The sequence below is a fragment of the Capra hircus genome, chromosome 25 (genome assembly GCF_001704415.2).
Source record: "Capra hircus breed San Clemente chromosome 25, ASM170441v1, whole genome shotgun sequence".
NCBI classification, from domain to species: domain Eukaryota; kingdom Metazoa; phylum Chordata; class Mammalia; order Artiodactyla; family Bovidae; genus Capra; species Capra hircus.
In genome coordinates, this window is record NC_030832.1 from 3,156,205 (window position 1) to 3,300,383 (window position 144,179).

Here is a 144,179-nt window from a genome sequence, read left to right on the forward strand (position 1 = left end):
ATAGATTACAAGGTCTGTCGTGACGAATTAAAGATAATGTGCTTTTTAATCTGTTTACAGATACAGCTTTATAGTTCACAGATACAATTCTTCCTGTTTTTTGGTTGTTGACAGAACATTAGCAGTTTCTTACATTATTTTTAAAATTTACAATTAGGCTCCTTCCCTTTATCTGGAAGGAAATGGAGTTCCCCTCTCAGCAGTGCTATCATCTTGTGGAAAAGAGACGACGGGAAAGTGCAGATGAGAAGAAGGTTGGAGGGGAAGAGAGGAAGAACCACGAGCAGGTTCAATACAACGTGACGACTGAAAAAGTAAACTATCCATGCTCTGGAATGGAAGGACGATTTACTGCCTTCCATGAGTGCTGTTCTCCACAAACACATGCCGTGTGCAAGAACGCCCATTCTAGGATGGAGTGTGCAACCACCCAAGGCCAAAACGCTGCTGGAACAAAACCGCTGTTGCCCCTTCATGGTGATACAACGATGTAAACAAGGAAAACACGCCCCAGCGACCCGTCAGGACAAAGCTGTCAGGATGGGGTGACACTGCCCTGTCGCGCTGCAGAACTGGTTTTGGTAGGAGGATGAGTGCATGGATCGGGATGGTGGATGTTGATTTAGTAACTGGATCACCCTGGGTACAAGCTCCATGCTAAAACAATGTCTGTTACGAATCATGAAATCGACACAGGGTTTCCTAGAGGATGTTAAGGCTTTGGGTTTTTCTCTGGTGCTTGTTTGTGTGTTATTGGTGCTTCGGTTGGATGCAGTGGCATGAAGCAGGTGTGCCCAGAGGCCTCTCCTGGCACAACCCGCCCGATGGCTTATGATGTGGGGCAGTGGTGGCACCCGAGGGGCTGGGCCCCTGCTGTGTTAGGTCACAGAACGCTGGAGTCCCCACTTCGCCGACATACACTTCCCAGCTGGTCCTCTTCTCTGTCCCTGACCACCCCCAGGTCCAAGGACAGCTTTGGGGACTCCAGGACTGTGTGTGGCATTGGTGGGAGTCTATTTGGCTTCCACAGGGGCCTGAGAGTCTGGCTTGCTGCTGCCTGGGCCAGCCCAGGACTGGAGGGATGAAGAATTTCTTTGTGAGCCTGGATCAGGCCCCAAGCCCCAGCTTGCTGCTCGGGCAGCTTCTTGAGGCTAAAACTGGAAGGGACTGGCAGATGGTCTTCTGAAGGGTGCTGGGTGCCACAGGCCTGCCCCAGACCTGGCAGCAGCTTGTGCTGAGGGGTTTGCAGCATCTCAAGCTGGGCCAGATCATGGGGCTTCCTTCCTGTACTGCAGAGGGATGAGAGAGGAAAGCCAGTCTCCTCCTGGTGGCCAGACTGTCTCAGGCACGCGAAATGGTCACGCTGGCGCTACAGAGCTCCTGCCAGAGGTCACCGATGAGGCTGTTGCTATGGGAACAGATGCAGGAGGTCTTATGTTTGCGATGGTGACAGAAACCACCGGTCAGAAGGAACACAGACGAACTTTTTCAGAGTCTCGGTAACTACTGAATGGCGAGTTCACAAGAACACAGCAGGTTTTCTCTCAAAGCACGCGGGTCTGAGTCTATTGTAATTCTGCCAACATAACGGACAGTGGCAGGAGATGAGGAAATTTGGAAATGAGCTGCTGAAGGGACTGAAGCGGCACACTGTATTGGCTATGTAAGAAAAGTCACTTGAAGAATGTAGATCACTGTCCACGTGATTCATGCAATAAATTCATTTTGTCTCATTTGAAATATTTTTTTTTGCAAAAGGATGCTTTTATCCTATCTGGATAAGTGCTTCAAATCTCTTTTCTCTTCCAAGTAATTTTACCTTATCTTCTTAGATTTAGGTTTTAGTTGAATCAATTTCCGAAAGCTCGTGTAAGTCACATTCTTCAATATTAAAAAATAAACAACCAACTGAATCCAAAAGCTCTCTAGGTATTATGGTAGATTAGGGTCTTTAGGAGTCTCTGGAAGTCCTTGACTGAAATTTTGGGAAAGCGCAACTCACATGCAATTAATAATAGAAACAGGAGACCAACAACAACATTCAACCATGCTTTTCTGCACTAAGTGAACACTCGAAGTGTATCTGCGATGCCACCAGAAGTCTTTACTCTTGAGGAAAAAGAGGTATCATTCCGGCAAATCAAACTTACCAAAGACAAGTTCCACCAACTCATCATTTTGCCGAGATTTACTTCCAAAAGGCAACCATGTTTCCTCTGTCCTTTGTAAAGAGTCAACAAAGTTGGTTTTGGCATGGAAATTGTGAATTATTTTATAATATTTCAAGTTAAATGGCTAAATAATGTTTTTTCTTTTCCCTCTAATATTTCCCTGAAATACTGCTGGAGATGTACATACAGATATATAAAGGCATTTCAAAAACAACATACCATCACATATAATAATAAATTTACTGTGTAATCAACAGTTTTGGGGGAAAAAAAAACCCAGATCTTGTGTTAAAGGGACGTGATCTAGTTCTGTTACATTAGCAGGACACACATGACACCAATATAATCTGTGTTTCACACGGACCTTTCGGAAGGCACCCACGTGTTGCAAACTTTGCCTCCATTCCCTGATGGTTTTGGTTAGCAGATGGACACAAGCCCATACAGACACTTGAGGAAGTTGAAAACTTCTCCATTCTAAGCAGACACTAGACAATAATGCCTTAAACATTCTACACATAATTCAAGTAGCCAGTCTTACAAAAAGAAGGGGAGAGGGAGAGAAGGGGAAACGGATTTACCTTGCTAGTCACTTGCTGACCTACTTCCTCATCTCACTATTTAAATGCACAGTGTTTCACCCCACCACCTGGATTCTTTGTTCTTTTCTTGCAAAGAAAGGGGCTGTTAAGCCATGAGATGTCTGTGTTGACAGGGTGATCTGTCTCTGGCTGTGAAGCTGGGAGTCACTGGCAAGGACTGGCTGAGGATGGCCATCCGCTCAGAGACTGTGGTCCTGAGCTTTCAAACTTGTTGGACAGAAGAAAACTCCTCCACCTTCAGTGAGGTATGGTGAGGACAGAAGGGGTTCCAAGTGCTTTGAGTTCCTTGGCAGAAAACTGTCATAGAATGAGAGGCTGCCTTATGTGTAGAGGCACATTTACATATGTGAGAACTTAATTTTGTGGCTGAAGAGTTACTTTCTTTAAATCAATAAACATCTGCTCGAAGTGTTGCCGTCGGTTTGTCTGTACTCCTGAGGTTTGGGAGTGAGGTGACATAGCAGTGAAACCTACTTGGGAGGTCAAAGGTGATGGTGGGCAGGGGGTGGGGGCCGGGGGTAGAGGGGAGGGAGGCACAAGTGTCCCTGGAGAGGAGTGGCCTCCATGAGACTGAGACCGGAGCTGGGGACTGGAGGCTGTGAAGCAGGGAGGGTTGGAGATGGAAGCCTTGGGCGCCAGGGTGTCTGTGCCCAGGGGACTCCCAGCGGAGCGTGCTCAGCCACGTCACTCCCCTTAGGCTTCCTTCCCGGAATCACATGGACAAGTCCAAACGGTTCCTGCTTTCTGCGATCACTCCTCTTGCCCTATCAATCTACAGGGCAAGAATTTTGCTTGCTGAGAAGATGGAGGAGGTCAGAGGAAGACGGAGGAGGAGCAGCTCTGAGAATGCTGCAGCCTGCTGGAGGCCCCTCGGAAGGAGGTGTGATGGGCAGAGGCTGTGGTCCTCTGACCCCCAGCAATTCCCCGGGAGGCGGCGGGGGCATGCTTCACTGAGGGTGTGGCTCCTAAAAGGCTGCCCCCACCCTGGTCCATCCAGGCCAGTGCCTCACCCTGCCCAGCTCTGAGATCCCAGGCGCCTTCTGGAAAGGCCTGTTTTAAAAATAAAATATACGACCAATGTGGAGCGCCCCCTCCCTCATGGAGGGGCTGACCCAGTACTGGGGCAGCTGTTTTCTCTGAGTGGTACCTCATCTGTTGCCCTTTCTTCAGAGAGAGACTGAATACTCCGTGAGACTGTGAACACGAAAATCATCAGTAACAGACAACACTAAAGAGCCACCATTTAAAAATGTCAACAAGGACAGGGGTGTCTCAGAATTCTTTTCCATTTCCTTGTGGGGAGCCATCAGGAAAAGCAGTGACTAATCCCAGGGGCTCCTCAAACAGCCTCAAGTGGCATGGTGCAACCACCACGTGAGTGAGGTTTGTCACGTCGTAGGTACTCAGTGCATACTGTCTGAATGTTACTTATCTGCTGGAAAGACTCTGACAAGCTTCGTCTTTATACTGAAAAGTTCTTTGAGTGGCTCTTCAGAGGTACTCAGGTAATTCAGACATTAAAGTCTAAAATATAATTAGACTGGAAATGCGTCTATCAACAAGCAGCATTCACCTGTTTATTCACATTTCCAATGGAGAGTCCAGAAATGCGTGGAAACTTCACCCACAGGTGCTTGTAATTAAAAATCACCATCCATCCTGTTGTAGATCACGGGTATTTTGGTTTGGATCGAGGAACATGAAGTGAGTTTATTTTTATGTGCATTTTTTTTTTCTGGAGAAAGGAGTCACAGCTTTCATCAAATTATCAAAGCCTCTGTAAGCCCCCCCCAAAAAAAAGGTTAGGAATTGCTGCTATGATGACTGAGATTTCGGGAAGCGCTCAGATTGCTCAACATCTGACTGCATAATTCCTTCCTCCTTCCGACTTTCAGGCCCAGCAAGGATGTGAGAATTCCCCATGCTTGGGTTACGCTGATGTAAAGTTAACAACTCTTTGAAGTCATGTTATTTAAAAAATAATTTTTACAAAGGAAGAGTATAAAAGAAAGACACTTGGGGAGATTTGGAGTCTACGCCTATGTGGTGTGCAAGTGTGTACTTTTCCTTAATCACTTCCTCTCACTATCTGCTGCCCCAGTCTGCTTCCTCTCCCTGGCACTCGGGATCCAACCCAGGTGGTCACCATGACAGAACTCCACCAGAGAAAAGCGGCCATGTGGAGAGATTTCAGCTGAGAGAGAGAACTTGTCTCCAGTCCCAGCATAAGGTGCACATGACAACCACAGTAAACCACACCACCAGACAAGCTGGTGTGACCCAAAGCCCCCAGTTACCCAGAGACACGTATCAGGCAGGACATTTCAAGAGCTCAGAGATCACTTCCCAAGAGACCAGAGAAAAGGCCAGCCCTCAACTTAGGCAAGGTCAGTTCTTCACACTTATTTCAGAACTGTCTCTAAAATGCAAGCTAAAGTATTTTTTTTTAAAAAGGGATAGAATAGATGAAAAGGAAAGTGAAAGCGAAACCACAAATGGTAAGACCTGGGGCTTGCTGTGAGAATTGGAGGTTGCCTTTCAAGACTGTTAGAGAAACCTTGGAAAGTCCCTGGGATGTCCTTTCTAAGAGAGAAACGCAACAAAGACTGCTGTTCCCTCACCTCCTGGAAAGTTCCTGAAGATGCCTGCACTACAGACTCAGAGGAAAGAGCACCCTCATCAATGAGCACTGTCCTCACGGGTTCCATCCAGGATGACCTAGACTCTGGGTTCCTCCAAACTGATGAGTAAGGCCAGGGCCACGTCTGCAGCCCCCTTCCCTGAGTTGATAAGAGGGTCCCTGCTTTGCAGTTGCACCTAAATACCGCCAGGAAAAACCACGGGGAAGCTAACCCCTAGCAGAGCCAGCATTTGGCTCCAGGTATGGAGGTGCTGTGAGCCCCTGTGACGTGTGAAATGGCATGTGTATTTTCCAGCAAAGACACTCTGAATTTAAACAGATTCTGAACTGGGTTTGTGACCTTCCCCATGACACGGGCCTTCCAGAACTCTGCAAGGGAGAGGCTATGTGGGCACGTCCTTTTAAAAAACTGACTTTATTTTCTCAGTCAATTGCTTGAGATATTGTGGGAGAAACTCTTTAGGAGGCCGAATAAAATCAGGATATGGTCGCAAGCAGAATTTGTGCTGTAACCTGCTTGTTAAAAGTCCCATATAGAAATAAATACTTCTCAAAAAAAGTTTACTATAGCAAATACAGTCATTTAAAACACACACACACACAATAGGGTTTTTAGTTGCCTTGTTTTCAAAGTCACAATGTAAAAGACCCACAAACCCTACTTCAGCCACAGATGGCTGGCAAGGAGGACTGCTTTAATCTCGGAAGTGGTACCAGTCTTGTCAGTGAGGAAATACCAGGCAGCAAATGTTGAGATTTTAGAATATTTTAATGTTCATTTCTTTGGGGCGGTGGGGGGTGGGGTGCATTTTGAAATTATCAGGGTTAACAATTTAAAAAGGGTAGAGCAAAGGAAAGATGGAGAACTCAAACAGTTGGTTCTCAAGAATTTGATTTCAGATTCTAGGCATGACGTGATTTTCCGAAACGACCACCAAAAAGTGCTTACCTCGAAAACCTAGAAATGCAAACGTGGACAGACCTTTGGAAACTACAAATCACGACAGCCCGTGTAACGGGAAGCACGCGGCCCTTTGGCTCTCAGTGTCAAGTGCAAGTGTGCAGGGGTCTCCACAGCACGGTCAGGGTCACGGAGCCGTGGGGAGCCTCCAGGCTCTGTGAGGGTTTCATAACTGATGCTCTACGTTTGTCTGCATTGGATACAATTCTGTGTGCTTGTTTATATGGATTTGTACATGGAGAATTTGATCAGACCTGAGGCCAAGAAGAAAACAGCAACTGCAACTCAAAGCAACTATATTTACACACATTCAATTCTGAAGTATTGCTTCCTGCCCTAAGTTCACAGGCGGTATGCCGCTCTGAAGGACACCTCCACCAAATCGAATCGGGAGTGCCTGAGCCTGCTGCTCAGCAACCGGCTGTGTCAGAGGCCCAGTGCGGCCCCTGCGGACACTCCGTGGTTCTGCGCTGAGGTACGCTTCTGAGCAGTGGCTGGGAGGGACCCGAGTCACGAGTGGAACACCCAGAGGGAACACCTGCACTGGTTGCTTAGGAAGGCTGGGGTGTTTTTTAAAGACAATTTAAACCGTTCTTTGAAGGATCCCATTTGCACAATGCTGAACCGGACCAGCGGGGGTCACCAAGCTATTCCTGTATCTGCAGCCCCTTGGCTTCCTAGGAATCACAAACAACCTTTGCAGGAGGGGAAGGAAAAAAAAGTTTGCAAGGGAGGAAGTGTGTGCAGAGATGAGCTTTGTGGAGCAGAACAGCAGAAAATTCAGCAATGGCCCAGCAGCTCCTGGCCAATGCGGTTGCTGCAGAGCCTGGAGCCCAGGGGTTGGGGGGCAGAGGGTGAGGGCCATACATGACACACAACTTAATACTGATGGAAGGAACCCCTGATGTGCCCACAACCCCGACGGACAGGCAGAGCATCAGGTAGTGTTTTTAAGAAAAAATAAAAATTCTGCAATATTTTATAAGAATACATTCTTTAGAAGCAAGAGGTATTGTCACAGTCATCCTTTCTCTGGCATTGGAAGACCAACAGTCTGACAGTAAAACCTGAAGGCAAATCCCCCTGGACGTGGAGATCCTGGCTTATGACTACGCTGCTGGGGGCCATCCCAGGCACGTCACTGGGGAGCTGGCTGATCCAAGTCAATACTTGATGGGGCCAGGGAGGGCAGATTCTGTGTGAGTTTGGCAAAGAGGAGTGATACAGGGACTTGGTGTAGATGCAAAAGCTACACAGAGATTTGCTGGGGACGAGAAAATGCACAGGGCACGTCAGTGAAGGCCTCACACAGACAAGGACCTAGCCCTCCCCTACTGCACAGGCTGCAGCCACCTTAAGAGGGAGGCGTCATGTGACTGTGACAGGACAGCTCTGGCCTGAGCTCAAGTCCACATAAACTGCAGACTCAGTGTGGCAAAACAATTACAAGGGGGATTACGGGATTAGTAACAAAGGGCACAGAAGCGAGTCCCTTGGGTTTTCTGTACTCCCCTGGGTTCCGACGCCTCATTTACATCCAGACGATTCTGCCCCTACTGACAGTGTAAGAGCTCCACCTAAAGAGGACTGGGGTCCACTCACCAGGCCTGATCCCGCCACAGACAAGCGCTGCGCAGGCTGAGAACAGAAAGGATGGAGAAACTTCCCGAAAGTGGAGGCCAAGCATTGCCTGCCAGCCCTGGTGCTCGGCCCAGACCTGCTTCACACCGAGTCGTTCTGACCCAGTTCCTGCCATGGGCAGACCCCATGGGCGAGGGGTAGGAGCAGAGGTTTTGTGTTCGAAGTGGTGGCCGAGGGTGCCCCGACCCAGAGCACGGGCCATGCCCACTGGGGTCCTCCTCCTCAGGGGAGATGGCCCAGGGTGGCTGGGGCTCTAATGGCCCCATCTTCATCCTTCCGCTGTGACCTACCCCCCACTCCAAGCCTAGTTCCCTTCGCTAGAGAGAACAGCCCAGCAACCCTCCCCGAGACACACACGGTTCCTGATAAATAAATAAATAAATAAATGCAACCCTCGGATGTTTATTTTCTGTTTCCCTCTGGGACGAGTCACCTTCAAAGACGAGCCACTCCACTCCAGCTGGAAGACCCCTCAGGGTGAGGGCAGAATGGAAAAGGGCTTTTAGATACCTGAGGCCGGGGTTCACAAGCTGTGAGACCGGTTGGCGTTTGGAATCTTGGCCTGCATGAGGAGGAAGCCCTAAAGCCGCTGGGTGTGGGGGGCCAGTGGGTGCAGCCACAGCCCCCAAGGGCCCGATCACCCTGGAAGGTGTGGGTAGGGGGTTGCCGGCTCCTTGTGGTCCTCAGCCTGCACCCCCAGCACCCAGCCCAGTGAGTTACTGGCACTTGATCTCATATTCATGAATACAAGTGTGTGTGCGTGTATGTGTTTACATAGAAAGGTCAGGTCACTGGAAAAAAACACTAGTATGTATACAGGGAAAAAAAAACCCTCAAAAACATTATATTAGCAAAAAAAAAAAAAAGTGTCTCGTGAGAAAAAGCAATAAAAATCTGATTTTAACCACAGCTTCTGCTTTAACGTCCGCCACCATCCAGCGCCACGCCCTGGCTGTGCCTCCCTGGACTCCAGGTCGCACCGGCCCCTGAAGGCACTTGCTCTCCACGCTTCTGACGGTCACACCGAGTGGGGGAAGGGGAAGGAGGCGGATGAAAGTGAACCCTGAGTGACTGTGATCCACACAGGGGTTAGGGCTGCAGTGACCACACGACACGCCGTCCGGGGACGGGGACGGTGGCGCCTGGACGGACAGAGCACCGCGGGTGGGCTGGGCCGCGTCACGCCCTCTCTGAGACGTTGAGCTTTGTGAGTTCGTTGGCTTCCTCCATCCCCGCTTCTTCACAGTCGCTTTTCTCTATGGCTTTGCCGAACCGACACCTTTCTTCGGCTCTGACGGGCTCCTTCCAGGGTCTCTTAGCAGACGAGTGAGCGTCCCTGGTCTGGGCGTTGTTCTCGGAACCCAGGGACACCTGGTCTGGGTTCTGAACGGAAGGCACCAGGCTGGCTATCTCATCTGTGGGGGAGCGTCCGATGCTGCCATCCACCTGGACCCGGATGTCGGGTGAGATGGACAGCTGGTGCTGCGGCACCAACCCACTGTCTGTGCACTTGGGGTACAGGTAGGTCTTCATCTGGCCTTTGCCCTTGACGTTCACCGTCCCTCGGTAGTCGAACTCGTAGCCCATCTTGCTCAGGACGCGGTAGCTCTCCTCGCTGACCTGGATGCGGCACTCCACCCCCGTGGTGTCCATCCTGCTGGCGATGTTGACCGTGTCTCCCCAGATGTCGTACAGCAGCTTGGTGGTGCCGATGACGCCCGCTGTCAGGGGCCCATGGTTGAAGCCCACCCTGAGCTTGAAGTTGAACCACAGCATGTTGTTGTTGAAGTCATCCACCACACGCATCATCTCCTTGGCGAACTCGAAGAGGATCTGCAGGTGCTCCTGCGGGTGGCTGCCGTCGCGGCACTGCGTGGTGTTCAGCCCAGACGCGGCCATGTATGTCGCCCCGATGGTCTTGATCTTCTCGATGCTGCTGTAGTCCGGCTTGCTCAGGAGCTCGTCGAAGTCCCCGATCAGCTCGTTGAGGACCCTGTAGCACTCCTTGCCGCCCTCGTAGTTCTCCTCGTAGAACTCACTGAAGTTGACAATGCTGGCGAAGATGACGCCGCCGCTGTCGTGGTTCTTGGAGTAGGTCTGGGACACCTTCAGCTGCTCGGCCACGTGGTAGGGGATGATGTTCCTCAGCAGCCAGTCGGCCTGGTCCCTCATGCTCTGGATCTTGGTGCGGTGCAGGTCCGCTTCCACGTCCCCGTGGTAGTGCAGGCGGTAGCTGACTTCGAACTCCCGGTTCAGGAACCAGACCAACAGGAGCAGGAGGAAGAAGACGAGAATCACCTCCTGGCCGATCAGGGTGGCTGGGCTCCTGTTGTCGTGAGGCAGCGAGGCGTTGCACAGCTTCCTCGTGGAGCTGGAGGGGAAAGAGAGGAGAAAGGGCGTGCCTCCTGAAGTGTATCTTTAAGTAAAGTTTACTGCCCAGCACTTCCAGGTCCAAGTCAGCCCTGCCTAACCAGCATCCTGCACAGAGCTCTGTGCAGCTCGAACCTTCCATCACCTGCAGCTGCCGAGTGACCTGTTTCTGTTTAGAAAGATGTGGCAAGGTAGAGTCACTCTTGTAAGATTTCTATATTAAGTGCTCTGTTTTTCAGAAGTCTTTAGCTCCTTGATTTTTAAAATCTTGTCTGTTTTCCCAACTTTCTATTTTGAAAAGTCTCCACCTTATAAAAAAGGTTTAGGAGACTAGCAACACACACATTTGTATACCCTTCTCCTGCATGAAACTGTTGTCAACATCATGCTACTTTGCTTTCTCCCCCTTTGTCAATACACACTCCACACGCGTGCACAGTGGTACACACGTGCATGCACACTCACACAGGCACACTTTGCTGAACATTCTGAAAGTAAGCTGCAGACACCAGGCCACTTCAGTCCTGAACAGCTCAGGACCTGTCTCCTAAGAGCAAGGCTATCTCCCTGGGAACCACACCACACTGCCATACCCAAGATATTTCCTATCCTCTGATACTTTGATACAACCTGCCTGCCCCCTCCTTCCCACCCCCCCTGAGTTAGTTCTGTTTTGCCAAAGTCATTTAAGACAATTTTAACATTTTTTTAAAAAATATATAAAATGTATACTTTTAAGAGTAACATACTGTAAGAAACTCAAACAAATTATAAGCAATGGAAAATAAGTGTCTTTCCTATGTAGTGCCCTTTTGCACTATTCTAACCCTTGGCTGTGCTGTCACAACCAGACGCTGGCTGAGGTGCTTGACTTCGCCCATCTTTGGGCTTTTAGGAACAAGGCTGCAGCCGGCATTCCCAAGTGCATCTTTGTGCATACGAAGGAGCCTGTCTGTGGGATATACTCCTGAGCATGAACCTGCTGAGTCATGTAAAATACCACACACTTAGAATTGCAGTAGAAATGTCCAAACGGCCCTTCTAAGGATGGAACCCGTTTCTCTTCCTTCTGACGACCGAGTCTGCTCAGTCTGTTCTGTGGCTCCACGCGGTGTCGTGGAAGTGCGGTAGGGACACAGCTGGCACCCGAGGACTGAAGATGAGCATGGGCTACTGCCTCTTCTACAGTTTATTCTCTAAATAGATGTTTTTTCTCACTTAAAAATGCTACATACTCAGCATAGAAAGGTTAGGGTAAAAGTAGAAAGAAAGAAAAGATTCACCGTCATTGCACTATCCAGAGGCGATCACTGTTAACGCTTGTTGAATTTCCTTCTCATCCTTCTTCTATCAGCTTACATGGCTGTGATTGCTCTGCTCATGTAAACTGTTCCCTGCTGTACTCTAAAATGCACAGAGCAGGCTGCTGGGTCACTTATAGGAATATAATTATGTACAAAACAGATGGATTCTGAGTGTAGACAGAGCTGTGGCACAGAAAGCTCAATTCTGTAATCAGAGTCCTTTAAATGAGTTTTACTGTTAGCAGTAACTTAAGGATATTAAAAATAATGAAATTGACCAATCTGGCCATAACGCCTTCCATGAAACATAGTCCCAAAAGCCCCAGCCTTGGTGTAATGGCCAGGTTGGCTCCCCCTGAAGAGCTCTGGGACCCTTGGGCAGGTCACACCACCTTTCAGGTCTGTTTCCTCATGTGTAAACGGAAGATGGGCTGGAGTATGGCCAAGTCTCTACCGGCCCAAGGGCCTGTGCAGAAAGGGCCTGAGGCTGTGCCGTAGAGAGGCCCACGGGCAGGGTGCCCTAGGTTGGCATCGGGAGCTTGGCTTTGGGGCATTCCCACCAATCCCTGAGGAGAGGGGCTCACTGTGCCCCTCTTTGTTTGTACAAACAAGAATGTTTGTACAAACAAGAGTGTATGCAGAGCACTTGCCCTTTTTCCAGAAATCTGGGATTTTGGAACATGCCAGGCAGAGGGTGGCCATGTGATGTGCTTCTCTGTCACAGCTCATTGCTGGGGGATTCAGCGCATCCTGCACGACCCCACTGGGAGCAGACTCTTGAACACAGGCATCTGGTTTCCTCTGGCCTTTGTCTATGCACCCTTACCCCCTGATGATTATGCTTTCTGTCATTTTTGCTGTAATAAACCATGGTCATGGGTACAACCATATGAGTTCTGAGTCCCCCAAGAGAATGATCGCTGGGGGTGCATGGTCTTGGGGACCCTTACTTCATGCCTAAGAACCAGGAAACAAAAAAGACCTCTGATTCACCACACTTAACTCATTAATTTTGCCAATTGTCACTTAAATGAATGGCAAAACATACTATGAATCACAAGCACTAAACATAACTATTTTAGGTACTGAAACAGATCCATGTGCAGCCCCTTAAGCCCTCTGGCTGGCCCAGAGGAGGGGAGAGTCTGCAGGGAAGAGTCTTCCCTGCGTGAGCTCCTTCCCTTGGCTGAGGAGTTGGCCTTTCCTTCATTTCTTGGAAGAGGTAACACTGAGGAACAGCATCTTTATGAGGAGATGTCACCAAGGCTTCAGGTCACCTTGGAACCAGGCATCGTAGAATCCAGAGGGAGAAGTGGGCAGGGTGTAGACATTGACTGCGCTGCGGCCAAAGCCAGCAGTGTGGCCTGAGCCTGGGACGGGCACGAGCCAGTCTGCTCTGGATGGAGCAGGGGAATGTGAGATGTGGGCGCTGGGAGAGGGAGAAGGAACCACGGCACTGCCGGCTCTGGCCTTTGCTTAAAAAGGAAGGAAGTTCAAAAGGGAGGGGATATGTGTATACCTATGGCAGATTCTTGCTGAGGTGTGACAGAAAACAACAAAATTCTGTAAAGCAATTATCCTTCAATTAAAAAGAGAGAGAGAGAGAGAAAAGGAAGGGTCCTAGTGCACAGACCGTCATGTCGTGCCCTGGGCTGCCCTGCAGCCACAGAGATCTGCCACCAGTGGGTGAGAGAATTACCTCCACTCTACCCCTGTGTTTCTTCTACTGTAGAGGGATAATGAAGGCAATAGCTCTACTCCTAAATTCAAATAGTGAAGGGCAGTCCCTAAAGAAGGGATTTGATATGAATAAATGCAAGAGACAACTCAACAGGTGGACAAATGGAAGTTACAGTAAGGGTAGAGTTCATTACCATGGAAGAGAGGGATTACAAAATAGAGAGAAACAGAAAACAAAGACCACTGGTCGTCCTAGCCAGCTCAACATGGGATGTGTCAACATTCTGGTGTATTTCAATGCCATTTAAAATCTACGCCTAGGACGGGTGCAGGGACCCAGGAGGAGACGTGATGGGGAGCTTCCGGGCTGCGGTACTGTTCCACTTCTTGGTCTGGGTGTCAGTTAAACAGGTGTGCTCGCTTGTGAAAATTCACTGAGCTGTTCTCGTCGTCTAGGGACTTTTCTGTGCGTATGTATTCTACTTGTATTGTCACTTTAATTCTTCTTCCCAATATCTAAACGTACACAGATATTTAATTTTTTAATTATAGAAATAGAAAAAAATTACCACTTACCATTAGATCATAAGGATTACATATCTTACTTTTTAAAATATATAATGAAATACCTACCTGTAGCTATAAGACATATGCAATTTTACATAATAAATGAAAGATGAAAAAATCATGAATGCTTTCCATAACTTCCATATTTTAATGGCTGCAATATTTGGGTACATGTTTCATAACTAATTCTCTTTTACTGACAACTTAACTTGCTGATGAACTTTCAATATTATAAAACACTATGATCAATATCTGGGGGGATGTGGCCTTTACCAAATGCTGAATTATTTCCTCAGCAGATAAGCTTAAAAATAGAATTATTAGGCTAAAGGTGACGAACATTTTTAGGACTATTTTTCACAGACTGTCAAGTTACTTTTCAAAACTATGGTATCACTCTGAAAAGTGTTGAAGCATGGCAGAAAAAGCATGGCCTGGCAGTGAGGGAGGCAAGGGTTTAAATACTGCCAGTTACTAGCTGTGTGTCCACAAGCAGGTTCCTTAACTTCTCTGAGCTTCAGCTTCCTTATCTGGAAAATAGGGACAAAGTCTCCTGATGTATCAGGTTATTGTGCAGATTCAACAAACCTGTATTAAACACCACCATCAATTCATAAATGTGCCATACCCTGGTCTACACTGGGTATCCACCTAGTAACATTTTGAAGGAAAAATTTAGATCAGGTCTTAATTAGTTCTTTACGTAACAGTCCCACAAATACTTTCCTCAGTTTGCTGGTACCATCCACTCAGTCAGTCTTATTTTTTTGTGAATGTGGTTTTATTATTTATAAGACTGGAAAGTTGTCTCTGTCTTAGAGACTTAAGAACTGATTAATTTTATTTTTTTCTTGATATTGACATACTTTTAGATAATTTTTAAAAATTTTGAGTTCAATTTATTTAGAATTAAATTTGACATTTATAGTAAGGAAAGGACCCAACATATTTTTTTTCAAATTTCTAGTCAGTTAATTTAAAATATTTTAGTGAATAAAATACTTTGATTTGTGAGATTTCCTTTGTAACAGTCATATAAAAAAGGTCGTATATAAAATTAAACCAAATCTAATACCAGAATCCTTTGCTTTTTGAAAGTTTGCTTTTTGCTGCTTTGCTTGGATGAAAGATCTATATTAGTACCTGTTTTTGCTAATCAAAGAAATCTGAAGGGGATTTTGGCCTTTAGGGAAAAAGGCAAAAAGTAAAAATAGTGTTCTGCGTCTGTTCTGCAGTGAATGTTAGACAGCCAGCGCCACCCTGAACGGCGGGAGTTCCTCCCCAGGTACGACTCAGCATCGCAGCATCGGCCACCACAGCTCTGAGCTGTGAGCATCAGTGCTTTACCTCGACTCATTTTGTGCCTCCGATAGCAAGCTGTGTCATAAGGTAGCTGCTTCTTCACAGTTAGGGTTAGGAAAGTTTTCACAGGAATGCTCCACTGTCAAGAGAGCAGGAGAAATCTGCCTACATCTTAGCAATCATTTATTTTCCCAATAAGGTATTCTAAATATGATCTGTTATTTTAATAAACTGATATTTTCCGCTTACTCTTTTAAGAGTGAGTATGTTGTTCTTTTTGTTCAAGACACAACTGTTTTCAGGAAGCTTAGAAATAACCAGCAATAATATAGTTACTCCCATTTATTCAGATATAGGCACAATGTTAAAAGCTTACCTGAAATTCTGCACTGCATCAAGGTGTGAAATTACAGTGGAACTGAAATTAAAATGCAGAAAACTATGATTATAAAAAGCTAGGAAGGCACTATACAAAACAATCTGAGAACAGTTTAAATAAAAACAACTTTCCTATTTTCAAGATGGAGTTCAAGGTAGACAGTTAAGGATAGTAAATTTTAATTATAATTTGATGCTGTGCGCTAATGAAGAAAAACAAAATGGTAAAGACAATGATGTAAAAGCCTTTATCAGGACTTCCCTGGTGGTCCAGTGGTTAAGACTCCTCACTCCCAGTGCAGGGGGCTTGGGTGCAATCCCTGGTCAGGGAACTAGATCCTGCATGCCACAACTAAAGATCCCACGTGCTGCAACAAATATTAAAGAGCCCACATGCTGCACTAAGACCCAGCACAGTTAAATAAATAAATGAATATTAACAACAACAACAACAACTTTTATACTAGCCATGGAAGGTATGCACAGCCAACAAAGAGCAAAATCAGGAAAGGTCTCTAAAGCCTTCATTTTGTTGCTAAGAACACATCCACAGTATCTACAGGCTGGAAACATTGGTCATTTTCAGACATCGAAGTCTACTGACAGAGGATCAATTTCAAAAGGCCCTGCTAGAGGTGCTGCTGAATCATTTACTCTGGAAGCTGAACTTTGCTATTGGTGGTGCCCAAAGCAATCAAATCCCAATTTTAGGGCATTGAACCGCACGTACCTAACAACCTCTCTCTTGGTGCTGCTGGGGAAGGTGTGTCTTACACAGCCCATCCTCTCCACAGCTTCCTTTGGGGTCACCTTACACCCAGCATCCAGTCAGGCCCACAGATCACCTGAACCTCGCCTCTCCCCGCGGCAAGGGCCCTGACACTTTGCCCTCCAGGGCCCCAGCCTTGCTTCCTGCAAAAGGGACCTCTTGGAGCACCTGGGAGCAGCTCTCCTGGGCAGCACAGGCCAGGGAGGGCTCAGAGTGGCTTACGTGATTATAGAAGCTGCCTTCACAGAGAAGGAAAGTGAGAGCTACACACGAAATGCAAATTCTAAGACTTTATGTCCCCTTCTCATCCAGTCCAGACAAGACTGTGACACTGCTATAACCCACTTGTGTGTCCCCCGCCCCAAGAGCTGGAAGAGCCTCCCATCTCCTCAAAGCTAGACGAGTCGTCCCTGCTTCATAGGAATTGAGTTTGTGTTTTGTTCCCTCTATGAACAAAGCTAGTGGAGGTGATGGAATTCCAGTTGAGCTATTTCAAATCCTAAAAGATGATGTTGTGAAAGTGCTGCACTCAGTATGCCAGCAAATTTGGAAAACTCTGCAGTGACTACAGGACTGGAAAGGGTGAGTTTTCATTCCAATCCCAAAGAAAGGCAATGCCAAAGAATGCGCGAACTACCACACAATTGCACGCATCTCACACGCTAGTAAAGTAATGCTCAAAATTCTCCAAGCCAGGCTTCAGCAATACGTGAACTGTGAACTTCCAGATGTTCAAGCTGGTTTTAGAAAAGGCAGAGGAACCAGAGATCAAACTGCCAATATCCGCTGGATCATCAAAAAAGCAAGAGAGTTCCAGAAAAACATCTATTTCTGCTTTATTGACTATGCCAAAGCCTTTGACTGTGTGGATCACAATAAACTGTGGAAAATTCTGAAAGAGATGGGAATACCAGACCACCTGACCTGCCTCTTGAGAAACCTGTATGCAGGTCAGGAAGCAACAGTTAGAACTGCACATGGAACAATAGACTGGTTCCAAATAGGAAAAGGAGTATATCAAAGCTGTATATTGCCTGCTTATTTAACTCATATGCAGAGTACATCATGAGAAACGCTGGGCTGGATGAAGCACAAGCTGGAATCAAGATTGCCAGGAGAAATATCAATAATCTCAGATATGCAAATGACACCACCCTTATGGCAGAAAGTGAAGAGAAACTAAAAAGCCTCTTGATGAAAGTGAAAGAGGAGAGTGAAAAAGTTGGCTTAAAGCTCAACATTCAGAAAACAAAAATCATGGCATCTAGTCCCATCACTTCATGGCATCTAGTCCCATCACTTCATGGCAAATAGATGGAGAAACAGTGGAAACAGTAGCAGACTTAATTTTGGGGGGCTCCAAAATCACTGCAGATGGTGATTGCAGCCATGAAATTAAAAGACACTTACTCCTTGGAAGGAAAGTTATGACCAACCTAGACAGCATATTCAAAAGCAGAGACATTACTTTGTCAACAAAGGTCCATCTAGTCAAGGCTATGGTTTTTCCAGTATTCATGTATGGATGTAAGAGTTGGCCTATAAAGAAAGCTGAGTGCAGAAGAATTGATGCTTTTGAACTGTGGTGTTGGAGAAGACTCTTGAGAGTCCCTTGGACTGCAAGGAGATCCAACCAGTCCATCCTAAAGGAGATCAGTTCTGAGTGTTCATTGGAAGGACTGATGTTGAAGCTGAAACTCCAATATTTTGGCCACCTGATGTGAAGAGCTGACTCATTTGAAAAGACCCTGATGCTGGGAAAGATTGAAGGCAGGAGGAGAAGAGGATGACAGAGGATGAGATGGTTGGATGGCATCACCGACTCAATGGACATGAGTTTGGGTAAACTCCAGGAGTTGGTGATGGACAGCGAGGCCGGGTGTGCTGCAGTCCAAGGGGTCGCAAAGAGTCGGACACGACAGAGTGACTGAACTGAACTGAATATGCCCCCTATCCTAGTTGGGCTCAGTAGTGACAGGGCCGATGGGCTGAGAGGATCCTGCGAGTATGAGGGTGGACTGGATCAAGCAGAGATTCAACCACCAGCCCCACTTCAAGATCTCCTGCTTGATTTCTGGGTTCCCCATAGCTAATGCCCTCCAGATCCAAGTGGAAAAGGTCCATTCCTGTGACTGAATGGCTGATGGGGTAATTGTGATGGACTTAAATAGGAAAAGGGGTACTCAGGGCTGTATATTGTCACCCCGCTTATTTAACTTATATGCAGAGTACATCATGAGAAATGCTGGGCTGGAAGAAGCACAAGCTGGAATCAAGATTTCCAGGAGAAATATCAATAACCTCAGATATGCAGATGATACCAACCTTATGGCAGAAAGTGAAGAGGAACTAAAAAGCCTCTTGATGAAAGTGAAAGAGGAGAGTGAAAAAGTTGGCTTAAAGCTCAACATTCAGAAAACTAAGATCATGGCATCTGGCCCCATCACTTCATGGGAAATAGATGGGGAAACAGTGGAACCAGTGTCAGACTTTATTTTGGGGGGCTCCAAAATCACTGCAGATGGTGAATGCAGCCATGAAATTAAAAGACACTTACTCCTTGGAAGGAAAGTTACGACCAACTGAGACAGCATACTCAAAAGCAGAGACATTACTTTGCCAACAAAGGTCTGTCTAGTCAAGGCTATGGTTTTTCCAGTGGTCATATGTGGATGTGAGAGTTGGACTGTGAAGAAGGCTGAGCACCGAAGAATTGATGCTTTTGAACTGTGGTGTTGGAGAAGACTCTTGAGAGTCCTGTGGACTGCAAGGAGATCCAACCAGTCCATTCTAAAGGAGATCAGTCCTGGGTGTTCTTTGGAAGGAATGATGCTAAAGCTGAAACTCCAGTAGTTTGGCCACCTCATGTGAAGAGTTGACTTATTGGAAAAGACTCTGATGCTGGGAGGGATTAGGGGCAGGAGGAGAAGGGGACGACAGAGGATGAGATGGCTGGATGGCATCACTGACTCGATGGACGTGAGTCTTGAGTGAACTCCGGGAGTTGGTGATGGACAGGGAGTCCTGGCATGCTGCAATTCATGGGATTGCAAAGAGTCGGACACAACTGAGGGACTGAACTGAACTGAACTAAAAGGTTAAAAAGTGTATTACTGAATTTCATACTGTTGGGAAAGAGCTTTATAAAGACCACAATTCCAGAAGGCTGAACACACCTTCAGAAGGAAAAAGGACACTTTGTTTTGCTTAAAGTAACTTAACTGTTCAGTAAAGTTTCCTTTCACATGCTGAATAGCAGTAAATTCCCTGAATAAAGTGAATGCTGAATACTTTGAATTCTCTTTTTGATCTTAATTTGCAGAGAACTTGAACATCTTTCATGTCGCTATTATTTTATTAAGTAAATTGAGGAAGGATACTCATTCTGTCCATTACTGACCACTGCTTTGGTAATATCCCAAACGCACTATGGCGATTTTATCTGGATATTGAAACAAATCAGACCATTTTCTACTTTTGAATTTACGAAAGCAGTGATTCTCAGTGGTAACACCACTCCTAGGGGAGCATTTCGGAGAAGGGAAAGGCTACCCACCCCAGTATTCTTGCCTGGAGAATCCCCATGGACAGAGGAGCCTGGTGGACTTCAGTCCACGTGGTCACAAAGAGTCAGACATGACTGAGCGACTGTGCACAGCACAGCACGGGGGAGCATTCTGGGAATACTCGAGTCCCTTCTGGTCACCATAATAACCTGGGGGGCCAGGAATGTTAGATGTCCTGCAGAGCACAATGGAGAAATGTCCCATGTAACTTTGAAATATTCTGCTAATCTAAACCCACTGTAAATATAAATAAATGGTTATTTAACGAGTGCTAACATAAAACATTTCCATAAGCAGTTACACAAGAAGTCCAACGTTTAGAAACAGAAGCTTAATGATTTGAGACATTCCCTCCAAATTTCTGAATAAATTACTTACTATGCGCACTTCGCTGTCCAAGGTAGCATCATATTTCCAACTATATATTTAGTTGAAAAGGTTAAAAGCCACAAAGCCAGTTGCAAATGTGCAACTGGTAATTTAGGAGAACCAAAACACAACTTAATCAGTAGGACACATGGAAAGCAGGAGCCTTGATGGGTTCATTAACAGAGGCTGTTTTAAACATAGCACCTATCAGCGCCATCCTATATATTTTAATGTTTACATTTTTCATAGCACAGAACAGATTCTGTCCCCAGGGGTCTTCACAAAGCTCCTGTTTCTTTTCCGCACATCACCAGTGAGAGAGCTTTGAAGGCCGTTTGAGTAAAATGTATGCTTCACTATGTGGAAGGATTCAAGATAAGAGATGCATTTCTCGTGATTTCTCGCCGCCCTAACGTTTCATGTCACAAGCTGGAGAACTGCTCCGACACAGGGTTTATGAATAGGGCCAGGTCCCTCACGGGGCCATCGTTCTTCAGCTCCTCCGCCTCGACAGTCTGTGGCCTGTCTCAGCACACCAGCCCTACCGCAGGAGGTCAGAACCAGCCACTTCTCATCTGTGTGTCACGTCCACCTCCAACATTTTGTCTTCTTGATAGCCTTGTATGCAGTGGCTTCTGGTTCTACTTTCTTAAATTCAAACTTCCTCATTGTAAATACAAACGACCTTCTACATCCACAGGTTCTGCATCTCTGGATTCAACCAACCTCAGATCAAAAATCCCTTCTCCAGTGGATCTTCCAGACCCAGGAATTGAACTGGAGTCTCCTTCATTGCAGGCAGATTCTTGACCAACTGAGCTATCAGGGAAGCCTGGTAGCCACTCCAGTATTCTTGGGCTTCCCTTGTGGTTCAGCGGAAGAGACCTGGGTTGGATCCCTGGGTTGGGAAGATCCCCTGGAGAAGGAAGGAGCTACCCACGCCAGTATTCTGGCCTGGAGAATTCCATGGACTGTATAGTCCATGGGGCTGCAAAGAGTTGGACACAACTGAGCAACTTTCACTTTCAGATCGAAAATATTATGAAGAAAATTTCCAGAAAGTTTCAAAAAAGCAAAATTTAAATTTGCTGCATGATTACAACTTACAACATAGCACTTGTACTGTATTAGGTATCGTAAGTAGTCTAAACAGCTTTGTAGGTTATATGCAAATGTGGTGCCATTTATAGGAGGAACTTGAACATCCTTGAATTTTGGTATTAGGGGGAAGGGGTCTGAGAACCAATCCCCTGAGGACATCGTGGGACAACTGTGACTTCTAGCATGCGACTACTGCATGACGTTAGCTGGGGGTGGTCACCCCAAGAAGTCTACAGGTAAATACATATTTTGCTATTAAAAATTATTTCCTTTTTCTTTCCTTTGCATATTACTCTTTGGGCATTTCATCAAGTTGTTGACTTGATGAGGCTGAAAGCTATTTCCTTTTAAGACACTAAATGTCTGTTGGGGTGGAGGGCATTAGTACTGATGAGAAAGAACAAGTGACAGACACAATTCAATAGCAAAACCCAGAAATTTAATTGAAAAACAGGCAGAGGATCTAAATAGACACTTTTCTAAAGCAGACATAGAGATGGCTCATAAGCACATGAAAAGCTGTTCAATACCCCCCTAATTATCAGGGAAATGCACATCAAGCAAAACATCACCTCACACCCATTAGCACAGGTGTAAACAAAAAAACGTAAGAAGTGACAAGTGATGTTGACACACGGAGACAAGAGAACTCTTGTGCACTGCTGTGCTGGGCTTAGTCGCTCAGTTGTGTCCGACCCTTTGGGGCCATAAGCTCCTCTGTCCGTGGGATTCTCCAGGCACGAATACTAGAGTGGTTTGCCATGTCCTCCTCCAAGGGATCTTCCCAACCCAGGGATCGAACCCAGGTCTCCTGCATTGCAGGAAGATTCTTTACCAGCTGAGCCACCAGGGAAGCCTAAGAATCCTAGATCAAGTAGCCTATCCCTTCTCCAGGGGATCTTCCTGATCCAGGAATCAAACTGGGGTCACCTGCACTGCAGGCGAATTCTCTACCAGCTAAGCTACCAGGGAATCCCCTGTGCCCTGCTAGTGAGAAGTAAACTGGTGCAGCCACTATGGAAAACATTATGAAGGGTCTCCCCAAAATTAAAAACAGAAGTTAGCAGTTCTTCAGAAACATCTGAAGGGAACACAAACAGCAACTCGAAAAGACGTCTGTATCCGCATGTCCATTATAACACTATTTACAATAGCCAAGATGAGAAGGAACCTAAGTATCTGTCAAAGAATGAATGGATAAAGAAGACATGGTATATATGCAAGAGAGTATGATTCAGCCACAAAAAAGAAAGAAATCCTGCCATTTGTGACAACATGGACAGACCTTGGAGGCATTAAGAGAAATAAGTCAGACAGAGAAAGACAAATACCGTATGATCTCATTTACATATAGACTCTAAAAACAAGCCAAAAAAACCACCATGAACAGATTGGGTTGCTAGAGGCAGGGGTGGAAGGTGGATAAAATGAGTGAAGGTTCTCAAAATGTACAAAGTTCCGGTCATAAAGTAGGTAAGTCCTGGGGAAATAATATACACCGAGGTCAGTCAGTTCAGTTGCTCAATCGTGTCCGACTCTTTGCGACCCCATGGACTGCAGCATGCCAGGCCTCCCTGTCCATCACCAACTCCCAGAGTTTACTCAAACTCATACACCGTGGTAACTATAGTTAATAATACTGTACTATATATTTGAAAGTTGCTGAGAAGGTAACATTTTTTCTTTTTTTGGCTTCACATCACGGCTTGTGGGATCTTAGTTGCCCCACCAGGGATTGAGCCTGGGCCCCAGGAGTGAGAGTACCGAATCCTAACCACTGAACTGCCAGGAAATTCCCAAGAGTAACTTAACTAGACTTACAGTGGTCATCATTTCACACAGTACAGAAATACTAAGTCATTACATAGTGCACCTGGAAACTAATACTTCTGTGTCAATGATATATCTCAATTAAGAGGAAAGGTGTGAGGGGGACAAAAGCAGTGTCAGGGCGGGTGACCCCCTGCGTGGCGAGCAGGGCTCACGTACCTGTCTGGGCACAGGGAGACGTAGAGCAGCAGCAGCAGGGGCCCGGCCCCGACGACAGTGGCCAGGGAGGACCGCATCCAGGAGCTGAGCTGGCAGAAGTTGCAGTATTGCACCACGGCGGTCAGCACGGCCGAGCCCGTGAACACGGTGGACTGAAACGAGGGGAGGGCTCGTGAGGACCCCAATGCGCCCACCAGCCTCCCCTCCACGTGGGAACCCCGAGAGCAGATGACACACTCGCTTACCTGTCCTTCTGTGAAACAGAACACCCTCAGTTCAGGGACAGATCATAAACCATGGGATTAATTAAGTTCCCACAGTTTTCTCGCTTACAGGTGTGTGGGAACCACACACATCACCTTGGCGGGGAGGAAAGGTAGGCTGCCCCCGTGAAGCCACCCTGTCATCAGTTCCCGCCCCAAAACCCATCCTCCAGGCACCCTGCTGCATGTCAGCGGAAAGGAAACTGGAGTGTGTAACTATCGAATGCAGCCAGCCCGCCAGCACTTTGTGCTACACTTGCCGGCACCAGAAATACAATCTTGCTACAGCAGCGTGAATTCACTCTTTATGGGTGTAACTTGGAAGCGGCTTCCATGATCAGCAGCAGCCAGCTGAGGTGCCAGTGGAAGGCTGGTGCCAGTTCTACAGACTAAGGTTATTATTTTTACTTTTCTTTTAAAATAAAGTACAGTTGACAGACAACAGCGTATTACCCTATATCATTTGGATATGTGGGGCAGATGCTTCCTCATAAAACATGTAAGGAAATAACTGACTTGGGATTTAGCGACACTCAGCCAGTGGGAGAGGACCCAGCTCCACAGGGGACTCTCCCCAGGCAGGCTGCGGTCTGACCACCCAGCCTGCTCCTCTGTCCTAGGCAAGTCTTTTAAAAAGACAAGTTCAAAGGACTGATAGGGTATGGCCCTCTGTGTTTAAATTCTTGTCCCAAGCCAGGAGACTTATTAAAAAAAAAAAAAAGTGATCCGTAAGCCCAGAGGAACCTGGACACAAAATCACTGCGACTCTACTTACGTGTATGTTTGTCTCAAATTCAGAGGTGACGTGTGAATACACCGACAGGGCAGGGAGGGACACCAGGATGGCCCCGATGAAATGGCGTGGGAGCCAGCCGGCTATCCACTCCAGCAGGCGTTTGGTGCACGTCATCACATCCTCCAGGAAGAACACCATCCTGGGGAGCAGGGAGAAAAGAAAATCAGCATTTGGGTTTTTTTGGTGCCCCCCAGCTGAGAGCAGGCCCGCACAGGGCACAGCTAGTTTGGGAGTGGGTCCCCAGCAGTTTGGCGAGGAGCTTGGAGCCAAGACATGGAAGGAGGCAGGCCCCAGAGCAGGGCTTGCTGTGGGCAAGGCAGCGAAACCCTTTGGCAAAGAGCTGAAGGGGCCTCAGGGGAGGCTGGAGGTGACCGTGGAGAGGAGGGATCATGCACTGGAAGCTTCAGGGCCAGACCTGAAGCTATAGTTTCCTGTCCTGGGATGCTGGGGAGGTGCAGGGGGGACAGACAGGTGGGAAACAATGCCCCTAGGAGGCTCACAGCCTAATGGTGGGCAGACGAGGGTCTGAGATGGTGTGGTCAGTGTGACAAAGCGACACACACGGGGTACTAGGGAATCACAGCAAAAGGGAAAAATGATGACAAAGCCGGAGTCCGAGAGAGAGGCCAGCTCCAAGCATCAGGTGGACCCTCGTGGGGACCGGCCTCACTCCACGCTCACACAGTTCTTGAGGAGGAAATGCTCCTTGTCTCGGGGCACAGGTCAGGGCCAGTCTCCCTGTTTCTCTCTGACCCCCAGTGTGGGGCCGTCCTGCTGAGAGCAGCAGGGCTGGAGGAAGGGGTGGGTCTGGGGCATCGATGGCATGGATAGAATCCCTGTGAGCTCCTGGGGCTGGGGCTGCCCTGAAGGCAGGTTGGGCGGGTCCTGAGGGCCCTGCCTCCTAGAGGGGCCCTGATGTCTCTCAGACACTCTGTCCATTTTTAAACAGAGTGTCTTTTTATTATTGAGCTAACATTCTAGACCCTTGTTGTGGACACAATTACAAATACTCTTCTGTTCTGTATGTCCTCTTTCACTTGGGGGTGAAAAGTGATGATGGTGTTCTTTGAAACATGAAAGTTTTAGATTCTAATGAAGTCCAGCTTAGCTACATTTTCTTTGGCTGCTTGTGTTTCCGTGTCACCTTGAAGAAACCGCTGCCTGACCCGAGCCCATGGACGTGGGCCTGCGCTTCCTCTGGGGGTTTAGGGCTTCACTCTTGCATTCAGGAGACGCCCCTCCCAGGGGCACCCTGCACACCTCCTCTTCTCTCTCTCTCTGCCTTGCTTTCTTGCCCCTTATCTTCCCACTTTCTAAGTGTCTGGTTTGGGAGCTCAAGGGACTTAACTGGTGGCGTCGAGGCTGCAGAGGACACTGACCTGCAGGTAAGGAGGGAGACCCCCTGTGCTGAGGGGTTCGCGAGCAAGGAGTCTATGAAGCAGGGCTGGGCCAGGGAAGAGAAGAGGACCGTCCAGAAATGCACTCACGGAGCCGGCTGGCAGCTACGCCAGCAGAGGGAGCTGAAGGCTAACAGCTGTGGAGCCGCCCGCAGGTGGGCCTTTACCTGACAGAGACCACGAGGGACAGGATCTCCAGCAGCAGGGCCGCTCCGAAGACTGCCACAGCGGCCGGCGGGGGCGGCGTGGAGGCGGCCCCGTACTTCAGGAAGCAGGTGATGGAGAGAATCAGAAACACTGTTGCCGACAGAAGCACATCCAGGAGGGAGCTGAAGGTGGCACTGGCAAAAGTCTTCACGGGAGAATTCTTTATAACCTGTTTGGGAGGTGGCGGTGGGGGAACGTTAACAGACACTGCTGGACGTACCTACCTGGAGGAAGGCGATCCAGGCGGAAAACGGTGGATGTCTGCTGAGCACTTGCCTCCTACGGACCAGGTGCAGGGTGAGAAATGCTTCACACAGCCATCTCCCTACTACTACCCCCTGCCCAACAGTGAGGAAACTGAGGCACAGAGAAGTGCAGAAATTTGTCCAAGGTCACAGAGCAGCTGAGTACAAACCAGTAAGTTCTCACAGGAGTGTGACACACTGAGCTCGAAGTATGCTGCTGACAGGAAAGTCACGTGCTAGAAGCCAGGTCCCAGATTCGGGGCTTCCTGACAGAAGCAGAAGGCGGGGCTAGAGCAGCAGCAGGTCAGCAGTAACAGTGATGGCAAGAGTCTGCTCTGGGCCTGGGTCTGCACAGGGTGCAGGGGGGATGGACAGGCGGGAAACAATGCCCCTGGGGGGCTCACAGCCCCATGGTGGGCAGACGAGGGTCTGAGATGGTGGTGTGGTCAGTGTGACAAAGCGAAATGCACGGGGTACTAGGGAATCACAGCAAAGGGGAGAAATGATAACAAAGCCGGAGTCCGAGAGAGAGGCCAGCTCCAAGCATCAGGTGGACCCTTGCAGGGACCGGCCTCACTCCATGCTCACACAGTTGTTGAGGAGGAAATGCTCCTCATCTCAGGGCACAGGTCAGAGGCCAAGGTGAGGGGTTACCCGAGGTCACACAGGCGAGGAGGAGCCCAGCCAGGGCTGTGGTGCCTTGACCACATCACCCATTGTCCCTGGGCCTCGTTTCTTTATCTGGGATCAAGGATGAACTCTGGACCAACACCTTATAGGCGATGGTGAAGCTTCACTGGGAAAACACTGAGTGCAGTGGGGGCCTAAGCAGGGACAGACCAGAACCTTCCACTGCTCCTGCAACCCTCCCCTCCTTGCCACCCTGCCCCAAGTTCCGGGGGCAGCACCCCACCTGCACCCTAGACTACAGGCTCATCCACTCTCATCACCTTCTATGGCTCGGCCACGTGACCTTTACACAGCACAGTCTGATGGTGCCACCCCCTGTTCTGGATTCTTCCCAGCTCCCCCTGGCCTTTGGCATAACGTCCACCGTGCAGGAAGCTGCCCACCTGCCACCTCCACCCCATCTACCAGATGGAGGCGCCCCCAGATCCCTGGAGGTACCCAGGCTCCATCTCATCTCCAAGGTTTGCAGCTGCTGGCCCCTCTCTGCAACGTTTCTTCATTGGGTTAGTTGCCAGCCCTCCCAGTAACATGGGCTCCCTCTAGGCCCTCAACCTGGGGTCAGTGTGCTCTGAGGGCTTTTTAGGACCCAGGGGTCTGGGTTCTGACTTCTGCCAGGCTACTGCTTCCCTGAGAGCATCTGTCATCTCTCTGCCTCAGCCCCAGGAGCAGGATGCTCAGGGAGCAGGGCTGGGTAGCCCGTGCCTGCTGCTAAGGAGGCTCTACACTCAGTACTGCGGTTGGGGGGTATTCCACTCTAGCGGAGGGGTCTCAGCCTCTCAACCTTCCCTGGCCTTGGCTTTCTTTTGGCAAAACGGGGATCATCATAAACCTGCTTGAAAGGCTGCTGTGTGGACTAAATGAGATGATGTTCTGCTCTCCAGGCATCAATCAACTGACTCGAAAGTCCGCACGAGGAGCCCTGCCTGGGGTGTTCACAGGTATTCAGGTCCCAAGAGGCTCATGAAACCCAACCCCACAGGCATGGCCCACCCTGTCTGGTTCACCAGGACTTTTGAGCCTGGTTGGGCCCTGGATGCAGCAGACACTAAGGGGTGATCCTCTGGATGAACAAATCGAAGTCGAAGGAGAAATCCTTTTGGCTCTGGGCTGGGAGGGTATGGGTTTTTGACCTTGTAACACTAAGCCAGGTTAGGTCTGGGAAGACTGCAGGGGGCTGGCTGCTTGTAACTCAAACCAGGCTCTAGGCTACTGCTTCTGTCCACTGCTCCCATCAAGCCCGACCAAGCGCTTGCAGGTTTGAGGACTGGACACCATATAGAATAGAGAATAAGAGATGGGCTTCTGCCTCCCCAAGCTGAGAGTCCAGGGAGGGAGGCATATGATTCAACAGTCCCACAAGAAGAGGTTTCAAAATGGGATTCCAGCTGTGAAGACATGGTGTAACGGAGGGGAAATCCAGTCTGCAGTCAGGGACTGTTTCTTGGAGGAAGTGAGGTTTGGGCTCAGAGTTATAGGACAGCAGGAATTAAGGCAGGGGAGGGCAATGGAGGGGAGCTCAGCCCTGAAGCATCTGGGAAAGCCCAGCGAGGTGGCAGGCCTCTGACTTGTGTCCCACCTCAGTGGGAAGAAAGCCAACAGGGAACAGGGAGAGAAGTCCTGCTGGAGAACAGAACAGGTGGGGCTGGAGCCCCCTCGCCATACTAGGCCTCCAGGGGCTGGAACACAGCCGGGGAGCCTGGGCACGCACCAGCTGAAGGGAAAGGAGACCAAGAGGTGACAAGCTGAGCTGCTGCAGACAGATTTAGGGTTTTCTCCCTTGTGGTGACATTCACATACAGATGAAATTCAGGGCTTACATACATTTCAGGGCTTACGTACAGACTGTGGGAGATCAAAATGAGCCTTCAATTTCCCGTTGCTCAGGAAAACGAAACAAAGGCTGCCCAAGCACAAGGCTAAGAACTACTGAGTAAAACTGGCATGTCTTCAGTAAAACTATGAGGAAACACACACCTCTTCTTGATAGCTGGTCCTGTAGGCCCGCTCGAGCTCCGGATCCAGGAAGTTCAAGCTGAACTGGTTAATGGGCGGCTTAAAAAAGTAGTCTTTCATCAGGCTAGAAGAGATGATAAACGCAGTCAATCAGCCTGCAGCACAGCTGCCACATTCATTCTCTCAGAGGATCACCGTTAGCTACGGAGATGCCGTTTGTGGAGCGAGCCACAAAGGCTGCACCTGAAAGTCACTGCACAATAGACACTGCTCGACCACCCCTTTAGAACTCTCTGGAAAGTCCTGCATGCTTCTATACAGAATCCCATTTCAGGCTGCACCTCCATGAAAGAATGCCCATTCACCACAAATATAACACACAGCAGTAGAACTGTGCTTTTGAAAACATCTTCTGGCATGCAGAATTAGAAGGAGGTGGCAGCTTTTTTTGTTCCATGAAACGCTCCCCTCTGAAGGACCAGCAGGTCCCTGCATGGATCGTGCTTATGTGGATTCGGAGGCTTCCTTGCACACATAATTCAGAACCGGCTGTCCTGTCACTCAGAGCACTGACAGTAATTACCACCGTCACCGCTAACAGGTTGTTATCACAAAATTGTGTTTACAGTCAGTGTAATTTTGGAGCTGTTGTCACATATGCAGATTGCGTGTGAAACCTGAAAAATGATAATGCTCGATGATTTTAATAGCAGAGAAATCAAGCCTGCTTTACATGGCTCTCTCATTCTTTTACGGATGGCTAGCAAATAGTCATATCCTTTTTATCCTGCAGAAAATTACTATAAATCTAAGGGGATGTTAATATAATTTTAAAATGAAAATATAGCCGTGGGCTGTCTCCCTGCTTCACACAGTAACTACCAGAATGCTTAAAGCAGATAAAATCCATGAAGTGCCTATCAGGCGCCCAACACACAGCAAGGGCCACTGCACTTCCTCCTTTCCATGCTCAGACGACTCTGGTGGTAAGTGTAAGATTCCTTACTGGCTCTCAGGTTCAGAAGAGAAAAAAATGCCACCCCCAAGCATTGACCGCCACCCCATCTTCCCTTTCACTTGGTGAGTGTAGACAGAGGGAAAAGCAACAAAGCAGCTACAAGGAGGAAACATAATGGTTTTATTTCTGCAGTCAAGAGGCAAAGTGAAAGTGGCTCAGTCGTGTCTGACTCTTTGCAACCCCATGGACTATACAGTCCATGAAATTTTCTAGGCCAGAATACTGGAGTAGGTAGCCTTTCCCTTCTCCAGGGGATCTTCCCAACCCAGGAACCAGACCCCAGTCTCCTGCCCCTGGTGGCTCAGCTGGTAAAGAATCTGCCTGCATTGCGAGAGACCTGGGTTCAATCCCTGGGTTGGGAAGATCCCCTGGAGAAGGGAATGGCTACACTCCAGTATTCTGGCCTGGAGAATTCCATGGACTGTACAGTCCATGGGGTTGCAAAGAGTCAAGAGGCAGGATCCACACTGTAAGCTGTGCTGCTCATTTGAAATGAATACTGGGCCGTCCCACTTCTGGGAACAGGGATGAGCTCGTGTTGGATCAATCCTTTCTCAGATAACGACCACACATCCTGAAGTGTTAGTCACCCAGTCGTGTCCAACTCTTGACAACCCTATGGACGCTAGCCCACCAGGCTCCTCTGTCTAAGGGATTTCCCAGGCAAGAATTCGGGAGTGGGTTGCCATTTCCTTCTCCAGGGGATCTTCCTGACCCAGGAACTGAACCTGAGTCTCCTGCATTAGAGGCAGATTCTTAACCATCTGAGTCACAAGGTGAACCCTGAACAAAACGTAAAAACAACTTAGAGCACTGGCGATCGGCCAGAGGCAGTGGGAAAATGGAGCTACACCTGGAAGAAGTTGAATTTGTGGGGTTTTTTTCATCTGCAGAGAGCCATTAGTCAGCACCATGTGTAGGACGGCTACAACTCAGATAGGAAAGTTCCCATCTCACTGACTTGGAAAACCAGGAGAGAGTTCAGCATGCCCACAGATGGAAAACGAGGTTGGACATCCCAGAGGGGGAGGACCAGAGAAGGGAGAGCCCTACATTCTGCACACAGGCTCTGCTCCCATCCCTGGGAGACCCTTGAAATGCACATGTGCAGCCAACTCCAAGCAGCCTAATAAAGGCAAAAAGAACAGCTGCTGCCCACCTCAGGGGAGACAGAGTTTAGCATTTGAGTTCAGATCACTTATCTGGCTGCTGAAACAAACAAAAAGTTGATACTCTTCAAAGGAAAGTAACAGAATGGAGAGTTTTGTATACAATGTGCACAATATAATCCAAAATTACTAGACAAGCAAGGAATCAGGAAAACATGGTCCCTCCTCAACAAAAAGCAATCAAGAGAGACCAACCTGAGGTTACCAAGAGGTTGGAATTGGAGGCTGTTGTTTATAATGTATATATATATGTAACATGTGAAAACCATAACATAAGGGATGAGAGGAGAGGTAATGTACCTACACTGATATAAGAGTTCTACATTTAAAGTGAAATGATATAATATTAACGATAGGAAGACTACAAAAATATAAGACTGCCTAGAGCAACCACTAAAAGAAACATAATGCAAAGATGTATGGCTAAAAACAAAATATATTAAAATATAATAAAAAGGCAGATATTGTCAGAGTGATTTAAAACACAAGACCCACAGGAGATGTATTTCAAATATAAAGACGCAGGTTTTAATTTTTTTTAATGGAAAATGATATAGCATGCAAACAGTAGCTAGAGTGACTGTTAATATCAGATAAAGCAGTCTTCAAGACAGAGTATTACTAGGCACAAAGATGGACACTTCAAAATGATAAAAGGATTAATTACCAGGAATATATAACACTCACAAGTGTGTATGTACCTAAAAAAGAGCTTCAAAATACTTGAAACAAAGAGACAGAGACACAGACAATTCTGTGAGATAGATACAGACAATTCCATAACCATAGCTGGAGATTATTTATATCTCAATAATTGATAGAAATAATCTTAACAGTTATCTCCATAATGGGTAGAAAAACAGCCCAAATTTTCAGTAGAGAGACACATGATCTGATCACTGCTGCCAATCACCTGAATCTAATTGAGGTTTATGGATTGCAACATCCTGAGAACGCAGAGTTTTCATTCTTTTTAAGTGTGTATCATACGTTGACCAAAACAGACCACATGCAGAAATCACAGAACAAGTTCTAATGAATGTAAAAGGAATGAAGTCACATAGTGAGTGTATGCCTTTGATTACAAAGACAATCAATCGAACATTAATAACTAACGTATCTAAGTGCCATTTTTCACTAAAAGGAGCCAAGGCTCTTTGGAGAAATAGCTGATGCTTGTGCTGGGGCAGGGAAAATATAAAATGAGTTGTTGTGCTGGAAAGTAAGAAATGGCTCAAAACAAATGAAAGAGCTATGTCAAAAGGATGCAAGAGCCAGCCTGAACAGGGGCTTCCTATGGTCAGATTCAGGACGACTAGGGCATCACACTCATTAGGACAGTGATCAATGATGCCCTGTTAAGTAAACCAGGACTCCATGCGGGTTTACATGGATTTCTATGTCCATACATGGAGAGATTACGTGGTAAGTGGGGAGAGGCTGCTCACTGCAGAATGCCAGGCGTTACGTGGTGAATGCGCCGTCAGTGCTGCAGCAGGACAGTCGCCACGCTGCCCAGCACAGTAAGGACTATTACAGGCAAGAGTCATCAGTGGAGATGAGTCAAGTGAAGTGCGATGAGGAATGGGATCTCTACATGATCCCATGGGTAGCTGACTAGTCACAGGGAGAAAACAAGCACAGACTGTAGAAGCTGGCAACACTTGCCCAGATGATCAATTTCACTGCCCAACAAAGGTCATCACAAGGGCGCCTTGGGCCTCTGGGGCTGGAGAAGGCAAGTCTCCTCCATTGGGTGCAGACACACTCACAGCCCAGACAGAATCCTGAGGGATTCAACACAAATCCAACTTCAGGAAGATTGTATATAACAGCCTGGCCTGCATGCTTCAAAAACGTCAATGTCTTGGAAGATGAAGGATGGCTGAGGAACTGCCTCCAGATTTGAAGATGGAAGAGGCCTGACAACCACGTAACACAGCATGTGACCCTGGACCAGGTCCCGGACCAGAGGAGAGGACATGCTGTCAGGGACACAGGGGGCCACCTGACAAAACCGGAACAGGAACTGCAGCCTGTAACTATGATCATATACAAGAACGCCCCTGTTCTCAGGAAATACAGTTTTAAGGGGTAGAGAGCACAATGTGTCCAATGCACTGCAAATGGTTTAGAAAAAAAAAAAACACCACACATCACTTTCACAGGGAGAGAAAAGAGGATGAAGCAAGCACAGTAAAATGTTAAACGTTGGTAAACTGAGTACAAAGGGAGTAAAGGGAATCCTCCGTATTATTCACTGTGTTAGTTTCAAATTATTGACACACTGACACTGGAGGGCAAACACATTAGGGGGCAAGGGGACTCAGAAAAGCAGCAGCGGGAGCGGGGGTGGGGGTGGGGGGTGGGGTGGCGCGGTGCATCTACCTATAAATCTTGGCTCCCTCTTACCTGTCTTCCTTGATAACATCGACAAAGTGGGCGTCTGTTTTCTCCCGGATGTTCTTGAACCTCAGCGGAAGGAGAGCCGACTGATCCAGGCTCACGCCTGCCCACCTGCCCTTCTCCTGTAAGATCTCGCACAGAGAGGTCTGACTGTTGGTGAGCTTCTCCTCTGGGGGAGGGCTCAGAAGTCCATTTTGCGTTTTGGAGCTGGGTCCTCCGGAGGCCTACATCAGGACAAGTGGGGTGAATGCAGAGGCTGGCGCGTGGGCCGCAGAAGCGCCGTCCCCCGGACGCAGCCACACCAGAGGCCCCTGGACTGTGCCCCACACGCCACAACCCGCACCTCTGGGTCTCTGCTCTAACTTGACCAACCGTCTGCTTCTCCCCACTCCCCCTGCTCCTCCAGGCAACCAGGATGGTGGTGGGGACAGACTCCTCTCTCACCCTGAGTAGGCCCCTCTTCTCTTCCACATCCACCTTCCACCAGCTGCTGAGTCCAGCTTCCAGCCCCACAGAGCCTCCCAAACTCCCCTCAGCCACACATCCTCAGGCCTCACTGCCATCAGGGAGTCCCATCAGGTCAGCATCCATCCTGCTCTTTATCCGTCTGGCCAAAACCCAGAGGACTAGATGGTGTGCAGTGACGTCACCCAGGAGGAGTTACCCTCAGAACTGAGAAGCTGACCCGACAGGACATCCCCTCTGGTGGGCACACTGAAAGAGGCGCTGGCAGGGACCAGGGTTGAGAGCCGGTACCTTGGCGCTGTTCTTGGGCTCCTCCTGACAGCCGTTCTGGACCGTCCCGCCTTCTGCACCAGCTTCTGGCTTGGGAGTGAACGTGATTCCACATGACGGGCAGGTCTACAAGAAGAGCACAGAGCGTAGAGCTCACTCGGGCAATACAGCTCACTACATGACTCAGATGAGTCGGCTGCTGTTGCAATCTGTCACACAAGAAGGGCACAACCCAGTGGAAAGTTTACCAAACGTCTTAGGCAGCGTGAAAATGGAAACACATCCGCACAGAGGCCTGTACGTGAATGCACCCTAACAGCGGCTACTCTTTAGCAGAAACAACTCAAATGTCCATCAGTGGATGAGTGATCAATGAAACGGGGGATGTCCATAGAACGAAACATTATTCAGCTCTCCAAAGGGATAAAGCCCTGATATACACGTCAAAATGCATGAACCTTGAAAACTTGCTCAGTGAAAGCAGCCAGACACAAGAGGCTACGTATCGTAAGACTCCATCCGTATAAAATGTCCAGAAAAGGTGACTCCACAGAGACAGAAAGGAGACTAGTGGTTCACAAGAATGAGAGGCATAAGGGGATGATGCAGAGTGACTGGAATGGGTGTGGGGTTTCTTTTCAGGGAAATGAAAATGTTCCAAAATTGACCATGGCAATGGCTGTACAACTTTATGAACATACTAAAAACCACTGAATTAGATGCTCTACAAGGGTGAATTTTATTGTATGTGAGTTATATCTCAATACAGCTCTTGTTAAACTAGCGGCTAACCCACACTCGAACCCTGAGTGAAGGTTCTCAAGCTCCCTGGGAAGGTGGGCTGTCCTTGTAAAGCAGAGGGACGAGCTTACAGACCCAGCCCTTCTCACACGTTTGCAGGAAATTAGCTGACCTTGAAAAGACCCAACACTGCCAGGTATAGTATCGATACCACACAGGGAATATAGCCTGTAGTTTACAATAACTACAAAGAGAACATATGTCAACCGCTATACTGTATACCTATAATTCTTGCCTGAGGAATCCCAGGGACAGAGGAGACTGACTCGCTGCAATCCATAGGGTCACAGAGCCAGACCCGGCTGGAGAGACTTAGCATCACAACTTGTATCATATCATACAACAACCATACTTCAATTTGTAAACAAGTACCGACCAGGACAGTATTGCATTGGGCAAAAAGCTTGTTTGGATTTTCATACCATCGTGCAGAAAAACCCAAACGAACCTTTTGGCCAACCAAATAGAAAGGGTAGGGATTTCGTTTCTCACAAACCAGAGTTCAAATCCCTTTTCTTTTCTGGGAGAAACTGTATTGATTCTAAGTTTAAAACAAATGAAACAGAAACCTTAGAGAAATATGTCTGCCCTGATGGAGATGTTCTCATATCTCGACATTCTCTTGATCTCTGGGGGGAGCCCCTTGTGCTCCATGAGGGTCTCACTAGGTAACAGTGGGTGGGTTTGATCCCCTGCCCCCTAGACACACAGCAACTTGAACTATTTGCCTGCTTTGCTTTAATTGGATTAAAACACCTTACATACTGGGTTTTGTCAGGCACACAAATACCCTCTGTGAAACGTTTGCTAGATCATTAAAGGTCTGTCTCTCCCCTTGAGCAGCTGTCGGCATCTCTGACCCCAAGAAGCCCTTGCTGGGGGCTCTGGGGGCACGCCTGAATTGAGCAGCTGACATGCAGGGCAGCCTCTCTGCAGGCGCAGTAGGTCAAAGCCACTGTTCTAATGACAGCAGCTGCCAAGACATGGAAACACCTCAGTGCCTAGCATGTGCCAATGCACCCTGTCAGGTGCTTATCCATGCGACACCCATGATCTCGTGTGCCTGATCTCTGTTAATCCTCCTGTCACTGCTGCGAGGCAGAAGTGACTGGCCACAGTGGGGGGTCAGACCATAGGGCTCCTGACCCCTGACCACCAAGCAACAGCCTCTCTCTGCCTCTTTTCTTGGCACAAAGGGGACCCAAGAATAATCCTGGCACTTTGATCTCCTCTGCCTTGTTCTCCTGAAGTGACCCAGGCAGTTATAGCCACCTCCTGGCTCTTTTAAGTGGCACCAAGCTTCACCAAGCCCAGCTAAGGTCCCCGGGACAAGGGACTGTTCGCACCAAGCAGCGTGCTGGCTGTTGCCCAGGAAACCCAAGCTCCCGTGGAGACGGCCAGGAGCAAGCTCTGCATCTTCCCAGGTTACTCCTCGGCCACCCCCATCAGGACGAGAGCTCTGGAGGGAGGTTGGAACTATTTCTCTAACACACTTGGGTGCCTCTGTATTTGTTTTTAACACATTTCACATTTCAACACACACACCTTATATTCTCTTTAGAATGTATGGCACGGAGCTATAAGATAGCTTTTTCTTCAAGACTGCTTCTCTTCACAAGATAAAACCAGCTCTAAGCCAATAGCTGTCAGGGAAGAGGAGGGGGACAGGGAGACCTCTCTTCTGAGAATTAAGGAGGAAACATGAGGAAAGTCCTGCTTTGCCTGCTCAGTCTCAGCAAGCCTTCTAGGACCAGGAGAAGTGTCCCTTGCCTCCTAAACTCGAGACGCAGGTAGAACACGGCAGACAGGAGCACGCCTGCAGCAAGAGCATGCATGACCCACAGGGGCCTGTGCTGAGTCCTCACGAGCACCTGGATAACACTGCGATCAGCCCATTTCCCACCCGAGGGCACCGAGGCACAGAGAGAAGGGACCGGCCCAGAGTCGCAGGTGTGGACCCCAACCACACATGTGACACCTCTGGGTGAACAGGGGCCACCTGCCACGTGGGGCAGAGGCTGCCCAGGCTGCAGCCTGTCACGGGAGGGCCAGGCACTCTCCCCAAGCCAGTGGGTCGACACAGGCATGCACACTCCCAAATGGAAGACTGCCGTCAGCAAAATCCTAGAGAAAAGTAGGAGCCAGATATTAGAGGGAGGCAGAAGCAGTAGTTATTACAGGAAATGAGAGGCATCCAGAAGCGGTAAGAACAGCAAGCGGACGGCCTGCAAATACTGGAGGCAAAGTAACAGACAGACGAAACACACAGCTGTAGGAACCAGGCGCGAAGCCTCCAAGTCAGGGAGTGCAGAACCCTGGAAACCTCCTCAGCTTTCTGAGCCCTGAACGACCACTGAGTTTAATGACCAAGGCTGACAAGACAAGAAGAGTGTCATTGTGCTATGATAAAGTTCCATCAGAAAGTCAAAGTAAGAAAATATTTGGTATTTGCGGAAATTCCCTACGTGTGCAATACTCTATTACCTGATGATGGCAACTGAATGAACTGGACTAACCTTCCCATTTCAATTCACGTGTAGCGTAGTGCATAACAGTAATACCTATATTTGTAACAAAACAATACAAACATAATATTTTGTATGTGTATACTTAATGTTTTACTTTGAAACACTTTTAGACTTAAACAGAGTGGGAAAGACAATTCAGAGAGTCCCATATGAAAACCCAAGCTTCACCGAAAGTTAGTATCGTACATGAACCGTGGTCCAGTTATCAAAACTAAGACCTTAACACTGGCACCATATTATTAACCACACTGCAGATTAAAAAAAAATAAAATACTGATTTGTCAAAATTCATTCCACTATTTGCAACAGATTTGCTTTCACTGTATATATTTTACTTTATTTATTTATTTTGGCCATGGCACATGGCATGTGGGATCTTTGTTCCCCGACCAGGGATCGAACCTGTGGCTCCAGCCGTGGAGTCCTAACCACTGGGCCACCAGGGAAGTCCCTGATGCAGTTTTCATTCAGATGTTCTTTCCCTGTTCCAGGATCCCACGCACATTTAGTCTCCTCCAGTCTGATGCTTTTGATGAGTCCTGGCCCTTGAACTTGGATTTAGCTAATGTTTTCTCAGAAGTTGATGGAGGTTTGGGGTTTGAGGGAAGAATCCCATAGAGGGGATGCACTCTTCTCTGCACATAACATGCGGTGGTGGGGGTTGGTTTCATTCATCGTGATGCTAACCATCATTGAAGGTGGGCTCTGCTAGGTTTTCCACTGCCAAGTTACTCTTCTTCCCTTTATTTGTTCATTTATTGGCTGGGCTGCACAGCTTGGGCGATCTCAGTTCCCTGACCAGGAACTAAACCTGGGCCAGGGCAGTGAAAGTGCAGAGCCATAACCACTGGGTCACCAGGGAACTCCCTCAATATCTTTCCCTTTAAAATGAATAACTACCTGAAGGGAGATGCTTGGAGGCTATGCAAATGTCCTGTTTGTCCCTAAACTTTTATCCACTTCAGTTAGAACTCACCAATGGATCTTGCCTGAAGCAATTATTACTGTGATGCTCTAAAGCTGATTTTCTTTCTCTCATTCTTTTTATAATCTATTAGCTGGAGTTGTTCTACAAGGAAGAGCTATCGATTTATACGTGATGTGCTTCCTCCTAATTGAAGAAAACATGCACATGACTAAAAACATAGACGCAAATTGAAAAGTTCTTTAAAAAAAAAAAACAAAAAAACTGGCTTTGCATCCACATTTCAGAGCCAGCATTCAGATTACTATGTACTTATTTGTACAGCAGCTTCATGGAGGTACAATTCACATTGTATCTATCCAACTCACCATCTAAGGTATATAATTCATAGTCTTTAGTATAGTCACAGAATTGTGCAACCATCACCACCAGTTAACTCAGACAACTATGGGTTGCCATTTCCTTCTCCAGGGGATCTTCCCAATTCAGGGATTGAACCCAGGTCTCCCGCATTCCAGGCAGACGCTTTAACCTCTGAGCCACCAGGGAAGCCCTTTTACAATAAATATTTAATGTCTAAACTGACGTGAGTTCAATCCCTGGGTCAGGAAGATCCCTGGAGGAGGAAGATCCCTGGAGGAGGAAATGGCACCCACTCCAGCATTCTCAGCTGGAAAATCCCATAGACAGAGGAGCCTGGCGGGCTACAGCCCATGGGGTTGCGGAGAGTCAGACAGAACTGAGCACTCATGCCCAAACCACACACACAGACAGAGAAAGAGAAAAGTCTGTTACTTTTTCCATCTACTGATACAATGAAATAAAAGGCCCTCATGTCCTCAAACTGGATTGAGCCTATTCATAATGACTTCACATATAAATAACAAGGAGATCAAAGAGGTGATCATTTTCTTAGAGTCATTTAAAAAGCCACAGCAACTGAAACAGCAGGGTGGTCCCAGGTGTATGTGTGCATGCTAAGTCGCTTCAGTCATGTCCGACTGTGCGACCCTATGGACTATAGCCCGCCAGGCTCCTCTGTCCATGGGATTCCCCAGGCCAGTATACTGGATTGGGTTGCCATGGTCTCCTCCAGGGATCTTCCTGACCCAGGGATCGAACCCACATCTCTTGCCTCTCCTGCAAAAGCAGACAGATTCTTTACCACGAGAGCCATATAAGTATAATATAACCCTTATGAGCTGGAACAGGCCCTGTCTGAATCGCCCCTACGTGGCCAAATCGATACCACTAGCCTCATTACCCACTGCAAACAGGGAAAAAGGCCCTGTGAGCACATGCCCTGTGTTCTGAATAAGGGACTGAGGCAAATGCACGAGGATCAGCCAAGCAGATACCTCCTGGGGAGGCCTTTCAGAGGCGACGTAAGATGCTCTCACAGCTCACGGGGCTCAGTGGGTGAGCGCCAGCGCTCTAGGGGACCCCCTTCCCCACAATATGGGATGCCAGGACCTTCCTGAGCAGCATCACTCACAGCCAGTCACTCAAGAAGCCAAGGCCTGGGTGTGAAGGGTTCCCTCTGACCTAAAACCTCAGGACCAAAGCCCTTGACCTCTGACACCACTACTGTTTCTTAGCAGGTCATCACCGTACTCAGACTATTTGATGAAATGTCAGGGGGCAATTCTCCAGCTGTGAACAGGCTGATAACTTACAGACACATGGGGTGCAAGTGACAGGAGCAGAAAACAAGACCTCTGCAGGCACTCGCCTTGGCTTGCTCAGTTCTGCCCAGGCTTCCAGTGCAGCCCTCAGTCTAGCTCTGCAGAGTTACAGAGCTAGTGCATCATGAAAAAGCTAAAAAAGCCAAGAGGAAGCTATGCTTATCTACTTCATGCCAGGCACCATGCTAGGCACTCAGGAGAAACTGAAGTTATGTAACACATGGGCCCTGCGTGCAAAGAGCTCACAGGAAGGTGCACAAGAGAGAAAGCACATATTTCAGGTTGTGTGTGTTATAACCAAGTGGCACAGACTAACTGAGCTAGACTTCAAAGACAGGGAGGTGGCGTTACTGGCTGGAGGAATCACAGAAAACTAAGGGGGCTGTAGGGCAACAGCAAGAGGGGAGTCTGTGGGGACAGGAAGCAAGCGCATCACAGGAGAGAGGCGTGACAGGACCAGAAGCATGGATTCACTCCCCGAGAGTTTATGCAACCCCTTTCCTCTAAATCCTTGGTTCTTTCTTAAACTGCAGCTGAGTCACTCCAACACCGAGTTCCCCTGCTGAGTTTATGATCAATCTCTCTACCCAAAACCTTATTCCCTTTCCTGTGCCCTCTGACCTCGACGCTGGGCTAACTGAACACACCACAGCCACTGTCAGGAGACTAAGATGGTGTTGCCGACAGCATCATCAACGCGTTGAATCGCTGCTGTTGGCGTCACCGTCAGGTTGCTTTTTCCAGGGCAAGATGAGCCACAGACCCCAGCCACAGGCCACCAGGGACCCCAGGCCAGAGAATCACGAGCCAGAGCCATCCTGACTCCTGAAACCACAATTAAGAAATACCACAACACGATGACTAACTCCAGCTTCACTAGTCTTCCCTCTTTAACTCAGAGACCAAGCAGGAGTGGGTCTGAGGCTCATCTCCCACCATATTGCTTGGCAACTGCAGATAAACCCTGACTCTGTTGCAGACACAGGAATCCTTGGGCTTGGTTATAGAACTCCTTCCACTAGACAAGCAGGCCCCCAAAAGGTACAGCTTGAAAGAAGAAATCTGTGGTGAAGAGGCCAGAGAACTCTGCACACCACTTCACTCTCTCGAGACCTATCCGTGCACGTTACTGTGCTAAGCTCTGAGCAGGCCTAGAGCAAAGAGACACTTCCAGTGTCACTTAACCCACACTGACTTGACTGCAGAACACTTTTCCCATACTTGACACCTATGCCATCCTGAGAAACTACTGCTCAAGGGACCCTACCTGGGGAAACCCTCTCTCTGACAGGCCCCTTCAGCTGGGCAGGGTTTCCCGTGCTGGGCAGGGGTCGGGGGATATAGGGAGATAGAAATGCCCACGGGAGCCAACTCTTGATGGCCAGGGTGGCAGCAGCAACCAAGGGAAAGAAGCCTGTTGACAGAGAGAGTCTGTAGATCCTGGGAAAGGACAGGGAGGAACTTGTCTGTGACCCAGCAAATTAGAAAAGCTCACGGTAGTGTGGATGACACTGGCGACAGGCCAGGGACCCACGTGAGGCACTGCCTGCTCACAGGAGGAATCTTCCCAGAGGCGTGGGCCCAGTGAGTGCTCGTGCACTTGTGCCTCGTTCACAGACCCCTACCGGAGGGGAGACCTTGCCTGCCAGATCATAATCAACGTATTCTTTACAGCAAACCTCAGTTTTCTGCCTTTCAAGTCTAGGATGACAGTTCACAGGGACTCACTCAGGTCTCCGGAGCGAATGACTCTCAGTCGCATGCCCTGGCCCAGCTGACGCCCAGGAACCAGGGCCCAGAGCAGGGCTGTGAGGAGGCACCCTGAGTGGCAAATCCTGGCATGGAGACCAGGCCTCCTGTCTCCTCCCGCTCCTTCCACTCCGTGAATCTAGGAACATTACCTTCAGGGTGTCCTCGTCTCAAGATGGGGATATCCTGTTCTCCTCCCAAAACTAATTTGAGAGGACACTTCATATGCTCTCATCGCCCCCTCCGGGAAGGGGCACAGAAATCCTTCAGGGATCACAAGATTATCTGGAAAACTTACACATGGCAACAGAGTATGCTAAATTGCTTTTGCCTAACCAGACCCAAAATACCTAAGTATATAAGTAGATTTATAACTAGAATAAGAAATGTTGTCGGGAAGACAAAACACCTTCGTAAGGCAACTGAGTGCAGAACCGCTGTCACTAATGCTGCAGGCATGTGGCGCACTAAGGTCCACGAGGGCCCCGCCTCACAGACACACGCGCACATCATCTTAAGTGGCACACAAATGCAGCGAAGCGTCTACTTCTGGCTTGAGCTGTTTCTCTACTTGGCTATAGCCCAGTTGGAAGCCTGAGGAAACACTTTCTCCTCCAGTAAGAAGGCTGGGCTTGGAAGCCACGTTTTTGTCCCCTGCCTTCTCTTCCCGGCCTCGCCTTGCTCAGTGCTGGCCTCTGAGATGTGGGGTGGTGTGGGAAGGGGGTTCCTCTCTCTGATTCCTGGAAGACAGCCACCCAGGCAAAGGAGTTGGCTCCAAAGTGTGCAGGCATTGTGGAAATCTCTGCCACACCCACTGCGACACACCCGCCAGAGAGCGTGGGGGAGAAGCAGGGCTAACACCCTCTCCTCAGCAGGGGTGACTGCACCTTTCCCCTCCTGCTAGGGGCCATGGGGCTAGGCCTAGAGACCGGGGCTGACACCCTGGGAGGAGGGGGTGCTCCTGGCATTCAGCAGGGGGAGGCCAGGGAGGCTGCTTAGCATCACACAGTGCATAGGGCGCCCCCGTCCAAAGAGTTCTCCACCTAGAGTGTCGATGGAGTCGAGGCTGAAGCTGACACCAGCAGTATCGAGACTGAGAAACCCTGCACCAAGGAAACAAGTGATGCGTGTGCAGTCCACAAACCTGAACACGGGACCCACACGTGGTACCTGGAGGAGAGGCACCACGGAGTCCAACACAGTGAAATAAGCTGGAGACTGCAGCCAAATGCCACACCATGAAACACCAAGGCCGCTAGCTTTCAACTGTGTTAATGGATGAGGACACGCGGGAACGTGCTGCTCACAGCCACACCGGCAGGCCATTGTCCTGACCACACATCACAGTGTTATTTGAGAGCACAAAACAGTGAAGTGAAAAGGTGTTAACTGTCTCTTAAAAAAAAAAAAAAGAAAAAGAAACAGCAAATATGTAAACTAAAGATAAACAAAAGGTATTGGTGCAGTACTGGAACTACATCAACTGAGGAGCGACTCGCATATTAGAGTGATTTTGCAGGCTCAGGGTCCACTGCGTTAATTCCTCGGTGGTCTGTTAGGACAGGAATGGGTGCAGCGATGCAACCACCAGGTCATCTCTGTCCCACTGATGAACTACTAGAATGTTCTTGGCAAGCCTGCACTCTTCCAGGGAGCTATACAGCACAGGCTTTACCCACACCACCAAACCTAATTATATAAAACATTGGATTTCAGGAGACGTATGAGTAACTTGAGAAAGTGGTCTCTGAAATAAGATACGAACTAGGCCTCAAGGCAAGACGCTGAGAGAATCACCTTGACTATCATCACGTTTCGTGATCTTTCAGAAATCCCCCCCAAGACATCGTAGCTCATAGAGAAAGGAAATAGTAACTCAAGTTAGAAGCAAGTCTATGTGTAAAAAGAAAATGGTGGTGCATAAAATATCATAAAAGCAAAGATATTAAAAATGCAAAACGCTGCTAACCTTATACTAAATTTTAAAATGTTAAAAAAAAAAAGAAATGAAAGGGCATTCCAAGTCTCTGCCACAGACCTGAAGGCTGCTTATTACTTCACATGTTCTACTGCAGAATTAATATCATGTTTTAGAAGTAGGAAAAAAAAAAAAAACTAACCTTAAGGTTATCAAAGGTTTTGACAGTCTGCGCCAAGTCACTGACACTCCCTGGCGACGCTGTCCCCTGTCCCCTAGGGCCTGAGGACACCCGTGAGCCGTCAAGGACCTCAAAGCCAGAAAGTAAGGCCTCTGAACAGCTGCAGTGAGACTCCTTCGCTCTCTGACCCGCTATCAGGTATGTCTTCAAACCTATGGATAAAAATTACAGTCAGCACAGGTGACACCAGCGGTGGTCGAAACGCAGCTCCGTCTTGCTCTCTACGCGGGACACTCTCCTGGAAAGTTGAGAGTAAAGTGAAAATGAGAAAAGGTCATATTTTCACTACTGCACCCGTGAGCTTCCCAGAGACGCACAGCCTCACGGAGAACACCCGCCTCCAGGACACACCGTGTCTTCCAGCTGTGTTTCCTCTGAGTGGTGGCAGCTCGTGTCACGTTCTGGGGCTGAAATGGGGGTTAAAAGTCCCTCCTTGGAAGGGTCTCGTGGCCTCTTTCTGCCAGCGGCAGAGCCCACTGATGGTGGACCCTCTACAATTCTGTGGTTTGTTTCTATCTGTATTGTTGCTCTTCACATTGGCCACTCTAGACGTGAGGGTCATTACAGACCGTGTTACCTACATCAGGGACTGCCAAACACTCTGAAGGGGAAGACCAGGATGTGTGCCATCGGGGAACTCAGCGCCCCCTCGATTCACGTTCATCGAGTTTCTATGGGATCCAGACATTCATGGCAGGAACGTCAGCATATGTCAAGGTGCCGTCTATGGGAATTTTATTCTCTCACCAAATCCTCGTTTAAAACAAACAATAAAAGCTGGTTAAGTGGACACCTAGCCTACAACTTTACAATGCCCACTAAAGGCTGTGGTAGCAGTATACACTCCCCTGGGAAGCCGCTGTGACGAGTGGTGGGCCCTGCTCTGGGTGTGCAGGACTATCTGATGGGAAGGTAACAAGGAACAGCTTTTCCAGATGGAACCCAAGGGCTTTCTGCAAAAGAAGCAAGCCTGACTGAAAGAAATCCATTGTTAGTCCTTACTGGAATTTGACCCAGACTGTGAATTTATGAAAGGGAGTGACAATATGATTTATTCAATAAATATTTATTTTAGGCCTGGTGTATGCTGTACACAGAGAATAAAATAAGAACAAAGCAGGGTTTCCATCTTGAAGAGTTTAAGCTGCAGCAGAAGGTGGTAAAGAAAAGTCATCATCGAGAGACTCAATCAAGAGGTGGCCAGTGTCTACACTTCTGAATCCATAGTTTCTCACAATCAATTCATATTTAATAAATACTCTAAAATTAATCAAATGACCCTGGACTACTTCCTCAATAATCCTTAACCATTTTATAGCTAAACCATCTTGCCACTTCACCTTTCTTTCTCTCTCTCCCTCCTTGTAAAGTACTGTATGGTGTACTTTTTTTTTCATGTATGTTTTTAAGTCAACTATTCTGAGAATCTGTCGACGACACCTAAAGACACCCAGAAGTGCAGCCAACTCAGAGGTGGGAATCCAAAGACTGAGATGAATAATTTTAGATACTGACTGACTCCAAGGAGAGTATTAAATGCTCACTCTTAACCTGAGGTCCTGAACGTCCATGTATTTTTTCCAAAACAAATATACATCCCAAATATGTATAGGATTAGTCACAGTCCTGACTGACTGCGCATAAACTAGAGAGGGAACGTTAACTAGAATACCTCTGCCCGGGGATGCAGGGCATGGTGCCAGCTCCACAGCGTAAGCTCCGACGCCTGCCTTGGGGGGGGACACCCCTGAGGCTTGTTGCTGTTCTCGCTCTGAATTGTAGCTACCGAGCTGCCACTTCAGGAGCCTCTGTTTACGATGCACTGTGATCGTGCTGGAGGGGACAAGTGTGAACACAGTGGCCATGGCCCTCCCCACACAGGGCGGCTCCGCAGGGGGACCTCAGCAGCGGGTCCAGGCCCAGGAGGCATGGGACAGGGTGCACCTTGCAAAGACTCAGCGGCTCAGGGAGCCTCCTGGGTGACGTCTCCTCCACGCTGAGGAAGACATGATAAAGAGAGGCCTGCCCCGTGAGAGCCGCCAGGACCAGGGGCTGGGGCAGCCACGGTCAGGCCATGGGTGTCGACAGAATAACTGGGGAAGTGGCCTCCAGAAAGGGAGTATTTGGTGGGTAGAGTTGGGGGTGGAGGTTGAGTGTTGCGTGGCTGGAACAGAGGACATGTGGGGGAGAGGGGTGGTCACAGAGGTGCTGGAGTCCATGCCCTGTGCAGGGCAGGCCCACTCCAGGAACCTTCACGCTGGGGCCATGGGGAGAAGGTGGAAGAAGCGGGCAGGAGGCTGAGGAAAAACTGGGGAGCCCTGGGAACATTGGCCACAAGTGGGTGCGGAGGGACTCGGGACAAAGGAGGTGGGAGACAACGGCAGGGGCAGAAACCTGCCCCCCAAAGTGTGGGGCAGCAGGCAAGGCTTCACGGCCAGTAGGTGGGACGGGTGAGGGCACGTAGCTTCCAAGGGCAGGGGAGCCCCGGGCTTCAGGCTCCGTCCCTTCGACATGTGTGACAGAGTGAGACTCTTCATGGCTCTGCGTCCCGCTGAGAACAGGACTCACCCCACAGGGCTGACTGGAGGATTAAATGATTAGCACACGTGTGGCCTTCACAGCAGCGCCTGGCACATGGCAAAAAGTCAGTAACATTAGCTACTACTATCAACCAGTGTGTTTGGCCTGCTTATCGCTGGGAGTCTTTTTTTACGCTCCTTCTGTGTACAAAAGCATTTGGAGGACTGTTAAATCAATAATTGCTCCGAATTTGCTCCTAACTAGAATTTTCCTCTGGTGAGCCCCTAGGGAACCTGTATTAGTAAGACAGCAGTGCTAGTATGCCAAAGGTCAGACACACGGATGTGTGAGCAAATCGGTAACCAAGTTAAGCAACTTTCAATTTATGCTTCAATATGAAAAGTTTAAGTGTAAAGTGTAACCTTCTGCTGAAACTGGAGTGGCCAGGCCAGATGTGACCTATCCCAGGGAAGGTACTTGGGCCAGGTGACTGGGCTGCAGCCCCTTTAAACTCTTCAGTCAGGAGAGGTCATAAGACATAAGGATTTAATGAGTAACCACACAGAGAGAACCAGGGGTCCAAGTTCGTTAGGACGGCTCTCTTTGAGTGGAAGGTCAAAATAAGGCAGCTGAATTATTTATTTTCTTACGTACAGTGTAAACAGGAGAACAATTAATAAGATTTCTTATATTCTTTCCTGGTAATTGACTTTGAACCTCACCAGTGTGGATGCCTTCCATTGGCTTAATTTCACAGCAGCTAGAGAAGGTACCCAGAGCTTCCAACAGGCAGAAGTGCCCTCTGTGGCTGCATGTGCTCAAGAGGCTGACGTGGTCAACAGCCTTAACTATAGCATCAGTTCTTTGAGGAGAAAACCTAAGCCTTGCACACAACTCATGTCTAGTTTTCGTGAGCTGAGTGTAATTTGAGTGAGTGCCAAAGTTCATTTTGGAAAAGAAAGACGATTCTGGCCTCTTTATTTCTGTCTTTTTCTGCAGGACTTTTGCTCTGGAGGGCGATATCCCAACCCAAGAACCAAGGACAGGAGTGTCAACCCGAAAGAAAAGAGGAGACTAATCAGGAAGGAAAGAATGCCTGGAGGCATGACCTTGGGAGTTAGAGGCGTGACACAGCAGACCGCTGGGAGCTTAAAACAATAAATATAAGGGGAGGCCATCGGCTTGGGCTAATTCACAACCAGTCTAAAAACTCACTTCACTTTGTAACAAATTCTTCCTGCTAACTAGGTCTGTGAGGACCAAGTAGCATGAGCATTATTTAAACTAAAATGCAGTCAGTCAACACAGAAAATAAAGACTAAAACTGTTCAACCTTAATCTACCAAATAACCAGGGCCTACAAAATTATAGATATTTCATAACTATCTATTGCTTCTGCTTAAGAAGACCAAAAGTTTTGGTGGGGAAAAAATTTTTTTTTCCATCTTGTTAACATCAAAACATTGTGGATGGGCCTAAGCCCTCTCTACTCCTACGTGAAACAATTAATTAATTGCAAGGAGGTGATTTATCTTGATTGTCGCAACACCTGACAATAAATCACAAGTTCTCAAGATAGCAAATGGCTGTGGGTGAGACTTACCCTCTTCTTAAAAATTGAAGTGATGGGCACTGTGCCTACGTGGCTTGATCCTGACTACACATTTAGCCCAACCCGCAAACTCTTACAAGAACACACACGTGCACACACTTGCCCCATACCTGCTCCCGTGGCTGGCACCCCCTGTGCCAGCCTTCATTGTTTTCGCAGGAATGGGTACATGTAACGGCCAAAGGTGAGTGACCGGGCAATCACCTGGTGACCACGCTCCCATGAGCTGTCTTCTGAACTTTCCTACTTGTCAAGAGGAAGTGCTACCCTGCTCAGTGTTGGAAACCAGCGCAGGGAGAGGCCAGTGTAACCACCTTCAAAGACCCACTCCCTGCACCTCTAAGAAGCTCCCGAATTAGGGTTTAATACTACAGGTCTTCAAAAGCTACAAAATGACTTCTTTGAAAGACAGCATTTGGCTCTTTATGGAAACAGTCTGCTGGGTACTAACCATCTCTTTCATTCATTGGCTCATTCTCACATTCACTTACCCAGCAAACAAAATATTTATTGAGTAACCTACTGAGGGCAGGGACCTGGGCTGAGTGTTGAAAGGAATGGATAAGAAAAAGGACTGCTCCAGTGTTCACAACAGTGCAGATGAAAACCGTGACCTAAAATGGAAATACAAGTCACCTAATGATGACCCACTTCACAGGGCTGATGTGAGGATTAAAGGAGTCAGTGCTTCCCCTCGGGGCAGCTCCAGGAACACTCAAGAGGAAGTCAGAGAGGACCGAGGAAGGGCATGCAGTAATGCTCACGAAGGGTTAAATGGGAGGACGGGAAGCTGGCAGTGAGGGGGTGAGGGGGAGGACAGAGACCACCGACAAGAAGAAAGAATCACATGCAGTCAAGTCTGTGCTGGCAGGAGGTTCACCAGTGACAAAAGGCATATTTACAGTTAGAAAACAAAAGGAAAGTGAGGGTCTATGATAACTATTCTGGAATACTACATATGACAGAATTTAACAATCAGAAGCAACTACGAAACAAGACAGCTAGAAGGAAAGGTGTCAGGAACTAAGACGAACTGACAACTAATGAACTGTTATTCACCTAACGGTGACCCAGTGGCCATCAGACATAGGCGAGCACGTTGGGTCACGTCTGTGGCAGTTACAGGAGACACAGACTGTACTCTTCCCCCTGGAGACCTGAGAAATACTAATTTTAAGATTTTAACTTAATAGTTAAACTAATAGTTTAAAAATTAATTTTAAGAGTCGCAGATTTGCACACAGAACACAGATAATGGAAGATAAGTTCTAGAAAATAAATAATAGAGATTTAATTTAAGATCTGGGAATAAGCTAAATAATTGAAAAATAAAACCCCAAAAGGGGAATATATTGAAATGGAAATAAAGCTATAGGACACTAAGCGAAAGAAGCTAGACACAAAAGGCTGCGTCTGACATAGTCCCACTGATGTGAATTGCCCAGAATAGGCAAAGCCACAGAAAGCAGCCTAGTGGTAGCCAGAGGTCTGGGGGTTGAGGGATGGGGAACGACTGTTAATGGGCCAGGGTTCCTTTTGGGGGAAATGATGAAAATATTCTGAAGTTAGATGGTGGTGACGGCTGCCCTGTATACTTTGGAAGTATGTACTGTACAGTATGTTAATTACACCTCAATGAGGCTGCTTCTTTTTTAAAAAACAAAACCTACACAAACATTAAGATGCAACAGTCCTGAGATTTGAAGGAGAAACGAAAAAAAAAAAAGTCAGTAAGAAATACACTGTCCTTGGGAATTCAAGGTAAAGGAGCGGGCAGTAGCAGGTGAAAGAAAAATATTACAAAGAAAGGCTTGGAAGTAGATAACACAGTAGAGCTAGGGTGGAAAAACATATAAATAAGAAATAAGGCTAAACAGCCTTGAAGAACTAAAAATTCAACATGGCAAGAGTTCAGAAGTCTGAGAGAGATTAAACAAAACACAACAGAAGTTTGACCTTCACGAGATATCTCCAAGAATCAGCAAATTTGCAACACTCACTGCTACAGGCCAGTCCAGAAGAGCTGGGCTGACACGCAGGTTGTCTTCCCAGACCACTGACGCAACACCCATCAGACGACAAGTGCTCACCGCGCTGCACAACAAGCCTGCCCGAGCAGCGGGGCTACAGCCTCGCCACGCTGTGGCAGACAGCGGGGCTCTGCCAGCCCCCCAGCACTGCCGCTCCCCTCTCACCCACCAGGACCTTCATCTGCAGAGGCAGGGGAGCCACCACTGAGACATTTCCTGGGAGCATCTACAGCTGGGACGGAAGGCAACGCTGACAGCTTCACCCTCCCTCACCTGGAGACTTTAGCTTATGCAAAAACAAAACCCCACAGTTCTTGCCACTCCTGACTAGCCTTTCCTAGGAGCAATGGCATGCGCCATCTCCACCTGTTCCTTCGTGGGAATGTTTATGCAGCCTCTGGCAGACTCCCAGATCACACTTTCAGCACAGTCACACGCCTGCTGCGAGTGTCCTCACTTTCCAAGTCAACCAGTTTTCAGGTCACATCAAAGTTTTCTCTCTTTCGATGAGTGTTTTGCATACCAGCTGGAATGCTGCCAGAAACGGTTTCCCAGATGGCATTTTCTTGCCAGAGGCAGACTTGCGCAAGCCCAGAACTGGGAAACCCCAATCCCTACTTCCTGATCAGGAAGCAATATCGTCTTGGACATCTCCGGCTTCTCTGATTTCACTTCAGCACTAGAGGTGGTCTTCCTTTCTCAGATCTTTCTCAGCTGCGTTTGTGTGGTCTGTTCTTGATAACCTGAAAAGTATTGCTGGGCAACAGAAGAGAGGTCAAGAGCACACCCCTCCACGGGGTGGGGGATCACCGGCCAGGGGTTCCTTCTCCCATGCTAGCCTCCCACTATAATTCCTGCCTCAAGAAAATCACAGCTATGCTGTAGACTCTCCCAGAGGCAAACTGGAAGTGAAACCAAGGCAGGGAGTAGTTAAGTGCCCACCTGTGAGAAGAGGTCGAGGGACAATGCAGGGGGCACATGGACACGCAAAGATGCGACCTACATAAAAATGTGGCCTGGCACTGCAGCAAACAACCTCTCATGCCCAAGAAGGGTGGATGAACCTTGACAGTCCCCTCGTCTAAGGGTGGAGAGTGGGGCTTTACTAAAGGAGAGGCAGACCCAGGCAGAAGGCCAGGGGCTCAGACTTTCTGGGGAGCAGGGGCAGACACTCCAGCAAGCAGGTCCCTATGCTGTAGAGGCGCTGGCCCAAAACCCCACAGCTGAGTTTCTGGACAAGAGGAGGCATAAAGAGCAGCTGGCATCACAGGAAAGAAAAATGTGTTATTCCCAACACCACCAAAAAATGGGCTTTCTGGGTAGCTCAGTGGTAAGGAATCCACCTGCCAATGCAGGAGACACATGTTCAAGCCCTGGGTTGGGGAGATCCTCCAAAGAAGGAAAGGGCAACCCACTCCAGTTTCCCACCTGGGAAATCCCATGAACAGAGAGAGTCTGGTGGGCTACAGTCTGTGGAGTCACAACGAGTCAAACATGAAACTAACAGCTAAATCACTATGTTAAAAATACAGAAATACAGTTTGAGGGGCTAATGTAAACTGTGGTGACCACAGCTGACAATACCATATTATATAATTGAAATCTACTAAGTGACTAGAACGTAAATGTTCTCTTATACACAAACACAAAAGATAAATACATGAGATGATGAACGTGCTAATTAACTAGACAGGGGAATCCTTTCACAACATATTCATATATCAAATCACAATTAATACTTTACATATCTTACAATTTTGTCAATTATACCTCAATAAAGCTGAAAAAATTTAAGGAAAGAAAAACACACAGAAATGTACCAAAAGCCATATTAGATTTTTTCTTATTTACATATATTTTAAATAAGCACCAGGTTTTGAGTTTATGGTAAAATTTCTCAGACATAGAAACATGTAAGGAAAAGCAGGCCAAAGACTTGCAGTCCCTCCAGTCCAAGGAGCACAGGGTCGTCTGCAGCATCCAGGTTCCCTGCAGGCCTTCCCCACCTGATTCCTCCCCCCAGCAGAGCATAGAACCATCCTGAACACCACGGTCAGGGGCTCCTCCTCAAGTGTTTCTTTAGGTTTTCACTAAGTACATATGTAATGATAACAATACTCAGAGTTAATATTTTTTTTTTTTTGCCTTCACCTAAATGATATTATTTTACAAGTATTCTTCTAAAAGTTGCCTTTTTTTTTTTTTGGTGCAGCAATATGTTTGAGAGTCCTCCATACTGATACAGGTGATCCACATTCATTTATTTTCAATACTATGAAATGTCCCACTGGATAAATACATCATTATTCAATAAAGAAAATCTCTAAGTATTACATTAACACCAATGATAAATCCTGTGTTTTGTTAAAAATAAGAGAAATATGATAAATCAATAAAGACATATTGAATGCAAAAATGCCACTGATTCAAAGAATGTGTCATAAATATACATTTAAGAAAGAAATGGAACTTGTGAAAAGAAATGGAACTAGTTAAAGGAAAAAAAAAATCAAGAGAAGAGCTCAAGAATGGAAGTTGCCCCCCAAGAGTCAAAGAAATCCAACTCAGCTAAGATGGCATGCCAGGCACCACAAAACCATACTGAAGCAGAAAAAAAGAAACTAGAGAAATGAGAGGAACACAGAGTGCCTCAGACTGTGACTTAAGCAGGCTGAGGGGTGACAACTCCGTTTCCCTGGTTCAGAGACCCCCTGGGACTGCTACAGAGTTAGGTCGTGTGCCTTCCACCCTTCAGCCACACACAGCTGGGCTGGGAGGAACAGGAGGAAAAAGTCCCAGAAAACTGAAGAGGCTTTCAGGGGGTTGATGAGATAATACAGGAAGAGCACTACTGGGGTAAGAAGGTACCCCTGGCAGTCCAAGAGAACAGTCTCTGACAAAGGAAATGTCCTACAGCCATTGGTTCAGCAGTCACAAGCCACGAAGCACTCAAAATGTGGCTACATGGGTGAAAAACTAAATTTCTAATGTTCTCTCATTATAAATTATAGACAGCTACATGCGGCTGGCTACTACCACACTGAACAATGACGATCTAGATGCTTCCTTACTAGAGAAGCAGAATGAACTGGCAACAGAAAACTCCTTATCTTTATTAACTAGAGAAGAGGTATAAGATTAAAAAAAAAATGGCTAGAGAAAAGAGGAAAACTAAATGTGAAACCAGTATGAACTTTTTTATAGATGACATTTAGTAGCAAAGACAAGGGGCACATTGCCCTCCACACTAAGAGCAGCAAAGGCAAATTGGAAAAGCACGGTAGAAACAGATACATATAGAAACAGAAATTGAAAGCAAACAAAATGGTAGGCAATCTTTAAGAATAAGGAAATAGGAGAGCTTGGAAATTTGCTTCAGGATTCCTAAAAGCAGTTTGTAAAATGAACACTGAGCTCGGTGATCCTTCACACTCATTAAAAGCAACACATGTAGTAAAACACGCCCCTGAACAAATGACCATCCGGCGGGGCCTCTCTGACTGCACCAGCCTGAATGTTGAATTAGGCACGCGGCCATGTTGCTAATGGGTTTGTCACAAGCGGCCAAGGCCAGGCCGGAGAAGGTGTCTCGTGAGCCGTGTTGCTGACCGGCCCCTGCAACCCCAGGCAACTTGTGAAGCAGGTAAACTGACTGGTCACCTCGGCCAACCTCCCCTCTTTCTTTTCCTCCCGGGTCCCCTCTGTCCTGTCACCTGCTGTCCGAATGTCCACTGGCATCCAAGGGATCAAGGGTCGCAGGGGGCCATGACATCACCTGTGACGGGAGGGCGGGGTGAGCCCCAGGGACCCCACCCTTGCCTCTGCTCTCACAAGGCAGCTGCCCACAGTGATCAAGAAACTCACCCCTGCAGCTGGCTGACCTGCATGGTGTGCCTTCCTGGTGCAAACTTGGTGAAAATATCTGGTCCCCCGTCACAGCCCAGAAACTCTGGGGTCACCAAGAGTCAGGCCCAGATTCTGCCAGGTACCGTGGGAAGGGACCTCCACGCCAAGGGCAAGTCCCAGGTCCCAGCATAAAGCTGAGCTTCATCTGGAATCATCATGAAACAGCATTCCCACTGGATCCTCTGAAATACTTTAAGTTCCCTGAGGACCCATACTGACACCTTCCAGAGACCAGATGGTTCTCAATCCGATCCACCCCAATGGCCCTGTGTTATCCCATTTCTACTATATACTTCCTTTGCAGTGTCCTCTTTATCTTCCTGAATAAAAATAAATTCATGGACAATATGCAACCTTCACCACCAAGATCGTCAGCCACACTTCTACCTATCTCCCACCACATGGCCTTGTGTCAAGCCACCTTGGGACACAGCAGGGGTTGTCCAGGAAAGCGGGTGCCAGGCCACAGCAGGGCCCCTGCCCCACAAGCTGCCAGAAGTCCTGCAGTTCTCTTTCCAAACCGCCCCCTGCCAAGAGAGAACCAGCTGAAAGAATATTTTAAAAAAACTGAAAAATTCCACAATGCTGCATATGCGTCTATTACATCATTGTACATATAATGTGTGTGTGTGCATGTACGTGCGTATCTGCAGCAATTTTAAAAGGAAAAGATTCTGAACTTATCCTCCTCACTCCGTCAGCAAATAATGAGCTCCTGAGATCTGCCAAGCGTGAGGCAAGGCCCACGACAAAGGCTCTTAATACCGTACATGGCCTCTCCCTTACTCATCTGAGGACTGACAGCACTGGCCTGGAGGCCTGGCACACGCGCCATCCAAACGCGGCAGGAGCTGACCGCACCCCTGCAGCAATGGTTCATTTACATGGCATGAAAATCAAGCGGGGACAGAACAAAGCACTGAAAGTACTGTACTTGCTCTGAACAGGAACAAGAAGCCACTTGTCTACTGATTCTATCTGAGCACCCACTATATGCCAGGCGAACGCTAATGACAAAACTGCGTGCAGGAGAGACCATTGTCCCTGACCCCCTGGATCTGGGAGTGAAGGATAAACAATCAGCTGCTCCTCACTTGAGCAGGGTAAGGGAGGAGTGTGGCCTGGGTGAGGCTGGACCCCCGGGCAGGGTTGGACCCAGCGGGCGCACCCTGAGTCAGCGCATGGAGACCTCGGCGGAGTTTTAAGTGCGGATGCACAGAGCCCAGTTTTCCCTGTTTTTATTTTCATTTTCATTTAAAAAAACTTTTAGTTTGAAATAATTTTAGACAATACAGAAAAGTTACAAAAAGAACTAGGAGTTCCCTTTTATTCTTCACCCCTCTTGTCCTGGTGTTACTGTCTTATTGTGCAACGTCAAACATAGAACAAGAGGAGGGAGGTGGGAGAGGGGTCCAGGACTGGGAGACACATGAATACCAATGGCCAATTCATGTTGATGTATGGCAAAAACCATCACAATATTGTAAAGTAATTATCCTCCAATTAAAATAAATTAATTTTTAAAAATACAGACCAATAATCAAGAAAAGGAAATCAACATTGGTATAATATTGCTAACTGGACTACAGACTTTATTCAGATGAAATGTCACCAATGCTCGATCTGATTTTTGCTCCAAGACCCTACCCAGATCCTGGCTGGCTGGGACGGGTGAACGGCTGGAAGGTATCGAGAGCCAACAGTGGCTCACCCTGACATTACTGCTGTGACCCAAGCAGAGGGTCAGAGCGGCCTGGCCTGGGGTCACCGCTGGGTGGAAACAGGCAGATTCATGAAACAAGTTCTAGGCAGAACCAACAGGCTGGACATGGGGGTGAGGAAGGGGAACAAGGCCGACTCCCCGTGTTCAACCCTACTCAATGGCTGAGGAAAACCAGGGTAGGCACAGGTTTGAGGGGTAAGATCAGAAGCTCAGTTCTGGACTCTTTAATTGTAAGACACTTGCAAAATCCCCCAGTGAGGACGTCAACGAGGCAGTCACAACATCCCAATCAGAGGGGAGATCCAGACCAGAGATGGGATGTCCCTGCTACACCCACGGAGAGGATGACGAGAAAGGAGGGGCCAGGAAGGGAGCCTGAGGAACTCTGAGTCAAGAAGTGGTAGGGGAGGGAGTCCAGCAAAGAAGTCCAAGATGACAGTCAGACAAACAGGATTCTTGAGGAAGCCAAGCCAGAAGAAGGAACAGGCCACTCTGTCAGTTCAGTTCAGTCGCTCAGTCGTGTCTGACTCTTTGCGATCCCATGAATCGCAGCATGCCAGGACTCCCTGTCTATCACCAACTCCCAGAGTTCACTCAAACTCACATCCATCGAGTCAGTGATGCCATCCAGCCATCTCATCCTCTATCGGTCCCTTCTCCTCCTGCCCCCAATCCCTCCCAGCATCAGAGTCTTTTCCAATGAGTCAACTCTTCGCATGAGGTGGCCAAAGTACTGCAGTTTCAGCTTTAGCATCATTCCTTCCAAAGAACACCCAGGACTGATCTCCTTCGGAATGAACTGGTTGGATCTTCTTGCAGTGCAAGGGACTCTCAAGAGTCTTCTCCAACACCACAGTTCTAAAGCATCAATTCTTTGGCACTCAGCTTTCTTCACAGTCCAACTCTCACATCCATACATGACCATTGGAAAAACCATAGCCTTGACTAGACAGACCTTTGTTGGCAAAGTAATGTCTCTGCTTTTGAATATGCTGTCTAGGTTGGTCACAACTTTCCTTTCAAGGACTAAGCATCTTTTAATTTCATGGCTGCAGTCACCATCTGCAGTGATTTTGGAGCCCAGAAAAATAAAGTCTGACACTGTTTCCACTGTTTCCCCATCTATTTCCCATGAAGTGATGGGACCAGATGCCATGATCTTTGTTTTCTGAATGTTGAGCTTTAAGCCAACTTTTTCACTCTCCTCTTTCACTTTCATCAAGAGGCTTTTTAGTTCCTCTTCATTTTCTGCCATAAGAGTGATGTCATCTGCATATCTGAGGTTATTGATATTTCTCCCGGCAATCTTGATTCCAGCTTGTGCTTCCTCCAGCCCAGCGTTTCTCGTGATTACTCTGCATATAAGTTAAATAAGCAGGGTGACAATATACAGCCTTGATGTACTTCTTTTCCTATTTGGAACCAGTCTGTTGTTCCATGTCCAGTTGTAACTGTTGCTTCCTGACCTGCATATAGATTTCTCAAGAGGCAGGTCAGGTGGTCTGGTATTCCCATCTCTCAGAATTTTCCACAGTTTATTGTGATCCACACAGTCAAAGGCTTTGGCATAGTCAATAAAGCAGAAATAGATGTTTTTCTGGAACTCTCTTGCTTTTTCGATGATCCAGCAGATGTTGGCAATTTGATCTCTGGTTCCTCTGCCTTTTCTAGAATCAGCTTGTAGATCTGGAAGTTCATGGTTCACGTATTGCTGAAGCCTGGCTTGGAGAATTTTGAGCATTACCAGTGTGTGAGGTGAGTGCTGAAAAGCCATCCTGGGGTGGGCAGCATGGAGACTGGCAGCACCATGCCAAGCAGGGATGCACCTGAGTGGTTAGACTCGGTGGGCTGAGTGTGGAAAGCACATGTCAGTCCTTCAGAGAAGTGTGGTCATGACGTGTGGCAGAGAACTGGGGTGATGTGGCATTCTGGCGGGGATTTGTGCAGGGCGGAGACACTCGAGAAAGCTCTGGCTGATGGGGTGGTCCAGGAGAGTGGGGAGGTTAAAGGTGTGGGGAAATGAAGGCAGCTCAAGGAGCAATGCTGCTGAAAAGGGGAGAGAAGACAGAATCCATAAGTCAAGTGAAGGGGCTGGGGAATTACCAGGAGGAGGCAAAAGTCTTCCGTAAAAGGAAGAAGAACCAACTAGATGTAACCTTTTGTAGGCTTTTCGGGAAGGGAGCAGGAGCAGGCGCAGGACTCTCAAGGTTTGGCTGTGGCTGTGAGGATGTCATGTCGGGTTCAGGCTGGCATACATGCTCTCAAGGGGTCATGAAGGTGACAGTGCTACCAGCCAGACAAACAGCAGCGGGGACTGGCTCTCTCAGGACAGCACTCGAGGGCAAAGAAAGAGCAAAGGCACAGGTGATACACTTAAGTATCTGATGAATAAATATAGAAATGAAGGAGTAAACAGACGAGCTGACATGCTAATTCACCAACTGACAACCTGAAGCCTATTTGAAGGTAGAGTAAGAGGCGACTGGAGAGGGGACTAGTATGATGGGCTGTGGATGACTGGAGGTGACGTGTGCAAAGGACTCTCATAGTCAACGCCGAAACAACAAATAATCTATTTTCTGTAAAGGCAAAAGGGTCTGAATAGACATTTCTCCAAAGAAGAGATACAAATGACCAGTAAAGCACATAAAAAGATGCTCAACATCATTAGCCGTCAGGAGAACGCAAATCAGAACCACAATGAGCTATCACATCACACCCGTTAGGATGACTATAATTTAAAAGACACACAGTAACAAGTGCTGGCAGAGATGAAGAGAGACTGCAGTCTTTATACACTGCTGGTGGGAAAGTAAAATGGGGCAGCCGCTGTGGAAAACACGCTGGCAGTTCTTCAAAATGCTAAATATTGAGCTCCCAGTGATTCTACACCTAGGTGTCAGCCCAAGAGAAATGACACACGTGTCCACACAAACACCTGTGTACTAATATCATAGCAGCATTATTCATAAAAGCCCCAAATGGAAACAACCCCAAAGTCCATCAACTGATGGTCTAGACACACAATAAAACATTCAGCCACAAAAAGGAATGGAGTTTTGATCCATGCTACACCATGGATGAGCCTTGAATCTTACGCTAAATGAAAGAAGACAGTCACAAAAGATCGTCTACTATATGATTCCATTTCTACAACATGACCTGAAGGAAAACAAGGGGGAAGGCTTGTTTTACAGGAATCCAACAGGTCTTACAACAGGTCTACATCAGTTAAGTAGAGTATCAACACAGGGGCAGACAAATATTGATAGAGGAAAGGGCAAAGTGTTCAGAAACAGACTCACACACACGGACACAATTTATGACAAAAGCAACATGGCAGAGCATGGGGAAAGGATGGCCTTTTCAAGAACAGTGCTAAGCTCTGAGTGGATATCTCTTGCTTCCTTTCCAGCCACCCTCAGTGTTCTCGGCTGGTAAATACGCACGTGGAAAGCTACTGAATATCATCAGCCGCTTAGGAAATGCACACTAACTCCATGAGCTGGGACTTCTCTGGTGGTCCAGTGGTTAAGAATCCACCTTGCATTCTATAAAGCAATTATCCTTCAATTAAAAAATAAATAAATTTTTAAAAAAAGAATCCACCTTGCAATACAGGAGACATAGTTTCGATTCTTGGTAGTGGAAAAATATGATCCCAAATGCCATGGGGCAACTGAGCCTGTGCACCTCAACTACTGAGCCCAAGTACTACAACAAAGATCTTGTGTGCCACAACTAAGACCCAACACAACCAAATAAATATTTTTTTTTAATTCATACTAGATTGAACCACGTGAAACTGCCAGAATTTGATCACTGTGATCTCTAAAAATGGCAATTTCATAGTAAAAGGCAAGACCATAGTGGAGAAAGCGTTTGTCTCACCCATCACTGACAAAGGACAAGTAGCCTGAATATAAAGAGCTTCTAAAAATCAATAAGAAAACCAAACCAAACAAAACCAGAGCACTCCATGGAAAATGGGCAAGCTACTCAAGTACACACTTGACAAAAGAACAAAACCAGATGGCTGGCTGACGTAAGAAAAGGCACTCAACCAGGGAAACACGAACCAAATCAGGGACTCACAGATTAAAGCTCCCAACAGAAACTCCACACACCAACCAGAGTGGCTAGAGCCAGACTGACTGACAGTGCCCGTGAAGACATGGGCCAACAGGAGCTACTAGTGGGAGAAAAAAAATCAGTAAATTCGCAGTTGGGTGTCAACTGTCTATTAAAATTGAAGATGCTCATAGTCTATGACGCAAGACTCCCACTCCTGGATGACTATTTACCCAAAAGAAGTGCATGCAAGCGTCTCCAGGACACAGCACAGGCATGTTTGCAGAAGTTCAGCAGGAGTCAGGACGGACCATCCACATGTCCATCAACAGGACAGACACAGACGGCAGTACAGACCCAGAGAGCACGTCATAGCAGTGACGGTGGACAGACAACAACCACGATGACCGTCTGGATGGTCCAACAGGGATGAGCCCCGGAAGCATACTGTGGAGTGACGGAGCAGCCCCAGCAGAGGGCATCCTGCAGATCCCGTCTGTATGAAATGCAAACACAAGCAAAACCAGCTGATGGGGCCAGAAGTCAGGGTGAGGTCCCTGCAGGAGGAAGAGTGAGCAGTACTGAGGGGCGCACAAAGGGAGGTTCAGGGGGGCTGGAAGCATTCCATCTCTTCTGGGTGCTGGTTGTGCAGACAGGTCCACTTTGTGATAATTCTTCAAATGTACGCTTACAAGTCATGCATTTTTATTTATGCAAATTATATATCAAGGTGGAAGTCTGTTTTTAAAAACAGGCATCCAAAATCTTCAAAAATGCCAATATCATTAAAAACAAAAAAGGCTAGGAAATAGTTCTGGGTCAAAGGAGGCTACACAGATGTGGAACTAATGCAGTGAACAGTCCAGTCCCTGACTGGACCCTGGATGGAAGTAAGAAAAGCTCTGAAAGCTAGCACAGAATAACTGGGGACAACTGATGGTGAACATCACATCTGCCTGGAGCACTGTGTTAATGTTAACATTTCTTGATGTGGTAAGTCTTTCTATGCAGGAGAAAGTCCTCGACCTTAGGAGACACATGCTAAGGAATTTAAGGGGGCAGGGTCATAATGACTGCAACTTATTCTCAAATGGTTCAGTGGCTCAGGAAAGAATAAAGAGGAGATATACACACACAGACATAGATACATATAAAGAGCGTGCATATATACACATATATAAAGGACATACAGATATACGTGTTTGCATAAATACACACATACATACCTTTATAGAGCAAAAGAAAACAAATTTGGTAAAATGTTGAGTTGGTGAATCCAAGAGAAGGGCAAACTAATGTTCACTACACTATTCTTTCAACTTCTCTGTGGGTCTGAAATTTTTCAAAATAAAAATTGGGGGGAAAGCGAAAGGGAACTAAAAATCTGGCAAAACCAAACAACCTAATCAAGGTGTTAAGAGAGGCACTCTTGGTAAGAAAGGGCTTCCCAGATGGCCTTAGTGGTAAAGAATCTCCACCTGCCAATGCAGGAGACATAAGAGACCGAGGTTTGATCCCTGGGTCAGGAAGTGACTTGTTGGAAGTGATCCCCTGGAGGAAGAAATGGGAAATTCTGGAATTCTGGTATTCTTGCCTGGGAAATCCCATGGACAGAGGAGGCTGGTGGGCTATAGTTCACAGGGTCACAAAGAGCTGGACACAATTGAAGTGACTTAGCACACACACACACACTTGGTAAGAAAACCACAAAGAAAAGAAGTGGCCCCAGGAGAGGGCAACACCACAGTTATTTCTGGCAGGATGAGAGAGGTTGGGGGCACATGGGCAGTGGCAGAGCTCTCTTTTTTAACTTGGTCCAGAAACACAGGGTGGACACTTTAATCAGGTCGTAGGTGTATTTTATGCAGTCTTCTGCAGCTGTGTTGTTTCATGATTTTTACAAAGCTGTGGTTTTATGAAAGAACAAAGAGATTGAGCAGAGTAGAGCTGTGTCTGCAGTGTGAGGAAAGCAATTATAATCAAGCAGGACGAAGAGAGACCAGCTCGGTCGCTCAGCTCCAGCTCCACGGCCTCTGCAGGCCTCACCGCGTAGTCGCATCTGGCGTGGCAGCTGCTGGCGTGGTTACACGATCATAATAGCATTACTGCCTCTTCACTGCCAAATGTTCTCACAATTTGGTTGCTATGAAAACACACCTAACTTACACTGAAGGATGATTTATTAAAGGTGTTGCAAGATGGTGGGTTTTTTTTTTTTTTAATGAACCAAAATTGTTTCCTAGCAAGTCATTTTCCCATAAATCGCAAATAAAAACTTAGCAAAAATATTTAAAACTCTCATAGGTTTTGGTTCTTAATTCTCTTCTCCGGACAGTGCTATGAAGATAACTAGAAACAAAATGTTTATTGTTTACAGCTGCCTTGGAATTTAACTCCAAACGAGTTAGTCAGTAGACGAATTAACTGGAGAGCTAAACCCGCATGATTCCATGTTGAGGACAAACCCTCTCCACACACAGATGGAGGAACCCTCCATAGCCTCTCAGTGAAGTCACTTCCGACAAGTGACAACAGTACCTGTGTTCCATTTCAGCTCACAGACTCCAGCGCCAAGTTGCTTGGGTTCGGAACTTTCTACGTGCAGCCTGTGGCGTCTCAAGCAAAGGACTTAAGCTACTCATGCCTCTGTGTCTTCATCTGAAAGGACGTAATACCACCTACTTGACTGGGTTGTTCTGAGAATTACACGAGTAAATACACTCAGAGGGCTGAGGGTCATGCCGGGCACATACAGACATCACACAAGGCTTTGACCAAAGACCATCTTCACGTGAAAGAGAGCAGTGGCGGCACATGGTAATAAGCTGGCTGAACCACCACGCCCAGAGAATGCGGCCGAAAGCATCCCATGTGAAGGAATGGGCTCTGGCGGGTACACACCACTCTGGAATCTGAGAATGCTGGTTCTAGCATCAGGCTGTTTGGCTTTAGGTACCAGCTCTCCCACCTGGAAACTACCTGTTGTTTAACACTCTTGCTCCAGTTTACTCATTTGTAAAACTGGAGCAATAAAGGTTGCAAGCTTACAGGACAGTTGTGAGGATTAAAATAATGTATGGAAAATGCCTGGCACGTAGTAAGCACTCAGGAAACGTTTGTTTCTGCTACTGTCACGCAGGATATCTGCAGTTTGCAGCCTGAAAGAGTACGGAGAGCTGTGCCCCTGATGCCGACCTGTTAGAAAGTCATGTTACTGTTTGGTCAACAGTGTGGATGAAGACACAGAAAAGTTGGTTATCACGAGTGCGGATGGGAGGACCAACCAAAGATGCTTGGGTGTCAGAGGACCTCCTGCCCCACTGACCAGGGCAGCCAGCAGGTCAGGACCACACGCTTCAGGCCCTGCACTGACCGGGAATGTGAAAAGAGTGTGGCCGCTGCTTCACCTCTTCCTTCCAGAGCCTGTGCAGATTGCCTCTTATGGCCCAAGCTGCATACGCAGAGATCCAACTTAGCCAAGCTGACACAAGAGTCCACTATAGTCCACCTGTCGGCTTGGCACCCATATATACACATTCTGTGTGTGTGTGTGTGCACTGTGTGGCATGCAGGGTGTTAGTTCCCGACCAGGAATCGAACCTGTGCCCCCTGCAATGGATGTGCAGAGTGCTAACCACTGGACCACCGGGGAAGTGCCAACGTGCACCTCTTTTTAACCACAATTAATGAAGTCAATGGTAAAATTGGGCTTCCACCTGATGTGACGCAACCATCCCTCTTACAGCCAAAACCACGCTCACCCTCTCCTCCAAAGAGAATCTAGGTTCATGACCTTAGGCGGTGCACTTAGCACAGACTACGGTGGTCTGTTGTCTCATTGCTGATGCTTTCTCTCTCTCTTTTTTCATTCTTTCTTAACCAAGAAAGCCTCTTTGGCAGGAGCAGGCAAGTTACAAGGTGATACTCTCCTGCTCTTCAAATCTCTGCTTTGAAGACAAACACCTGGTGAAGTTGCTGGATGCTATCAGATTCCTGGTTCCTTCCTTGAAAAGGAACTGCTCATTAAAATGACATTCAATTAAGCAAACATTTAAGGAGTGGCTACTGAGTGCAAGATATTGATTCCAGGTTAAAGTATTAAAACAAGCCTTTCACCTGCTGATTGAATTGTCTTTAATAACTATACCTGTGTAGTACTTTTCATTTCCATTACCTCATTTGATTTTCCGATGAGATAGGTGAAATAATCCTGCCACCAATAGAGACGGGTAGGGGGGTTGGCAGGGGTAGTACTTAACCACCAGGTCCAGGTTTAAGCTGGAGATAAATATCCACCCAGAACATCAGGATGGAAAAGACCATGTAAGATAAGGCAGAAAATAAAGGCTCAGAGAGCAAAATCACATACGGAGCATTAAAGACCAGCAATGTCGTCATACTTCTCCAAGGACAGAGGGTTCCATGAGGACCTCACTCTCACCAACAAGGGAGCTGCCTCTACTTACCATTCTCTATGTTTCTATCCATATTTTTTCCTTCTAAATGGCTAGACTCTTATCTAAATTTTTAGATTTATTGCCAGATTCAAGGAACACTTGACTGCAACAGCGTATAACTCTGAAATCACGAAGTACTAGCAAATTCCATCTTCATATTCTATCATTTTACTGCTGTGCAAGTACCAAAAAAAGAAAATGATGTGTAAAGGAAAAGCTGATGATTCATAAGTTTAAAGTTTCCTTTTGTTTTTATTTATCTGAATTCATTTTATTTTTATTTTTTGGCCATACCACACAGCTTATGGATCTTAGTTCCCCGAGGGATCAGATCCACACTGCTGCATTAGAAGCTTGGAGTCTTAACCACTGGATGGCTAGGGAAGTCCCTGAATTCATTTTTAAAAATAAAAAGGAAAAAATGTAGACTCCGCCACACTATTTTTAGATTATCTTATAATTTTATATACAGACAAAGTATCATAAGAAAAGGAATGTACCAACAGAACAAAATCAAAATCTCATTCTCTCTTGATAATTTGGAGTCTTTGATTCTTCCCCTAGAACTTCTGCTCATTGTACAAAGGAGCACATTAACAGTGTTGCCAAAAAACCTGTGTGACCTAGGTCAGGACACAGAGGTTCTACGGATCTCAGTTTCTCCCTTAAAGAAAAAAAAAAAAAAAAAAAGACAGTTTAACTAGAATCATCTAAACTACAAAACGCCTGTCACTAAATCTTTGTAAAAAGGATTTATAAAACTAATAAAATTAATGATCTGATGCAGGCTATTTTGTCCAAGACAAAAGGAAATCTAAAACACGGCTCCTGGAGAGTAAGACCTGTTTTAGAGACTTGGTCTTCTCATAAACCTATGTTATCAAACTGTTAACAATGTAGCCACCAGCAACAGCACAGCTCAATGTCAACAAACATACTGCATTTAATCCTGGAAACAGAGGTATGCAGCTGTTTTTCATGGAAATCAGCTTTGTCTCTGGCTAGTCACAGATCCCAGGTTAGAAAGCTGATCTGTGTGAAGCACGGAGACTGTCACTTCTGAACCTTAATATATTTAAATACAATCGCTAGATTGAGCGGGCATCTAAGTCCTACCAATCTTCCAGGACCTCATCGGAGGCCACTCCAGCCCTTCGGCCAGGCGGGTGAACTCTCCATCCCGCCTCTGTCACCTCAGGAACAATCTGTCTCTCCCCAGACAAACACTCCTCTCCCAGCATTCCAGTGACTGGCTCCCGGCTGCCCTAACCAACTATAAATTCTCTGACACTGCGCTGGCTCTGCATTGTTCACGAAGCAACCACGCAATAAACATTTGTTAGCATAAACTCCTATAAATTAATACAATCTTCTTAATTTATGGGCATGAATACAAATTATAAATCTTTATAAGTGACTCTGAACAGAGCCCTGAATTGAAGAGCCCAGTTCCATCTTTTAGACCCTTTGACAATATTTGAGGGGAAGCTGAGAACAGAAATAAAACCAAAATAAAATGGTTACTGAGAAAATATCAAAGCCTAAGTAAGAAGCAGCAGTTTGGGGACTTCTCTGGGGGTCCAGTAGCTAAGACTCCGTGTTCCCAATGGGGGCCCAGGTTCAGTCCCTGGTCAGGGAACTAGATCACACATACCACAACCAAAAAGAGATCCCACGTGCCGCAACTAAGACCTGGTGCAGCCAAATAAACACATTTAAAAAAAAAAAAAAAAAGAATAAGCAGTTTGTGCTCTTTTATATAAGGAAGAGCCAAACAATTTTGCTTTCTAATTTTCTTGCTTAATGTTAGAGAGGAAAAGGACCTCAGATAATAACTAGCTTTGAAAATTCTTATGACTTTGTGATTCATTTGAATGATGAAACTGAGGCTAAAGCTTTAGGTAACTGTCCAAGGTCACCTTAGTAGTAAGCTGCAGGGTTTCAGTGCAGTCGCTCAGTCATGTCCGACTCTTTGCGACCCCATGAATCGCAGCACGCCAGGCCTCCCTGTCCATCACCAACTCCTGGAGTTCACCCAAACTCATGTCCATCGAGTCGGTGATGCCATCCAGCCATCTCATACTCTGTCGTCCCCTTCTCCTCCTGCTCCCAATCCCTCCCAGCATCAGGGTCTTTTCCAATGAGTCAACTCTTTGCATGAAGTGGCCAAAAGCCTGAACCAAAGCACATCGGTTTTCCTGTATTTCCCATGGTTATGTTAATAGATATACTTTGTGAACAGCCATGTGTGAGCACGGCTACATTGTTTATATTAGCTTTGTAAATAAGGACAAAATTGTATCAGCCAGGCAACTTTGTTGCTTGTGTGTGTTCACAGTGCATGTGTATTTTAAGCACTAAAGATATAAAGGGAGAAACCAACAATGTTTCCACTCATGCAGAAGGAATCGATTTTAAAGGACAGCGCTAGTGGTTATTTCCAAGGCCATGTTAGATGCCTATACTTCATGGAACAGGGTTGAAGTTAACTGTTCTAGTGTCCTTTCACTTAAATCTAGTACTTTGCTCTCTCTAGCAAAGCTGGAAAGAAAGTAAGAGTCTCTAAAAATTCCAGGCAAGTCATCAGTGTACATAGTCTTAAACCAAGATTCTTTACTAGTCTCCTTATCAAGGTAGTATTTCTCTCCAGTTAAAGACCAGGGGATTAATATATCTGTTACAAAGTCACTATGTAAAAACATCTCCAGGGTTGTTTTTTTGTTGTGTGGAGGGGAGGGGGGAACTGGATTGACAAAGAGGCTTTCTTTGCAAGCAACTAAATTCTGTGTGGCCCCTGAGACACCGGTGTCCACTCAGGATGGAAAGGGAGATGACATGGGTGTGTACAATCACAGGTCTTTACAGCTTTGCCTGCGGGAAACTGAGAAGTTGCTCTGAGCAGGAGAGTTTCCGTGTGAGCAGCCAGGTAACCACAGTCCTACCCCCTCCAACATACACTTCTTTAAACATAAATAGCATTTAGACATCTTTCATTCTTAGCTTTCAACACTGCACACACGCAGGTTCCAGGACTAGCAGACGGCCTGCTTTCCTGATCTGTGGCGTGGGAGATGGGTCCAGGGCTACGCACAGACTTTGCTGACAGTGTCTGAAAACCATACAGTATACACTCAGAATACAAGAGAAACAGACCTTGGTTCTGTGATGAACTCGCATCCCCTGGTATGTCTGCCATTGTTTAAATTGCAGATCCATCTAACCTCCCCCTGGACCTCTCACTAGATGACAAGGGGGCCTCGTGGCGGCAGCGGCTCTCAAGTCATACTTCTGTGCTCCTCCGCCCCACCCTGACCCACTTGGATCTGTAAGGGCCGTCCTCCCCTCGGCCCCAAGGGAGGACTCAGTTCTCCACCAAGCTCCTCCCGGGCGGAATCAGGTCTGAGGCTGGGAAGCACGCCAAGCAGAGATCTTTACGTGGGTTTTTATTCCCTGCCATTTTTCAGGGAAAAGGAAACACGTGACGATCAGAAACTGTCAGATAAACATAAAAAGAGATTTAATTAATCAAAAATACTCCTTTAAAGTTGTATTTGCACTGCCATTTTAAAAGGAGATAACACTAATAAGACTAGAATGAAGTCTCTATTAAAGGAGAGTGACTGCACATTGTTCAAATCTCAATTACCTCTTTGTTCGACGCTGAAGAACCATCCTCAGTGAGTTATACACTCTTACTGAGACACACAGCAGTTCATCTTTCTGTCATGTTCTCGCCCTTCTGTAGCTTATGCAACTTCTCTTTTTTCAACAAATGGTGGTACAATGCCAAGATGGAGTTCACTATGAAAACTGAGCTATTAAAACCTACCTAAGAATAACGCAACACTACCTCCTACGATTTGAAAAGGTGAAAGAAACGTCAGCATGCCTTCAAGCACGGCTCAGGCTGGCACCTCTCCCCACCTGCAGAGGAAGACCAAAATGAGAGCCACAGGGCTGTGGCCACAGCCCAACCCCTGCCTTCCAAGGGCCCACCTCTGTCCTTTCGAGATACAGTAAGAATTCCCTGAAGTGAGGAACACGTGTCGTCATTCACCACCCTCTCTTCTTCAGAGCGTGACTCAGTGTCCAGCACAGGGCGCGTGTTCGGTGATGCTGGTTTCCCATCGTTTACACTGGCCACCCTCCACCTCCAGCAGGGCCGCTCCAGCTCCCAGACCACTCACAACCCTGGGGCTCTCAAGGAGCTATGTGGGCAGGGCTTCCGGTCACTCACGGGATAAAACCCAACACTGTCCCCATCAGAGGAAGCCCCTGGTCTCCAGATCAAGACTTGAATCCCAAGCAAGTGACCAGAAACTCCCCGGGGCCATCAGGACTCGAAACGACCGAGGGGCCTTTGTCAGCTATGAATCCGATAAGGAACAGTAATCCCAGATCAGAAAGGTTCAAATACACGGAAGTGGGGACAGGGAGAGCAAAGGTCGGGAGGAGGCAGCACTCACCACAAGGCGTTACGGATGGGAGCCGCCAGACAGCCGCTGCCGGCGTGCCACCCACCACAGGTCTGCTCCCAATGCCGTGGCCTACTCAGGGCCACCTGCTCCCCCACCTCCCACAGCTGAGCAGAACCAAACCTGGGCCACAAGAAGGGACCAGGGAAATACAGCTCCAGGTGTTCCCTGCCATGAGGGCACCGCTGAGAGCAAGCACCCAGCTGACCACTCAGCCAGGCCCAGGCACTCCACTGGAGTTGAGCACCACCAGGCGTTCTTGACCCTATCAGGCCCAAGCCAAGCTCAAGGATATCAGCTAACAAAACACTGGACATTTTCTGCCAGATCATCCTCAAAAACTGTCACTGGAATCTCTGCAGTAACTCTCTGAGCTACTTCTGTGGTTAAGCTGAGTGCAGACAGAATTTTCCTCTGATGCTCCAGGAAACCCAGCCCACCCTTCAACCCAGCTCTGCCAGGGTGCTGTCATCTCCACGGGCCCCTCATCAGCAGCACCAGCTGATTCTCCCAAGTGTCAGCATCTTTGGGCTTGACTGGGCTTCCCTGGTGGCTCAGATGGTGAAGAATCCGCCTGCAATGCAGGTCCCAGGTTTGATCCCTGGGTCTGGAAGATGCCCTGGAAAAGGCATGGCAACCCATTCCAGTATTCTTGCCTGAGTAATCCATGGACAGAGGAGTCTGGAGGGCTACAGTCCAAGGGATCAAAAGAGTCAGACACGACTGAGCGACTAAGCACAAGACACAAATACCAATAAAGACCTTTTGCTGACTTTATGCTAGAAACGTTCTGTTCAGGAAACCACTATAAAGAATGTCCCTAGACAAACAGAATGTCTTTTTCAGGCAAGAGTTAGACCTAAAAGTATATGTACTGCTTGCTGACACAGGCTGGAGGAGTCTGCTCAGTACTGGAGGCACAGGTGGGTCCTGGGCAGGGGAGTAAGTGCCAAGGTCTAGATGAACCTGTCTGTAAGACTGGTTATATACGAGGGACTGATCGAGCAAATGTATCACAGATGATGCGAGAAGAGAGGGAGGACCAGGGAAGTGGGGAAAGAGGAGATGAGCCACGTGACCTGAACTGTAACTGTGGTGTGAACACTGTGGCTCTTACAGCCACCTCAGCAGATAAAGAGCTACGAATGTATGTCTGCACACAGGCATCTATAAAATGGACATCCTTATGCACATGTTTGGAGGGGAGGCCGCACATGCACAAGTTTCCTAATCATATCCAGTGAAAAGGCCTAGTTGCCACAATGCCCCCGTGTGTGTGTGCCAGTTGCTCAGCCATGCCCAACCCTTTGCAGCCCCATGGACTATAGCCCGCCAGGCTCCTCTGTCTATGAAATTTCCCAGGCAAGAATACTAGAGTGGATTGCCATTTCCTCCTCCAGGGGATCTTCCCAGCCTAGGGATCAAACCTGTGTCTCCCACATCTCCGGCACTGGCAAGTGGATTCTTTATTGCTGAGCCACTAGGGAAGCCCCCCACCCCTGATACTGTCCCAGTAGCAATGCACATACACGGCACTCAGAACTTGGTTTCTGAAAACTATTTTCTTCTCAAAGGAACCAGAGCTTCTTGGAGAAATGACTGATTCCAAGGCTGGGGAAAAGAAAGACCAGGATCCACCTGAGTGTGTTGTGCCAGAAGAGGAAGGATGTACTCCAGGAATGACGCAGACATGTCAAAAGGACACAGTGGCTCCCACTGGCCAAATCCGGGACAATCACAAGGTCAGAGCAGACGGTGACAGAAAGGATTATAACCCAATGAATAAAGTTAAGATCTACGAGTCTGCTGCTGGGAAGAGAGGGAGTGAAGAAGGAATAAGGCTTCACCTTACAGAGGGACATCAACCAACAAATGCAAGATAAACCATGTGATTAGAAAATTGCCATTCAGCCACTACTGCACCAGTTGATTCAGGTAAGACTCATCAAAGGATGCTGAAACTAGTGGGTAAAAGCTGAGTGAAAGACAGTCTCACAGCCTTACACAGCCTCAAAATATTTCTCATCAAGTAGTTATTCAATAATTACAAAATGCTAATTAATTTTGTAGCGAAGAAACCTGGCAGACACCTTCTCAACCAATGATAACCCCTAACTAACATCTATGGAGATGGGACAAATCAAAATTGTGTGCCCTTCCACTGACACACTTAGGAGGACACAGCCCCACTTCTGCAGTCCTGCCAAAAAGGTACAACCTGAATTCCATCATGAGGGAACACAGACAAAACCAAACTGAGGGACATTCTGCCAAAGTAACTGGCCTGTTCTCTTCAAAAATGTCAAGGTCATGGAACAGAGACAGGGAACTATTTCAGATTGAAGGTGACTGAAGAGCCATGACAGGTGATGTAATGTATGAGCTTAGACTGGCTCCTGGGCCTGTACAAGAAATGACTGGATAAGTGACAAGTGTGAAGGGGGGCTGCGAAGGGTATGGTGACAGTGTGGTGGGTGTACAATAACTACACATGATGTGTCCTTGTTTTTAAGAAATACACAGGGAAGGGACTTCCCTGGTCCAGATGTTAAGAATCCACCTGCCCACACAGGGGACATGGCTAGTCTGGGAAGACCCCACATACCTTGGGGCAACTAAGCCCATAAGCTGGAACTCCTGAAGCCCATGCACCCTAGAGCCCATGTTCCACAACAACAGAAGCCAACACAATGAGAAACCCACGCGCGACAACTAGAGAGCACCCCTCACTTGTCGCAACTGGAGAAAGCCTGTGTGCAGGAGCAAAGACCCAGAGCAGCCATAAATAAATAAAAAGAAAAAAGTATACAAGGAAGTGTTTAGGGACTCTAGGGACTCTTGTCAGCAATCTGTTCCCAAATGGGTCAGAGAGGGAAAAAAAAACAATGTGTGTATGTGGTTTGGAGAGAGACAAATGTGGCAGAACATTAACATTTAGGGAATCTGGGCTAAGGGCTTCAATGGACCCGAGACCCCAACCACGCAGTTCTGGTCACAGCCACTGGGCACAGCTCTTAAGACGACCCACTCAGGCTGACCCACTGGACAAAAACGTGTGTCAGTGGTGCCCTTCTAACTGGAAATGCTAATCAATGACATGTGATCATCGATGCCAAGAGTGGAGACTAGGACATCACCATCCCCTAAGAGAAAGGCTATGTCGCGTACCTCTGAACCCCTTCCCCACGTCACATTTAGGGTCTTGTAAATGCTCAAATAGTAGGTGCTCAAACAATGCATGTTGAATGCAAGCTCCCTGTAGTGGACTGAAAAGTGTCCCCCCTGATTCATGTCCACCAGAACCTCAGGACATGGGCTTATTTGAAAACAAAGTGTTTGCAGATGTGATTATAAGTAATCACATAAGGTTCAAGGTGAAATCACACTGGATTTGGATGGGCCCTAATTCCGATAAGTCTCCTTACAAGGGACTGAGGAGAACACACGGAGACCCAGAGTAAGCCATGTGAAGATGGAGAATGTTGCATGTACCACCAGGGAGCACCCAGAATGGTCAGTGGGCCCAGGAGCCAGGTGACACTCCTGGGATGGGTTCTCCTGAACCTCCAGAAGGAACCAACTGCCTACGCCCTGGCTCTGGACTTCTGGCCTCCAGCACTGTACAAGTGGCACTTTATTGTGGGAGCCTGGGGAGTGACTATATGACTCCAAGAATATGTACAATGGCTTTGCAAACAATACTAAGATCTCCCTTACCATATTTACATAATTAAGGTAAAGCATTTGACATATTCCTATCTCAGCTGAGTGACTATGGCATAGCACCTTATGCCACACACCACATAAGCACTGTTTCTTTACGACTCTTTATGAGCTGCTCGTAATCTGCTCTGGAAGAGTGGAGACTGTCAGAAGTGTGTGCTATATTTATTTTTTCTTAAGAGACAAACTGATTTCTAGATTACTGACAGCCAGTTTTAGACATTCTGACATGTTACAAGTAAACTACAATAAAAACTTCCTAGAATAAGGGTGAAAATGTGGGAATGAACACGATATTTAACAGCTGGGCATTCCCAGCCATGAATCACACCACACACAGCACAGAGATATGAGAGGACTGGAAAGAGTTAAACAACGCAGGGCTTATGCAGAAACACAGTTGCTGTCCTTGTAGTTCAGTCAGTGAAACATAAAATAATATTGATGTCTGAGAAGGGCTTTCGATGGGAACAGCGGCTCACATTCATCAAGAGAGCACTTGCCCTTCCTCGGGAGGGTTTCACGTGGGGCCGCGGGTCTATTTATAACGGCTGGCATCGGGCGCCACAATGGGTGATTGTGTTGTGCAGCTGTTTGTGTGCATCGAGAAGGGCAGCCGTGGACAGCCTGCACTTTGATGTTTCCCTTTTTTGGAGATTTAAAATAACATTTAAAAAATTGCCAACCAGCAAGGTCACAAAATATTTTTGGATGGCACGGGAATGAGCACACAGTCGTGGGCCCTTCAGACCGGCAGCCTGGGACTCAGCCAGCGAGCCTGATTGCACAACCTCCCGTCAACGCCAACTTTGCGAGTTATTTGCCTGGGAGTGCTCACAGACCATTCCTTCCTGGTAAAGAAACTGCACTGGACACATCTGCTGAGGGTCTCCCTGACAGGGAAGACCCAACAGAGCAAGGATTTCCTTGGCGGCCTTACTTCCCACAGCAACCACTCTCTCTAAGCCTCTTTGCTGCCCTCACCTCGCAGCTCCCCCAAAGCCTGGCCCCCTGGCTGAATCTTCTCTGACACACCACGTATTTCCCTAAGATATGTGTCCACCTTTTGACGCCCTCATCCTACACGTGCGGTCCACAAAAGCAGGGACAGACAGAGTGTCTGTTCCCTTCACTGATGGATCTGCAGAACTGAGACATGGGGCTGGCCTACACTATTTACTGAGTGTGTCCCTGTGAAGTGACTTAAGTAGCAGACAATAGTTTCTGGAAGCACATGGGAATCCTGAGGACCAGGGTCAGGTTCCAGAATTCTCCCCCAACCATCAAGATTTGGGTTTTATTCACATACACTCACAGCATGCAAAAACAAAAATGGACTTCATACATACTTGATGTCCTCAAAGTGGTAAAATGCCAAGAAAGACTAAAACCTCACAGGGTTCAATTCTGAAATTGTATTCATTCAAATTGTGTCTCTGACACTATTTGAATCACTGTTTATCCATTGGGCAAACCCTGCTGGAGGTGTCCGACTCGGGAGGCACTGGTGCTAATTAAAAGCATGGCCCTAATTCACCGAGTATGAAAAAACATCAACTAAGGCAAAAGGACACTCTGTTGTGCACAACAAATGACCCGAGATTTTAGTCTTTTTCGGGGTCTTACAGCAGTATGCATCTTCCCAGGTGGCACAGTGGTGGCCAACGCAGGAAACACAAAGAGACATAGGTTTGATCCTTGGGTCAGGAAGATGCCTGGAGTAGGAAATGGCACGCACTTCACTATTCTTATCTGGAGAACCCCATGGACAGAGGAGCCTGGCGGGCTACAGTCCATGGGGTTGCAGAGTCAGACATGACTGAGCCACTGTGCACACACACACAGGGTGGGAGACACACTCTAGACCTGAGGTTCACTCCACGGGCAGCCACTGTGTGCTTCTGCAGCAATACCCAGGTGGTCGCAGTCACTCCAGCACCACTCCACAGCAGTATATCATGAAAACTTGATGAAAAGTGAAAGTGAATGTCACTCGGTTGTGTCCAACTCTTTGTGACTCCGTGGACTACACAGTCCATGGAATTCTCTAGGCCAGAATACTGGAGTGGGTAGCCTTTCCCTTCTCCAGGGGATCGTCCCAACCCAGGAATCAAACCCAGGTCTCTCCCTCATTGTAGGTAGATTCTTTACCAGCTGAGCCACAAAACTTGATTTTAGGTAAATAAAATTCAAATCACCACTGGGAAATTCTGGAAGGTGAGGAAGAGGCAGAGATCAGGGCTCCAGTGAAAGACGAGAGGGCACAGTCAGAGGGAGGAGAAGAGTGAGTGGGGACATGGTGGGGCTATCCTGGGAGCTTCTGCTGAGCCTCCCTCCCTTCCACACTGTGCAGGCACAGCCAGACTCAGAAAGCTGGTTCTACTCAGCAAATTCACAGGCGAGGAAGTCTTTAGAAATGCTTCTGGGGTGGAAATTCACTAGCAGAATAAAGGTGTGGCTTCTTAAATGTGAGTAACTTCTTATCAAAGACACCTGAGGAATGATGAAGCCTCTGCAGGTGGTCAGCAAGATGGCTGGCTTGCTGAGGACCTCTGGCAAATAAATGGCTTTGAAGCCACTTCTTAAGCCTGTCGGGCACTGTTTGAAAGGCACTGGCAGGGAGCTCTCAGTCAGGGCTTGGGAATCTGAAAGTCAACAGCTGAGAAGCAGCGGGTCAACTTCCCCCCCAGACTCCTCTTCCCGCACCCACAGAGGTCATCTTCAGAAAAATCTATGACATCCTGGGTTCATAAATAATTTCCTCAACATCAGAGCTCAAAACATTTATAGACCTGCTGCCTCACGCACAGCTACCTTCCTGCCTGCACAAAAATTCTGTGGCTCCAAAGCAAATGTAAGTTGGGGGAGGGGGCCGGGGGGGGGGGTGTGGCACAATAGTCCTCTCAGGAGTCAGAACCAGCCCTCACTGTAAAAAGCAGAATTCTAACCTCAAAGTTGGTCTCCTGGGACCACCAGGAGGCAGCATATGATCTACCAGGGCCAGACCAATAGACACCCCAGCTGATCTCTGCATCAGCAATATTCAGTGCCACACCTGCACACAATGGGTCCTCAGGAAACATACTTCCTTGTTACATTCGAGCATGATGAAGGCCAGAGATGTGCAGAGCTCTACATGTGTGTTTTTATTATCGGTTCCCACTGACAAGCAGTCCACACACACACACCCCCATCCCGCCAGTCATGACCCCTGTGATTTCTGAAGTTGCCACACCTGAGCTGCTGCAGGCCTGGGGTCAGACAAGAGTCAATCTCGAAGCCCTGCCGTGAGGGTCACGGTCAGTGCTGGTGCAGGGCTGGTTCCAGCTGAGTTCAGCCCAAGACCTCAGTTCTTTCAGGTCACCTGCACTTACCTCAGTCTTATTCTGCTACTATTTTATGTCTATCATAGGTCTTGGCAGATAAAATAACGTGATTTTTAAAAAACTGATGTTTGGGGCTTCTTGGTGGTCCAGTGGTTACGAATCCACCCTGCAATGTAATGGACACCAATTTGATCCCTGGTCTAGGAAGATTCCACATGCTGCGGAGCAACTAAGCCCGTGCCTCGCAACTACTGAGCCTGCACTCCAGAGCCCATGAGCTGCAACTACTGAAGCCCACGTGCCTGGAGCCTGTGCTCCACAACAAGAAAAGCCACCTCACTGAGAAGCCCGCCTACCACAACAAAGAGTCACCCCTGCTCGCTGCAACTAGAGAAAACCTGCATGAAGCAAGAGACTCACCACAGCCGATAAACAAACAAATCTTTTTAAAAATTGATGGCTGTTTTCTCATTTCAAAGGCAATAAATATATTTCTGCTGGAAATACCTAAAAAAGTAAAAAGTGTAGTGTAACAGAAAAATAAAGATGATCAGCAACCCTAACCAGAGAGATCAACCACTCTTAACTTCCTTACTTCTTTAACACCATTTTTAAATAATAGCTTTATTGAGATAAAATTCACACCTCATACGATGTACCCATTTAAAGTACAAAAGTCAGACACTTTCAATGCATTCACAGAGTTGGGCGACCACAGGCCGATCCACGGAGAACATTTTCACCGCCCTGAAAACAAGCCCTGTGCCCTCCAGCAGCTTCTATGTCCTATGTTCTATGTGCTTCTATGTCGCCTGGCCTTGGACCTCTGCCGTGTGCTTGCCAGCAATGGCCTGCTCTCCGACCCCTGTGCCCCTGCAACAGCACCCCTCATGCCCTGCCCGGTAGAAAAGCCTCAACTCCACTCAGAGGTTCAGCTAAGCTGCTGTGAGCACAAAGAGGCCTCATTTTAGATATCCTCTCCTATCTGATTCCTAATTTGTAATAAAGAACAACAAAAAGATGATGATGAACAAAGGGACAACAGGAGGAGAGACAGGGGAAGCGTCTGCTGCTTGCTCCAAAGTCCCAAGCGCTACCACAAAGCCCATGACAGAGACTGCTGCTACCTGCTTCTCAAGGCCAGGACAGCAAGGACTGTTAACAGACTCATTGCAGAGACAGGAAAACCGAGGTCACAGAGGCTTAGAGGATGGAGAGCTGAAATCTGAACCTTCGGCAGCATGATGCCAGAGCTCAGGCCCTAACTCTGCTCTGTGTCCCCTCTTCTTTCCGAGAACTCTCTAAAATGCAGTCACGCCAGAGTGACATCACAGGGGACATGACTGATGGGCACTTTCCCGCAGAGCCTGGGAAGGCATGCGCTCTCAGTAGGATAAAGGGCAGCAAGGCGGGGACCCGTCAGAGAGGGGACCAGGCAGGCGAGTGCTGTGAAAGGTGCAGGCAGAACTAGAGTTACTCACAAGCCACAAGTCACACCAGTCTGAGTATTCTGTCCCTGCTAGGAGAGGGCCCCTTGTCTCCTTTTAGTCCAACTAATTATTATTAAGTTAACTCCTTGGAGCTAAAAGGAGTCCCCTGAGTTAAAAACCACTGTGGCAAAGGGTAAGTGAACTGTGTGGAGAGGGGATACAACCAAAAGCACAATGGCTAAAGCAAGCCTTTGGTCTGGAAGCCACTCACTGGTCTATCAGCAGAGGCTGTCTTTACCAGAACAGAGGATGCTTTTCATTTCCATTCTATACACCTCATGATGCTGTGTTTTTATAACTAACTTAACACCACTTAGGACCCTGGGGTAGGGGGAAAGATACCAAAAGGCAGCTTGGTAAAAGGGAGGCGGGGGGAGGACAGAACTTCTGGCATAAGTGAGAAGCTTCTCCAAAAGCAAAGAGAAGAACTGGATTGTCAAAGGCAACAATTTCAGGAATGGAAATCAACCAAACAACAAATCAATCAGGGTTCACTCAAAGAGAACTACAGAACCTTGCATTAGAGCAGTGTGGATGCATGGCATTCTAGCCCCGTGGTGCTCCCACCCCTCACCCCAGCTCCATCACGGTGTTGGATCCACTAGGGCAGGACAGGCTATGAAAACCGGTGTCTCTACTGCTGGAGGAAATGACTGATGGAGCAGAGCACACGCCCAGGGCACTACCATAAACAACAGTGATCTCGGAAAGTTATACGAGGCCAACATCTCAGAGAGCCTTAGGCTGCAGTACTGATCAGGGTAAGAAATGGACCAGTAGACTAGCCAAAAATACATGAGATAGATGCTAAAAACAAGAGAGCTATAGTGGACAAGGGTAAGCTCCCACGTGTCCCTGGCATCCTGAAAGGGAAAAACATGCAGGAGAGACCGGGGAGGGCCCTAGTTCTCTATTCCTCCCTGGCTGAAGCGAGGCGGTGGTGGAAAGTAAACCAAGCTAGACCTAAATGGCCTGCACCTTGCACATATTCCTCAGTGTACACACGCATTCACTGCAAAATGATGAAGCTCTGCCAGTTTAAGGTGTTTAAACATAACTGATCAATCACTGGCTGACCATTAAGCTATGCTGACACAGAGGCAACCCTTAGGAATCTGGGCTTAAATATAAAAATAAGAAAAGAACAGGATCAGCAGCAGCTGCACACTGCTAAGAAGACATAATCTACAGAATTAATCCAGGCAAGGCAAAAAAATAAAAAGCAATGAAAACAAACCCGGATTTTTGTCAAGGGTGATCAGAATCTAGAGTTGCTAAATTATGTGAACTAAAATATCCAGTTTAAAAAATAAAATATGAGACATGCAAAGAAACATGAAAGCATTGTGAACAATACTCAGGAAAAAGAGCCATCAACAGAAACTCTAAAGGGGGGTTCAGATACAGAACTTGAAAAAATTCAAAGTAACTATTATAAATATGGTCAAAGAAATGAAGGAATCTGTGTTCAAAGAAAAAAGGAAAGTATGAACACAATGATTCACCAAATAAAGAATATAAAAAGAGAGAAAGAGAGAGAAATTATAAAAAAAGAACCAAATAGAAATTCTGGAGTTCAATAAATGTAGTAGAAAATTCACTAAAGGCTCAATGATAAATTTGATGTGGAAGAAGAAAAAAAAAAATCAGCAAACTTGAAAGTATCCAATATGATGAAGAAATAAGAAAAAAATGAAGAAAAATGCACAGTCTCCAAGACATGAGGGATACCACCAAGAATAACAACATATATGTAAAGGAAGCCCCAAAAGGAGAAGTCAGCAAAGAGCACAAAAGCTGTTCGAAAAAAAGGCCAAACTCCCCATATTTTATTTTTTAAAATTGATCTTCAAATTCAACAAACTCAAAGTAAGTTCAATAAACTCCAAGAAACACAAACACAAAAAGATCCACTGGATTCAGGATAGTCAAATCTTCAAAAGCCAGACACAAAGAGAAAAGTCTGAAAAGCATCAAGAGAAAGATGTCATCATATAAGATGGACCCACAAAAAGATTAACAGCTGACATCACATGAGACATGATAGAAACCAGAAGGCAGTGACAAAATACGTTCAAGATGCTAAAAGAAAAAAAAAACTGAAAACTGTTAACCAAGAATTCTATATCCAACAAAACTATACATCAAAAATGAAGTAAAAATAAGGACATCCCTAGATTCCAGATACTGAGAGAATCTGCTGCTAGCCCTGCCTTACTAATACCAAAGGATATCCTTCAGTCTGGAAGTCAGCACCAGATGGTAATCTGAATCTACACAAAGAAAGAAAGAGCACCAGTAATGGTAATTACATAGATAAATATAAAAAAGAGTTATAAATAGTCTCTTGCCTTTTTCTCCCCACAGGTAATGATTTAAAAGACATGAACATAAAATAATAACTATAGACCTTTACTCTAGATCTCATAATTCAGTTACATAAAGATGTAATATATATGACCATAATACCACAGAGACACAAAGGGGGAAAGAGGAAGCGATTTAATGGGGAAACTTTCTATATCTTATTGAAAATGAGTTAGCATTAATCAAAAGTAGATCATGATGAAATGCATACTGTAATCTCTAACCACTAAAAATATAACTCAAGAAAAATCTTATTAAATTAAATTTAATTCATTTAACATTAAATTTATGGATTAAAATAGAACCTTAGAAAATATCTATTTAACACAAAAGAAGACATAAAGGAGCAATAGAAGAACAAAAAAAAATTGTGAGACAGAGAAAACAAATCCAACCATATCAATAAAAACACTAAATTTGAGTGGGTTAACCACTCCAGTAAAAGGCAAAGACCATCCAACTGGATAAAAAACAAAAACAAAGCAACAAGCATTGACTGTATATCACAAGGAATTATATCAAATATCTTGTTATGACCTATAGAAGAATGTAATGTGCAAGGAAAAAACTGAATCGCTATTCTGTACACCTGAAACTCATGCAATACTGTAAAACAACTATATTCAATAAAAAAATAAATTTTAAAACATTAAATAAAAACAAAACCCAAACATATGTTGGCTACAAGAGACATAAATAGGTTGAAATAAAATGATGGGGAAAGATACTATGCAAACAAAACAACAAGAAAACTGCAGTCACTATACTAATATTAGAAAAACTAACTGTAGGACAAAAAAAGTTAGAGAAATTTTTATAATGATAAAACAATCAGTTCATAAGGGAAATATAACTATTATATACACATAAACACTTAAAACAGAACCCCAAAATACATGGAGCAAAAACTGACAGAGGAGAAGAAGACAACTCAAAATAATATTTTAATTGATATAACAATTAAACAGAAAACTAGCAAAGATATATAAGGCTTGAACAACCAACTTAACCTGACATCTACAGAACACTTCCAGCAACAACAGTGAAATACATATTCTTTTCAATTACACGTGTAACATTCTCCAGTGCAGACAATAGGCTAGGCAAAAGAAATAATTAACAATACATTTTAAAGGATCAAAATCATCTAAAGTGTGTTGTCTGCTACAATGTAATTAAACTGGAAGTCAAGAAGAGAAATTTGGGGGAACCTCAAATATTTGGAAATTAGAAAACATGCTTAAATAATTCAAGAATCAAAGAAGAAATCACTTCAAACTGATTGAAAATTAAAACACACCAGATCAAAATTATGGAACTCAGCCATGGAAAGTACTGAGAGGGAAATTTAAAATTTTTATAAAAATCCTGGAGGGGAAAAAAAGATAAGTCTCAAGACAGTAATCTAGGATGCCACCTTAAGAAACCAGAAAGAGCAAATTAAACCCCAAAGGAGCAGAAGGCAGACGTGAATAAATATTAAAGTAGAAATCAATGAATTAGAAAAAAACTAGAGAAAATCAATGAAACTGAAAGTTCATTCTCTGATCAGAAACAAAGCAAGGATGTCCATTCTCATCACTTCCAGTCAACAGTGTATTTACTGGAGGTTCTAAGCTGTGCACCATGGCAGGAAAAGAGAATTTTAAATATATTAATAGATGATTGGAAAGGAAGAAGTTAAACTGTCCTTATTCACATATGCCAGGATCCTGTACACAGAAAATCCTAAGGCAACTACAAAAAATTTACTAGAATATGTGAGTTTTAACAAGTTCACTACATACAACATCAATATCCAAAAAACAACTGTCTTTCTACATACCAGCAATGAACAATCCAAAAATAAAGAAACAACTCCATTTATAACAGCATTAAAATTAATAAGTATTTAGGGATAAATTTAATAAAGAAGTACAAAATTGTTGTATGCTAAAAAACACACTCACCTAGAGCTGGCCATCCTGGAATGCGAAGTCAAGTGGGCCTTAGGAACAAAGCTAGTGGAGGTGATGGAATTCCAGTTGAGCTATTGCAAATCCTAAAAGATTATGCTGTGAAAGTGCTGCACTCAATATGTCAGCAAATTTGAAAAACTCAGCAGTGGCCACATGACTAGAAAAGGTCAGTTTTCATTCCAATCCCAAAGAAAGGAAATGCCAAAGAATGATCAAACTACCGCACAGTTGTACTCATCTCACATGCTAGTAAAGTAATGCTCAAAATTCTCCAAGCCAGGCTTCAGCAATACGTGAACCATGAACCTCCAGATCTTCAAGCTGGTTTTAGAAAAGGCAGAGGAACCAGAGATCAAATTGCCAACATCCGCTGGATCATCGAAAAAGCAAGAGAGTTCCAGAAAAACATCTACTTCTGCTTTATTGACTATGCCAAAGCCTTTGAATGTGTGGATCACAATAAACTGTGGAAAATTCTGAAAGAGATGGGAATACCAGACCACCTGGCCTGCCTCTTGAGAAACCTGTATGCAGGTCAGGAAGCAACAGTTAGAACTGGACATGGAACAACAGACTGGTTCCAAATAGGAAAAGGAGTACGTCAAGGCTGTATATTGTCACCCTGCTTATTTAACTTACATGCAGAGTACATCATGAGAAACGCTGGGCTGGAAGAAGCACAAGCTGGAATCAAGATTGCCGGGAGAAATATCAATAACCTCAGATATGCAGATGACACCAGCCTTATGGCAGAAAGTGAAGAGCAACTAAAAAGCCTCTTGATGAAAGTGAAAGAGGAGAGTGAAAAAGTTGGCTTAAAGCTCAACATTCAGAAAACTAAAATCATGGCATCTGGTCCCATCACTTCATGGGAAATAGATGGGGAAACAGTGGAAACAGTGGCTGACTTTATTTTTCTGGGCTCCAAAATCACTGCAGATGGTGATTGCAGCCATGAAATTAAAAGATGCTTGCTCCTTGGAAGGAAAGTTACGACCAACCTAGATAGCATATTCAAAAGCAGAGACATTACTTTGCCAACAAAGGTCCATCTAGTCAAGGCTATGGTTTTTCCAGTAGTCGTGCATGGATGTGAGAGTTGGACTATAAAGAAAGCTGAGCGCAGAATTGATGCTTTTGAACTGTGGTGTTGGAGAAGACTCTTGAGAGTCCCTTGGGCTGCAACAAGATCCAACCAGTCCATCCTAAAGGAGATCAGTCCTGAATGTTCATTGGAAGGAGTGATGGTGAAGCTGAAATTCCAATACTTTGGCCACCTGATGTGGAGACTTGACTCATTTGAAAAGACCCTGATGCTGGGAAAGATTGAGGGAAGGAGGAGAAGGGGACGACAGAGGATCAGATGGTTGGATGGCATCACTGACTCAATGAACATGGGTTTGGGTGGACTCCGGGAGTTGGTGATGGACAGGGAAGCCTGGCATGCTGCGGTTCATGGGGTCACAAAGAGTCAGGCACGACTGAGCAATTGAACTGAACTGAAAAAACATATTATTATTGAGATATTAAATAACATCTAAATAAGTGGAAGGAGACAGATACTGGTTCTTAGGTTGAAGCACTCAAAATTGTTAAGATGGATTTTCTCCCCATATATACAGATTCAACACAATCCAGTAAGTTTTTCTTATAGAAATGGACAAGAATGGGCATGAGTAGATAACTGAAGCTGAGTTATGGGGACCTGAGTTCATTGTACTGTTGTCTTCACCTTTATATGTTTGAAGTTATCCATAATATAGCATTTTTTATTTGTTAAAAAAATTAACAGAACTTTTTTCTGCTAGATGAGATGCTTCTCAATTCATGCATCATTGAACAAAGCCAATGAGATCTCAAAAATTAAATTAAAAAATTAACAACTAATTCAGGGGCTGCCTTAATACTTGTCCCTCTTCATCCTCTGCCTGCATCACTCAGCTCCAGATTGATCATGGCTCCAAGTCCACTCTTAGTACAATGGCTAGTGGATGGATGGGTGGGGAAAACTTAAGAGGGCAAACATACAAAGTAACAAAGGAAGGATAAGCGAAAGATCGGAAGCATTAGCCACAGCAGTTCCTGAAGTCTAGTCAGTCACCAGGCTTAAGTTTTTGGCAGCTTCCAGCCAGCCACTCCACAACCTCACGTGTCAGTCTCTAATGACCTATGTGCTGGACTGGAAGCTCCTAAAGTCTATTACAAAACGCCCCTCTATTGTTATGTCAATTATACCGTAATTTACTTGGATCTGAGCTAAGTACAAATTAGTGGTGCTCTAAGATCAAAGCATCCAGGGTTTTAAAGTTGTCATCTTCACTGCCCCGCCCCACCCCATCCTGTCTGGAACACCTGCACACACCTTTCACTTTCCATTCCCAAGTGTACACTATAAAGCCCTCACAGAAAGGGAAAGTAAGCTGTGTTTTCGTTTCCTCCCAAACATTTGGTGCTTTCCAATTTTCTTTCTTTCTTCCCTAATGGAATAATACTTTACATTTGTCATGCATTATTCATCTCCTCTTAAGATCCTTACTACAACACTACAACAGAGACAGGGAGGGCATTAAATCTGAAATAATGGTGAGGTCCAATGTTACATAGTAGCAATCAGCCTCCCGTACAGGCCCCTTACTTTGACAAGTGGGTCATGTTTTCTACTTCCTGCTGCTGCCTCCCAAGGCCTGGGGGCACTTCCAAGCAACAGACAAGGGGCCTGTTCCAAGGAAGGAAACGAATTTGCTTGAGTATCTGTGACGGGCAACTGGGAAGTTACATCTACATCTCATCATGGAACGCCCTCAAATTTACAAACATGTACACTCGACGTTTTTAAAAGTATTAAGTAGCTCAATTATAATACATAATACTGTGTAAGCCTTTTGTCTGGAAAAACCACTTGGTTTTCTCATCTTGATCAACTACAACAAACTCCTCTTTGCTCCCTGACTAGATATTTTTTTTATATTTTATTTTTAGAATTTTATTTATATTTTTGGTCAGGGCTTGTGGCATGTGTGATCTTACTTCCCAGGAATCAAACCAAACTCTGCATTGGAAGCTCAGAGTCTTAACCACTGGACTGCCAGGGATGTCCTTTGACTATTTTTTAATTTTCTCTCCCTAAGCTACATCCAATAGTTCTACTATTTAATGACAGAGATCACATATCCAATAACATTTCCATAAGCCCCAAGGAGGTGAATATTACTCTTTAGAACAACAAATAATTCATATCAAAAAACTTAGTTTCAAACAGAAGCAATTTCAAAACTGCCCAGTTAAACATAAACTTGTCCATCCCAGCTTTCTTATTTACATACAATTCAAAGAAAGTATTTGCTTTTCCATAAATTTCCATTTTCTTTAGATGCAGGAAAGATTCTTCATTACATCAAAGCAAATGCAACTTTACTAGTTCAATTTCCTTATCTGTTATACGGCTAAACTGAAAATCATCATCTGAGACAGAATCAAGAGAAAATTTTTGCTGATGCCTAGCTCTTATGAAAAAGAGTTTTAAAAACTAGCAATTTATTTTTTTTTAATTAGAATGATGAGTGGGAGGGGAGGGGATGAGAAAAATGCACCCCAAGGTAGAAACTTGAACTCTTGCCCTAAGCGCAGGTTTTTTTAAAAAACTGGATTTACGAAATAGATTGAAACAGTATGTATAACCAACATTAGTTCACAAGCAGATTAAAAACACTAATTTTTAAAATCCTTCTTCTTGTACCACGGCTATTTTTATGTTGGCCAAGCAAGTTGCTTCCTCTCCCCAGGCTTCTAACAATGCACATAATCTGACGGCATTACACACACCACAACTCCACTGCAGACCAAGATGGTTCTGGGTCAAACCCAAGCCTATGGTTCAAATTAGGATAGTTATCAAATTAAGATAGTTCTGGCTCAACTGAGTCATCCTGCACACAGGCGGCTGAGTCAATTTCAAGGCTAAGTGCCTGCTCTGGGGTAACTCTGCACAACCCTGGCAACCCTCCCAGAGGGCTGTACTTAGGGTCTGTCCTAAACATAATTGGGCCCCCAGAGGAATTCCAAAACCAACGCAGCCTCCAGGTGACCCTGGAGAGCAGGTTAAGTCAGGGTCCAAGCTGATCAAGAGGATGGGCTCTCTGCCACCAGCAGTGAGATATCACTTCCCAAGACGCACTCTCCTCCGTGAGCTAATGCATGCAAATATTTACTTTGTGAATTTGTACATCTTCGCTATCTGAGCCACCAGGGGCTTCCTTGGTGGCTCAGATGGTAAAAGAGTTGGCCTACAATGCAGGAGACCCAGGCTCAATCCCTGAGGGGGGAAGATCCTCTGGAGAAAGGGATGGCAACCCAGTTCAGTATTCTTGCCTAGAGAATTCCATGGACAGAGGAGCCTGGTGGGCTACAATCCATCGGGTAGCAGAGTCAGACACGACTAAGCAACTAACACACCTCACTTCATGAACAGAATCAAATGTCTGAACCTGTTTTTGGTGACTGAACTAACTCCACAATTACACCTTTCGTGAAAAATTGATTCCTTCTTTCATTAAATAGGCTAGAGAAAAAAAAAGGTAGCAGAAACATTTTTTTCCCCTTTCGCTTTTGAAATTTGAAGGTGTTTAAGAAGTTTTCTATTTGTGGGGAAAACCAAGACTTTGGATATTATGATTTATAATTCAAGCTACTTAAGAAATAAAGAATGTATAAAATGTGATATTTTCACCCCAGGCCAAGTTCACCCCTGATCCACACCCATCATACAGCCAGGGTTTATTCTGAATTCACTTTGCCTCACCTATGCCTTCAATGCACATTTCTACTAGCTTGTGCTAAGTTGCTTCAGTTGTGTCTGACTCTTTCCGACCCCATGGAGTGTAACCTGCCAGGCTCCTCTGTCCATGGGATTCTCCAGGCAAGAGAACTGGAGTGGATTGCCAGGCCCTTCTCCAGGGATCAAACCCAAGTCTCATACGACTCCTGTGTTGGCAGGCAGGTGCCACCCGGGAAGCCCCGTTTGGCGGCAATGAGCACTTAAGAAATAGGTCAGCATTTCCTTTATTATTATTTCCTGCACTTTACATCATCCTTTCTTTTCTTAGGGAGAGAATACACACACACCCTAGAGCCATATGTTACAGTAACTCTAAGCAGAGAAAAGGCACATGTGGAGCCTGTACATGTCAGTTCAATAATAAAAAAAAAAAAAAAAAAAAAACTATAAGCACTGAAAAGGAAGGGATTTTAAATTTATATGAATCTGTACCAAGAAAATCTAAAGACTGGGTGAGTTTTAAACATCACAACAAATAAGCATTCAGTTAAGAGGACTGTTACACAGAAAAAAAGCTTTATCAGTTTTAAAGTGTCATATGAAGTGGTAAAGAATCCCCCTGAAACGCAAGAGAAGGCCTGCATTGCAGGAGACATGTTTTCAATCCCAGGGTCTGGAAAGATCCCCTGGAGAAAGAAATGGCAACCCACTCTAGTATTCTTGCCTGGAGAATTCCATGGACAGAGGAGCCTGGTAGGCTACAGCCCATGGGGTTGCAAAGAGTCGGACACAACTGAGCAAACACACGCACATGAAATTAAATACTCACCACACAATCCAGTAATTCAACTCTGATTTAACCAAGAGAAATGGAATTATGTGTCCACGAAAGACCTGTGAATGTTCATAGAGGCTTTACTCATCACAGCCAAAGACTGAGAACAACCCAAACAGCCATCAGCTGACGAGTGGGACTTTTTAATTGTTGTAGATCTATCTATACAAGGACTATTACTTCACCATAAAAAGGAACACACTTTGGATTCATGCAACAACATGGATGAATCTTTTTTTTTTTTAAGTTATTTATTTTGACGGCACTGGGTCTTAGCTGCTGCATAAGAACTCAGCAGCATATGGGATCTAGTTTCCTGATCAGGGACTGAACTCAGGCCCCCCTGCATTGGGAGCTCAGAGTCTTAGCCACTGGACCACCAGGAAAGTCCCTGGATGAAATCTTAAAAGTGTTATTCTAAGCGAAAGAAACTTGTCCATTTAACTAGCTGTGTGTTAGTTGCTTAGTCGTGTCCAACTCTTTGTAACCCCATAGACTGTAGTCCACCAGGCCCTGCTGTCCATGGGATTCTCCAGGCAAGAACAATGGAGTGGGTTACCATTTCCTTCTCCAAAAGGAACTATGGAAAGAAAGAAAATGAAGTCATTCAGTTGTGTCTGACTCTGGCTTACACTAAATTCTGTGATGCATCCTGATTTGAGGGATGTCTGGAAAATGCACCTCTCAGCATTACGATATGTAGTAAGACAAAACTAGAAACAATCTGAATTTCCAACAAGGGAGATTTCCTGGACAAGTCATAGTACACCAGTGATAAAAGTTTATAGTCATTTAAAATAATGATATAGATGTATATAAAGATTAGTGATGTAAAGACGCTCACAGTCTATTAGGTGAACAAGTAAGTTATAAAACATGTTTACTGTGACACCCTTTGTTAAAAGATAATTATTGGTATGTACACCTGAACTGAAAAGGTCTAAAAGCTTTGTACTGAGAGGTTCACAGTGGCCATCTCTGGGTGGCAAGCAGTTTTTTTAATCTTTTGTTTGCTCTTCTGTCTTTTCTGAAGGTAGACCACAAACATGTTTCATTTTTGTTATTAAAAACATGTAAGTATAAGATATCCACCCACCTGGTCATCTGTCTAAGCATACATCTTCAAAAGTCACACAATTCCTTCAAGATGCAATACTGACAGAAGGGGAAAAAAAAGGTGAAGCAATCCAACAGCTCAGGCGGGACACCTTTACACAAATCACGGTCATTCATTTCAAGGGAGAGTACGTCCTTACAAATAAGAATGTGTGAATTAAAAGAGATGCACAAGAAATCTAAACAAAATAGCAGCAGACGTCAATTTTAACCAAGAAAAAAATCACTGCCTGTACCTCAGGATGTGAAGGAGTTATGGTCTTACAAAGAGGTCACTTCAGGTAATGGGTGTTATATAATTCTTTGTTTTTATCTTTTTGTTACGTTTTTCATATAAAATTAGATAGAGGCAAAAAATTAAGACTTTCCAGAACCATGTTAGCATTTCATAGGTCTCTAACATTACTCTCGAAAAACATTCCATGTAGAAACCAACAGGCAGCACTCTTTCTGGATCTTGTCTAAACTCCTTAGTTCACAATTTTGTTTTTCTATAACCTGTCCAACAAAACAGCAAATTTCACACAGAAATGCCTATGCTATAGGGAAATGTACCAAGAAGTCTCCTTCATCTCTGTGTGTGCTTCCCCCATCCCCGCCCCCAGCCTATTTTCTGGTTAAAGAAAACATTTGCAAGTTCATAAAAACAAGGAACTAAAATTAGATAGACGAGAACTGAACCTTGACTCACGGTAGGGAAAACATTATTTTTAAACTGCGAAATATTTATAGGCCTGTGCTCTATGGAAAAGGAAGACAGGCGTGCTAATGTATGTCGACGGAACAGCCCGGGGCCAGGACAGGAGGCTCAGGAAAAGAAAATACTTTCACTGTGTGTTTATATTCCAGGGGCCACAGGCACTTCATGTATTTTTTTTTCTCATGGAATACAAATTAGAACCAATAATCACAGAGTATTTGAGAACCCTGCTTCACTTAACATTAAAGAAAATGCTGTAAACAGTTCACAGCCCACAGTAAAACCATCTTCACCTCCTCTTGTTGCCATCCTTGGGACCGAGAGCGCTCCCCAGCTCCGGAAGAACTAGCTTTACTCTAGACACTTCATCATCCCTACAGGACAACCAATACTTTCCAGCACTCCAGACAAAAGTTTAAGAAATATGTTTGTTACAGGTTTGTTTTTTTTTTAAAAAAAAAAAAGAAAAAGACACAGAGGTGAAATCCAACACACTTAGCAGGTGACTATGAAGGAATAAATCTCTTACAGATTAAAACCACATTCATTGTGACATTCACAGCACTGCTCAAACCTTCAAGAGTGCTTTACCTCTTATCACATCAAGTCTAAATGTCTTCCTTCATTCATTTACACCCATGGGGTCAATGGCAGAGCACCTGCAGTGAGCCTCCATCCAGAGAGGGAGGAGGGTGGCTATGTCTGCAGGGGCCAGCGGGTCAGAGCTGATGTCAGGGGCCAGGAGAGTGGCGGAGGGGGACGTCCTTCCAGGGGGCCTGCCCTTTGAAAAAACTCAACTGGTGAGGGTGTGGGCTCAAAGCAGAAAGAACTGCTGTGCCAGGTCTAGGGACTGGATCCATTTGGGGGAAATGAAGAGAAGACACACAAAGTCTGAGTTGGTTGCACGATCCAGTTTCATAAGTTTCTCCTAAGAACAAGCACCTAAATTTTCATCTTAAAAATACTGCGTTTTCACTGAAACCACAGCCTTAACACTGTACATCCCTAGGGACCATTTTCTTTCTTCAGGCACCGCCTCCAACTGTTCTCAACAACAGACGCCTGATACTCTTTGGGGGATCTCCCACTTTTTCTGGAAAGACACCCCTGGCCCCAGTTGATGAAGCAAGTTAAGTCCAGGCCAATAGGGTCTCACTTCCCTTCTGGCGACTGGTAAGATCATGGACATGGTCCTGCTCTATCCAAAGGGACCTGAGGGAGGTCTGCTTGGGGACACCAAGGAAAAGTTTCATTACTAATAAAACAAGACATGCATGTGAGGGAAAGGCCCTCTTCTTTGATGGATGTCATGAGTCACCTGGAATGTCTGCAACCACCTTGTGCCATGAGGGAAGACATCTCCCACACAGCAAGGACAGCAAAGTGCAAAGACAGACAGCACCTGGGCCCTTGAAAATATCATCAAACCTCTGACTTAAGCATCCCTGGAACTGTCACACTTCTTGTTCCATGAGATTTTTTTAAAAATTCCACTATTTCTAGCTACTTTTAGTTGAAGTTAAGTGAAGTGAAAGTCACTCAGTTGAGCCTGACTCTTTTACGACCCTATGGACTATACAGTCCATGGGATTCTCCAGGCCAGAATACTGGAGTGGGCAGCTGTTTCCGTCTCCAGGGGGCCTTCCCAACCCAGGGATCAAACCCAGGTCTCCCGTACTGCAGGCGGATTCTTTACCAGCTGAGCCACGAGGGAAGCCTAACTTTTAGTTGGGTCTTCATTAGTTCACACACTATTAATTTGAAACTATCTTCACTTTACTTGTAAGCTTTTCTACATATGTTTGCCTCCCTGATGAAGTAGGGAGCGTTCTACTTTATGGTGAAGCTTTGTTTTATTTTGCAGCATCTCCTCTTCTTTAAGGAAAGCACAAGGTAAGAGCTCTGGCAGCACCTTACATAGTTCAGAGAAGACATTCGATCTGGTGGACATAAGTGTTCCAGGTCCTGGTGAGAGGTACACACTGTGATCCCCCATGGCTACGTAAAGTGTCCCCCATGGCTGTAAGATCCTTCACTCTACACTACCCTCCTTAGCAACCTTGTTCCTATCAACCAGGCCCCTGCATATCTTGAGTTCATGGAGGAAATGCCCTGGGCAGTAGTTAAGAATATTCTAACCCCTAGAAAAATACACTATATTCCCCAATGTAAACCAACACATTGGCACTGAGCTTATAGATCACTCTCATGACCAGCATGAATCAGTCATCTTAATCTTCTATAACGCAGAATGCTGATGGAAATGAAGGTTCTGAATGACTGAAATGGTGAACCAGATCCCCCTGGAGCCCATGGACTCCCCCTGGGACTGCTGGCTCTCCCAAGAGGCTGCAGCAGCACCATCCACCTCATCTTTCTCCGTTGTGCAGAGATGAGGTACAAAACCTCTCTACTTGTGGGCATCATAATCCAGCTGCCCTACAGGGCATTCCAAGCTGTGCATAAGGGCAACTTCTCAGGGGGAGCAATCAACACACCTTGAGGTGGTGACACCACTTCCCAGAGTTGGGGGCCAAGGTGGTGCTGGAGCATCTGCCCACCCCACCTTCTGAGCAAAGGGACTCCACCCTTACCCTCCTCACTATGGAGGTGACCCTTGCCTCCTCCTCAGCCCCGAAGGAGGAAGAGTCATTTTCTGATTAGAAACTCACTTGTCTCTTCTTCTGTCCTGAACAGGACTGACGCTTGGTAACACTGACAAGTTCACATACTCTTTCTTGTTTTAACTATGTAAAAACAAATACACACGAACTATGAACCAATGACCATGTTTGGGAGCTGAGCTCTTTCAGCGGCCAATGTTTTTTTGGAAAAACGTTCTATATTAAGGCCGCTCTGTGGGAACACTGCTGGCTGTGCACAGTAGTCCGCATCCCCGCGCTGGAAGGACAGCTAACAGGAGTGTCCACACAGCACGGGAGGCCCCGGCTCACTCGACCCATGAAACCAGAGGGGAAGCCTGATTCTACCATGCCGTATTTATACAATTTGGATTCATTCGAACAAGGAAGTTCTTATTCTTAGAGCTGTTTAGGGCTTCTTCTTTTTTTTTTTTTTGGTCAATATTTAAATAGCGCTTTTTTTTAAAGCTTGCCCTAGATACCAACTGTTTATCTAACACACAATTCCAAAGTTGCCGAATCCAGTGCCAGCCCGGAGGGGACAGTTCAAACCCATATGTTTATCAGAAAGAAAAGACCTCTAAACACGTGTCATCTACGTTATCCTTTCCCTAATACCACAATACCACTCCAGCTCACAGGGAACAAAGTCATGATTTCAATCAGGACCCCTCATTCATCATTACCTATTCCAGCTTGGCTCTCAACCTGGAGGATGTTTGCTGAGACATCTGATTGCCAGATGTGACTCATAACACAGTCCTTCTTACAAGTTTCTCATTTTAAAAAGTTGCAGAGGTTTGTCCAAAAGCTAAACATAGAGTTCCTCTATGACCCAGCAATTCCACTCCTAGGCATATACCCAAAAGAACTGAAAACATGTGCTCAAAAAATAGAAGGTTCACAGCAGCACTATTCACTGGAGTCAAAAGGTGGAAATCGCCCAAATGTCCATTAGCAGATGAATGGATAAACCAAATGTGGTCCATCCACACAGTGGAGTATTATTCAGCCACAGAAAGGAATGAAGTTCTGATACATGCTACAACACGGATAAACCTGGAAATTATTATGCTACGTCAAAGAAGCCAGACACAGAGGCCACAGATGGTCCATCCACATGAAGTATCCAGCAGAGGCAAGTGCATGGACACGAAAAGTAGACTGGATGCCTGTCAGGTGCTGGGGACGGGGGGCACAGGGAGCAACTGCTTAATGAATGTGAGGTTTTCATCTGGAGCCATGAACACGTGCTAGAGTTGGAGGTGATGGTTGTACAACACAGTGAGTACACAAAATGCCACTGAACTGTCGACTTAATTTTACGTGATGTGAATTGCATACCAATTTTTTTAAGTGAACAGAATATCAGAAAACGGTAGGATTACAGCAAGGGGATGGGCGGCAGAACTTAGAAAGTTCTTGTGGTACAGGAAGTCTGGCGTCAGTTTATAAAAGCAACAGGGGCAGCACCACCAGGCTTGGGAGCCAGTCAGGTTTAGATAAATCCCAAGTACCCACTCAAGGACTTTCCATGACAGTCTTACAACAATTATCATTAAGGAATGTCGACCCCCTCCTCCCAGGCTCTGGGCAAGCAGCTCGGGAGGCCCCATGGAGAAGCATGAACTGAGCACTTGATCTGTGGAAAATACCTTTTTCTCTACCTGTAAAAGGGGACAAACAAGTTGAAGTGCTGCACCAATGGTCTTAAATCAGCCACAATATTAATGAACGTCTCTTTGGAGAGACAAATGCACCTTCCGCCCACCAGACACAAAATCACTACCCGCAGTGACTATGCCCTCACCCTGCTGCACTCATTCATGGGGCCCCACTGTGTCCTGCCTCCTGTTCTCTGGTTTACAGTCTCCCTGACTGCCACTCGTCCTGATCCGCTGTGCCCGGAGCTCACGGCAGGAAAGACGCATCTGCAAAGGGCAGGCGAGTGCCAAAGACGAAAGGTAAGCTCCACCCAGGTATGAGGGAAGCCTGTAACCGACATTACCATCGACTGCATGGGTTTCATCGCTGATGAAACAGGCTGTGGGGAGGGGAGCAGGGTGAAAACCAGCATCTGCTGAACACCTACCAAACACCAGGCACTCTTACATGCACGATGGCATTGGACTGATTGAAGCTAGAACCTCTCAGGTCAGATGACACACTTCCCTAAAGAGGAAACCAGTGCTCAGATGGCATATGTTAGCACGTTGACTACCTGGACAGTTAAAACACTGACAACCCATCCTCCTACAGATGGCATCTACCTTAGTTTTTAACCTCAGAGAACAACCTTACTGAACCAGAGGTCAGAGACACGGGAACATAACCTAAGGAGTGAGATATGAGCATGGATCAGGTAATTCTGGGGTTGCTTGGGCCTGCACTGGGCACCTGGGCCCTTGCCAGGCCCTTTGGGAAGAACAGACCGTTCTAAAACAAACCACCATAGATGAACCTATACTAAAGGCCAGACAACTAAATCTGGGGTATGCAAACCCAGGCACACCTTCAGCTTAAACCAAAAAGGAAGAAACAAGGCCTCTCCTTCCTTGGCAGTAGATTCGAGGACACCGGACACACACAGCTTCTACGCAAGGAGCTCTTCTTACCAAATGTTTCTTGGGAAAGTCTGCAAAGTACTTTCTCAAAATTCTGGTAAATCTCAACAGCAATCAACACTTTCCAAATTTAACGTTCATGTTTTACCTTTACAATACAACCAGTTATAGAATTAATGGTTAGTGAATTCTAATGAATTCATTATTAGTTATAGAATCTAATCTATAATTCCCATTTTCTATTTCTACACTCTCAAAAGAAACCTACTTCAGTCTTGTGGAAAACATGCTCCATTTATGAAGGCGCAGATTTGATTCAAATTTCCCTTTCTCCTCCCCTTTAAAAATATACTAAAAATAACTGTCATAACATCTTACTCATCCTGAACTCAGTACCTGGCAACTTATTCAGAATATAGCTGACAACCAAAAAAAATCACACAAAGATGGAACTCAGTCTTTTTAATCAAAGTATATCTATCTGCAGGGTTAATGAGGTTGGTTATCTGGGGTTTTTTTAGTGGAATAAAGTGAAAACCAGGAGCAAACCTGTCACAGGAAAGCATACTGATAGCTACATTAGCTGATAGCAAGAGAGCAAGCAGAAAAAGTATTTAAAAACATAAGAAATGGAAAAACAGAGCAATCTTAGTTTATCTAAAGTAAAAAGCAAATTTCCTATTTTTATAGGCAAAATGCTATATCAATAAAAGCCAAACAACAAGCAATAAAAATAACTGAGTCAACAACAAAATTAAATTTTATTTGGTATATTGCATTTTAATGAAGATTAAAAAAAGTATTTCATACATTTCAGAAACATAAAACCAAATATTTAAACTGGTTAAAATAGGAAAACATCTGACTGACTATAGAGGAAAATCTCCAACTCTTCACTTGACAAATTCCAAAAGATTTACTATATTTGATATTTATATCTAACAACATATCAAATGAGGCTGGTTTCAAAGTCAACCACATGCTACTCCCAAGGCTGTCTATTCGGTAACTGGCTGGAGAAAGGAAGAGCATCAGAGAACTTAATATTTAGTAAATCCAAATCAAGCTACTGGAGAAGGAAATGGCAACCCACTCCAGTATTCTTGCCTGGAAAATCCCATGGACGGAGGAGCCTGGTTGGCTACTGTCCATGGGGTCGCAAAGAGTCAGACACGACTGAGCAACTTCACTTTCACTTAAATCAAGCTTAGAAAAGAGGAGGGCTGTTGTTTTTTTTTTTAAAGCTGATTATGTGAAGCATTTACATTAAATTATAATTCAGCAATAAATCTCATTTAATTATCTTTCAGGAAAACTTTAAACACTAGTGAAAATGAAATAGCTAAATTTTAGTCGAGTTATATTATTAAATTAAAAAAGAGACTTTTATCATTTCTATTTGTATTCAGTTTGTTGATTTCAAAAAAGGAATCACTTTTCCATCAACTGATGAATGGAAAAACAAAATTTGGTCTATCCATACAATGGACTATTATATGACCAAATAAGGGGACGAAGTAAAGACACAGGCACAACACAGGTGGGCCCTGAACAATATGCTCAGTGACAGAAGTCAGACACAAAAGGCTGCATGCCACATAATTCTGCGTGTATGAAATGTCCAGAACAGGCAAATCCACAGAGATGGAAAGCAGACTAGTGGTTGCCAGGGGCTGGAAGGTTTAGGGGGGAAATGGGGATTGAGTGCTAATTTGTGCAGAGGTTCATATGGGAGTGATAAAAAATGTTCCAGGGACTTCCCAGGTGGTCCAGTGGTTAAGAATCCACGCTTCTGGGGCTTCTCTGGTGGCTCAGTGCTAAGGAATAACAGGAGACACAGATGTGATCCCTGATCCTACATGCCGCGGAGCAGCTAAGCCCATGTGCCACAATTATTGAGTCTGTAATCTAGAGCCCACGTACTGAAGCTACTGCAGCCCATGAGCCCTAGAGCCCGTGCTCCACAACAGAGAAGCCACCACAATGAGAAGCCCGTGTACTGCAACCAGAGAAAAGCCCAAGCAGGAACAATAACCCAGGACGGCAAAAATAAAAATAAATAAATAAAAATTTTTAAAAATAATCCATGCTTCCATTGCAGGGAGCATAGGTTTAATCCCTGGTTGGTAAACAGAGTCCTCATGCTGCAAGGCACTGTCAAAAAAAAAACTTTTTTTAAAGTTCTAAGACTGATTATGGTGATGGTTGCACATATCTGCGAGTATACTAAAAAACAATCACTGAATTGCATATTTTAAACGAGTGAGTAGTATGGCACAGTATATGAATTATATATCCAAAAAAGCAGTTATTTAAAAAAAAGAAAAGCTCAAAATCATCCATCCTAATATTCCTTGTTCAGGAAAGTTCCACACACCATAAGCAATGTTGTTGAAAGAAACAGAAACCTTAGTGAAAACTGGAACGCCTCCAGGGCAGTATATGGAACTGGAAATTTAATAGCTACTAAATAAAGCAACATCATGACTAGAGCTATGAAAGCAAATATTTCCATTTGAACTTCAAATGGCAGAGGGACAAAGTTGTTATCTTAGGATCGTGGGCTCCAAGAGTGTTCATAAATCACCATTTCTTTCAGGAGCCAGAAAGAACACAGGGTTAATTAAGTTATTCCAGCTGAGAAAGTGACCAGAAAAGTCCTTTGAGATGTTTTACTTGCATGGTAGTTCCACAAGTTTTTAACCTCCTGCAATGACTGACACACTGAGTCAGGCACTTTAGTCAGTAGAAAACATATGACTCCAGCAGGCTGTGAATAACAGCTTCTCTAAGGGAAGCTACAGTTTCACAGGTTGGGCCTTTGTTGAGGTGAAATTCTCTCTCAGGTCGGATGACACATGCACTCAGTGTCAACGCTAACTTTCAGGACAGAATAGTAGACTGTTTCTCCTTTTTACTTTGTTTCACCAACCATGCAGATCACAGAAAATGTCATATTACTTTCCATGAGCTGCTTTGCAAGGCTTTGCTATTTTGTAAAAAGAGAGGATAAGAAAACCATTCAAATCTTTTATAAATCCTTTATAATGAAATCCAAGGGTTTCCTTTTATCCCTGTGACCTGTAATTTCTAATTAACAGGCCTAAGGTAGACTCTTCCTGGGCGTATTAATTTGGGGCCTACTGAAGTCACACTAACTATAAAATATATAGGAACTTGGCACCCTAAAAATACAGTCAGCTGATCTAGGAACCCACTTCAGGAGCAAGTGAGTCTTTTATTAATGGAATAATCGGTAAGCACATTATTAACCCAGTGTTTGCTCTGTTCTATTAGGGAGAAACTTGCCAACACAAGTGAAATTCATTTTACTGACAAGTAACCTTTCAATCTCTCTCCCAAATAATGTTCAAACAGGAACTGAAGCACATTTTTTAAGTATTATTTAATCACTTCACATTTTCTCCAAGCCATTTCCAAAGAATGTCTCAAACTTTCAAAATCAAATTGGGTTCCTCTAATGATACCCTGCTTTATACAACAATTGTGATTTTTTTTTAAAAGTGTAAATTACACTTCTATAACTCAATCTTTATTTACTTATATTTGAAGGAAGTAAAGAATCCTTTAGAACATTAAGCATTTCACCATGCCCTGCAATTTGGTGGTTAGGTAAATCTGAGTTTCCATATGCTAAATTTATCTAAATGAGGGTTCATAGTTTAAACAAGTGGATGAAGAAGAAACCAGTTCCTCATATGAAGAATGTGTACTGTGTTCCAATCACAGAGCTCAGCTGTTCTTAAAGAATGGTGTGGAATTTAAAGCACATCTAGTTCACACTTTATGCTTTACAAACAGGAGGAAACTGAGAACCAGAGAGATTATTTTCCCAAAAGTGCTTATCTAGTTAGTGGAGAAAACATTTTAAGATGAAAAGCTAATCTACTAAACAAATTTGTTTTTTCAAATAACAAGATAATTCTATAAACATACTTTTCCTTCAGAAATACTCCCCTCTCCTGGTTTTAGACAGCTCATTCACAAAACAAAAATTAATGACCACAAGAGTCATTTCTCATGGAGAAGAGAACACATTTATGAAGTTACAGAATGCAGTGTGATCCACACTTGCGATGTTAACTCTTGATAGGGCAAAACTAACTAAATTCACATGCAGTAGTCTCTTCCACTTAAAATGTCAAAGCCTTAATAGGATATTGTATGTTGATATCCATAAACAAGAAAATAAAATCACCTGCATGTGGGTTTTCTTCCTCTCTACAAACTACGTGGTAAAAAACCAAAGTTGATATTTCCCACACGATTCAAACAGAAATATAAATGATCCAAAAGCTGCTTTCAGTAGCACATTTTTCCTTGGAAGGAAAAAAAAATGAATAGAATTTAATAACATTACATAAAAATCCTGGAAATTATGTACAAAGATTATGCTGGAGCTTTGCCCAAAAAAGGATATGCTGGCTTTCCATGTGCATAAATGATAATCGAATAAGAATTTTAAGGAGCTACAGTATTATTAAAGATAAATATACTTATTGAAATCTCTGTCTTAAAAAGCTTAAAAATTATTGCCTAAACTAAGCCATTCAACCCCACATTTCCTGGGCCCTAAACAAACACTTGGGTTTTCAATCTTCTGTGCTCCTGCTTGGCAGCCTTCCCCACTCCCCACCTGCGGCCCGTCCACACTCCCAGGCACTCTCCCATCTCGTTGTCTAGGGCCTTTAGAGACCCTGCTCTCAGCCTCGACTCAATTAACCACACAGCTATTTCTGAAAGGCCAGTTGCTGCCTTCTCTCTATCTTCCATGCTAATGTCTGGGGCGTGGTTTTCTACACATGTCTGATGCTGGGAAAGATTGAGGGCAGGAGGAGAAGTGGGTGACAGAGGATGAGACAGTTGGATGGCATCACCGACTCAATGGATATGAGTCTGAGCAAACTCAGATTGTGAAGGACAGGGAAGCCTGGTGTGCTACAGTCCATGGGGTCGCAAAGAGTCGGATGCAACTCAGTGACTGAACACCACCACCCATCTTCATTCATTCATTTGTTCATGTCACAAATATTGAGCCTCTGCTGTACACCAGTTATGTTTCTGGCACCAGGAATACAGCAGTAAATAAAATATGCAAAAATTCCTGCTCTCGAGGTACATTTGAGCGCGGTGGATACAGATCAGAAGTCAGATGAACATTACTATACAGCACGGAAAGGGGAGTGGAGGGGCATCCCTCCAGGAGTCGCCATTCACAACAAGGGGCCCAGGAAGGGAATTCCTGGAGTGGGGCTGCCCAGAACTTTCCACAGCTGTCCTGGGAGAAGCAGCTTGAGAGGTAGGAGGTATGCACTTCAGTCTGCAAACAGGTGACCTACATTTTGGTCTAGGATTCCTTTCATTTTCTTGTTCTGGATCCTTATTTATCAACATTCGAGGGCACCTGTCCTTCAACAAGCAGTAGTGAGAAGATACGGGAGACAGAAAGCTGTGTTGCTCTATAATTGTCAATTGTGAGAATGTAAATTAAAGCTTCTGAGGAGCTCGAAGAAGCACAAACCATTTGTTCAGAAGTGCTCTTTCTCCATATAAACAGGCATATACTATTAATTTTCTTTTCAAAAAGGGAGAGGGTAAAGCTTAGTTCAGTCTTGCTCAACAAAAATACCAGACAAACAGAAATAATGAGATTTTCATGCCTATTATTTCTCTAATCCATAAAAATGTTATGAGGTAAGTATGAGAGCTCTCAGACACTGCCAGTTTGTATGAAAAGGACTCAGGGGCTAACTCAAAAGGGTTTTCCCAGGGGGCCAAGAAGGGACAATTTGAGCATCAAAAAAATACATATATATATATCTGTAATGGAGTGAAGAATACACCAAAGAAGCTAAAATCCAAGAGTTTACATTAATTCTTTCTTAAAAAGCCACAAGTCCTCTTCAGAGGATGTTAAGAAACCAAGTCAGCCTGAAAACTGGTGGACAACGGGGAGGAATCAAGCAAATGAAACATAAACTTCTAAATATACACAGATCCCAAGATCCTAGGATTTCACAATGGTTGAGATAATAACATGCCTGAAAACATTCTGTGAACAGCAAAGAGCTGAATGAAGAAAGGTATAGCTGTTTTTCTGTTGCTGCTGCTACTAAGAAAACATTCCCCACTTTCAGTAATGCTAGTTAGTGAATCTAATCTCTACTAAGTACTATGTGCCAAGTACATTTCTAAGTATTTAATATTATTTTCTCCTTTAATCCTTACAACAATTCTGTGAAGCAGGTACCAATGTTTTCTAATACAGTCCTTTGGGAATAAATACTGGCCCCACCATCTGGTAACTTCTCTAGCTGGATAACCACCACAAGTTACTTAACCTTTAACCTCTCAGTACTTCAGTTCCCACACCTATAAGGAGGAAATGGTAAGTCTCCCTACCTCCAGACCTTTTTGTAATAAGATCAGCAAGTCTAGAATGTATTTGTTTAGGTGATTTTTTGATTCATATCTATTTAGCCTTCTAGGTTGTAGGCTGTTAAGGAGGGCATCGTGCTCTATCTCCAGAACCTAGTCGAGCCATTGCAAATAGTCTTTTTTTTTTTTTAAGTCACTCAATGTTTATTGAATAAATAAAGGAATTTATAGCAGAACACAGTAGAGCTGAATAACTAACTGGTACAAATCTCATCCAATATCTCCAGAGTCCCAGAGGTGAAGATTTTCCCATAATTTCTCAACTATCAAGGGTCACGTCGCCTTAAGTACCTCTAAGCTCTGGGGACAAGAAGCAGCCCAAGAACAATACTGTCTGAACTCCCTCGAGCTTTCAGTAACGAAGCTGCCAAACTTGGCAGCTACAGTTTAACTAGGGCAAGTTATCCATGTTTTTGTATTTTGGACACTTGCCCTTTTTCATTCAAGAAACTGTCACAATCACAGTCCCTGGTGTGTTCTCGGTTTCAGTACCCAATTACACAAGAGGTGCACCATCTAGATAGAGAGCAGGAAAAAACACACCACTTACTGCAATATGGAACATGACTCCTGAGGCAGAAGAGTTGGTTATTGTTTACTGAACGCCTTTTGCAGTCACGCCGCTATGCTAATAAGTGCTTTATTTGAATGATCAACTCGTTCATAGTCTTCCAGCAGGCCTCTGACAGAGGCACTGTCATTCCTGGCTTCCCTGGGTTCCACGATTCAGAACTGAAAACTGATTCCAAATGTATGGGAAACCAAAACCCACGCACCGACCGCTACACTACTCCACCAAAGAGGGAGCTCGGCAAAAATAAATCAAAAAACAAAGCTGACGTTCTTTATCCTGACCTCTAAACACCAGCAGCAGGGACTTGGCAGAGTCACAAAGGATTTTTTTTTTTGAGAAAAAGGAAATGCATGAACTGAAGTCACTTGCTACTTCCACAATAAATGTCACACGTCCATCCTAATTCCAACATGAACTCTACCATCTACGTGAGAATGTGTCCGGGAAGTAGGTACAAACTCTCGCTCTTCCTTTCTTACCACTCAGGGAAGCAGTTCTCAGAGCAGTATGCAAACCCTCAATGGTCCCTAAGACTTCTGCAGGGCATCTGTGAGGCCGAAACTATTTTCATACTAAGACATGATTTGCCTTTCTCTGTGTTGACATTGGGCTTCCCAAACGGTACTAGGGGTAAAGAACACCCCTGCCAATACAGGAAACACAAGAGACACAGGTTCGACCCCTGGGTAGGGAAGATCTCTGGATGGAGAAGGACGTGGCAACCCACTCCAGCAGTCTTGCCTGGAGAATTCCATGGACAGAGGAGCCTGACGAGCTTCACTCCATAGGGTCGCAAAGAGTCAGACACAACTGAGTAACTCAGCATACACCCACATGTTGATATTAGCCTTGATGATACAAAAGCAAACGTGATGACACAAAGCCGACCTTCTTCATCCTGACCCCTAAAGAGACTGCCGGTGCCTGACCATGAATCTGGGCAGTAGCACCAAAGTCTACTGGTCATTAACCAGCTCCGTCACACCACACACTTGCAGAAGGAAAAAAGAGTCATTTGCACTTAAGAATGTCCCCTGATGAAGCAGTAAAATCAAATAATTGTGTTAAATGTTGAGTGTGTTCTGCAGGATGAGGTTGGAATGCACCTACAACTCTGCCCTAAGAACCAAAGTGACCGGTTGTCCCCAAAAGGGTCTATGCTCCTGTTTGGGCTGCTTTTTTGATAGAACATCGTTTATACTTGATGCACAGACAGACTCTGGTCATTCACTTGAGTATCTGGCAGACTGTTCCTAAGAAATGAATGAAATGAGCCTGTCCCTTCAATGAAAACAACTGAGAGTATTTGTTGCCAAGGATGAAACTCAAACTTTCAAGGGAAAACCAGAATTTTGGAACGTTTTTATCCGCCACTGTGAAGCTGACATCGTCCTAATATTTAAAGACTTTATGCCGATATTTGGAAGATCTGCATAACTCAAGAAACCGTAATTTTCTAAATGACCAATGCATGATGTTACAAAGTCACACTTGGGTAAAAAGTTTGTTCAAAAATCCAACAGAGTTTTGACAGCAGACAAAAAACTGATTAGCTATTGTAACTAACCCTCAATAAACTACCACTTCTTGGGTGTTTGCGTAGTACCAAAGAAAAATATCCACAGCTATCTAAATGGCTATTAACATGCTCCTCCACTTTCTAACTATATATCTCTGTAGAGTCAGATTTTCCACACATTCTTCGACATACTGCAACAGACAATGCAGTTAAGAAAATCCAGCTGACAGGCTTAAAAACGGCTCATATGGTAAATTTTTGTTATGTTGTACGTAATGACCATATTCTCACAATATCAAAATCTAAACAGAAATACCAATACTGAAATCACCAATCAGCAGAGAGATTAAAATTTAGGCTCATGTGCATACACCATAGAAAATTCACTGTGTTCTTCTTTTCAAGATTATTACTCCGCAGCAAAGTCCACAGGAGATACTGACCGGTATAGGTAGAAACACAATTATTTGAAGGCTGGTTAGTAGGCGAGAACCCTGACATTTCTTAACCTATTCTATTTGCTTCTTTTCAATTTTTTCCTTTCTTAGTTATCCTGCCTGAAAAGATTACTCTCCTCCCTTCATTCCACCTGCAATTCAGCAAACCATATCCTTAACTTTCTTTGCCAGAGGCTACTTTACTCAAAAGCTGGTCCTCAGGATCAACAGCTGTGTGCTCCTTCTGGAAGCCATATAATTTGGTCTGAAGAAGTCTGAATAAACTGTCACCAGGGCTGCTTGAGCACCAACTCCACAGCTGTTTGCCGTCTCCGATCCCAGATGTCAAGTCAGATTTTCTGCTTCATCTTATCTCTGCCTCCTTGCTACTCCAGAGGCTATTGGCTATGTGCATGAGAGTCCACTCAAGGATGCAGGCGAGCATGGAGTTTCTGTTCAACAGGACTTAAGAGGGGACACTGAGAGGTCAGCCATGGGCAAGCTCTACAGTAGCAAGTTGTTGTTGTTCAGTCACTAAGTTGTGTACAACTCTCTGTGACCCCATGGACTACACCAGACTTCCCTGCCCTTAATTATCTCCTAGAGTTTGCTCAATCTCATGTCCATTGAGTCAGTGCGGCCATCCAACCATCCCATCCTCTGTCGCCCCCTTCTCCTCCTGCCCTCAATCTTTCCCTGCATCAGGGTCTTCTTCAATGAGTGGCAAGGGGTATGGGTTAGGCTGGGGACAAGCTATCAAGTGAATCCAGGGGTACAAGCAAACTGCACCCAGAACTAGTACATAGCCAGGGATCCTAGCTGTAGCTAGCAGGGAACCAGAAGCCCAGACTCCCAGTTTGGGACAGCTGCTGGCAGAGGCTGAAGTGCTGTGTGTCCCTGCCCACTGTCAGATTGAGGTGAGACTCCAGACAGGGTCAAGATAGGAACTCTCCCAAGTGACACCAGCACACAGTGAAGGAGTCAGTCACCGAAGTGGCCAGTGGGTGGCCATCTCTCCCACACACATCAACAGATCTTTCCCGGAGCTGCTCCACAAGTCCAAAGCTTGGTTTGGAGGGAAGGTCTTATTTTATTTAGCTTATAACAATGCAATATTGTTGGTATTCCCTCTATAAATACACAACTGTTGGTGTCGATTTAGGGTGACTGAGCACCTTTATCTTCCTAGATCAATAGTTAAGGAGGGAAAATAAGATGTCTGTAGGTATTTTCTGAGTTTCACTTCCTTTGTGACTCTGCCTATGAGAGGAAAAACTGTAACAACTGACAGTAATCTTTTTCGCTTGTGGCCCAAGACAGAACACAACAGCTAGTATCCTCTTGGGCCCAGTGGAGTGGAAGGACACTTCTTCCTATCACTCAAATCAGGCCATTTCTTCCTAATCTTTAATAATAATTGCCCCTCACTTTCTGGATCATTTTCAAATCCTAGTCTTCTGCTGAAAATTCTTTCAACCTTCTCTCTCAGTGACTGGCCACTCTCTCTAAAATTTCACACACACTCTCCATAGTCTCCTTCCCGCTGTATGTCTTCTCCTTAGAACTGAACACAAAACAAACTATCTTCTACTTTTACAAAGAAGAAATTTTTGTTTTGTTCACTGCTGTATCCACAGCACCTAGAAATGTGCCCCAAACAAAATGCTGAATGAATGAATGGACAAGCCAGGGCTTCCTGGCCTATTTCATATTCTATAACTCGATCCTGCATTTTCCATTCACACCACAGATTTTTCAAAGGCCTCCCTCTCACCCATTCCTGATGCCAAATGATCCCCACATCAATTCCAGAAACCTGAAAAGCCTCTCAAACAATCAAGCCCCACACCTGCCCTCATCCTCTGTTTAAATGTGGTTGTGGATCCAATTCAGTTGATCTGACTGCTGCTCACATCGGTCGCCTCATCTCCATTGCCATTCTTGTTACCTTGGTCCAGGCCACCAAGGATTTACTGCAATGGCTCACTAATCTCCAACCCACTAGAACACTCCCTAGAACTGAAAGGGTAAAGTTTCTAAAACTGCAAGTCAGAGCACCTAAGCTTCCTGCCTAAAGCCCATCATGGTCCCCCATTACCTACAGGACTGAACCCAAACTCCTTCCCAGGTAATCACAGCTGCCCTTGTCCTGATGAACTACTTAAACTGCCCAGTCTGCCAAGAAATGTGACCCCCAAGCCTTTGCCCAGGCTTCCTTGATAGTTCAGATGGTAAAAGAATCTGCCTGCACTGTGATAGACCTGGGTTCGATCCCTGGGTTGGGAAGATCCCCTGGAGGAGGGCATGGCAACCCACTCCAGTATTCTTGCCTGGAGAATCCCTATGGACAGAGGAGCCTGGCGGGCTGCAGTCCATGGGGTCACAAAGAGTCGGACACGACTGAGCAACTAAGCACAGCTCAACAAGCCTTTGCCCATGCTTCCCTCACTGCAATGAATGTTCTTGTCTCCCCTAGAGAGCCACTGCTTGACCTCAAGACCCACCCTGGGCGCGTGCACCTCTCTATCGCATTCCCAACTCTGTGGACTCGAAGAATGTTTACAATCTGCACGCTCACCCAGGTCAGGAACCATCACGACTCCACCTGTGTGTCCAAAGGGCCAGGTGCCATGAGAGAACAATAAAGATGTTCGAGGGGTGAGTGACAGTGCAGAAATAACGACAGCCCACTTCCCACAAAGCCCATTCAGACAAACTGCCTCCCACACTGCCAGGCTAGCGCTGGAACCCCCAGTTTATTCCACAGATCTTCATTTCTACAGAGTCCTCGACTGGGTATTTTTAGCCCCAATATCAGAAAAGGGGACGAGAAGAAACGCTAGCATTCAGCATTGCATAGAGAAAAATACCTGCCACAAACCCAAAGATGGGCTAAAAGGAATCTTATGTGTATAACCTTAACTCCTTTTGTGGAAAGGGTCTTCTACAAACTATACTAACATCTCAGCTGAGTAGATTTGTACAGCGTCGGGAGAAGTGAACTGTGCAGTTTAAAAAAAAAAAAAAAAGAGGTCAGGAAGTTGTGTAGACATCCTCTATTACTGGGGTCCTGTCCAGAGGGTTTCAAAATGAGCTGAATAAAGCAAAAATCATGGTCTCAGGGAAACTGTTAAAGAAGAGAATATTATATTTTTAAAAATCACCAGTTTGGCTAAGGCTTCTATCTTTCCCCATCCTCCATCCAGTGCTAAAATCTTCCCTTATAAATATATAGTGCACACAAATTTAAGGAAGAAATTAATTTACCAAATTTACACTATGTGGGTTTTTAAAAATTCACTCTAGCTTTTTTTTTTGGTGGGGGTTGGGGGGTGTCAGTGTCTTTGAGACCTTTGATCTGTAAGTTAAAAATAAAATTACACATAAACAAAAATGGGTGCTGCCAAAGAGTCAAAGACCTGGCAATTTCCAGACAAAATGATTTACATCTGTCTTTATTTTTGAAATTCAAGTAATATACTGCATAGAGCACCACTTACAAAATTGCTATCATCGTCACACTTAATCTAACATAGCACAGTGCTGCTCCATTCTCTGGAATCTGTCCCACAATCCCTGAGGATGGAGCCGGGGACACTCAGATCCTAAAGGTATCAAAATGATACCTTTGATATCATATCTGTGTCAATGATACAGAGCAAGGGTTGCATCTGTACCCTACTCCACTGGCATCTCCAAACTCCAGAGCAGGGGCCACCGTCCTACAGATGAAGACACTTGTCACAGTAGAATCTCAAGCCAACTGTAAACTGCAGTTTCTGACCTCATCAATGTAGCACTGCGAGCTCTCTGCTAGCGTTAAGTCCGACTCTGTGTCTGACTCTGTGCAACCCTATGGACTGTAGCCCGCCAGGCTCCTCTGTCAAGAATACTGGAGTGGGTTGCCATGCCCTCCTCCAGGGGATCTTCCCCACCCAGGGATTGAACCTGTGTCTCCTGTGTCTCCTGCATTGGCAGGAGGGTTCTTTACCACTAGCGCCACCTGGGAAGCCCCCTTCCCTGGTCTGCAGCACTGCTAATAATGCTGTGCAAAACTAACACAAAGGAGAGGCAGAGAGAAATTTGAGGAGGACAAAAGGAGAGAAAGTATTTAGCAGAAAGCAGACACAAAGCTCTCTAGGCAGAGAGAATTATCAGGTGAAAATATTCTTCTATTCTACCCACAAATTCCTCAACTGTTAGCAAAATTAACAGAACAAAGAAAGATCAGGATAAGGATAAAGTACCCTCACCAGATAACAAATAAGTAAATGATAGGGAGAACAAAGGAAATATCAACTGAGCACACAGGTGGTGTGACGATCCATCCAGGCCCTCAAACTCAACCACTGACGAGCGCAGATTTACACCATTACTTCTCCTGTCTCTGATTTAAGATGTTACTTCTCCTTCTGAGTACTCCCTTTCCAGGGGCTTTTCATCATGTAATTATACAATGTGGGGTACCACAAAACACAAATACAGTTTTACAAATGTTGGCTTTTAAAGATCAATGTTATTGTCTCTACATACTTCCAAAATAGATGTTCCTCTTATCCTGAAGACCTTAGTAAAACAGAAGGATTTTTATTTTTAAAGGAGGGGAGGATGTTACTTAGAATTCTTACTTTTGATCCCAGTTACTTATAAGCCATCACTTCCCAGACCTCAAAGACTTTTGTCCTAAGTGAAAAAAATAAAATTAAAAGAAGCAGCTTGGTGAAAAAACAAGAATAGCAGTAAGGAACTTAAGACAGGGAAAATCTGAGGAGCTGGGGGAGGAGGTCTAAAGACGGCTCTGGGTATATGTCCCAGTTTCAAATCACCCGGTGGTTTGAGAAGTTCAATGTTCTAAAATGCTGCTATCCATAAGGTAAAACAAATACCATGATTAGAAACCATAATGAGATATATGAAAATTGAAAGCTGAAAATCAAACATTTAAAAAAGAGACCTAGGCAAAAAGCAGTGTGCACTTGAGGGTACATAATTTCATCTAATTCTCAAGGATCCTGCAGGGCTTAGCTGACCTCTATTCCAGCAAAGTGAGGCCTAGAGAGGAGAAAGGCATAGAAAAATGTTTTGATGGGGCTTAAGGGCAACCTAACGGAGCACAAAGGCAATATTTTATGGTGCTTCAAAGTTCTGCCCACTGAAGGGCTCGGATCCCCTCACACTCATTGGACCTGCCCCAGCATCTCAGAGACATTAACAGCCGGCTGGCGGACAATACATTTTCAAAGTTCTCCCTCCTTCTAAAGGTGTCATCTAGGTCAACACTGTCACAGTGAACAGACCTGTGATATCTGACTCACTGGGGGAAAAGTCCCACTGGCCCTGGGAGACAACTGATCTGCCTCCAGATACTGATACTGGAAAGAGATTGTTTTGTTTTTCCAACACAAATGGGATAGGGGAGGGAGATGATGAGGCAAAGAAATGCACATACCTTTCAACTGGTCAGCAACAACACTCTGGCCAACGCGTTCGGTAACTTTCCCATCCTCCATTTCGTACCGGTCATCTAGGTATTTTGCGGTGGCCTCGGAAATGTGGACCTTGCCAGCCACTCCCAGCTGTTCCATGAGATTGGCCAAGTTCACATCATTGGACCACACATCAAATTTAAACCTCCTCATGCCCAAGATGCCACAGAGGACGGTCCCCGTGTGAACCCCAACGCGCATGTTCACCATCTCTTTCTTCTCTTGGCAGAACTGCTCAATGGCTCTTATCATGCCCAACCCCATCTCGATGCAGCAGTAGGCATGGTCGGCCCTTGGCTCAGGACACCCAGCCACACAATAGTAGCAGTCTCCCAGGGTGCTGATTTTCTCACATTTGGTCTCCTCACACAACCGGTCAAAGCGGCCGAACAGATCGTTGAGGAGACCCACCAAGGCGTGGGCAGACTTATTGGCACTCATCTTGGTGAAGCCCACTATATCTGCAAATAAAATACTGACTTCTTCGATCTGCTGCATCTTAAACGGGCGAAAGGCGATAGGGGCTTTCTGGATGGAAGACTTCTTCTTCCTGTTCTTGGGGCTGGAGGTGGCGTGCCTTTTGACAGAATTCTCGCTCTCCTCATCCCCCTGTTTCATCAAGTCATCAGCTATGATTCTTGGCATCACAGAATGAATCATCCTCTCTTTCAGGGCTTTTTCCACTTCCAGATCCTTTCCGTGCATAATAGACTGGCCCACCTTGAGAAAGGTGCTCCTGGATCTCACCTGGGACATGATGAACAGGTGGATCCCGATGGCGTGGATGCAGAGGTGGAGCAGGGCCCGGCTCAGCAGCTCCCAGTGCAGGGCCTCCGGTCCAGGTGAGGGAAAGCAGGCTTCACCTTGGAAGTGGTAGCCAAAGGTCTCAAAAAGAACAGAATAGGCCACTCCCAAAATCAAGCTCAAGTACAAAGGTAAGTGCATGACGGTGTAGAGCAAAAAGAGCACTTCGATGCACATGGAAAAGCTCCCCACTTGAGATAAGCAAGTGTCTGTGGGCCTGGCAGCCCGAGTATGATTGAAGTTGTCAACTCGTCCTGAGAGTGGCGTCAAAACCTGAAACTGGGCAGCCAGGGTCAGGGCGAATACCAGGAGGGTGAGAACCAGAGAAGTCCACACGTAATGGCGGGCGTACAACTTGGTGAAGGTAAACAGAAAAAAGCCCACACACACCACGAGGAAGCATAAAGCAGGGGCTACCATGACAATCAGTTTCGATTTCATGTGGACCCCAAAATAGATGCTCCAGAGCAGGCAGGCGAAGCCGATGTAGAAGAGCGCATACCGGAAGCGGCGCTGGGTCTGCGGGAAGCAACGCTCCATGCAAGCCTCCTCCAAATTCACGGAGTCGAACTTGGGGTCCCACCACCGGCTGGAGGCCCGTTCGAACAGCTGGGGCAGCTTCTTCCTCCTGCGCAGGCGGCCTCCCGCGCCCATTCTCCGGGGGACCCCTCCGGAGTCCCCGGAGCTGCTGCAGCTGGAGGAGATGCTGTACTTGCAGTGCTTTGGGTGGCTGTTGGAGGACGGCTGCTTGGGGTTGATCCTGACCCGCACGCTGTTGCTGTCTCCGCTGGAGTCACAGCTCACCTCGGTGCTGTGGTGCTGCAGCAGCTGCTGGTGGGGCGGGGAAGCCATGTTGCCGAGCTCGGAACCCTGCCGGCCCGGGTCACCGGGACCTGTCGGCGAGACAGCCAGAGTCAGCCCGGGGTCTATTCCTGCAGGAACGCGCACCTGAAGGCCACCAGCCCTACCGGCTTCCTCAGCGGGGGCCCCGGCGGTCTACTGGGAAAGCCACCGTCTGCTCACGACGACTGGGGAATGTCTGAGCGCTGCTCCACCGTCCCCCCTTGAGGCCGACAGCAGCCACCCGGCCGGACCGGGAGCGCCCGGGGGTCCGCGGGCGGCCGCCCCCGCGCCCGTCCAGAGCCACCCGAGCCCGCGGCGCGTTTCCTCCGCGCGCACTCGCCTGCTCCGCCGCCCGCTCCTGAGGGAAGTCCAGCCGAGGCTTCTCACGCCGCGGGCCGCTCTAGCAAACACAGCTCTCCCGGCTGCGGCCGCCGGCCCCTCATGCTGCGCACGGAGCGGCGCCTCAGCCGCGTCAAGGCCGGCGGCCGGACCCCCGCCCCCGCCCCGCGCGCGGCGGCCCCGCGGGCGGCGGGCGGGCGGGCGGCGAGGCCCGGCGCCCCGCGCGAGTTTGCGGAGCCTGGGGCGCTGCGGCCGCCCCCGTCGGCGCGGCCCGTCTAGCGGGGCCTGACCCGGCCGCGCCGCCCCTCCCGGCCTCCGGGGCCGACGCGGCGGGCGGGGATGCCCCGCTCCCCGGAGCGGCCGGGCGCCGAGCGCAGGGCGCGGCGGGCGCGGGCCCCTCAGCCGGCGGCCCGTGCGCGGCGCTGCCGCAGAGCCCGCTCCCGCGACGCCGACCCGGGACGCCCGCCCGCCGCCTGGGGCCGCCTCCTGAGCTAGAGATGCCGCCCCGGCCGCGGCCGCCGCCGAGCCCCGCGCTGCCGCTGCCTCATGTCGGAAGAGCCGCCGCCGCCGCCGCCGCCACCACCATCTCCGGCCCCCTCCCCCTCCCGCTGTCACTGACAGACTCGCGCCCGCGCCGCCCCTCGCCCCGCCGCAGCGCGCACGCGCGGCCCGCGCACGCCGCCGCCAGGTCCGGGGCACGCGCACGGTGCGCGCGCCGGGACGACAGGGCTGCGGGACAGGGGCGGGCCGTATGCTGAGGCCCCGCCCTCCGCCCTGCGCCCGGGGCCGCGCCGCGCCCTGGCCGCGGGCTGCGCCCGATGCCGGGACTGTTAACGTCGGCTCCCAGACCCGCTCGGGGAAACCTGAGGGCATCTACTAGTTAAGGAGCTGCTGAGGTGCGACGTTTGGGACGTGGAAATGTTTGCCCTCCCGCTCAGCACACCTTGTTTATAAATGGAAGTTTGCAACTCTTGCCTGTGCCTAAAGGGAGGCTTCCCTTTCTTCATAAGCAATGAGCAAGTGTCACCCGGGACTCGAGACCCTCCCTAAGCGTGTTTGTGGCGACCATCGCGGTGCAGTCCGAGTCCCAGCCTCTGCTGGCCAGACAGACCCTCAGGAGGCCGTGGTTGACCCTGGAAAGCTGGTGCCACTGAGACGCAACTTCTGTGGCCCCAGGGAGGGTTTCCCTTCCCGTCCTTGGGTTGTCTCTCCCTCCTCCTGGACAACAGTTTTTCCGTTTCCACAGAGAAGTTTTCAAAGCAACAGTGACCTGGTGAGCGCTGTCTGCAAGGTGAAATACAGCCCTCTGTTCCCCAGGGCACGAGTCCTGACTTTGTCCTCTACACACCTCACAGTACCTCCTGCCAGTCACCAGGGTCTGCTACCACCTTGCCTCACCAAATTTCACTGCTAAATTAGAAAATAAAGTAAAATGCCGTTTGTCTGCATGGTGGAATATTATTTGGCCATGAAAAGGGAGGGGTGTGCTGATTCACTGCTGTAACCTGGGTAAATCTTGAAAACATGATGCTAAGTGAAAAAAGCCCATCAGGAAAGACTTCATATTGTACAATTTCAGTGTATGAGATGTTTAGAATAGGCAAATCCAAAAAGATAGAAAGCAGATTAGTGATTGCTGGAGACTGGTGGTTATGAGAATGTTCTGGAACTACATGGAGGTGGCAGTCACACAATACTGTGAAAGTACTCAGTGCCACTGAACTGTACACTTTGAAATGGTTCAAATGGTAGATTTTATCTTATGTGTATTTTATCACAATAAAGGAAAAAGAAAAAAAGTAACACAGTAACTTTGCTGTGGTATTTCTGCAAAGAGTGAGTAACCATCTAATCCTGAGAAAAAATCAGACAAACCCCAAGTGAGAAGTGTTTCTCCCAAGTTATTGACGAGTACACATAGAAAGAGTCAACATCATGAAACACCAAAGTACACTGTCACAAGTCACAGGAAACTAAGGGATACAACAACTCAATGGGATGTAGGATCCTGATTTGGAACCCAGAATAGAAAATACCGTCTTAGGGAAACTTGAATAAGGTCTGTAGTTTGGTTAATGGCATTGAGTTGTGAGATGTTGATTTCCTGGTTTGGATCATTGTACTAATATGATTGCATATGTGTGTGCTTAGTCACTTCCAACTCTTTGCAATCCTAGACTGTAGCCCACCAGGCTCATCTGTCCATGGAACTCTCTGGGCAAGAATAGTGGAGTGGGTTGCCACGCCCTTCTCCGGGGGATCTTCCCAACCCAGGGATCGAACCTGTGTCTTCTGAGTCTCCTGCATTGCAGGAGGATTCTTAACTGCTAAGCCACCAGGGAAGCCACTAATTTGATTAGGTACCATGGTAACATTAGGGGAAGCTTGGGTGTAGGGTATAGGAGAACTCTACTTTTTGCAACTTTAAAATTGTTTCAAAAATAAAAGTCATAAGAAGTTAAAAATAAAACCTTTATTGAGCTTCAGTGATGTGCCAGGCACTCTCACATATTCCATTTTTTGCAGATAAAAAAAATTGAAGTTCAGAAGAGCAGTCAGTGAAATAAGCATAGGAAACGTACATTGAGCAAATGTGGCGTAAGTACCAGAAACCACTGGATGCTTTCACTTGTGACCTTTTTGGTCCTCACCACAACCCTCTGAGGTAGATATTATTGTCCCTATTTTAGAGATGTGAAACTGGGAGCTGGAGAGTGACACTCTCAAAGTCAGACAATGGGCTAGGGACAGAGTTCAGATTGAAAACCAGATCAGAGTCCTGCGGCCAAGAAGCTCTGAGCAGCCAGGCACCACTCTTGTGAGCTTCCAGGTAGCCCTTTAACCACCCTACTGCCTCCTTTGTTGACCGACCTAGCTGGACAGGAAGCCCTGGGAGACAGTGCTAACAGCACTACCGCCCCCCATTCAGTGCTATCCCATGCTCCTCATTTCTGATTTCCTTCAATAATCTGAAAGTTGGCCTGTCTGAGCTTTTCCTCCTCTCTGCAAATCATTTCAGTCCACCCACTGTTGCTGGTGACTTTGACATTGTAAATCAGTCATGTCAGGTTTTTAGACACAGGAAATGGTCATATTCACCTTCTCTTTTGTCTGTCTTCTGGAAGCAGTTAGGCAACATTCCTTGCTGTTGAAACCTATAAACTGCTAGAGCATCTTCAATCTCCAGGTTAGGGCTTAAGTCATCCCATAAACCCTTGAGATTGGGGACAATGTGCCTGGCATTATGTGTTAGGTACTGGGTTTATAATGATACCCATCTTCCCCCATGGCTGAGCTGGTAAAGAATCCACCTGCCGTGCAGGAAACAAAGGACACGTGGGTTCGATTCCTGGGTTGGGAAGATCCCCTGGAGAAGGAAAAGGCAATTCACCCCAGTATTCTTGCCTGGACAATCCCACGGAAAAAGGAGCCTGGCAAATTTCAATTCACGGGGTCACAAAAGAGTAGGACACAACTTAGTGACTAAAGAACAACAAGCAAGTTTCTTTAAGTACATTTTAAATCCCGAAACATTAAAAGCTTAGAAACCATCTTTTCCTCCTTACTTGAGTTACACGAAGACATAAAGACATGAGGTATAAATGCATCAAGACACAGATAAACACCATGTGAATCATAATACAAACATCTTGGGTTCATGAAATGACTCTATGGTTAGCAAGAGGCTGGTACCCAGGGCAGCAAGCAAACCCAGTATAGGGCTACACAGAGCAGAGATCACAGCTTCCTGAGATTCAGGGAGGTCAGGGATAGAATGCTAGTTCCCAAGGCCCAGGCAGCCTTGCCAGGACAGAATAAAACCTCATTCCTGGGCTGCTCAAGTATTCTGAGAAGGCGGAAGTCCTGTTATCGCCTGTGCTCCTGCTACAGGGCCCTGCGGGGAAGAGGGGCCAACCTCACTCAACTCAGCGGCTCAGAGCTGGTCTTCCTTCTGACACTTTATCAGCTGAGCCTGTGGTCACAGTGCCATTTGCAGGACTGTGGTCTGGCCTCTGCCCCACCAGGGACAGTGGCCATGCAGGAGTGCCCTGGCTGCTAAGACAGAAAGCCAGTAGGTCTCCTTCCTCCCTGGCTCAAAGTGGAGTCAGAGAGGCCTGGCTGCAGGCAGTTCTGAACTTTAGTACTTCAGAAACCTACTCCCTGCTCCCAACAAGTAGGGGAGTCGGGGAAAGCATGGGAGAGAAAGGGATATTCCTCAAGGACCAGCAAGTCCCAGTGGGGCTGAGGGAAGAGGCCGGAGTCTCTTGAGGATTCTGGGAGAGGCAGCAGGACGGTGTGAGGCCAAAGCAGTGGGCTCTGCAGTGGGACTGCCTGACTTCAAACCCCAGCTCCACAGTTTGCTGTGCAACCTTGGGCTAGTTACTTAACCTCTAGGAACCTAAGGGCCCTGCTCTATAAACTGAGGCTCAAAATAGAACATACTTCATACAGTTACTATGAGGATTAAATCATACGAACCAAAGAAAGTGCTTTATGCAACAACTGGTATGTCAGCCAGTTCACACCAACACCATCAGAGATGAGCCTTGCGGGAGAGTGTGAGGGTTAATTTCATGTCAACCTGTCTAGGTCATAGTGCTGTTATTGGTCAAACATCACTCTAGATGTTGCTGTGCAGGCATTTCTCAGACATGCTTAGTAACATCTAAATTCATAGCCTCTGAGCCAGACAGACCACCTCCCCTAATGAGGGTGGGCCTCACCCAATCAGTTGCCAGCCTTCAGAGAAGAGACCAAGGTCCCATGAGGGGGAGAGAATTCTGCCTTCAGACTGCAACGTCCACCTATCTGACTTTCCAGTTGCTGCCTCCCCCACGGATTTCCAACTTTCCAGTCCCCACCACCTCCCTCTGTAAACACACATTCCACTGGCTGTTTCTCACAAGACCCCGACTGGCACACCAACACTGAGTCTTCCAACCCGTGTGCGTGCCCATGGGACTGGGAAGCCTCCTTGTGCGGGAGGAGCCCTCTCTCCATCACAGGAGAGGAAAGGACATCCTAGCCAAGGAGGTGCCCGCTCCACTGGGGGCTTCGAGGGATGGGAGGCGAATGCCACCACCTCACAGAGGAACCCGAAGCTCTGGGCTGAGGGACTTATTCAGGGTCATCAGCTAGGCACAGAGCTGCTGGGCTTGAGCCCGGATCTGCCCACCTCACAAACTGCGGGGCTTCTCCCATCAACCAAGTGAATGGCATCCATCGGAGGAGGAGAGGAGTTAGCACGTCAGGGAAGGGGGTGGAGGGCAGGGCGGCGATGTGGGGAACAGACAGAGGGTCAGAGAAACCACAGGAACCCAAGCCAAGAAGACAGGGAGGGTGAGCCCAGTTCTGCTTTAGAGGGCTGACTCAGTGTCCACTCTCCCCTGGGTCTCCAGCCTGCTGCCTGCCCTGCAGACTTTAGGTTTGCCAGCCCTCGCAATCATGTGAGCCAATTCCTTAGAATAAATCTCTGTGGATGGATGGACAGGTGGACAAATAGTTAGATGGACTGAAGGGTGGACAGACCTAGATACACAGATATATGACTGAGCATAAGCACAAGGAAGGATAGATAGATCTGGATCCGTCCATTTACACTACCTATCTATCTACCCATCTATTCATCCATCTGCTATATGCATGCTTCTGTTGGTTCTGTTTCTCTGGGGAACTCTGCCAGTGGGGTCAGCAGAACCAGGGCCCAGGAGCCTTAAGGACAAATGTCCCAGAGAAAGGCCTGAGCAGGTGGTCTGCGCCCAGGAGGTTGAGCAGGCCAGCTGGGCCGGGCAGAGGGGGCGTGAGGCAATTAAGCGGGACAGCCAGGGTGGGGCCATGCTGAGGGGAGGTGTGTGGGTGTGGAAGCAGCCCTGGCTGAAGCAGCCACACACAGAACCCATCAGCAGACACCGCTCCTACCATATAGAGCTGCTTTCATGGGTGGAGCCAGGGCGGCTGCAGAAAAGTGCTTGGGAAGAGAAAGGAGCCTACCTCTCCCATCCAATGATGTCACCATATAGATGATGGGACCAATGATGTCACCTATAGATGCAGATGAATCCCTGCCTGAGGGCATCAGGGCTCAAAGTCAGGAAGAGGCAGAATGGCTTGGGAGGCAAGTCTAGGAGGCTTTGTTTGGAATCTGGGCACAGCTGCCAGGCATGGGATCGGCATCCAAGAAGGGACCGTCTGCACATTGTTGAAGCTCAGGCGATTCCAGAGGTAGGGGCTGGCATGAGAGAATAGCCTCCTGTAGACAGAGGCTCCAAAGGCCAGCAGTGGGAGCTGGTTTCACCCAGAACCCTGCTCACAGCCTGGGACAGAGACACTATCCCCACCAGATGCACTAAAAGCCGACCTTGGTTACACAGGGCAACTGGACAGACCTCACGACCCGTTAACGAGAGAAAATGGTATAGTGGCAAAGTGGAGTCTGTCAGTGCCAGAAGCTCCTCTGATCTTTATTAAAACGGTTCCTGTGGCTGGCTGGACTTCCCTGGTGGTCCAGCGGTTAAGAGTCCACCTACCAATGCAGGGGACACAGGTTCGATCCCTGGTCCTGGAAGATCCCATATGCCTTGGAGCAACTAAGCCCATGTGCAACTATTAAGCCTTAGGTCTAGAGCCTGGGAGCTGCAATTACTGAGCCCTCGTGCAGCAACCACTGAAGCCCGAGCACTCTAGAGTCTGTGCTCCACAACAAGAGAAACCACCCCAATGAGAAGCCCGTGCACCGCCACTAGAGAGTACACCCCACTTTCTGAAACTAGGGAAAGCCCACACAGCCAAGACCCAGTGCAGCCAGAAATAAATGTTCAAAGGCATTCTGCTGGGAATGGACCCTCTGCCTGCCCTTTCCAATAACTGCTGTAATATCATATGCTTGCACCTAGTCTTTCTCCCAACAATATAAACGCCAAGAGAGGACAAGCCCAGAGCAGGTCACCAAGCACAATGGTTTAGAATGTCAGGGCCCACGTTTTGTTTCTACATGGAGGCCCAGCGACACTGCAAAAAATGCTCCTGCTCCAAACACCTAACAAGAAATATTTTTTTTATTCCAGAAAGAAAAAAAACACAAAACTTCACCATTTTAACCACTTTTTAGAGTACAATTCAATGACATTAAGCACGTTCATATTATTGTGCAACCATGACCACCCTCCAGCTCCAGAATTTGCTCCTTTTCCCAGACTGAAACTCTGTCCCCATTAAACACTAAGCCCCAATTTCCTTCCTGTCCCCAGTCCCTGGTAACCTCTATTCTACTTTCTGTCTCAATGAATGTGACTGTTCTAGGTGCCCCATCTAAGAAGAATCATACAATAGTTTGTTTTTTTTTTCCCTTTGGTGTCTGGCTTATTTCACTTGGTATAATGTCTTCAAGGTATACCTATGCTGTAGCGCCTGTCAGAATTTCATTCCTTTTTAGGGCTGAATAACATTGCACTGTTTTTTTGTATGTACCACATTAATTCAATGTACTGTACTTTGGAAATTAATTGCTTATTGTTTGCAAATATTTCCTCCCATTCCTTAGATTGTCTTTTCATTTTGCTTACAGTTCTGTTTGCTGTGCAAAAGCTTTTTAAATGTCAATGTATTTTTCAAACTTTCAGCAAATTAGGAATGGAAAGAAACTTCCTTAACCCAATAAAAAGTACCTACGAAAAAAAATCTATAGCAAACCTAATACATAACAGTAAAATGTTAAAAGTAGGCCCTTTAAAAATCAGGAAGGATAAAAATCTTTCTCTGCTTCTTTTCAACTTTATTCAGTGTATTCCAGCCTGCGTAATAAAGCAGTTAGAAAAACAAAAGGTATAAGATTGAAAAGGAAGAAACAAGCCTGTCAATCAGTCATTCACAAATCTGTAGTCAGCACCTACTCTGTGCCACACACTGTTGTAGATGCTGGCAACTTAATAGTGGGGAAAAACAGACAAAATTCCTAACGTTATGGAATGTATATTTAAGTCACAGGTGGGAAAAAGCCAGACAATGAGCAAAACAAATAAAGAAAATTTTGTAGTCTTCTAAAAGGTGGTGAGTGTGCTATGGAGAAAAATAAAAGTGGAAGTGGGCTGGCTGGGCTGTGAGTTGGACTAGCTCAGAGAACACAACTCGCTTCCTCATCTGCGGGGAAGGCAACCCTGAGATTACACAGAAGGCGTGCTGGTCAAGTGATTACAGGATTGCTGCAGTTTTTTAACAGGGTGACCAGGGTAGGTCTCACTGAGAGAGGCATGTTTGGGTAAAGATTTGAAGAATGTAAGGAGTGAATCATGGGGCTTTCTGGGAAGCAGTGTCCTAGACAGAAGGACGAATGGGCGGTAGGAACTGCTGGAGATGGGAGCCCGTCTGGTGGGTTCTAGGAACAGAAAGAAGGCCCAAGGGAGTTAGCCAGGGAGACAGTCCCAGGAGGTGAACTCAGAAAGGTCACAGGCATTACAAGCCACCATAAGGACTTGAGCTTGTTCTCTGAGCAGGATGGAGATCTGGAGAATTTTGAAAAGAATTGAGAGGAGTTATGTAATTTGTCATACATTTTTACAAAAGGATCCCTCTACTCATGTGGGGTGTGGATTATAAGAAAGGGCAGAGGCAGGAAACCCAACTAAGAGGCCATTTCAACGGCCCAGGTGTGAAATGACAGTCCTTCAGCCCAGTATAGTAGCAGTGGACAGAGTTAAAAGTGGTAAGGTTCAGGACTTCCCTGGTGGTCCGGTGGTTAAAACTTCACCTTCCAATGCTGGGGGTTCAGATTCTATCCCTGGTCAGGGAGCTAAGAGTCTACACGCCTGGTGCCCAAAAAACCAAAACATAAAAAAAATATTGTAACAAATTCAATAAAGACTTTAAGAAAAGATGGTCCACATCAAAAAATCTTCAGAGAAAAAATAAAAGTGGTGAGATTCTACATACATTCTTAAAGTATAGCCAACAGGACATGCTAATGGATCTGATAAGGAATATGAAAGAAAAAGACATCAACCTAACTTCAAGGCTATCAGCCTGAGCAACTGATGGAAGGAGCTAACATTGTAACTCTTTGCAACCCTATGGACTGTAGCCCACCAGGCTCCTCTGTCCATGGGATTCTCCCATGGAGTGGTTTGCCGTTCCCTTCTCCAGGAGATCTTCCCGGGGATCGAACTCCAATATCCTGCATTGCAGGCAGATTCTTTACCATCTGAACCACTAGAGAAGCTCTGGTGATAGAGAAGACATTTCTGGAAAAGGGGGGCTTGACCCTGGCTGCTTCCACTGTTCCCATGGAAGTGAGGAGCTGCAGACACTTAAAAACTCTCTATCTCAATATTTACACCCAGCAGTGATCTGCCGGCCACATGGCATTAAGTGCGGGTATAATAGACTCACCAGGCAGCCCCTTGATTTGCGTTGATCAGAAGTTAACTGGCACCCAGCAGGCAGCCTGCTTGCTCAAGTCAGGAGCAAATCCCATTCATATGTCAGACCACTAGTAAGAGTGGAAAGAAGTGATTATCATGTGAGGTTTCCTTGGTGAAAGCAGATGTAATTTTGGGCTTCTCATTGGCAACTCTGCTTTGACAATGGTTTATTCTGAAAGATTATTGTGAGTCTTGGAATAACCACAGAATACCCAGGACACTTTTAAATTCTTGGTCTGATCGTCGTGTCAAAAAGTCCAGCGAGCAATTCCTCATGTCAGCTTGACTCCCAGGGTTATTCAGGGAAAGTTTTACCGAGTCCCTACCATGTGCGTCCATATTTTGAACTGAGTTACAGCGGGTGGTGGAAAATTCATCACAATACCAATCCACTTACTGTGTGACTATCAACACTTCCTTAACCTAACACAACATCAAAATATCACACTTTTACATTTAAATGATTCTATTTATAACCAAATGCTGCTGTCCATTGTGCTCATCTATTGGCTGTGGCCAGAGCCTTTCATGTCTACTGTGCTATACATCAATGGGCACTTTTCTCAAAAACTCATAATCCAGGAACCGAGGTAGCAGCTTAGAGCCATGTTCATCATGACATACACAGACTGTTAGAAAATGAGTGAGCTACAAGACTTCCCTGATAATCAGGTGGCTGAAACTCCGTGCTCCCAATGCAAGAGGCCGGGGTTTGATCCTTGGTGAGGGAACTAGATCCCGTGCCTCAACGAAGAGCATGCATGGCACAACTAAACATCCCACATGTGGCAATGAAGAGCCCGCGTGTGGCAACTTAAGACAGAGCACAGCCAAATAAATATATTTTTTTAAGAAAATGAACCAACTAGGGTTTTTTATTTTTTTGGCTAGTTTTTTAAAAACCTATATTTGTCAATGCCAACAGAAAAGTCACTTGGACCTTGGTTCTCTCCCCTTTCTTTACCAGGTGATCAGTTTGGGTTGTCAAAAAGTGTCCACCCCTCTATTAGCTGTGTTCAAGGAGAGGAAGTCTCACCTTTCAGTCCTGAAAACTCCCATTCAGGCAGCTGGTCCCTAGCCAGAAGCAAGGCTAGAAAACACACACACAGGAGGGAAACTAATTGGTGGAGAAAAGCCAGGCAGCCCACCTCTGTGTGCGCAGTTTATTCCAAGACAAGGGGTTGGTTCAACACCTCGGAGTCCGGATCACACCTTCCCACTCCTGGGACGGGGACATCGGGACAGCCCCCCAAAGCTGGGCCTGTGGAAAGCCGAAGCACATGAAGTCAGGCTGTCCTTTTTCTTTCTGTGTGCCTGTCTCCCGCAGTGAATGGACCCCACCTTGGCTAGACCCAGCCAGCAGACTCCACCAGAGTTGAGATGAAATCCCAGCTCTGAAAACTGCCACATGAGCCCTTGGGCAAGTCATTATTTATCTCTCTGAACTTCAAATTCCTCTTCTGTAAAATGAGGATAAGCTCTGCCTTGTCTTGCTCACAGAGTTTTATGTGACCCAAGAGGAAAAAGTAAATGAGAAAATGCTGTGTATACACTGATGAAAATAGACTGGGAAAAATGCAGTGTTATTCTTGTTAGTCTTAGCTCTGCTCCTAACAGTGGACACTTGTTACTCTTGGACAAGTGACCTAAGATCTTTAAGTCTAAGTCTCACCTTTTTTTTTAATGTTTATTTATTTGTTTTATTGTTTGTTTGGCTGCTCCTTGTCTTCCTTGTGGCACAAGGGATCTTCTATCTCCACTGCGGCAAGTGGGATCTTTGGTTAAGACACATGGGATCTAGTTCACCCACCAGGCATCGAACCCAGGCCCCCTGCATTGGGAGCACAGAGTCGCAGCCACTGTCTGAGGCAGATCTGAGAAATGGACTCAAGCAGAGTTATCAGTGGCTGATGAAGCCTTGTCACGTCCCTTCCCTTCCCTTCCCTTCCCTTTCTGTCCTTGGGCTCTATCACACCTAAGTCATCCACACTTGCCACCCATGAATGTATGTGATACAACATGGACGAAAAGGTCCCACTGCCTCCCAAACTCTCTCTCCAGGAAGTGGGAGGGATGGGTTTGAGCTAAGACAGTGCCGTCTCCATGGCAACAAAGCAAACTGGTTCATCCCAAGGGACTGGACTTCTGACCTGGACCCCAACACAGGAAGCAACAAAAGAGTCAGCTTTGGGCTCTCACAGCCTTGGCACCCACCCTTGCTGACACCCCAGGCTCCACCCAGATCCTCCGCCCTGGGTCCCATACTCCCAGCCACACTCGACAAGGAGGCTAGGCTGGGGAGACCTAGGGCGCCAGCCACACCCAGATGTTCTCACCACTCCCCGGAGCCAAGACACCCTGGCTGAGAAACAGAGAAGTGAAACCTATAAGTAATCAGGGCTTGTTTCCAGGCCTCCAAGTTCTCCCACCCTGACCCATCCAGTGTGCATGTGTGTGTAGATGACAGACACATGGACGACACAGGGAGAGCCCAATTAAATGCTCGACACACACTTTCTCATTTGATCCTGTTGAACTGGGCAGAAGTGTTTTTCTGATGAGAAAACTGAGCTTTTACAGAGGCTTAGTTAACTCAGCTGAGGTCGCCAGCTGACAGGAGGCTGAGGTGAAGCTGGCACCAGATTTGAAAACTCACCGGGCACTGAGCACCCTACCTGAGCTCCACTGGGCTCCCCCACTGTCTCCCAGACCCACCAGACAACTTCAGGACCCCATGCCTGTGCCCAGCGCTGGCCCCCAGTGGCACAGCATCCCTGCCTTCCTGAGACCCTCCTTACACAACAGGCTAAAGCCAGATCACTGTCTCAAACACCGGGAGGAACTGGTCAGTTCTTCTTTGGTCTCCACCAGAGCGCAAGCTTTGCTCATGGCATCAGGGGTTCATGAGCCAAGTGTTCACCCTCAGAATGCAGGTCTGGACGAGTAAGCCTGGACTGGATCTCTGAATCCTTAAGCTTTGGTCAAGGGGCTCAGGTAGAGCTGGCAGCTGAGGGAATATTGCTTGAATAATCGAGCAAAAGCAGCAATGTTTTCATCTGCCAAATGTTAGCTCACAGTATTATGATTATGTGCTGTGCTTAGTTGCTCTGTTGTATCCGACTTTTTGCCACCCCATGGACTGCAGCCAGCCAGGCTCCTCCACAGTTTGAAAACTTAGGACACTGATCAGATTACATGCACATATAAATTTTTTACTCTGCTAAAATATATATAGTAAAATGTACCATTTCAATCATTTTTAAGTGCACAGCTCAGTGGTGTTAAGTGCACTCACATCATTGTGTACCCATTACCACTGTCCATCTCCAGAACAATTTCATCTTCCCCAACTGACATTGTATTCATTCAGCAACCCCTCGTACCCTATTCCCCCAGCCCTTGGCAACCACCATTCTACAGTCTATCTCTATGAATTGACTATTCTAGGTACCTCATATAGGTAGAATCATACTATTGTCTTTTGGTGTCTAGTTTATTTCACTTAGCATTCGTGACCTCAAGGTTCATCCATGTTGTAGCATGTGTCAGAATCATATAATTTTTAAAGGCCACTCAAATGTTGATGACCTCTTGCTGCAATCAGGGCCCATTCTCAATGCTCCTGATCAAGTCAGCCAATGAAATCAGGTTTAAAGGGTCCAGCGTGCTACTGAAGGAGAGACAGCCAACATCCACCCTTGAAGATGGCCTTCCTCTCCACCCTTGACAATGGCTTTCTACACTTCAGCCTGTAGACTGTGGACTGAGTAACAAGTAACAAAGGGGGTCCACTACCCACTCCTCGGGTCATACTCTGGAGCAGCATAAAGTGGCCACTTTGTCTGCCCGTGGATCTTTCTGTAAGTTCCAAAGGATGCCAAGCCTTCCCATGCAGTAAGACAACTCCTTTGGCACCACAACCATCGGTATGCCTGCTGGGTGGCTCCAAGAAGGCCTTGGAATGAAGACAGAATGGAGATCGAATTCCAGGCAGCGGTAGGAAGAGCGAGGGAGGCAACATTCACTGAGCCTCTGCTCAGAGCAAGTACCATGCCAGCTGTGTCCACACACAGCACCGCACTCAACAATCCCATCACCAGTCCAAGAGACACCATCACCTTCTGTTCATAGCTGCAGAAACTGAGCCTCAGTTGAGTGGATAAACTACCAAAGGTCACAGAGCCAATTAGCCTTGGAATGTGAAAGCAAATTCAGGCTTGTTCAGACTCAAAGCTCCTTTCTGAAGCCTGTGACGCCTCACATCCCATGATGGGGAGTGGTGTGTCCCTTACCTCTCGCCCCCATGCTCTCCCCCACTTAAGACCCTGGGCATGAGACACTTTCAAGGTGGGACCTGTGGAAATCGCAAGGAAAGGGTGTTATCTTCTCTCCCACACAGAGACCATGAAAGGGGTTCAGAGTCCCTCTAAAAAGGACATCTAGAAAGGACAAGTCTCCTACAAGACCTTACACGAGAAAGAGGCCAATGCCTACAGCATCGACAGCTTAAGCATGGGCAGGGCTGCTGGCTGAAGTGAAGGAGGCTCAGGCAGTCTAATTAATGATGGTTGAGTCATAAGAAGAAAAAAACGTTGGCTCTGAGCTGATGCTGAAAGAAGGGTACCCTCTGTGAAGTGCTTGAGTAGACAATATTGCTGAGATGTCAATTCTCCCCAAATTGATCAATAGATTCTATATAAATCCAATCAAAATTCTAAAAGGCTTTTTTTTTTAGAAGTTGGCAAACAGATTCTAAAATTTAAGTGGAAACAGAAAGGACCTAGTATAGCCAAAATAACCTTAACAAAGTTGGAGGACTTACAGTAGCCGATTTTAAGACTTACTATAAACAACAGTAATCAAGACAGTATTAGAATTAGGATATACAAACAGATCGATGGAACAGGAAACAGAGTCCAGATATAGACCTACATATATACGACCAATTGACTTTCAGCAAAAGTACCAAGATAATTCAATGGAGAAAGAAAAATCTTTTTAACAAGTGGGCTAGAATAACTGTCTACCCAAAAGGAAAAAAGAAAAAGAAACAACTCATTACCAAAAAATTAGGCTTAGGGCTTCCCTGATGGTTCAGTGGTAAAGAATCCACCTGCCAATGCAAGAGACACCGGTTCAATCTCTGATCCAGGAAAATCCCACATGCTGTAGAGCAACTAAGCCCGTGCCCCACACTATTGACCTTGGGCTGTAGAGCCCATGCTCTGCAACAAGAAAAGCCACCACAATGAGCAGTCCATTAACCAAAACAAAGAGCACCCCCTGCTCACTGAAGCTAGAGAAAGCCCACGCCTAATAATGAAGACCCAGCATAACCATAAATAAAACAATTTTTAAAAATAAATAAATCCTAGACCTAAATGAAAAACTGAAACCATACAGCATCTAAAAGAAAACAAGAAAATATCTTTATGACCTTGGAATAGGCAAATATTTCTTAGGCAAAACACACAAAAAATTAGCCACCAAAAATATTAGTAAACTGGAAATAATAAAAATGTTAAATTTCCAACACATCAACCCAAAGTACTACAGTTAAACAGACTGACAGCACCAAATGTCAGTGAGGATAAGTGAAAGTTAAAGTCGCTCAGTTGTGTCTGACTCTTTGCAACCCCGTGGACTATACAGTCCATGGAGTTCTCCAGACCAGAATACTGGAGTGGGTAGCCTTTCCCTTCTCCAGGGGATCTTCCCAACCCAGGGATGGAACCCAGGTCTCCCTCATTGCAGGCAGATTCTTTACCAGCTGAGCCACCAGGGAAGCCTGTCAGCAAGGATATGGAGCAACCAAAACTCTCAAGTGTTGTTGACAGGAGTGTAAGTGGTAAAATCGCTTTGGAAAAAAGTCTTTCAGTTTCTTATAAAATGAAAAATAAAACCATAGACTTAGCAATTCCATTTCTAGGTATTTCCCTAAGAAAGAGGTAAACGTGTCCACGAGAAGACTTCTACAAGAATATCCATAGCAGTTTCATCTGTAGTGTCCAAACTTGGAAATGTCCCAGATGTTCATCTATAAAAAAAACACAGCAAAGTCATACTACTCAGGGGGGAAAAAAAAAAAAAAGCCACAATCTACAGTCACAACATGAACAAATCTCAAAAACATGATGGTGAAAGAGAGGATATACAAACTCAGTTATATGAAGTTCTAGAACAGACCACACTGTCATATCAATATGCAGAAAACAGCCACGTCCATACCATATATTAGTGCATATATGTGGAATCTAGAAAAAATGGTACAGATAAACTTATTTCCAAGGCAGGAATAGAGGTGCGGCTGTAGAGAATAGATACATGTGGACACAGGTACAGAAGAGGAGATTGGGATGAACTGGCAGATTAGTAACGCAGATAGCTAGGAGGAACCTGTTATAAAGCACAGGGAACTCAGCTCCATGCTCTGTGACAACCTAGATGGATGGGATAGAGGGAAGGAGGGTCAAGAGGGAGGGTTTATACGAATGCATGTGATTGATTCACTTCTCTGTACAGCAGAAACTAACACAACATTGTAAAGCAATTATATTCCAATTAAAACTTTTTTTCTTAAAAAAAAAAAAGGGACATCATTGAGACAGCATTGTGCTCGGGTGATAACTGGATGACGCTTGTCACAATGATGAGAAAGTCTGGAGGTGAAAAGAAGAGAAGAAGGAAAAGAGAGAGCAGGAGGGAGGAGAAAAGAAAGGGAATCCCCTGGAGGGTTGTGGTTAGGACTCTGCAGCTTGGATTATAGAGGGCACAGGTTCAATCTCTGGTTAGGGAACAAAGATCCCACAAGCAGGCAGAGACGGGGAGGGAAATGGGGAAGGAAAGAGGGAGAGAGCTGGAGCCATGCAGGTCCGACTCCAGAGAACATGACCTGGGCCACTGAAGCTCAGAAACCTGTGAGGCCAAGGGGACAGAATAGCCCTTGGTGGCCTGGGCATCTGACCTCTTGAAGCCACAGACCTTGTCCTGGATGCAAATCAAGAGGAGCACATGAGGGGGAGCTATAATAAACACCAAGGGGCAGATTTTGCAAATAATTGTTTTCACTGTCACTCCTTAAAGGGCTAAGATGCTGAAGTCTGAGAAGCAACATTTCATTCTCCTTAAGCCATCAGAAACAAGTACGAGGAGAACTCTCTGTACTTGGTAAATCCGCGTTGGTGTGGGCCCGCGGGCGGGTGGCAGAACACCGCAGAGGGGGTGGACACAAAGGTGCTGGGATCCTAGGCAGCGGAGCGGCACTTCCAGATGGCCCAGGCGTGGGGCTGAGGGGGCTGCCGCAGGGAAGGCAGAAGGCAAACGGGGAGTGGAGCTCACTCCAAAGAAAGCGCGGGGAGGGGCGCACGTGCGCCTCCCGGGGCGGAGGCGGGTGGACAGGCTTTTGGAGAAGCTCTTCCTTAGCAGTGAGCGCCCGGGACACCCGAGGCTGTTGGGTGGGCTAGATCAGCAGTGTCGGGTCTGAGGGGAACCCGGAGCTGGGGGCCCTGGCTTAGCTGGGAACTGACCACCCTGGGCCAGGCATTTTCTCTCACAGGACTGCTTCCTCATTCTGAACTGCATGGTGGGAGGAGACGTGACAGGCTTCCCTGCTGATGTCCAAGACCGACTGGAGCATCACTGTTGCAAGAGAGAGGCTCAGCGACCCTCTCCCTACCCCAGACTCCATCAGAATATATTTCTAGCACCTGCCTCCCTTCAGCTCTTTGTCATTTTCCTCCAGCTAGTTCTTAGTCCCTTCCCTTTCTTTCTGGGTCAGGAAGGTAGTTTGCAAAGGTGGCACCCTCCACATTTACCAAGGAACACCTGGGCAGAGTTGGATACATGCAGAGATGAGCTTGCAAAGCTCTTGGTACACCTGCAGCTCTGTGACTTATGCCCAAAGGCACTCAGCCTGAGAAAGCCAACGTCTTGGTGGGCCTGGGGGCCGGCCTCAAGCCACCGTGACACGCCCAGGGCTGCACTTCTGGTGACTTCTCCTCCCATCACCCAGACTGTGACTCCTCCCCTCAAACCCTTGCTCCAGTTAGACTTGCAGGACAAATAAGACAAACCAGCAGTATGCATTCAGGACCCTGAAGATGTGGAAATTGCAAGAGTCCTTTTCCCCCCAACCATGACATTTTCAGGGGCGGGGGTGAGACCCAGATATACCTCAGGCTGGCTGACTCCTCCCTAGTTCAGTCACTCAGTCATGTCCAACTCTTTGCGACCCCACGAATCGCAGCACACCAGGCCTCCCTGTTCATCACCAACTCCCGGAGTTCACTTAAACTCATGTCCATCGAGTCAGTGATGCCATCCAGCCATCTCATTCTCAGTCGTCCCCTTCTCCTCCTGTCCCTAATCCCTCCCAGCATCAGGGTCTTTCCAATGAGTCAACTCTTCCCATGAGGTGGCCAAAGTATTGGAGTTTCAGCTTCAACATCAGTCCTTCCAATGAATACCCAGGACTGATCTCCTTTAGGATGGACTGGTTGGACCTCCTTGCAGTCCAAGGGACTCTCAAGAGTCTTCTCCAACACCACAGTTTAAAAGCATCAATTCTTCGGCGCTCAGCTTTCTTCACAATCCAACTCTCACATCCATACATGACCACGGGAAAAACCATAGCCTTGACTAGACGGACCTTTGTTGGCAAAGTAATACCTCTGCTTTTGAATATGCTGTCTAGGTTGGTCATAACTTTCCTTCCAAAGAGCAAGAAAATTTTAATTTCATGGCTGCAATCACCATCTGCACTGATTTTGGAGCCCCCCAAAATAAAGTCTGACACTGTTTCCACTGTTTCCCCATCTATTTCCCATGAAGTGAAGGGACCAGATGCCATGGTCTTAGTTTTCTGAATGTTGAGCTTTAAGCCAACTTTTTCACTCTCTTCTTTCACTTTCATCAAGACTCCTCCCTAACTTTCTGCCAAATATGCAGACCTGCCTCTGCTGAAGAAATGAAGACATTTCTAGGATTATTGGGACTTCCCTGGTGGTCCAGTGATTAAGACTCCATGCTGCCAATGCAGGGACCATGGGTTCAATCCCTGGTTCGGGAACTAAGATCCCACATGCTGTACAGCATGGCCTTTAAAAAAAAGAAGTTTTCTTGGTTAGAAAAACCTAAGGAAGACAGAATCCAACCCAAGGAAGATGAATTGATTTGGGACAATGGAGGAAGGGAGAGGGTGCCTGAAATTCTGGGTGGGAATGTAAATTCACCCAAAATGTGTAACATTCTCCTCTACTCGATAAAGTTGACTAATGAAGTAGTGACATTTATTATTATCACTTTTACTTTTTTTTGTCCTTTAAATTGAAGTATAGTTGATTTTCAATGTTGTGTTAAATTCTGCTGAAAAGCAAAGTGATTCAATACACATACACATACATTCTTTTTCATATTCATTTCCATTGATGTTTATCATAGGGAATTGAATATAGTTCCCTGTGCTATACAATAGGACCTTGTTGATGATCCATAATAGTTTGTGTCTGCTAACCCCAAACTCACACTCCAACCTTCTCACATCCTCCCCCTCACTGTTACTGTTTTGAAGTGAAGTAAGCTCAGTCGTGTCCAACTCTTTGCAACCCTGTGGACTGTAGCCTACCAGGCTCCTCCCTCCATGGGATTCTCCAGGCAAGAATACTGGAGTGGGTTCCCATTTCCCTCTCCAGGGGATCTTCCCGACCCAGGAATCGAACTCGGGTCTCCTGTATTGCAGGCAGATGCTTTAACCTCTGAGCCACCAGGGAAGTTACTGTTTTAGTTCTACTTTTAAAAGGCAGCATTTTAAAAACAGCTTTATTGAGATATGCTATGTGTGCACAAGATTCATCTATTTAAATTGAATAATTCCATGGTTTTTAGTAAGTTCACAGAGTTGTGAAACCATCACCACTAATTTTAGAATATTTCATCACCCCAAAAAGAAACCCCATACTCATCGCTAGTCACTCCCATTCTGCCTCTCCCTATTTTCTAGCCACAGGCAACCACTAATACACTATCTCTGTAGATTTAAAAGACTAAATTTTGCTCCATAAGGTACTTTTCCTACAGTTAGGAGATGGCATACAACAGATGGCAGTGATGTCCTCAGATCTCATGACTCATAAAAATGGCCAACAAAGAAAATATGCTTAAAAATCACTGATCATGGGGAAATGTAAATCAAAACCATGATGAGATATTACCTCACACCCTTTAGAATCAGTCAGTTCAGTTCAGTCACTCAGTCATGTCTGACTCTTTGAGACCCCATGAACCACAGCACACCAGGCCTCCCTGTCCATCACCAACTCCCGGAGTCTACCCAAACTCATGTCCATTGAGTTGGTGATGCCATCTAACCATCTCATCCTCTGTTGTCCCCTTCTCCACCTGCCCTCAATCTTTCCCAGCATGAGGGTCCTTTCAAATGAGTCAGCTCTTCGAATCAGGTGGCCAAAGTATTAGAGTTTCAGCTTCAACATCAGTCCTTCCAATGAATATTCAGGACTGATCTCCTTTAGGATGCACTGGTAGATTCCTTGTGGTCCAAGGGACTCTCAAGAGTCTTCTCCAACACCACAGTTCAAAAGCATCATTTCTTCAGTGCTCAGCTTTCTTTATAGTCCAACTCTCACATCCATACATGACCATTGGAAAAACCATAGCCTTGACTAGATGGACCTTTGTTGACAAAGTAATGTCTCTGCTTTTGAATATACTATCTAGGTTGGTCATAACTTTCCTTCCAAGCAGTAAGCATCTTTTCATTTCATAGCTACAGTCACCATCTTCAGTGATTTTGGAGCCCCAAAAAATAAAGTCTGACACTGTTTCCACTGTTTCCCTGTCTATTTCCCATGAAGTGATGGGACCAGATGCCATGATCTTCGTTTTCTGAATGTTGAGCTTTAAGCCTACTTTTTCACTCTCCTCTTTCACTTTCATCAAGAGGCTTTTTAGTTGCTCTTCACTTTCTGCCATAAGGGTGGTGTCATCTGCATATCTGAGGTTATTGATATTTCTCCCCGGAGTCTTGATTCTAACTTGTGCTTCTTCCAGCCCAGCGTTTCTCATGATGTACTCTGCATGTAAGTTAAATAAGCAGGGTGACAATAAGCAGCCTTGATGTACTCCTTTCCTTATTTGGAGCCAGTCTGTTGTTTCATGTCCAGTTCTGACTGTTGCTTTCTGACCTGCATACAGGCTTCTCAAGAGGCAGGCTGGGTGGTCTGGTATTCCCATCTCTTGAAGAATTTTCCACAGTTTATTGTGATCCACACAGTCAAAGGCTTTGGCATAGTCAATAAAGCAGAAATAGATGTTTTTCTGGAACTCTCTTGCTTTTTCAACGATCCAGCAGATGTTGGCAATTTGATCTCTGGTTCAGGTATGACCTAAATCAAATCCCTTATTATTATACAGTGGAAGTGAGAAATAGATTTAAGGGACTAGATCTGATAGACAGAGTGCCTGATGAACTCTGGACAGAGGTTCGTGACATTGTACAAGAGACAGGGAGCAAGATCATCCCCAAGAAAAAGAAATGCAAAAAAGCAAAATGGCTGTCTGAGAAGGCCTTAAAAATAGCTGTGAAAAGAAGAGAAGCCAAAAGCAAAGGAGAAAAAGAAAGATATACCCATTTGAATGCAGAGTTCCAAAGAACAGCAAGGAGAGATAAGAAAGCCTTCCTCAGTGATCAGTGCAAAGAAATAGAGGAAAGCAATAGAATGGGAAAGACTAGAGATCTCTTCAAGAAAATCAGAGATACCAAGGGAACATTTCATGCAAAGATGGGCTCAATAAAGGACAGAAATGGTATGGACCTAACAGAAGCAGAAGATATTAAGAAGAGGTGGCAAGAATACACAGAAGAATTGTATTAAAAAGATCTTCATGACCCAGATAATCACGATGGTGTGATCACTCACCTAGAGCCAGACATGCTGGAATGTGAAGTCAAGTGGGCCTTAGGAAGCATCACTATGAACAAAGCTAGTGGAGGTAATGGAATTCCAGTGGAGCTATTTCAAATCCTAAAAGATGATGCTGTGAAAGTGCTGCACTCAATATGCCAGCAAATTTGGAAAACTCAGCAGTGGCCACAGGACTGGAAAAGGTCAGTTTTCATTCCAATCCCTAAGAAAGGCAATGCTAAAGAATGCTCAAACTACTGCACAATTGCACTCATCTCGCATGCTAGTAAAGTAATGCTCAAAATTATCCAAGCCAGGCTTCAGCAATACATGAACCGTGAACTTCCAGTTCAAGCTGGTTTTAGAAAAGGCAGAGGAACCAGAGATCAAATTGCCAACATCTGCTGGATCATCGAAAAAGCAAGAGAGTTCCACAGTTTTGAACCGTGGTGCTGGAGAAGACTCTTGAGAGTCCCTTGGACTACAAGGAGATCCAACCAGTCCATCCTAAAGGAGGTCAGTCCTGAATATTCATTGGAAGGACTGATGTTGAAGCTGAAACTCCAATACTTTGGCCACCTGATTCGAAGAGCTGACTCATTTGAAAGGACCCTGATGCTTGGAAAGATTGAGGGCAGGAAGAGAAGGGGACGACAGAGGATGAGACGGTTGGATGGCATCACCAACTCAATGGACATGAGTTTGGGTAGACTCCGGGAGTTGGTGATGGACAGAGAGGCCTGGTGTGCTGTGGTTCATGGGGTCTCAAAGAGTCGGACATGACTGAGCGACTGAACTGAACTGAACTGAATGGTCTAGTGGTTTTCCCTACCTTCTTCAATTTAAGTCTGAATTTGGCAAGAAGGAGTTCATGATCTGAGCCACAGTCAGCTTCCGGTCTTGTTTTTGCTGACTATATAGAGTTTCTCCATCTTTGGCTGCAAAGAATATAGTCAATCTGATTTTGATATTGACCATCTGGTCCTGTCCATGTGTAGAGTCTTTTCCTGTGTTATTGGAAGAGGGTGTTTGTTATGACCAGTGCATTCTCTTGGCAGAACTCTATTAGCCTTTGCCCTGCTTCATTCTGTACTCCAAGGCCAAATTTCCTGTTATTCTAGGTGTTTCTTGACTTCCTAGTTTTGCATTCCAGTCCCCTATAATGAAAAGGACATCTTTTTTGGATGTTAGTTCTAGAAGGTCTTGTAAATCTTCATAGAACCATTCAACTTCAGCTTCTTCAGCATTACTGGTCTGGGCACAGACCATTTAATATCACAGTAATCCAAATCTATGCCCCGACCCTTTAGGATGGCTACTATCAAAAAAAAAAAAAAAAGGAAAAGAAAATAGGGTCTTCCCTGGGGGTCAGTGGCTAAGACTCTGAGCTCCCAAAGCAGGGACCCCAGGAGTGATCACTGGTCAGGGAACTAGATTCTACATGCTGAAACTAAGAGTTCACATGCAGCAACAAAGATCGAAGATCCTGTGTGCTGCAGCTAAGACCTGGCACAACCAAGTAAATAAATAAATAAAAATTACTATGAAAACAAAAAACAGAAAATAAGTGTTGATGAGGATGTAGAGAAATTGGAACTTCTGTGCATTGTTTTTGGGAATGTAAAATGGCACAGTCACTATGGAAAAACAATATGGCAGTTCCTCAAACACTTAAAAATAGAGTTATCAATCACCACACTATCCAGAAATTTCACTTCTGGATATACCCTCAAAAAATTCAAAGTAGGGTCTTGGAGAGATGTCTGCACACCCACGTCCATAGCAGCACTGTTCACAACAGCCAAGAGATGGAGGCCACACAAGTGTCCATTGACAGATGAGTGAATAAGCAAAGTGTGGCACAGACATACAATGGAATACTATTCACCTTGAAAAGAAAGGAAATTCTGACACACAGTACAACATGGATAAACCTTGAGGACATTATCTCAGTAAAACAAGCCACTCACAGAAAGGCAAATATATGGTGTGATTCCACTTATATGAGGTCCCCATGTATACCTTGGCTGCACTGGATCTCCCCTGTGGCGTCTGGGTTTCTCTAGTTGTGGCACTTGGACTTAGCTGCCCTGCTGATGTTGGGATCTTAGTTCCCCCACCAGGGATGGAACCCCTGCCCCCTGCATTGGAAGGTGGATTCTTAACCACTGGACCGCCAGGGAAGCCCCTTTAGGCGCTGTTTTGAGTTGCTACGTTTGTGGCTATTTGTTAGGCAGAAGCAGAAAACCATACAGTCTCCTAATTGGGGACAAAAAAAGAGAGAAAATATTTGGTGGGGGAGAAATGAATCTCAGTGACTGACTTTGGCTTCTTCACATATTTCCACCTCCTCGAGTTTTTGAGGACCTGCCGCTCTGCCCACCGGCCCACCACGCCCCTGGCCCTGGGCACACACTGCCCACCAGTGGGGAGCCTCCCCTCAAGCCACCACATCTTCTCAACTTTAGGCTGAATGCTTCCAACAGAGAAGCCACAACCGGACCTTTTCCATATTTCCCAAAGCACCCAGGACAGGGCCACGCACACAATAAACACTCAGAAATATTTTTGGCTTCAGACATTTTCTTTCAGCTCCAGTGACCAGCGGGGCCAATGAAGGAACCCGAAACCCAGCCAGCCACAGGAACCCAGAGAGCCCCTCCCAGGAGACTCTGGTCTCACAGTGTCCTGGGGTTAACGAAACGCCAGGAGACACAGGAGATACGAGTTGATCCCTAGGTCGGGAAGATCCCCGGAGGAGGAAATGGCAACCTGCTCCAGGATGCTTGCCTGGGAAATCCCATGAACAGAAGATCCTGGCAGGCTGCAGTCCATGGGGTTGCAAAGATTCAGACACAACCAAGTGCACATGCACCACATGCAAGATGGGGATACCCATTTCTGCAGCCTGACCTTTCATTAACACTGGCCAGTCACATTTTCAAGCACAAGTGGGCTACCACTGCTCTCAATCACAATCAGTTGTGTATTTTTATTTGAATGTTTACTTACACCTGGAATGTGCAAACAAAGGAAGTGAGACTAAAGAGGACGAGAGAGCTCACACAACATACTACCTGTATTTCATTCAACAACAGATTTATTCTGGATACCCACCATGTCCAGACACCGATCAAAGACCCTGGAGACAGAGAATCAGATCAGAGTGGTTCTAACCCTTGAACTTGAATCCAGGACTCCCCTGAACACAGAGGCTGTGGCAGTCTTTGACAGTTTAGAGACCAGGAGACTGAATTTTCTCAGGTTGTTAAAATGAGTGGGGGCAAACCCAAGCCTGCTCTGGGGAGGCAGTAGGTGGGGTCCCTTCTGAACCCACCCCTGGGATTCTGGCCTGCCTTCTGTGCCCCACCCTTGACTCCCATCACAGGCAGTGATGTCACTGTCTAAATAACTGTGTGACAATCTTGGCAAATTTCATCCAGAGCCCTCAAGCACAGATTAAAAAGTAAGTCCATGGCATCTGAACAGACCTTTGGGATTCCTTGGTGGCTCGGATGGTAAAGAGTCTGCCTGCAGTGTGGGAGACCTGAGTTTGATCCCTGGGTCAGGAAGATCCCCTGGAGAAGAAAATGGCAACCCACTCCAGTATTCTTGCCTGGAAAATCCCATGGACGGAGGAGGAGCCTGGTGGGCTACAGTCCATAGTATCACAAAGAGTCGGACACAACAGAGCGACTTCACTTTCACTTTCACTTACAGTTGACAAGGCACTGTCATGTTCATTGTCTCATCTGATCCTCCCAGGAGCCCTAGGAAGTGGGTAGGGTAAAGATTAGTATCTCTACATTTTTTTTTTTTCACTCACTAAGTCCTTTTTCTCTTACCTTGGATGTGGGGTATCTCTTCATGACTGCTCCAGCAAAGCGCAGCCGCTGCTCCTTACCTTGGATGAGGGGTACCTCCTCACGGCCGCCCCTCCTGACCTTCAATGTGGAGTAGCTCCTCTTGGCCCTCCTGCACCCACGTAACCACCGCTCCTTGAAGGTGGGGTTGCTCCTCTCTGCCGCCGTCCAAGGTAAGAGAAACTCAAATAAGATGGTAGGTGTTGCAAGAGGCATCAGAGGGCAGACACACTGAAACCATAATCACAGAAAACTAGTCAATCTAATCACACTAGGACCACAGCTTTGTGTAACTCAACGAAACTAAGCCATGCCGCGTGGGGCCACCAAAGACGGGCGGGTCATGGTGGAGGGGTCTGACAGAATGTGGTCCACTGGAGAAGGGAATGGCAAACCACTTCAGTATTCTTGCCTTGAGAACCCCATGAACAGTATGAAAAGGCAAAATAATAGGATACTGAAAGAGGAACTCCCCAGGTCAGTAGGTGCCCAATACTCTACTGGAGATCAGTAGAGAAATAACTCCAGAAAGAATGAAGGGATGGAGCCAAAGCAAAAACAATACCAAGTTGTGGATGTGATTGGTGATAGAAGCAAGGTCTGATGCTGTAAAGAGCAATACTGCATAGGAACCTGGAATGTCAGGTCCATGAATCAAGGCAAATTGGAAGTGGTCAAACAGGAGATGGCAAGAATGAACATCAACATTCTAGGAATCAGCAAACTAAAATGGACTGGAATGGGTGAATTTAACTCAGATGACCATTATATCTACTACTGCAGGCAGGAATCCCTTAGAAGAAATGGAGTAGCCATCATGGTCAACAAAAGAGTCCGAAATGCAGTACTTGGATGCAATCTCAAAAATGACAGAATGATCTCTGTTCATTTCCAAGGCAAACCATTCAATATCACAGTGATCCAAGTCTATGTCCCAACCAGTAATGCTGAAGAAGCTGAACAGTTCTATGAAGAGCTACAAGACCTTTTAGAACTAACACCCAAAAAAGATCTCCTTTTTATTATAGGGGACTGGAATGAAAAAGTAGGAAGTCAAGAAACACCTGGGGTAACAGGCAAATTTGGCCTTGGAGTACAGAATGAAGCAGGGCAAAGGCTAATAGAGTTTTGCCAAGAGAATGCACTGGTCATAGCAAACACCCTCTTCCAACAACACAAGAGAAGACTCTACACATGGACATCACCAGATGGTCAACACCAAAATCAGATTGATTATATTCTTTGCAGCCAAAGATGGAGAAGCTCTATACAGTTAGCAAAAACAAGACTGGGAGCTGACTGTGGCTCAGATCATGAACTCCTTATTGCCAAATTCAGACTTAAACTGAAGAAAGTGGGGAAAACCACTAGACCATTCAGGTATGACCTAAATCAAATCCCTTATGATTATACAGTGGAAGTGAGAAATAGATTTAAGGGACTAGATCTGATAGATAGAGTGCCTGATGAACTCTGGACAGAGGTTCGTGACATTGTACAGGAGACAGGGATAAAGACCATCCCCTTGGAAAAGAAATGCAAAAAAGCAAAATGGCTGTCTGGGGAGGCCTTAAAAATAGCTGTGAAAAGAAGAGAAGCCAAAAGCAAAGGAGAAAAAGAAAGATATACCCATTTGAATGCAGAGTTCCAAAGAACAGCAAGGAGAGATAAGAAAGCCTTCCTCAGCGATCAATGCAAAGAAATAGAGAAAAACAACAGAATGGGAAAGACTAGAGATCTCTTCAAGAAAATTAGAGATACCAAGGGAACATTTCATGCAAAGATGGGTTCAATAAAGCACAGAAATGGTATGGACCTAACAGAAGCAGAATATATTAAGAAGTGGCAAGAATACACAGAAGTGAAGTGAAAGTCGCTCAGTCATGTCCAACTCACTGCAATCCCATGGACTATACAGTCCATGGAATTCTCTAGGCCAGAATCCTAGAGTGGGTAGCCATCCCCCAATACACAGAAGAACTGTACAAAAAAGATCTTCACGACCAAGATAATCACGATGGTGTGATCACTCACCTAGAGCCAGACATCCTGGAATGTGAAGTCAAGTGGGCCTTAGGAAGCATCACTACAAACAAAGCTAGTAGAGGTGATGGAATTCTAGTTGAGCTATTTCAAATCCTGGAAGATGATGCTGTGAAAGTGCTGCACTCAATATGCCAGCAAATTTGGAAAACTCAGCAGTGGCCACAGGACTGGAAAAGGTCAGTTTTCATTCCAATCCCAAAGAAAGGCAATGCCAAAGAATGCTCAAACTACCGCACAATTGCACTCATCTCACACGCTAGTAAAGTAATGCTCAAAATTCTCCAAGCCAGGCTTCAGCAATACGTGAACCGTGAACTTCCAGATGTTCAAGCTGGTTTTAGAAAAGGCAGAGGAACCAGAGATCAAATTGCCAACATCCACTGGATCACTGAAAAAGCAGGAGAGTTCCAGAAAAACATCTATTTCTGCTTTATTGACTATGCCAAAGCCTTTGACTGTGTGGATCACAATAAACTGTGGAAAATTCTGAAGGAGATGGGAATACCAGACCACCTGACCTGCCTCTTGAGAAACCTATATACAGGTCAGGGAGCAACAGTTAGAACTGGACATGGAACAGCAGACTGGTTCAAAATAGGAAAAGGAATACATCAAGGCTGTATATTGTCACCCTGCTTATTTAACTTACATGCAGAGTACATCATGAGAAACGCTGGGCTGGAAGAAGCACAAGCTGGAATCAAGATTGCCGGGAGAAATATCAATAACCTCAGATATGCAGATGACACCACCCTTATGGCAGAAAGTGAAGAGCAACTAAAAAGCCTCTTGATGAAAGTGAAAGAGGAGAGTGAAAAAGTAGGCTTAAAGCTCAACATTCAGAAAACTAAAATCATGGCATCTGGTTCCATCACTTCATGGGAAATAGACAGGGAAACAGTGGAAACAGTGTCAGACTTTATTTTTTGGGGCTTCAAAATCAGTGCAGATGGTGATTGCAGCCATGAAATGAAAAGATGCTTACTGCTTGGAAGGAAAGTTATGACCAACCTAGACAGCATATTCAAAAGCAGAGACATTACTTTGCCAACAAAGGTCCGTTTAGTCAAGGCTATGGTTTTTCCAATGGTCATGTATGGATGTGAGAGCTGGACTGTGAAGAAAGCTGAGCACCAAAGAATTGATGCTTTTGAACTGTGGTGTTGGAGAAGACTCTTGAGAGTCCCTTGGACTGCAAGGAGATCCAACCAGTCCATTCTAAAGGAGATCAGCCCTGGGTGTTCTTTGGAAGGACTGATGCTAAAGCTGAAACTCCAATACTTTGGCCACCTCATGGGAAGAGTTGACTCATTGGAAAAGACTCTGATGCTGGGAGGGATTGGGGGCAGGAAGAGAAGGGGATGACAGAGGATGAGATGGCTGGATGGCATCACTGACTCGATGGACATGAGTTTGAATGAACTCCAGGAGCTGGTGATGGACAGGGAGGCCTGGCGTGCTGCAATTCATGGGATCACAAAGAGTCAGACACAACTGAGAGACTGAACTGAATTGAAGTCCTTTTTCAACCCCATTAACTGTAGCCCACCAGACTCCTTTGTTCATGGGGTTTTTCAGGCACAAATACTGCAGTGGGTTGCCATTTCTTTCTCCAGGGGATCTTCCTGACCCAGGGATTGAACCTGCGTCTCCTGCATTGCAGGTGGATTCTTTGCCAATGAACCACCATCTCCACTTCACAGATGAGGAAACCGAGGCTCCAAGAGTTGAGGTGATTCACCCAAGGTCACCTAGTTTAGAAGCCAAAAATCCATGTTTCTTCCCTTTCTATCATCTTGTCTCTAGTCTTTGGGACTAAATGGGAACTCAAAGGGAAACTAGCTGAGCTCTTCTCAACTGGCCTTAGTGGCTGCTCTTTTGAGAATTTTGTTATTGAAAGAATGAAAGAAAAGTAAGGATCAAGAGTAAAAGGAAGATACAAGGATGCCTGATAATCCAGTAACTATCAAAACTCTCCAAAACTTGAGAGCTTTCAAGGAACTCACATATTTCTTATCTCATTTGGTTCAAAGAACAATCCCCTAAGGTTAATAAAGCAAGTACAATGGTGGCTCAGATGGTAAAGAATCCTCAGACACGACTGAGCAATGAACACACTGACTGATTGTAAGAAGACTGGCTCAGAATCAACCCCTAACTCTTCTGATTCACAAACTCTTTCCATAACCTAAGTGAGGGCATTCTTAGCAAACATACCCTACTTCTGTCCCTTTGGTCCTGAGGGTCAGGACCAAGAGACAACTGGACACCCTTCTCTTGCGTGTCCATACAAGTCCAACTTACGGTGACCTTTCTTTTTTATTTGTATTTTTGGCTATGCCACATGGCTTGCAGGATCTTAGTTCCAAATCGAGGACTAAGTGGAAGCATCGCATCCTAACCACTGGGACACCTTTCATTTCACTGTTCTTCTGCCAGAAGTTGCCCCAGAAGCAGGGACCTCCCCCTTCTGGTTTTAGGATTGTTGCTATTGTTCAGCCGCTAAGACAGGCCCAACTCTGTGGCCCCATGGACTGCAGCATGCTAGGCTTCCCTGTCCTTCACTTATCTCCTTTGGTTTTAGGATTACTTTTACACAACTGATTTTATATAACTGATAAACCAGGGAGAATGTTATCTGTCAAGCTGCTGTTTGTCCATTTAACAGCTGTTTCTGAGCAGGGCTTCACTCTAGACTAGGCCCTGATGTTAGAGAAATGAACCAGACATATTCCCTGCTAACGAGATGCTCACAGTCTAGCGGAACTGAAGAAAACACAAATACCTGACGAGATACATGACATTCATGAATGCATAACGAGATGGAATAAATGTCACAACAGAGTTATAAGCAAAGGGCTGTGGAGAATCAGGGACAATTCCAACTGGTGGAAGAAAAGTGTATTCCTAAAAAGCAAGCAGCCTTGGGCTGGACCTTGATGGGTGAGTGGAAAATCTGGACTCACAGTGGAGAAGCAGGCGTGTGTGGGTCACTGACTGGTGATGGAGTGCCACTCCACTGTGTTTATCGATAGACATCCCAACCAGCAGCATGTTGTAGCTGCTAGTGACCAAGGTGGGATGGTGAGTATCTGGGATGTTAGACAAGCACAATGCCCATTTCTCTACTGAAGGCTCAGGAAGCTGAGATGTGGGAAGTCCATCTTCACCCATCCACTTCAGATCATCTATTTACTTGGCCTGAAGATGGATCCCTCTAACACTGGAATGGCTCCACAGACGTACTTGAGAAATCATCAAGTCTTTCACTGCAGAAGAAATAGCACTTTCCTGCTTGCAGCATTAGTAACCAAGCTAATGTTCACCAATCTCTTGTAAGTTCCTGGCTCAGCTCTGATCCTGCCAAAGATGGCACTTCAATCACAAGCTTGCTTTCCAACAGGGCTTTGTCTGTGAACAGTTTGGATGTTTTAGGTCCTTGTTTTGTTTGTGGAACTGATGCAGAAGCAATTTATGTTACAACTTTTAAGACTTTTTTTTTGGCTGCGCTGGGTCTTTGTTGCTACACTCGAGCTTTCTCTAGTTGCGGCGAGTGGGGGTTACTCTTCATTGTGGTGCTCAGGCTCTAGACATGTGGGTTTCAGTAGTTGTGGCGCAGGAGGCTTAATTGCTCTGCAGCATGTGCAGTCGGGATCGAACTGGTGTCCTTTGCATTGCAAGACAGATTCTTAACCACTGGACCACCAGGAAAGCCCACCAGGCAACTTTTTTCCGTGAAGATACTAAAAGATTTCAGGTAAGACATACAGTTATAGCAGAAAGAGCGTGAACATTTGGGAAACAGGGACAGAGCCCCATGTGAGAACAGCATGAAGTCTGCTCAGCTCCCATGTCACCCTGAGCCTAGGGGCTGTCCAGCTCAGTCAGGCCTCCAGCTAGATCTGGGCTGGATCTTTCCCCAGCGTGAGGGAAGCCAAGAGACCCAGACCACCTGCTCCTCCTCTTCTCAGGTCCTAAGGTGTCTGTGTCATGTCCCACCTGATCTTAACTGCCCTCTTAACCACTCAGCTTTTCTGTTCTCTATGTCTGGTTTGCTTTTCCGACTAGATTAAAACACCAGTCTCCTGATTCCTTGTGAACATGGCCACGGGGTGTCTGTATCCTATCCCTGCCATCGTGAAGCTGGGCACAGACCAAGTAGGTACTGAAAACCTCTGTGTGGAAATTTTGTTCTTTAGTCGCTCAGTCATGTCCTCTTTTGTGACCACATAGACTGTAGCCCACCAGGCTCCTCTGTCCATGGGATTTCCCAGGCAAGAATACTGGAGTGGGTTGCCATTTCCTTCTCCAGGGGCTCTTCCTGACCCAGGGATCAAACCTGTTTTTCCTGCATTGGCAGGTGACTTCTTTACCGTCTGAGCCACCAGGGAAGCCCCTGCTGAAGTCTACAGGCCCAAGAATCACAGGATGACAGTTTAAAAGATGAGGAGAGCATCCCTCATCTGGGACAACAGTGAGGGGATTAAGAGTAGACATGTACTTCTGGTTTTAGGTTTGCGTTTTATAGAACTGAGCCATATTTAAATCAAGGGGTTTGGATCATTCTGTGGGACAGCCCTGCATTTCCAGTATTTCACCTTCTGCTCTCTCAGACCAAGGTCCCAAGGTTCCCCTAATCTGTTTTTCTAGTTCCTACTTGTCAACATCTTCCAAGGAGACATGGGGTCTTCTCCTTCCTCTTGGGAAGAGTAACAGGAAGGACGGTAAGGTTGCCACTGCCAGTCTAGGGGCCCCAGGGTTCGAGGCCAGAGGGGAAAGCTGAATCGGGGCCCAACAGGGGTGGGGGTGGAAAGGACCCCAAAGCAGAATACAGCTTTCTATGAGGTGGTCTCCTCTGAAGTGCTGGGTGGACAAGAATGACAGACAGGGACATCAGATAGGGTCAAAATTCAAACAAGTCCCCCTGGCAGGGAGATGGATCATGAGCTACTCCATCCCCCCAGGGAGATGGTCCATCACGGGGACCAAATAGGAACAGGGTGGGGCACAAAAGGGGCAAAAGAGACCAAAGTCCTAGGTGGTTTAGGGATTATCTAGTCTGACCCCCTTCTCTGATCCCACAGTTGAGGTCCTCAAACATTCCTTCCTGTCAGAGTAGTAGCCACTTTCACTCAGCATCAATCTTCATCTTTGATGCTTCCAATCCATCCTCCAAGTTGTGGTCTTTCTGCAACAGTCCATTCAAGTTGCTCCTCAACCTTCAGGTTAGAGTCCAAAGTCCATATGGCCTAAAACGGTCCCTCTCTGTTAAACACAGGTAGTGCTAAGCTGCTTCAGTTGTGTTCTACTCTTTGTGACCCCATGAACTGTAGCCCACCAGGCTCCTCTATCCATGGGATTCTCCAGGCAAGAATACTGGAGTGGGTTGCCATGCCCTCCTCCAGGGGATCTTCCCAACCCAGGTAGACCTTCACATACAATATTCTGTCTTTATCCTATGCCTTTCCACATCCCACTGACCTCATTCCACTGACAAAACACTGCACAACATTCTCCAAAGATGCAATAAATTTACTCCCATCTGCCAGGAGAATTGAAATGTCAAGGTCCAGCCCAGGTGCTACCTCCTCAGTTAAATCCCCCCTCACTTTTCCAAGGAAGAATGAGTTAGTTGATCTTCTATGTTCCAAAAATACCTCTGCAGACTTCCCTGGTTGTCCAATGGTTAAGAATCCATTTGCCAATGCAGGGGACACAGATTCAATCCCTGGTCTGGTGAGATCCCACATGCAGCAGGGCAACTAAGCCTGTGTACCACAGCTGAGCCTGAGTTTTAGAGCCCTGGAACCACAACTACTGAAGCCCACGTACCCTCTAATCCATGCCCCACAATAAGAGAAGACACCACAATAAGAAGCTCTCATACCACAACTAGAGAAAGCCTGCATGCAGCAATGAAGACCCAGTGCAGCCATAATTAATTTAAAAAAATAAAGTTGGGAAAAACATATATGTATGCTTCTGCATAGCCTTTCTGACCCTGATTTGTACTGATTTACAGAGACTCAGACCATAGGGGTAGGGATGGGTT

The 144,179-nt window shown here is 46.2% G+C and overlaps 1 protein-coding gene across 1 annotated transcript; it reads right to left on the minus strand.

Annotated features, from left to right (window-relative positions):
• Window positions 5,225-111,040, minus strand: ADCY9 (adenylate cyclase 9). Its single transcript, XM_018040729.1, has 11 exons — window positions 110,889-111,040; window positions 108,865-110,598; window positions 44,099-44,289; window positions 34,312-34,416; window positions 33,562-33,779; window positions 28,984-29,086; window positions 26,035-26,243; window positions 24,450-24,609; window positions 23,412-23,563; window positions 15,616-15,657; window positions 5,225-10,387 (listed from the first exon to the last, which is right to left on the minus strand). Exons 2-11 carry the CDS (start codon window positions 110,555-110,557, stop codon window positions 9,196-9,198), a joined length of 4,065 nt encoding a protein of 1,354 aa, XP_017896218.1. The 5' UTR covers window positions 110,558-110,598; window positions 110,889-111,040; the 3' UTR covers window positions 5,225-9,195.

Bases quoted from the DNA above. Each gene is read 5' to 3' on its own strand.
- ADCY9 (XM_018040729.1), bottom strand. From the start codon at position 110,557: ATGGCTTCCCCGCCCCACCAGCAGCTGCTGCAGCACCACAGCACCGAG. The intron at 34,417-44,098 runs GTTAGTTTTTTT...CTCTTCTTGTAG, and splicing joins AAACCTTTGATAACCTTAAG to ACCTGCCCGTCATGTGGAAT. The intron at 23,564-24,449 runs GTAAGTAGAGTC...CCCTCGTTTCAG, and splicing joins AATTTGAGACAAACATACAC to TCCACCGTGTTCACGGGCTC.